Source organism: Artemia franciscana, chromosome 14 (genome assembly GCF_032884065.1).
Source record: "Artemia franciscana chromosome 14, ASM3288406v1, whole genome shotgun sequence".
NCBI classification, from domain to species: domain Eukaryota; kingdom Metazoa; phylum Arthropoda; class Branchiopoda; order Anostraca; family Artemiidae; genus Artemia; species Artemia franciscana.
Window position 1 is genome coordinate 13,122,801 of NC_088876.1, and position 126,721 is coordinate 13,249,521.

The 126,721-nt window shown below is 36.5% G+C and overlaps 1 protein-coding gene across 7 annotated transcripts; it reads left to right on the forward strand.

Moving 5' to 3' along the window:
- Positions 1-3,303: 3,303 nt before the first annotated feature.
- On the forward strand, positions 3,304-102,554 carry LOC136035336 (E3 SUMO-protein ligase EGR2-like). Of its 7 annotated transcripts, none has more exons than XM_065717071.1 (9): positions 3,304-3,867; positions 10,236-10,316; positions 20,148-20,369; positions 59,372-59,626; positions 64,295-64,675; positions 76,299-76,431; positions 85,027-85,149; positions 93,262-93,422; positions 101,160-101,323. In XM_065717071.1, exons 1-9 carry the CDS (start codon positions 3,378-3,380, stop codon positions 101,213-101,215), a joined length of 1,902 nt encoding a protein of 633 aa, XP_065573143.1. In that variant the 5' UTR covers positions 3,304-3,377; the 3' UTR covers positions 101,216-101,323. The 7 variants fall into 7 exon arrangements, with proteins under 7 accessions (XP_065573143.1, XP_065573145.1, XP_065573146.1 ...); XM_065717070.1 differs by having other exon boundaries at positions 3,305-3,867; positions 100,472-102,554; XM_065717073.1 differs by lacking the exon at positions 10,236-10,316.
- The last annotated feature ends 24,167 nt before the right edge of the window (positions 102,555-126,721 follow it).

The window sequence follows — 126,721 nt, forward strand, 5'->3', positions numbered from 1 at the left end:
TAGTGAACCAGATTACATTAAGTAGGTTTGCAAGTCTTTTATGAAATTGGAGAAAAGGAATTTGAAGCCTGGTGATCCTTTGAGAATAGGAAAGGCCTTTCGTATATGCAATCAACCCTTTAGCCCTTTTCTGAACCCTTAAAACCGTATCTTCATTTGTTAAAATTTATTGGGAACCTATTGGTATTAACCAAATGACATATAGCAATCGCCAATTCTGTCGGTCTGTCTGTCTGTCGGTCCCGGTTTTGCTACTTTAGGCACTTCCAGGTAAGCTAGGATGATGAAATTTGGCAGGCGTATCAGGGATGGGACCAACTTAAATTAGAAATAGTCGTTTCCTCAATTTGACCATCTGGGGGGAGTGGGGGTTCGGTTAATTCGGAAAAAATAGAAAAATTGAAGTATTTTTAAATTACGAACTGTTGATCAGATCTTAATGAAATTTGACGTTTGGAAGGATATCGTGTCTCAGAGCTGTTACTTTAAATCCCGACTGGATCTGGTGACATTGGGTGGATATGGGAGGGGGAAACCTAAAATCTTGGAAAAAACTTAAAGTGGAGGGATCGGGATGAAACTTGGTGGGAAAAATAAGCACAAGTCCTAGATACATGATTGACATAACCGGAACGGATCCGCTCTTTTTGTGATGGTTGGGGGGGGGGGGTAATTCTGAAAAATTAAAAAAATGAGGTATTTTTAACTTACAAACGGGTGATCGGATCTCAATGAAATTTGATATTTCAGAAGGATATGGTGTCTTATAGCTCTTATTTTAAATCCCGACCAGATCTGGTGACATTGGGGGGGGGGGGGGAGATGGGAGGGGGAAACCTAAAACTTGGAAAAAACTGGAGGGATCGGGATGAAACTCGGTGGGAATATTAAGCATAAGTCCTAGATTCATGACTGACATAACCGGAACGGATCCGCTCTCTTTGGGGTAGTTGGGGGGGGGGGTAATTCTGAAAAATTAGAAAAAATGAGGTATTTTTAACTTACGAACGGGTGATCGGATCTCAATGAAATTTGATATTTAGAAGGATATCGTGTCTCAGAGCTCTTATTTTCAATCCCGACCGGATCTAGTGACATTTGGGGGGAGTTGGGAGGGGGAAACCTAAAACTAGGAAAACACTTAGAGTGGAGGGATCGGGATGAAACTTGGTGGGAAAAATAAGCACAAGTCTCTAGATACATAATTTACATAACCGTAATGGATCTGCTCTGTTTTGGGGAGCTGGGGGGGGGGGCTAGGGTTAATTCTGAAGAAATAGAAAAATGAGGTATTTGTAACTTACAAAGGAGTGGTCGGATCTCAATGAAATTTGGAAGGATATCGTGTCTCAGAGCTCTTATTTTAAATCCCGACTGGATCTGGTGACATTGGGGGGAATTGAGGGGGGACCTAAAATCTTGGAAAACGCTTAGAGTGGAGGGATCGGGATGAAACTTGGTGGGAAAAATAAGCACAAGTCCGCAACGGATCCGTTCTCTTTGGGGGAGTTGGGGGGGTTAATTCTGCACAAATTAGAAAAATGAGGTATTTTTAACTTACGAAGGAGAGATCGGATCTTAATGAAATTTGAAGTTTGGAAGTATATCGTGTCTCAGAGCTCTTATTTTTAATCCTGACTGGATCCGATGACATTGGGGGAGAATTGAGGAGGGGACCTAAAATTTTGGAAAACGCTTAGAGTGGAGGGATCGGGATGAAACTTGGTGGGAAAAATAAGCACAAGTCCTAGATACGTGATTGACATAACCGGGACGGATCCGCTCACTTTGGGGGAGTGGGGGCGAGGATTAATTCTGAAACATTATAAAAATGAGGTATTTTTAACTTACGAGTTAAGAAGGAAACATGTTTGAGAAGGAAGCATGATAAGAAAACAATTTACAATATGTATAACAATTGTAGCCAACATATTTTGCATGGAACCCCCTATATTTTACCCCCTCCCCCCTTAATGTGTAAATATAGAGTCGAAATTATATATTTCCCCTCTATTCTCCCAATGTGTCTCTCTTGTTTCATACCTTGTACTTACTAATTGAATTAACTGTTTAAAAGAAGAACAGGAAAACAAGTGATGGGTGACAGAATGCATTGGTTTTATATAATTTGGACTATATATTTGCTTTTTAGGGGGATGGGGATGGGCGGTAAAGTATAGGGGGGATCCATGCAAAAGGTGTTAGCTACAGCTATTGTGTGTATTATGAAATGTTTTCTTAGCATGTTTCCTTCTCTAGGCTTATACCCCTAAGCTGTAACTATTGCTGACGAAATTGGAATCCCCTAAGAAGCAAAGTCCTGCAGATGTAACTGTTCCAGTCATCTATGCAGTGAGCACAGTAAAGGGAAAATATTTTTATACTGTGACAGTCATCAATGATGATTTTACATTCATGAACTTAGCTATTGACTTTTAATTATTTCCCATGTCCTTTGGGCACAGACAACGTGGACCCCAGTTATTTCTCACCTGTTTCAAAGCCTGTCCTCCAATCACTTTTGACTATTAAAAAGGGCACTAGCCGTTTCAAGTTGCAATCGAATCAGCCCTTTTTTAAGTTACTACGACAATTCCTTCGATACGAAGTGCTCTGGTCTAAGACCGAAAAAAACTACATTGCACCAACATTGTTCTTAACTTATATATAAATCGTTCGTAACTTATATATGCAATAAAAGTTAAAAGTTACTTGTATATTTGTTAGTATAACTAAAGTATTTGGATCCGTTGATCAGAATTTCCCAGTTCAGAAACTTTTTTTTTTTTTTTTTTTTTTTTTTTCACGAAGTATGCTGGTCTAAGACCAAAAAAAATACATGTGCCAACATTGTTCTTTACTTAGGTAATGCTTATGATACTCTAATATGGAATGAAAGTTACTTGTATTTTTTTGATGTAACTAAAGTATTTGAATATGTTGATCAGGATTTTCTAGTTCAGAAACTTTTTAATTGTTGCATTCGTTTTTTTTTATCAGGACCTCCTGTAAATTTTACAACCTACGAACACACTTTTTGAGGTTATCTCCTCATAATTCTTAGGAAAGATTTTCAGGCCCCCCGTCAACGAAGTGCCCCTTTCATTTTTACAAGAATTGATATGGCTATTTGACCAGGGAGGGGAGGGGGAGGTAATACAAAAGCTAGAAGGTTCTAAAGTTCAAATATAGATAGTTTATTACACCTATTCATAGCTGTTTTTTATATTCTACCTTTCTCGCCTGGAATCTGACTGCCCGGAATATTAATATTCCCTATCGGCTAATGAGTCAGCTACCTTACATTTTTCTCTGATCTTTTAGGCTCTTTTCGTAGCGGTCGTTCTCGGAAGAAACGTAGTGGACTTGTTAAGGATATGTCATGTACTGGAGAAACTATTTGGTTGGCCAGTGTATCCAACCAATCAAAACCACGTGAAAAAATTTCTTTAAAAACGACTGTTGAAATAGAAAAGCTAACAAAACTCACTATTGAAGAAAACTGTTGTGGTAAATGGCGGTGTAGTGCTTGTGGAAAGATTGAAAATACTTTTTATTTCTTACAACTGCATAAGTCTACAAACTGTGAAACAGGGTTGTCATTTATCTGTGAAATTTGCCGTGAAAAAATAAATAACTACTCAGATTTTGCCATTCATTATATAGAACATGAAGCTGATAAAGAAAAGAAGTGCCCTATTTGTTTATGTCCGAATGTTAACAATATAAAGGAACATCTAATTGTGAAGAAGCATATTTCAGAGGATATTAATGGATTTAAATTTGCTGATGATGAATGCAAGAGAAGTAATAAAAAGGCAAAACAAGAAGTTTTTTTCAATTCCAACATTGGTGGATACTGTCAAGGTATTTATTTGTTGCTGTTGTAATGTTCACTGTGATTCCAAGACAACCTAAACTTTGGAATAGCTTATACTTGCTTTAATATGCTAATATATACACTGATAATTGGCACTACACATTTTGAAATTATAATTGAGCCTCGCCATGTTAGTGAAAATTTTATTACTTCAGTATATCATTTTGACCTAAGTTACAATATAAGCATGTTTGCAATGTAGAATTTGCCGGTAGGCCGTCACAGTTTAATAATTAAGTTCATAGAATAGGGGAGATGTGGGTACCCTGGGACATTTTCAAGTGTATGTCCAATATCTGGAGAACGCTTTGGCCAAATCGCCTGATTCTGCTACTCACTTAAGTGGAATTGCTTGGGCTTTCTCCCAGATTTTTTGTAGATTATTTTCTTAATCTATCTTTTTGGTACCAATGATTTTCCGAACCCTCCTCTTCTGTCCCAGAGTAACCTGACCCCAAGGTACTCTGGGACACGGTTAAGGGTACTCTGGGACACAGTGCACTTTTTGATCAAATTTCATTTATTACAAACCTATAGTCAACTTCAATGAAAATAAAAACATAATAAAAAAACTTGTAACATTATTCATTCAACGGGGAACTGCGAAAGGTCGATATCAAAAGTCAGGGCTTTCACAGCCCGTTCTGTGCCTCCACTAAGATTCGGTCTTGGTAGGCGTAGCTCGATCTCATCTGTCGTGACAAAGGCTTTGTCCTTTGGCTGTGGAAATACGAATTTCCACGTAGGGACTTTCCGTTTTAGGAAGTTCACACTGTACCCTTCCAGTTCAATCTCCAAGACTTCACCAGCATAATACTTTGAACTTTTCTTACTGACGTACCTAACCAGTACAAAATCGCCAGGCTTTATCTCCGTTGGTTCTTTCACAGTCTCTTCCATGTCACTCAGGTGCAAGGAATCATCAGTGTCAGCACAGAGCTCAACAGAAGCAGCATCACTACTGTCGCTAAAATCTAAAGCCACCTTTGCTTGATCTCTTTTTTTATCTTGCTTTCTTTTCGTTATCTTCTGTTTTTTATTTTCCTTTGCTTCTTCCTTCTTTTTTTCTCTTCAGGTCTCTCTGCCTCTCTGTTTCAAAAATGGCATCCTTAACGGGGGTTGCAGTCAAAATCTTGGACTGGCCAGGCTTCCTTCCTCCTTTTTTTTTCTGAATATCAATTTGACGTTTAGGAAGGGGAAGTATTTGATCGAGCAGAACACAGACTGAACCACCAGCGCCCACTGACTCCCTGTCTGACAGCCCACTGTCCGCTTGCGTTGATGAGCTGCTCCCTGCGCCGACATTGATCTGCACTTCATCTGTTGGATCGCAGGGATTGCTGACGGGAGTCAGGGATGGAAGAAAGTCTGATTCTTCCCAGACATTGGGATTAAACGGATGGATTCCTGGTTTAGAAAAACCACTCATTATGTTGGTTGGGTTGAATGCTTTAGGGAAAGCAACCCCAAGAAGTTCAGAGATTTCGTATTCCGTGACTGGTCTTCCAGGATGGTTTCTTAGCCAGTTTTCAATAGCTTGGTAGAAATATGTTTTAAGTGGTGAATAGACGGTCACATCAAGGAGCTGCAGCCTGTTTAACGTGTGTGGAGGAAATGTCAGTATTTGCAACCCCATCTCTTTCGCAGCAGAAATGAAGCTGTAGCTCATGTGACTATCATGGTTGTCCATGAGAAGAAGGACTGGTTGCTCAGGAGAGCACCTTACAGCTTTTGTCCCTGGTGGTGCCCCATCTAAGAGTCTTTCAACAAAGCGGGTCCTTCCAAAGATAAGGTAAGGGGGAATGAAGCTTCACATTGCATTGATAGTTCCAACCATTGTAACTAGTTTTCCTCTTTCCTGTGATGTAGTTGCTCCTAGCTGCTTTACACCTTTAGGGCTAAGAACCTTCCGGCATTTCTGTTTAACATTCGATAAGCCCGTCTCATCCATGTTGTAGATGCGGTCAGCTGGAAAATGAAACTTCGACTGTAGCTCTTCAAGATGTTTATAGAATGTGTCAACTGCAGCACGGTTGAAACCAAGGTTGCAATGAAGGCTGGTGCTTTCCGGTCTCCTCAAGGAAATTCTTGTATGTCTCTCCATGAAACCTTTATACCAGTCTTCTCCTGCTGCTTCATTGTCATCCCATGATTTAGGGTATTTCAGGGTGTTTGCCTTGGCAAATTCCCAAGCTAATTTCTTTGTCTGTTTTTTCGTAAGTCCATAGTTCATTCATGATGAAAGTAGAATATAAGATTCGAGTGAATCTTCCATTTCAGAAGAGAATACTTTTTTCACATCATAGCATGGTGTGAAGTGAAATGCAACTTGTTCTTTGTCTGCCGACGCGGAATATGCCTTACAGTACCGAGAAAGTGTCGATTTCTGAACAGCATGCAGTGTTGCTGCAGTTCTGATTGGCATTCCATCTTTTAAGTGAGCCATTACAGCAGCCTTCATGTTTTCTTCGTCCCAGGCATAAAGAGAGGGATCAGACTTCCTCTTCCTCGGCATTCTGCAAAAAATGATACTTTTAGGAACGAAAAGCAAAGAACCGTTTTTATTGTTGCCATGGCTAACACGGTTTGAAAGATTATCTGATGTATATCAGGCAGTTCCGTCTCACACCTTGACCTTTACATTACATTATCAGTTGTTGAAATGAGGGTACCCTGGGACACAATGGACAAAAAGTGTCCCAGGGTACCCAGGAACTCGTGTCCCAGAGTACCCAAACAGGTAGCTCTCCACACAAACTTCATCTTCTGCCCCTAGATGGTAGTTCAGGTCAACCACTGAACAACATTTTGTAGCCTAAAGAAAACTACTTGAGACAAAAAACATTCAATACCCTCTGACGAACTGTTCAAAAGATTTTTTGTAAAAACCAGGTCCTTTTTTTTACTCAAACACCCATAAAAAAACTTTTACCTAAAATCTCTGATGAAAATGTTTCTCGATTTCTTCAGGAAAACACATGCATACTTACTGATAGATGGCACGTCGTTCGTCATTCAGGCGCGATTTTTGAACAATTTTTTTTTCACAAAGGTACCATGTCCCATCTGACCCTTGTCCCATCTTCCCCACATCTCCCTTACTATTGGCTTGACTCCTATTAGGTTTTCTTTTTCTTATAAAATATCAATTATTCTTCATAAGTTCTGCCGGCCCCTGTTGTTTATCGTTTTTGTTCTCGGTTTGGCTTAATGGACTTGCATTTCCGAGTTTCATTGCAAATTTTTTATCATTTAAGTTTTAACCATGTAATTTGTGATTTTTTAATCATGTAACAAAGTATCAGAATTCGCAATAGGAATTATATTTCAAAAGATCTTGTATAAACTTTTATCGATTCTTGAAGACTCCTTTGCGTTAAAACTCCCAAGACTCCTTTCATTAAAATAGATAGTTGCATTTGAGTTTTATCTGACTATTGGATTGTGCAAACAAAACAAAAAAAATCTGAATGCGCTTATTTTCATTTCCTTAGTTAAGAAAGATCTCTCTCCTCTGTCCATCAATAGGGTGATAAACGTTGTTTTGTAATCTTGTTTTTACTGAATTATTTTTCTGATGCATCTTGATTACACTTTGACTGTGTATATATGCAGGGTTTCATCTCAGAAGTGGGCAGTGGTGCAGAAAAGGGCCACAACATCAGAAAATTATTTGTTTTGAACATATAAGACACATTAATGCTCGAATTCTCAATGCTCTATGGACTACGGTCCTTGAAGCTTAGTCTTACTCAAGCTTAGTTTTACCCATCAAAATCTACGAGCCAAAGAAAATTTGCCTTATTTTAGAAAATAGGGGGAAACAGCTACTAAAAGTCATAGAATCTTAATAAAAATCATACCTTCAGATTCAGCGTATCAGAGAACCCCACTATAGAAGTTTCAAGCTCCTATCTATAAAAATGTGGCAAGACACATCACGGATGCGTGTCTGTTTGTTTATTTGTTTCTTTGTTTTTTCTCAGGGGAGATCGTATCGACCCAGTGGTCCTAGAATGTTGCAAGAGGGCTCATTCTAACGGAAATTAAAAGTTCTAGTGCCCCTTTTAAGTGACCAAAAAATTTGGAGGGCACCTAGGCCCCCTCCCACGCACATTTTCAAAATTGTGATTGACGGTTACCAAAGTAACCGGATCAAAATTGTGAAATAGCCATTCTGTTCAGCTTAGTCGAAAACTTAATAACTATGTCTTTGGGGACGACTTATTCCCCCACATTCCCCGTGGGAGGGGCTTGAAGTTACAAACTTTGACCATTGTTTACATATAGTAATGGTTATTATGAAGTGTATTGACGTTTTCAGGGGGACTTTTTACGTGGGAGGATCTTTACGTGGGGGAATTTATCATAAGGAAAGATAATTTCCATGAAGGGGACCCAGGATTTTCTAGCATTATTTAAAAAGAAACAATGAGAAAATAAAAAAAAAATTTCACCAGGAAGTAATTAGTAGCATTAAAATTTAAAACGAAAATAAAATATTACATATATAAGAAGGTTTTCTCCTCCACAATACCTTGGTCTGTACGCTAAAGTATTTTTGGTAATTTCAACTATTTATTCTACGGCCTTTGTGATTAAGGGGTCATTCTTAAAGATTTGGGACAACATTCAAGCTTTGGTGTAAAGAGCGAGGTATTGAAGAGGGGGCAAACCCCCTCATATACATAATAAAAATACACAAATATAGAAGTTCGTTACGTAAGTTAATTCGTAACGTACGAGTGTTTATTACTTACAAAAACGTTCGTACAAAAATAAGAAAATCTACTTGCTGGCGTTGAGGAGGGGTTGTACCCTCCTCAACGCCTCGGTCTTAACGCGAAATTTTTTCATGTTTTAAAGAGTAGAGTTGTGACAAAGAGTCAAACTTTAGCGTAAAGAGCGGGGTGTTGAGGAGGGGACAACCCCTTTCATATACGGAATATTTTCTGTTCGTTTTAAGTTTTAATGTCGCTCTTTACTTGCAGTTAAAATAACTTTTTTATTTTTTATTTAATCCTATCAATAAACCAGCTATGCAAGACAACAAGGAATTATTACTGGTGTTTACTTGCTTAACTTAAAATAAAGTTATAAGCTAATATTGCCAAGTAGAACTTAGGAATCCTCTATTTTATCTGTTTGGATGTTTGGTATTTTACTTGCGCGTAAATGTTTATTAGAAGGTTTGATTATATGAAAAAAAAATACAACCCTTAAGAGCCAACTCCTTTTTTTTGTCGGAAATTATTTGTGTATTAAATTCACTTCATATTCTTTTTGCGTAATTCTTAGGCTATTTTAAGGAGTTTTTCGGCAAATAGACATTGGGTTTCTTGAGTAAATGTTCGCTTTTCATTTCTATTCATTTGGGCTGGGATCTTTGGAAACTTCTCACAGAATCATTAATTAGCTTCAAGTAGAAACTACGTTGTTACGATGAGTCATCCCAAACCAAAAAGAATTGTTAAACAATCAGAGGTGGGTAAAACTTCACCAGGGTAAAAAGGAGAGTATGTCCATACATTGTGGAAAACACCCGGCCACACGTCACACCCCCCGCTTTTAGGATTGGTTGGCCACCTTGAACTTTGCCTCTTTGTATTTTGCTCTGAAATTTGTCTGAATGAAATTGGCTCGAATGATTTGATGCTCTGAAGTTTATTTGACCCGAAATGAAGTAAACTTTTTCTTTCTTTTTGACTTGGAGTCTGATATTGGTGAATTGATAGAGTAGAGGGCTGTATAGACCAGGAGGTTCAAAGCTATGCAACAGCTTTCCTGAACGGAACTAAGGTTCTTGATAGAAGAATACTGGTTCTAGTTGTAGAAAGTCCATTGCGTGACAATCAGTGAGGACAGTGCTTGTAGAACCAGTGGTCGGTCTTGACTGTGATATCTTACACTAATACCATAAGTAGTTTCACTAGTGGCTCTATGCCTCGTCCAGTTGCGGCACAAGGAAACAAATTATTGGAATGATTTATCAAAATACCGTACAAAAAATCTAGCGTAACTAAATCCAAAAATTTTATTTTTTTTTTTAAATAGAGAGTAATCAGTATGAATTTTTGAAATTGCGAAAAATAAAAGATTTCGCTCAAATATTTTGTTTCTTCAATAATTTATCATTTTCCATAAGTTTTAACATCTTAATAGTAAACTCGTATTTTAACAGTAGAGTTTTCAAAGAAATTATATTTTGTGTGGATGGTATACATAAAAAAGTCTTATATACTTTCTGTAATTCTTTTAAACTTCAAAGACAGGGATTCCTTGTCAAATGAAGACTATGTTGGTTATGAAGTTGGAAATTTGATCTTAGAACATGGATCTCACTCTTTTGTTACAGATCGTAAGCCGAGCTTCAAGGTTGAAAGTAATGTTCCAGTCCAACAGCCTGAGACTTCTAGCGAACAGCCAATTGTTTATGGTAAGGATATACCTTTAAATGGCACTTGTTATTTACCTAGTGACAAAATAGCGATCGCAAATTCTGTTGGTGTGTGTCTTGGTTTTGCTAATTTAGGCACTTCCAGATTAGATTATCTGGGAACAGATTATTAGATTATCTAGTACTTCCAGACCAGATTATCAGGGATCAGATTAGATTAAATTCGAAATAGTCTTTTTCCCGATTTGACTATCTGGGGGGGGGGGGGGATTCGGAAAAATTAGAAAAAATGAGGTATTTTAAATTACGAACGGGTGATCGGATCTTAATGAAATTTGATATTTTGAAGGATATCGTGACTCAGAGCTTTTATTTCAAATCCCGACCGGATCTGCTGACATTGGGATGGGGAGTTGGAGGGGGAAACCTAAAATCTAGGAAAACACTTAGAGTGGAGGGATCGGGATAAAACTTGGTGGGAAAAATAAAGACAAGTCCTAGATACGTGATTAAAATAACCGGAATGGATCCACTCTCTTTGGGGGAGTTGGAGGATGGGCGTAATTTGGAAAAATTAGAAAAAGGAGGTATTTGTAACTTACGAACGGGTGATCAGATCTTAATGAAATTTTATATTTAGATGGATCTTATGCTTCAGAGCTCTTATTTTAAATCTCAATCAGATCTGGTGACATTGGGACAGTAGGAGGGGGAAACCTTGGAAAACGTGAAAATTGAGGTATCTTTATCTTACGAATGGGTGATCAGATTTTAATGAAACTTGACATGTAGAAAGATCTCGAGTGTCAGATGCTGCGTTTTCAATTCCAATTGGATCCGGGGACATAAGGGTTAGAGGGACGAAACAGAAATCCTGGAAACTGGAAATCTTGGAAAACGCTTAGAGGGGAGAGATCGGGATGAAACTTGGCTGGAAGAATAAGCACAAGTTCTAGATATGTGATTGACATAATTAGAACGGATCTGCTCTCTTTGGAGAAGTTTGGGGGGGGGGGGGGGGGTAATTTGAAAAATATTAGAAAAATTGAGGCTTTTAACTTAAGAACGGGTGACCGGATCGTAATGGAATTTAATGTTTAGAAGGAACTCGTGTCTTAGATCTGGTGACAACGCTCAGGGTGGAGAGATCGGGATGAAACTTGGTGGGTAGAATAAGCAAATGTCATAGATAGGTGATTGACTTAACCGGACTGGATCTGCTCTCTTTGGGGGAGTTAGGGGGTCCAGTGCTTAGGCGAGTTTAGTGCTTTTGGACGTGTTAGGACGATGAAAATTGGTAGGTGTGTCAGGGACTGGCACAAATTGACTTGATTAAGTCGTTTTCTCCAATTCGACCATCTGGGGGGCTGAAGATAGAGGAAAAATTAGAAAAAATAAGACATTTTTAACTTACGAGTAGGTGACCGGATCTAAATGGATTTTGATATTTAGAAGGACCTCGTGTCTCAGAGCTCTTATTTCAAATCACGACCAATATTAAGCCTATTTTCCTTTTAAATCAATCTATTGATCTGAAAATTTTGTTTGAGCTCATTCCATGTGAGCTCTTGGCTCTTCCGACCTCGTCACAAGTGCCATATGATCTCTTAGCTCTTGTTATGTTCGTTTTGCCCCATTTTTGTTTTCTAACAGTGCCAGATAGTCTATGAAATTCAGTATCCTTAACAGCTAGTCTCGCGGGGTATTTTTACAAATTTCATTTTTTTTGTCAATAATGATACGTAGCTTATTTTTATTTGAGAGTCAGAGGTCATAAGAATTTTAACCCTATTCATAAAAGCAAGATATGATCAAATATTATCCTTTTATGTATTATAATGCATAACGTATTACTGTAGAAGAGAAAAATAAAGATGGTGTAGGATAGATTTAGGAAAAAAATGCTGGAGTTTCTTCATTATACCTAGATTTCTTGCCAGGATTTTACTAGTTAAAAGATATGCTACTTCAAAGATAAATTCTCATCAATTACAATCCCAAGGTATTTAAAAGAAACAGTCTGTTTTATAACTCTATTATACGTATTTAATTCCTTCATTAAATCTACTTTACAACGGACTTCTGAAACCTCACCTGTAGTATTGTGCCATAATTTGGCAGTCAACCTTCAAATCACACCTGAAGAGTCTTGACTTTAATCCACAAGCGTGCATTGAAAATTATTTGAAATGTAGACGACTATCTGTCCCTTGGTTCCCTTTACCGTCTGTCGTGCTCAGTTTTCGTTTTTAAATTTGTATCCGGTTTAATTCCATCTCCCTCCCACAATCTGTTTCGGTTGATGTCTGAACAACATGATCGAAACACGCACTCTGCCTTTGACCTTCAAGTGAGATGAACTCCAACAGTATGTTCAGATTTTTCCCCGGATGTAGCATGTGCTAAAGTGTGGAATATGCTTCCAAAAGAGCTGAGATGTAGAAGCTCCCTCGAGTCTTTCAAAAATAATTTAAATAAATATTTAGTTAAAGGTCAGTAAGTGAATGATAAAAAAAGAAAGATAATTTAAATTAGATGAAGTTTAGATTTTAGGTGAGGTGGTTGTACGGCCGGGGAGGGAGGTAGGAACCCTATGGTTAAGATTATATAATGAGGAGGCACGTGGTTGTGTCGAAGAGTGAAGTGGGAGCCGTACTGCGTGTTAGTGAAGAATTTTTTGTGTTTATGGGTCTCAACGTGAGTTTTGTCATAGAGCAGTGTGCTTTATGTTTAGTTATTTCCTTTTTTAATTAAACCCGATTGAACCTTGAACCTTCATCTATGGGTAAAAATCCGGCGATCGTAAGAAAATGACAAAAAAAAGACTTGCCTATGTTCATCCTTAGTTTATTTACCCTCATCCAGGTTACAATTTTTTCAATTGATTCTGTCGATGACTTCTCAAGCAGGTTTCACTAAAACTGTTTCACTAATGGAGTTAACCGTTAGTTCATTTATTCTGTAGCAAAAATTATTTAGACAATTTGGTCAATCATTTATGAATATCAAGAATAATATAGAGCCAAGAACTGATCCTTGCGGAAATCAGTTTTTCTCCTGAAGAAGATTTCATTTAGTTGAACATACTGAAAATGATTACTTATAAAACTTCTTAAGAAATTCGTGTCCACATTTCCCCTCCGACCATACACCTCACACTTTTTAAGAAGTTCATGGTCCACCATGTCGAAATCTTTTATCAGATCTAAAAATACAGCACCTACTTTAAACCTTTATCTAAGGGCTCATTGATACCAGTTGTTAAATAAATCATTACCTGTTCCGGTGTTCTTTTTATGCGGAACCCAAAGTGTGTCTCTACCAGTAACTTATGATCCTCCAAACCTCATCATTCTAGTACTAAAACACTTCTCTAAAATGTGGAAAAGTGTGGGTAGAATACTTATCGGTCCATAATTTCCTGGGTCAGTTTTAATACCATTGGGTCAGTTTTTAAAACAATTTGGAAATTTCCCTTGACGAAAACACTTGTTAATTAGACCTACGTTGCCTGGGCAACGTGAAGTGTTGCGGCAACCTTTGTCCGGCTTTGCCGATTAAAGTGTTGCGAGAGCAACACTTTGGTTTTGTTTCTTCGCTATCGGTTAAATGCTGAAGTTGTCAAAACTATCAAAGCTTTCAAAACGGCATATTCAAAGACGAACACAATCAGTAATCACATGATCAAATTCTTCAGCGTTGAAAAAACAACAGCAAAAGAATATCGGAAAAAGGGACTAATTGTGTTGCGAGAGCAACACTTTGGTTTTGTCCCGGTTTTTTTTTTTTTTTTTTTTTTTTTTTCCTATGCCGCCGATCTCAGCTTATTCCTGGAAACTGGTAAGGGTCTAACCTGTACGGTTTTTACGGAAAGTGTGGACCTCAGGCCGGATTGATGAATATGACATTACATTTTGGAAAGCTCCGTAGAACTCTTGCCTGGGGCCAAAAAGGATGGTTTTTGCTTGTCCTCGAGCCAGAGCCTATGGTGTGCGAAGTGAAGTGGAGTTATATAGCCTATGTCAGAGAGGAGTATCTGAAGTTGTGCAGCCAAGCTTTCGTTTCATCAAACCATGTTTCTGCTTTCGAGTGGAAAGCTCCGTTCTAGCAGGCAAGCAGGCAGGCACCAGTTTCAAATTGAAGATGGACTAAAATCTATAAGTGTTAAATATATGCGGTAGTTCCCCGGCCCCACAGCCAATATATCTTCTTTGAGTGATAAATAGAAAAATTTACAGAAACAAAAAAGTGCGATTTTCCCACGGGTCCGAAAGTGCTGCCATCTATTGTTTCTAGCCATTTCTGTTCGTGATTTCAGCTGACTTTACCATTCTTTTTTTTCTACTTGGGATTGCAATAGAGAAATGGTATCAGATATACCTCTTAAACTTTAAAAGTTCTCTCATTGCTAAAGAAATTAGAGCTTATCCTTTGCTCCTTTCTAAGTGGTGGTGTTAGAAAGTTGGCCTCCGGCAAAAAAGTCAACTTTTGAACTAAGACAGATAGAATTTTTTTTTCAATGACAATCGATAGACCTTGATGAGCTGATCAAAGTATATGTCATCCATTTTTTGTTACAAAAATTCCTTCATGACATACACCAGTTTGAAAGTTTCAAGGGGTTGACAACTTCAGTGGTAAGGTACACACTTGAACCAAAAATAGGCCGATACCAATTGTGAGATATGTAGGGGACTTCCAAGCAACAGTCGATTATTAGCTTATAATCATCTTTGGCAATGAGGGGTTTGCAACTTTTGCTGATTGGTGTACCTATTATCTGTTTCTGGTGTAATTGATGGTAAGAACAACTTGGTTCCCGATTGTAAGACATGTAGGGGAGTTGTAAGTAATAATCGGCTGTTAGGCTACAATGACTTCAGCGACAAGGGGTTTGGAACTTTTGCTAGTTGGTGTACCCATTATTTGTTTCCGGTGAACTTGGATGTATATCCCGGGAGAGGGACTTGTAAGTAAGAATCGGTTGCTAGAGGAGGCTCACGAGGGGCTACAAATTTGTGTAAATTGGTACACACCTATGGAATCAGGGACCCATAAATTTCCTGTAATGACTCGCCATCCAATAATAAGCGATCCTGGATGGCGAGTCATTACAGGAAATTTATGGGTCCCTGATGGTATTTTGATCCTGAAAAGTTACAGATAGCTTTATAATACCAACTAGATTACATAAGATAATGTTCCAAGTTTCCATCCGTCACGATGTCTACGATTGAAAAGGATAAAGTTCAACCGGCTGCAAAGTGACATTTAGGGGCCTAGTAAGTAATAATCGGCTGTTAGTGTGGACCTCGGGCCGGATTGATGAATATGACATTATATTTTGGAAAGCTCCGTACGACTCTTGCCTGGGGCCAAAAAGGATGGTTTTTGCTTGTCCTCGAGCCAGAGCCTATGGTGTGCAAAGGATAAAGTTCAACTGGCTGCAAAGTCAATTTAGTCCCTTCTTCCAATATTTTTTTTTTTTCAACCCTGAGGAATAGCCTTTGATCATCTGATTACTGATTGTGTTATTCTTTGTCTCTCACGGAAGAGGGACTTGTAAGCAAGAATGGGTTGCTAGAGGAGGTTCATGAGGGGCTACAAATTTGTGCAAATTGGTGCACATCTATGGTATTTGATCCTGAAAAGTTACGGATAGCTTTATAATACCAACTAGATTATATAAGATAATGTTCCAAGTTTCCATCCGTCACGATGTCTACGATTGAAAAGGATAAAGTTCAACTGGCTGCAAACTCAACAAGAGTTCTACGGAGCTTTCCAAAATGTAATGTCATATTCATCAATCCGGCCTGAGGTCCACACTTTCCGTAAAAACCGCACAGGTTAGACCCTTACCAGTTTCCAGGAATAAGCTGAGATCGGCGGCATAGGAAAAAAAAAAAAAAAAAAAAAAAAAAAAACGGGACAAAACCAAAGTGTTGCTCTCGCAACACAATTAATTCACATAAAACTAGAGATTTAAAATGGAATATAAACTAAAGAGTTTTTAAAGTGATTTGATCACTACCAGGTGAGTTACTACGTAACCCATAAATAATTTGTTTAATTTCATCACCTGTTACAAGGTTAAGATGAAGAGAGATATCGATCGGGTCCCTCACTAAAAATTCACACGTCGGATCACAAATATCAGGCACAATTGACATCGATAGATTTGGACCAATATTTGAAAAATAATTATGAAAATCTTTACATATTTCACCTTCCAACTTTATAGTCTCACCCTTTGCACTAATTAATTTAGCGGGAACATTATTTGTTTTTAATTCAACACCTTCTTTTATTAATCCCCAAGTCTTTCTAGGGCATCCTTCCACCTCCTTAAACTTCTTCTCAAAGTATTTTTTTTTATTTCTTAAAACGATGAACCTGAATAGAACATGATCGACCTTCTCTTTATCCAGCATCAACTCTTCACCTCTACTTATTCCTAGTTATAGTGACTCTGTCTTCTCAATATTAATGTTTAACCTATTTTTGCAGCTAAAACTTTCAAATCCTCCAAAATTACAATCGTTTCGCCAATATTTTCATCTAAGATGCTTAAATCACCACCACGGTTTTGCATAGAAGACTTTTATCTCCCTAATTGTTTGTGTGTTATTCCACTGTCTTTGCTGTGCTCTGGAGGACGAAGTCCATAAAAATGACCCGTAGAAATGGGGATAGAAACACAACCCTGCTTAACTCGCTATTCAATATGAAAACAGCTACTGACGGCATTTCCTACCTTACCCGCAGCAATTTTATTTCCATAACTAGTACTAATCACTTACATGTGCTTATCTTGCATTGTGGTATACCATACAAAGAAAGGACCTTTGCTGAAGCTCTTGAGGATTCAAACGCTTGCTAATCATCTATAAAACCGAAGACTAACGTGGTTTAATGCCTCTCTTATCAGTTATTAATCTAAGAGTGAAAATTTGGTTTACACAATCCCTTCCCTTCCTGAAACCATAATATTTTTCTCTTAAAACCTTATATAAAGCATCTCTAAGTCTAAAAATTAGCATCGTAATAAGTAATTCGCTTAATGATATTTTGAACTATTTTAAAAACCCTCACATAAAAACCTTATATGCCCCTAGGGCATAACTTAAAATACTTGCCCCTGTGCTCTTGGGGTGCTTTTTCGACTATAGAGTTTTGTTATGGTATCTTTGAACTATTTTCTGCAAACTAAAATTCAATTTTTTTGATTTTATAAAACTCAAGTCACATACAGTATTACCCCTCTGATTAAATTGTGGGTAAACAGGTCCGTAGTTTGTGGCTGCAGACAACAGCATTAAGTATTATTTTATGAATTATTCATTAAATTAGCAGTAAATAGGATGTTATAAGAAGTACTAGCTGTTAGGGTGGCGCTTCGCGCCACCCCAACACCCTCCCAAGCCCCCCCGCGCGCGTAAGTCGTTACACACCATATTAGTTACGCGCCATTGTAGTTGTGTCCCTTTGTCCTACCTGTGAATATATATATATATATATATATATATATATATATATATATATATATATATATATATATATATATATATATATATATATATATATATATATATATATATATATATATATATATATATATATATATATATATATATATATATGTTTTTAACTACGTAAAACTTGCGAATATACAACATTCTTCGCTGTCCCATCGGCTGTGCATATAAATAGATTGTCAGGTTTACCGACTCTTGAACATGCAACATATAATTGTCCATGGGAAAAACAATCCGTATTCAGATCTATACCTCATTATTCTAATGATTGCCCTTGAGCTTTGTTGATGGTGATTGCTAATCATTCCCTGTGTCGCCGTCGTCATTTATATATCCCACTGTGCCCCCCGGCGTCCCCGTTGTAGTTGTGTCCCTGTGTCCCGGTCGTCATTTGTGTCCCGGTCGTCATTTGTGTCCCGGTGTCCCAGTCTGTAATTTCTCTTTGAGTGTCCCGATCGTCATTTATATTCCCTGTGTCCCGGTGTCCCGGTCTGTATATACATTCGTTTTTGAATTGGTCTTTTTTTTAGTTTTTAGTTTTTTTACCTTTTTTTTTATTTTTTTTAGTTATACCTCATGATTCTAATGATTGCCCTTGAGCTTTGTTGATGGTGATTGCTAATCGAACATTCCCTGTGTCCCCGTCGTCATTTATATAGCCCCCTGTGCCCCCTTGCGTCCCCGTTGTAGTTGTGTCCCTGTGTCCTGGTCGTCATTTATATTCCCTGTGTCTCGGACGTCATTTGTGTCCCGGTGTCCCGGTCTGTATATACATTCGTTTTTGAATTGGTATATGATGAAATAAATTTTAGTTTTTTTTCCTTTTTTTCTTTTTAGTTTTTTTTTCTTTTTTTTTTTAGTTTTTTTTTGTAGTTTTTACCTTTTTAGTTTTTTATTTTATTTTCATTTTTTTAGTTTTGTTTTTCTCCTTTATTTTTCAGTTTTTTCCTTTTTTTTTTTTTTGTTTTTTAGCTTTTTTTGTTTTTTTTTTATTAGTTTTTAGTTTTTTTTTTAGTTTTTAGTTTTTTTTAGTTGTTTTTTTTTTAGTTTTTACCTAGCCAAGGTTCGAACCTGGAACCTCTCGGACCTAGAACCTGGAACATAACGCGTTACCAACTCAGCTACTTTGGGCTTGAATACATTCGTTTTTGAATTGGTATATGATGAAATAATTCACACGTCATATGCGGACAGACAGACAGACAGACATAACACACATACAAAGTTAGTTGTCGTCATTTAGTTAGTTGTCTAAGTTTTTTGGCATAGACTCTTTGAGCAGCTTCCTCGCCTATTGCCATTGTAGGTTCTTCAGTCATTTTACAATTAAACATTCTTCCGTCCACGATCTTCTTACAATTAAAAATTTGTCTTTGAACGAATGTCTTAAATACCTTTAATGACGCCATCGTCATAACAAACATGACGACAACTAACTTAATGACGACATGACATGATGACATGACGTCACTCGACACACACACAGACAATTTATTTTTATATATATAATAGATTAAAACAAAACAACAATATTCTCCGACAAATACATGGCTCTGATCCCCACAAAAGCGTGACTAGAATAGGAGATCAATTAAAAATAAGCATCAATTCTGAATATTTGCATGCTTCATATTCATTGGTTTCATTTGGATTTACTTCATCATTTACATCTTCATTATATTTCCCTGACGCATTGAAAATGACAGAAACTTTTTCAATGCTTGCTTTTGTCTTCCGCCAAATAAGGGTTGATTTATACCCACGCTAAATCCCGGTAATGGCCTGTCAAAACTACCCATACTTCAAGATTAATTTCAATGATACATGAATTCAAACATACCTGAATCCAAGTGAATTGACGCTCAGTGAAAACAAATCCACGTATCTTGCTTTTAAAGAAGGTGTCTCATTGAATCATAGATGTAAACCATCACAAAAGTGTTGTCTAAAGGAACTTTCTAATGTGCTTTTGGTCAAGAGAGTGCTTACAAATAAGAATGCTTTCACTGGTCAGTCTAAATTTCTTAATAGATAACACAATCTGATCGGAATATTTACATGTGGTGGAAATGCTAGTCCTGTGTATCTTTCTTAAGTTCTTGCATTAATCTTAATGAGATATCATCAATTTAGTTAAGAGCTACATGCTGAAGATGAGTCACCCTTGTTGTGCTACTTTTCCCTTTTAATATGTAATGAATTTTACTTGATAACAGATAGACGTTGCCTCAACTTTGCTCTCTATTAGCTGTTTATTTTGCATTTGTTCAAAAAAAAGCTTAGTGTCAGGGTTGGTGTTTTTAACTAAGCACCATGTGTTTTATGATTACAGATATCACAGCTGAAATACTGCCATCTGTCGAAACGCAAAATATGGAGGTTTCTTTTACAGCTGCAGATGCGGATACTGCAAAACTTTCTCCGGTTTTCAATCACCTTATACTGGATAATCAGGAGCAAGATGATCAAGGAAAACCAGAGTTCAGACGAAAGAAGAACAATACCCTCTGCTATGAATTTTCTGATTCTGATATAAACGATTTCAGTGACAAAGGTATGACATTCATTTTAACATTTCGGAATAGAGAGTTGAGGCAGAGATCGCTTTTCCCCGTTTGATTCTATTTTAACCCTTCCCTCTTCGTCATTCTATTCAGTTTTTATGCCACTTGGTATTAACCAAGTGACATATAGCTATCGTAAATTCTGTCGGTCTGTCTGTCAGGTCTGTCGGTCCCGGTTTTGCTACTTTAGGCACTTCCAGGTAAGCTAGGACGATGAAATTTTGCAAGCGTATCAGGGACCGGACCAGATTAAATTGGAAATAGTCATTTTCCCGATTTGACAATCTGGGGGGGGGGGAGTCGGGGGCCGGTTAAGTCGAAAAAAATAGAAAAAATTAAGTATTTTTAACTTATGAGCGGGTGATGGGATCTTAATGAAATTTGATGTTTGGAATGATATCGTGTCTCAGAGCTCTTATTTTAAATCCCGACCAGATCGGACGACATTGGGGGAGTTGGAGGGGGGAAACCTAAAATCTTGGAAAACGCTTTGAGTGGAGGGATCGGGATGAAACTTGCTGGGAAAAATAAGCAGAAGACCTAGATACGTTATTGACATAACCGGGATGGATCCGCTCTCTTCGGGGGAGTGGGGGGGAGGGTTAATTCTGAAAAATTAGGAAAATGAGGTATTCTTAACTTACGAAGGAGTGACCAGATCTTGATGAAATTTGATGTTTGGAAGGATATCATGTCTCAGAGCTCTTGTAATAAATATTGACCTTATCCGGTTAAGGGGAAGTTGGGGAGGGAACCTAAAATCTCGGAAAACACTTAGAGTTGAGGGATCGGGATGAAACTTGGTGGTAAAAATAATCATAAGTCCTAGATATATGATTGAAATAACCGGAACGGATTCGCTCTCTTTGGAGGAGTTGGGGGAGGAGGGTTAATCTGAAAAATTAAATAAAATGAGGTATTTTTAACTTATGAAGGAGTGATCGGATCTTAATGAAATTTGATGTTTTGAAGGATATTGTGTCTCAGAGCTCTTATTTTAAATCCCGACCGGATCTGGTGAAGGGGAAGCTGGGGGGGGGGGTGGAACCTAAAATCTTGGGGTTTCGACTTCCCTCGCAAATCTTTCAAGCATTGATCCAGAGCCTCGAGCGATTTTTTGTGTGCCATTGTGCACTCATCCCAAATAATAAGTTTGCATTGCTGCAATACTTTACCCATCCCAGATGATTTGGAAATATTGCACGTGGGAGTTTCTGTAGAATGCAAGTTCAGAGGCAATTTCAAAGCGGAATGAGCAGTTCTTCCACCAGGCAGCAATGTTGCGGCTATTCCGGACGACGCAATTGCCAACGCTATATCATTTTTAGATCGAATTGATGCCAGAATCAGTTTTATCACAAACGTTTTACCAGTACCTCCTGGCGCATCCAAAAAGAAAATTTCTCCAACGTTGTTATCGACACAATGCATTATCGTATCATAAATGTCTTTTTGTTCCGACGTTAACTTGGAAATGTTATTTTGTACATACGACAATAGATCACTCGTACTGTAACTTTGTTCACGATCCAATTCTACACATGTCGAAACAGCAGCGATACGGTTAGGTGAAGGCATTCCCAAACCCTGAAGAGGTTTGTTTGCCATACTTATGCAAAAATCTTCTATAACAACTAAAGTGTAGTTATAAATTTCTGGTGTAAAATCAAAAGTCATGTCTGACGTCTCTAACTGTTTTCGATGAAGTATATCTTCGGACATTTTTGACTTATATTTTTCCCATAAATCTGTAGGAGCTGATGGAGAGCAAGTTGTTAAAATGATGCCAAACAATGCACGAATTTGACTTGGGGTTGACGTTTCGCACGCGTCATTGATGCAGTTATCCCAGTGTTGGTCATTCTCCAATAAATTCAGAGCTTGGCATGCACTACGGTAAGTGTCATGTATAGTACCATTTACAGTCCTCAAATACTCAAAGGATGTCGGACCGGGTACATTCACCAAAAGCAGGCGTAGAAAGAAGCATTCATGTTGATTGGGGTGAACGGTGTAGAGTCTTCCTATCGTGGTATCTTTGAAGATGGTAGGTTGGCCGTCGACTGACTTACCCTGTTTTCGACGTTCAAATACTTTATTTTTAGTATTCCACGTGTAATACGAAGGCACTTCAGTATACAGCAGTTTTTTTGCAAAAGAATCATTTTTGCAAAGCGAAAAAAAAGCTGTTAATGTTGTATCCGGTGGATTCAGGACTCTTTGTTGCACGTTGGTTTCCGTGAAATAAACACGTTGACCATTCTGTAAATGTACCGCTAAGTGAACAACAGCTGGACTACGTTCATGTATCGGAAATGAAAGAATTCGCCAAACAGCTTCATTACTGCTTATGTATCTTCCAGCCTGATATTCTACGATTTCATCGAAATCTTTGATTTCGGACTGCAAGCCAAAAACTGCCATGTCACTGCCTTTGTTGACGTATTTACATATGTATTTGATTGCCTTTACGGAATTACAGTATTCAACGTTTATGTGTGCATTAAATGTTTTTGATAATAAAGGGGAATATGGAACAACCCACTGGTTATCTACCTCGATGGTGGTACCGTTACGCTTCTTTATTATTGCTGTTTTACCGCCATCTTCAGTAGATCTTCTTCTATATTGTGGGTAACCATCATTGCCAGTAATTGTTTTGGGTACTAAAAGTCGAGGATATTGCTTTGTGCACCTTCCTTTGGCCATGCATGGTGAATTTTCGTTCAGTGCACCGCAAGGTCCATGTATCATATTTTTTACAATAATATCATGTAACCCCTTATCGACATTTTTATCAGGTATTTCAGCGGAAATCACATCATCAATTTCGTTTGAAGTAATTTTTTTATGTAGCCAGATTAGTATATGTGCGTGTGGCAAACCTCGTTTTTGCCATTCCACTGAGTACATCCAGCATCGCACTGACCCAAACACTTCATGTTTTACAAGGTAGTTTATCAGTGATTTCAACTTTTGCCGGAAGACACGTGCCGTAATGTCATGCCTATGAACCGCCGATTGTCCTTGAAGTAAAAGCTGCAGTATCTCGTCCCAAGATTGATTACATGTAAATGTAATAAATAAATCTGGACGACCATAGAGACGAACATACGCAATAGCATCTTGAGCATATTCATGCATATGACGGGGACTGCCAGCATATGACGAAGGTAAAATTGTTAATCTTCCAACGTTTGTGGTATTACCGTCATTTATAACTGCATCTCGCAAATGAATGTATTGTTCAGAGCGGAGCTTGGTCTGATTCAGGCGAATATATAGCAAACGTTCTGATTCAATTTTAGCATACATATCAACGATAAATTGGTGAAACAATTCACGGCATTTTAAAATATAATTTTCTTCATCCTGCCGAATCATTAGTCTATAGGAATAATAATGCATTGCACTGCATTTCTTATTCATTTCTTTGTTAGTGGCTGGATTCATCAATTTAATATTAAAGTGATAGCCGTCGGCTACATCCCAAAAAATGATAGGATATTGTAGGGCATCGTAGCATCGATGAGTTTCAGCAATTCTTAACAACTGAGCGTTTCGCTTATGTAGAATAATATCTCGAGGTAAAAACTGATCACCGACCATAACGATTGCCACTTCGTCGATAGTCGGAGCATTGTATCTACGCACATGTTGGCCAGGAGGCGTTTTGTCAGCGGAAATAACAATTTTATGAGTATCAGTAGGCATCAAATCGATGGCTGTTTTGAACAGACGCACTAACTTATTATTTTCGTGGAAAAGATGTTGCAATTGGGAAACGATTGTCCTTTCAACGTTGGGAGAAATTTCGCAACGTGCATTCAATTCAGAATTTCTATCACTGATGAAGTACAATTGTAAAAATTTATGATTCTCGCCTGAGAATGGTAGAAGGGACCCTGCTTTATGATAAATTTGCCCTTTTACTTTGAAAGTAGACATAAATTGATCTGGATTTTCGATTTGGGCTCCAAACGACGTCATTTGGAAACATGAGTTGTATTGTCTGATTTTTGACAAAAAACGCTTAGATTCTGACGTAGTTCCAGTAAGGAAAGTCTTCAATGGCTCTGGTGGTGCAGCCAATAGAGGAAGTTTAACTTTTCCTGAGGCGCAACACATTCCCATTGTTTCACCATTGAATTTCAAGGCCTTGCAATAGTGACAAATTTTAGACATTGTCCCGATTTGAACACATCTACTCAAGCTATAATCATCGACTGGGTTGTACCTGAATGCCAGGCGATAACTTTCAGATTGCTCTGATTCCTCGGCACGCTTTCTTTTCTTACTTTCTCTATCAGCAGCAAGCCTGTTTCCCTGCTGGTCTTTTGATTCCTCGGCACGCCTTCTTTTTTCACTTTCTCCTTTAGCAGCAAGTCTGCTTCTGCGTTGCTCTAGTAGTTCCTCGGCACGCCTTCTTTTTTCACTTTCTCTTTTAGCAGCAAGTCTGCTTCTGCGTTGCTCTGGTAGTTCCTCGGCATGCTTTCTGTTCTTTCTTTCTCTATCAGCCTCAAGCCTGTTTCCCTGCTGGTCTTTTGATTCCTCGGCACGCCTTCTTTTTTCACTTTCTCTTTTAGCAGCAAGTCTGCTTTCGCGTTGCTCTGGTAGTTCCTCGGCACGCTTTCTTTTCTGACTTTCTCTATCAGCAGCAAGTTTTTTGGCATATACTCTTTGAGCATCTTCATCAGTCATTATAAACTTAAACATTAATAGAATTCTACGCGAACATACGTCTTATATAACTTGAATGACGTCACGCCTTCAAAGCAAAAATGATGGCAACTAATTTCATGACGTCAGCCGAAACATGACGGCGAACATATGTCTTATATAACTTGAATGACGTCACCTTCAAAGCAAAAATGATGGCAACTAATTTCATGACGTCAGCCGAAACATGACGTCACCTGATCCACAGATCCACACACAGACAACTTATTTTTATATATATAGATATAGTGTCTGTCCGTTAATATAGTGTATGACGTTAATATATAAAAAAATAACTAAAAAAAAACTTAAATGAATTAAATACTATCTTCTATAAAAAAAAAAGAAAAAAAGAATAAAACTAAAAGGAAATAAAAAAAGAAAAAAAAACGAAAAAAAGAAAACAACTAAAAGAGAAAAAAAGAAAAGAAGAAATTTAAAAAAGAAAAACTAAAAAAGATTAACAATTTTAAACGTTGAAAGATTAACAATTTTACCTTCGTCATATGATGGCAGTCCCCGTCATATGCATGAATATGCTCAAGATACTATTGCGTATGTTCGTCTCTATGGTCGTCCAGATTTATTTATTACATTTACATGTAATCAATCTTGGGACGAGATACTGCAGCTTTTATTTCAAAGACAATCGGCGGTTCATAGACATGACATTACGGCCCGTGTCTTCCGGCAAAAGTTTGAAACACATATATAAATCTATCTATATTCACAGGTGGGACACAGGGACACAACTACAATGGTGCGTAACTAATATGGCGCGTAACGACTTACGTGCGCGGGGGGGCTTAGGGGGCGCGAAACGCCCCACCAACTAGGTGTTGGGGTGGCGCGAAGCGCCACCCCAACAGCTAGTCTATCTATATAATAACGAGTTGTGTGTATACATGTTTGTTTGTTTGCAAAAAGAGCGTTTGCCTATGACGTCATTATAAGTACATAAGGCTTTGTATATGCACAGACAATGGGAAAGCCAAGAATGTTGTATATTCGCAAGTTTTACGTCGTTCAAAACACATATATAAATCTAACTATATTCATAGGTGGTACGCAGAGATCAACCCCGTGCAGACGAAATAAATGCTTGCCTGAAAAATTCTAATTTATGGGCACACGTAAAAACATTAAAATTAACTACAAATATGCGTGTCCGATTGCAAAACGATGACTCTGGTCAAACATTTTCAGATCAATTGCTGGCAATTGGAAACGGAAAGCTCCCAGTAGACTCAATTCCAGGACATGTACAACTACCTGCCGAATTCTGTAATTTAGTGACGTCCAAAAATGAATTGATTGAAAAAGTATTTCCGAATATTCTAAACAATATTAAAAATAATAAATGGCTAAGTGAAAGAGCGATTCTTGCACCCAAAAATATAGATGTCCACGAAATTACCAATATTGTTTTGACCAAGATTCGAGACGAGGCAGTCCTTTACAAGTCAGTCGACACAGTTTTGGAACCAAATGAGGCGGTTAATTATCCATCTGAATTTTTAAATTCCGTGGATCTTTCAGGGTTTCCACCACACGTGCTACAACTAAAAATAGGCGTACCAATAATACTGTTAAGAAATATCAACCCACCAAAGCTTTGTAATGGCACGCGACTTGCCGTAAAAAAACAATGGAAACGTAATAGAGGCCACAATCTTGACAGGGCCTTTTTAGGGTGAGGCTGTTCTTATTTCTCGCATTCCCATGATTCCAACGGATCTGCCTTTTCAATTTAAAAGATTGCAATTTCCAATTCGATTAGCATTTGCAATCACCATCAACAAAGCTCAAGGTCAATCATTAGAAAAATGTGGTATAGATCTTCATACTGATTGTTTTTCCCATGGACATTGTACGTTGCATGTTCGAGGGTCGGTAAACCTGACAATCTATTTATATACAGCGACAACTGGACAGCGAAGAATGTTGTATATTCGCAAGTTTTAAGCAGTTAATGTGTATTTTATCTATCAATCTATCTTTCTATATAAAAACGAGTTGTGTGTATGCATGTTTGTTTGTTTGTAAAAAGAGCGTTTGCATATGACGTCATTATAAGTACATAAGGCTTTGTATATGCCCAGACAATGGGAAAGCCAAGAATGTTGTATATTCGCAAGTTTTATGTAGTTCAAAACACATATACAAATTTAACTATATTCATAGGTGGTACACAAGGACACAACTACAATGGCGCGTAACTAATATGGCGCGTGACGACTTACCACGCGGGGGTCTTGGGGGGGGGGTGCGAAGCGCCCCCCCCCCCAACAGATAGTCTATCTATCTATCTTCTATATATATAAAAATAAGTTGTATGTATGTGTGTGTGTGTGTGTGTCTGTCGAGTGACGTCATGTTCGTGTCTCGACTGACGTCATGTTTTCGACGGACGAAATTACAGACCGGGACATCGGGACACAAATGACGACTGGGAAAAAAACTAAAAAAACTTTAAAAAAAGGTAAAAACTACAAAAAATAAAAAGAAAAAAAACGAAAAACTAATAAAAAAGCTAAAAAACTAGAAAAAAACTAAAAAAAAGAAGAAAAAAACAAAAAAAAACTGAAAAATAAAGGAGAAAACCAAAGCTTAGAAAATGAAAATAAAAAAAATAAAAAGGTAAAACTACAAAAAAAAATCTAAAAAGAAAAAGAAAAAAAAGTAAAAACTTTAGTGCAAAGAGCGAGGCGTTGAGAAGGGAACAGCCCCTTTCATGCACGGGGTAATTTTTGTTCGTTTTACAGAACAAAACAACAAAACGAACAACAGTTCGTTTTCTGTTCGTTTATTTAGTTTTTTTCCTTTTTTTAGTTTTCTTTTCATTTTTTTTCGTTTTTTTCAGTTTTTTTTTATAGCAGATAGTTGATAATTCATTTAAGTTTTTTTATTGTTTTTTTTATTGACGTCATACTTAGTGACAGACAGACGAACGGACAGACTCTACATTTTTATATAGATAGATAGATAGGAAGGGTTCATCTTTTCCTAAATACCTCGCTCTTTACGCTAAAGTATTCTTAGTAATTTTAACTATTTATTCTATAGCCTTTACGATTGAGGCTTCATTCTCAAAGAATTGGGACAAAGTCTTGGCTTTAGCGTAAAGAGCGACGCATTAACGAGGGGACAAACCTTCTCAAATACCTCATTAAAATATACGAACATAGAAGTTCATTACGTAAGTTGATTCGTGAGTTACGCATATTTTTCACTAATAAAAACTTCCAGACAAAATTAAAAGTTCTAGGTGCTTTATTAAGCGGCCGAAAGATCGGAGGGCAAACAGGCCTCCTACCCCACCCCTTTTTTCTCAAAATCGTCCGATCAAAACTAAGAGAAAGCCATTGAGCCAAAAAAATATATGCAGATTTCGTTTTAATTATTCAAAAGCGGAGAGCCAAATTCAAAATGTATTAATTCAAAAAAGTTCATAAATTAAATAAAACAAAGTTTTTTAACTAAAAGTAAAGAACGACATTAAAACTTAAAACGAACGGAATTCAATCCGCATATAAGAGGGGCTGTTCCCTCCTCAACGCCCCGCTCTTTACGCTAAAGTGTTGTACTGTTTTAGAAAGTAGAGTTGAGAGAGAGAGTCAAACCTTAGTGTAAAGTGTGTGGCGTTGAGGAGGGAACAGCCCTCTTCATATACGGAGTAATCTGTGTTCTTCTTAAGTCTTAATGTCGCTCCTTACTTTCAGTAAAAAAAAACTTGTTTTTTTATTCAATAAGTTACTTGTTGAAGATGATTTTTATGTTCAAATAAGTTAATCATTTTTTTCCCGCCACAATTGTAGATTTTTTCTTTACATTTGACCGAAAAAACGTTGGCTCAGTTGAAAAAACTTTTTCATATTTATAGGAAAATTGGATGGTAACTAAGCCTCCTCTCCCACCCTTTTTCTCAAAATCGTCGGATCGAAACTAAGAGAAAGCCATTTAGCCAAAAATAGAATTAATAATCAAATTTAATTTTAATAATTTATGTGCGGAGAGCCAAAATCAAACATGTATTAATTCAAAAATGTTAAGAAATTAAATAAAAAAACTAGTTTTTTCAACTGAAAGTAAGGAGCGACATTAAAACTTAAAACGAACAGAAATTACTCCGTGTATAAAATGGGATGTTCCCTTGTCAACCCCCCGCTCTTTCCGCTAAAGCTTTTTACTGTTTAAAAAAAGTAGAATTGAGAAAAAGTTTCAAACTTTGGCGTAAAGAGCAAGGTGTTGAGGAGGGAACGGAATCTTTCATATACGGAGTAATTTCTGTTCGTTTTAAGTTTTAATGTCGCTCCTTACTTTCAGTTAAATTTTTTTTTTTTATTTAATTGCTAAGAAAAAGTCGAACACTTTTTCCTGTGTAATCTGTGTTCATTTTTTTTCTCAGAGATGAGCTGCTTGTCATGTATTTCTTTCATGAGCTATTTTGTATCTCTTTCATGGATTATCTAAATATTTGATGTTTTCACCTTGCGACAGCGGAGTGGTTAGCGTCACGCCCGGAAAGGTGTATGATCTACGTTCGATCCTCCATGTCGTAAGGAAATTTTCGATTTTCACTCTTGTGTTTAAATTTTTTTCAAAATGTTGAAAACTACAGTACCCGAAAAAAAAATTAGGTAACTTTTTGGGGGCGTATAGACTGCACTAAGCTCACTTTTTCTCAGAGATAAACTACTTAAATACTGTATCCATGGACCAAAGTTCAATTGCAAGTGTTGCAAGGACTTTACAAATTGAAAATGAATAATCAAAGATATGCATTTGATTCAGCGAACAGAAGAGCTTTATTTACAGCCACTATCTTTTTATGGTATTAATTAAAAAACACAGGTATTTTCAACTGAAAGCAAGGAGCGACATTAAAACTTAAAAAGAATATAAATTATTCCTTATATGAAAGGGACTGTCTCTTCCTCAAAGCCTCGCTCTTTACGCTAAAGTTTTTTATTGTTTTGAGAATTAGAGTGGTAAGAAAGAGCCAAACTTCAGCGTAAAGAGCGATTTGTTGAGGGGGGATTCTAGCATTCGGTTTTATGCTACTGCAATTGCATTTTCTACTATTTTCACAAAACGAGTAAAGTAACGAAAGGCTTTCATGTATATCTGGGCATCACCTATTATGGAAGAGGGCCGGTGAATATTTGTGTAGGTGGGGAAAGTTTACTTGAACTTCAAAATGCAATTGTGTGCCCAAATTTCCTAAGTCTAGAATTTTATAATATATAAATGTTGACCGAATTTTTTTTCGGAAGAGAAGTGGAGGGGGTAAAATTATTCTCAAATCCACTTGATTCCTGGGAATGTTTTTTCCGTTTTTTTTCCGAAAATCAGTGAAGATGGCGCTCATTTTACCCAAGAAAATCTGTTTTAGTATATGTAAGATAATATTACATTTGCATTTTAATAGGACTAAAATTATAGTGTGTAAAAAGATATCAATTGTTTAATCCACTCCAGAAGAGTCGAATCCAATGCTAGAGATAGAACCAATTCGAAAGCTTTCAATATAGCTCTTTACTTTTTCCAAAAATCCTTAAAAATATTAATCTCCAAGACATACGAATATGAATAAAAGGGTTAAAAAAACGAACATTAACTTGCCTATCTGATCCACAGTGAGTTATATCAAGGCCAAAAATATTGTGCATGTGGGGGAAGTGTACTTGAAGGTCAAAATGCAATCCTATAATAGATAAAATGTTAAAGACGTTCTGCCTTTTTTGGGAGGGGGAATTACTCTCAAATCTCTTTGATTCCCAGGAATATTTTAATCAGTACTTGTAATAGGGGTTCTAAGAGGGGGGGGGGATAGCATATTTTCAAATTAAACTACACTTTCACTTTTGTATCTTCAATTAAAATAATAATAATAAAATAAATTACTTTAAAAAAAAGTTCAGCTTTATGTTTTGTTGTATAGCTTTATTCCGTTTATAATAAAAGCTTTTTAAACTGGAAGCAAGGAATAAGATTAAAACTTGAAACTAACAGAAATTATTACTTCTCTGAGGGAAGTTGGGCCCTCATCAATAACTCGGTTTTTAAGCTAAAATTAAAATTTGTTCCCAATTCATTAAGAATTACTCCTGAAAACAAAGAAAGGGAATAAAGAATGAAAAGAGAAAAAACAAATAGGGGAAAAAACGAGGATTTTATCAGCCAGTAGCTAAATATGAAAAACAAGCAAATATTTCGACAAGGACCTCCTTGTCGAAGAGCACTGAAGTCGTCCTCAGTGCTCAAAAAAAAAAAAAAGAAAAAAAAAAAAAAAACAGCAAAAAGAAGTTCAGCTTTGTGTTTTGTTGTATAGCTTTCTATAATAAAAGCTTTTTCAACTGAAAGCAAGGAACAACATTAAAACTTGAAACTAACAGAAATTATTACTTCTCTGAGGGAAGTTGTGCCCTCATCAATAACTCGGTTTTTAAGCTAAAATTCAAATTTTGTCCCAATTCTTTATGAATTGCTCCTAAACCATAAAAGCTGTTTAATTAGAATAAATAACTCAATTAAAAAAGCTAAGAAAACATTAGTATAAAGAGGGAGGTATTGATGAGGAAGTGACCCTCTTCATATACGGCAACATTTCTGCTCGTTTAAGTTTTAACAATGCTCTTTGCCTTTAGTTGAAAAAACTCGATTTTTTCTTTAATTTCTTATCGTTTTTAAAATAATACAGAGAAATTGTGCTCCTCCTCTTTGGAAAATTCACTTTTTTCAAGTAAGATGTATACAAATATTGAAAAAAAGAAAACGCTTAAAATGCTTAAAAAGTAAAGTAGGCCTACCTCCACCAAAAAAAACAATATCTGTAAGTACTTGCAGATGACGAACGTCATATGTATAAACGGGTTTTGATCATATTAAAGAATTTAGCAAACACACACAGCTAAACATACCTCTAAACAAACGGGTTCAATAAAGACGTTTAAAAAGAAATCAATGCCTGAATCCGTTACAACATGAGCAAATCTAATGCCAGAAATACAACCAATTCGACTTTCGACCAACTTTTAATAAGACTATTAATTTTTATTTTTCAAAAAATGCTCAAAACATTAATGTCCAAAACATACGACGCTAAATAAAAGCATTTATAAACTAACAATAACTTACATATCTGTTCCACAGAAAGTTATGCTAAGGCCAAAAATATAACTAATTCAACTGTTGGTTTCTCGTTCAAGACTAGACACTTGGAGGGCCAAAGCACGACCATAGCTGCTCTTAACTCAAGAACTCCTGATTCCACATGCATGTAAAGTAATTAAATAAAAAAATGTTTGTCATTTTCTCTATTAAAAGACATTGGGTATTTGGGTATTATTGCAATAACACGCTATTAGGTAGGTGTCGAACAATATCAAAACAATATGTGGATGTTGGTTGTCAAAAGACCGTATCCGCAATATCTCAGGAACAGCTGAGGGTATTAATTTAAGACTTTGAGTACGTTTTAAAGTTCAAAATAGTGAAGAATTTAGAAACAATGCCTCAAGGGATGCCAAGGCACCCATAGCCCCGGGGACAAGCCTAGTAAATGGCACAATGTACCCATTGTTTGCTCTTGTCCAATTGTTAGCATTTGTCCAAATCCCTACTAAGCAGATACAAATTTGGGCATCCAATTGTATTTTGAAGTTCAAGTAAACTCCCCCCACCGATACAAAATCCACCGGCCCACTTCCATAATAGTTGATGCCCAGATATACATGTAAGTAAATTATGATTAAACATGAAAGCCTTTCGTTACTTTACTCGTTTTATAAAAATAGCAGAAAATACAGCAGCATAAAACTGAATTCCAGAATCCCCCCCTCAACGCCTCGCTCTTTACGCTGAAGTTTGACTCTTTCTTGCCACTCTACTTTTCAAAACAACAAAAAATTTAGCGTAAAGAGCGGGGCGTTGAGGAGGAGACAGCCCCTTTCGTATACATAATAATTTACATTCTTTTTAAGTTTCAATGTCGCTTCTTACTTTCAGTTGATAATACCTGTGTTTTTTAACTAATACCATACTAGGAAAGTGGCTGTAAATAAAGGTCTTCTGTTCGCTGAATCAAATGCATATCTGTGATTATTCATTTTCAGTTCGTAAAGTCCTTGCAACACATGGAATTGATTCTTGGTCCATGGATACAGTATTTAAGTAGTTTATCTCTGAGAAAAAGTGAGCTTAGTGCAGTCTATACGCTCCCAAAAAATTGCGTATATTTTTTTTTTTCGGAAAGTGTAGTTTTCAACATTTGGAAAAAAATTAACACAAATATTAAACAGAAGAATTCCTTACGACATGGAGGATCGAACGTAGATCCCAGACCTTCCCGGGCGTGACGCTAACCACTCCGCTGTCGCAAGGTGAATCAACAAATATTTAGATAATACATGAAAGAGATACAAAATAGCAGCTCATGAAAAAATTACAGGACAAGCAGCTCATCTCTGAGAAAAAAAAGAACGCAGATTATACAGGAAAAAACGTTCGATTTTTTCTTAGCAATTAAATAAAAAAAAGTTTTTTGAACTGAAAGTAAGGAGCGACATTAAAACTTAAAACGAACAGAAATTACTCCGTATATGAAAGATTCTGTTCCCTCGTCAACCGTTCGCTCTTTAGGCTAAAGTTTGACTCTTTCTCTCAATTCTACTTTATTAAACAGGAAAAAGCTTTAGCGGAAATAGCGAGGGTTGATAAGGGAACAGCCCCTTTTATACACGGAGTAATTTGTGTTCGTTTTAAGTTTTAATGTCGCTCGTTACTGTCAGTTAAAAAAACTAGTTTTTTCATTTAATTTCTTAACATTTTTGAATTAATACATGTTTGATTTTGGCTCTCCGCAGAGAAATTGTTAAAATGAAATTTGTATATTAATTCTATTTTTGGCTAAATGGCTTTTTCTTAGTTTCGATCACACGATTTTGAGAAAAATGGTGGGAGAGGAGGCTTAGTTGCCATCCAGTTTTGCCATAAATATGAAAAAGTTTTTTCAACTGAGCCAACGTTTCTTCGGTCAAATGTAAAGAAAAAATCTACAATGGTGGCGGAAAAAAAATTATTAACCTATTTGAACCTTAAAAATCATCATCAAGTAACATATTAAATAAAAAACAAGTTTTTTCCTTATTTTTAGTTTTTTTTTCTTTTTTTCTTTTTTAGTTTTTCTTTTTTAAATTTCTTCTTTTCTTTTTTTTCTTTTTTAGTTGTTTTCTTTTTTTCGTTTTTCTTTTTTTTTCTTTTTTTATTTCCTTTTAGTTTTATTCTTTTTTTCAGTTTTTCTTATAGAAGATAGTTTTTAATTGGGGGTTAACTTGGTGTTAACCCCCAATTGGGAACCCTTTAATTGGGAAACCATTGGGAAACCTAGTTCTTATATATATATATATAGATATAGTGTCTGTCCGTTAATGTAGTGTATGACGTTAATATATAAAAAAATAACTAAAAAAAAACTTAAAAGAATTAAAAACTATCTTCTATAAAAAAAAAATGAAAAAAAGAATAAAACTAAAAGGAAATAAAAAAAGAAAAAAAACGAAAAAACGAACATGTCTCTGTGAAACCTTTAATCTGTTTTGGAATAAATGTGCCAATCTATGGATTTATATGAAGGTTTTATGCCTGTTTATTTAAAATAGTCGAAAACAGCCTTTTTTGATGCATTAAAAAAAAAAAAAAAACAGCAAAAAAAAAAACAAAAAAAAACAGGGTGTTAGAACTCAAAATTTTTTTTTAATTGTTGCTGTCTCAAAATATCTTCACCTCTGGATGAAAAAAGTTTCCTCTGAAAAAAGTACCATGGTAAGATAAAAATGCAGACGTAGAATATGTTAAACTAAAATAACGCGTTTATTTTTTGTATTTAGTGTAAACATTTTCAAAGTATAAAATTCAGCTAATCTATTTTCAATTTTGTCAGATAGACCCAAGCCTTTCAATAGCTGTAGATTTTTTAAGATGTTACAAGTCCAATAACTCCCTAACTTTGACTTCATAAACGCACGCAGAAGACAGAGATTTTGGGGTTGGGCACATAAACTTCAAATTTTCCCGAACATCCCACCATGTTGATTCAAATTTTCAGATACAATGTTTTTCATTATTAACTGCCACCCCCCACCCCCTAAAAAATAGTATTTTCGTGCCTGTATTACCGACAGAAATAGAAGGGCTCGAAAAAGTTAACTCAATTAGTAACTATAATCGTTAAAATGGTTTGAAACTTTTAACTCCCAAGTTGATATTAGACATGTCGGGCTCTAAACAGTTGCATCCAAGCCGCACTATGGTTGCTAACCTAGTGATTTGTGTCTAGTGATTTTGTATTTTGCCTAAATAAAAAAGTCACTAAGTCACCACATAAATCACTAGATTTTTGAAGAAAATCACTAAATCAACCAAAAATCTAGTGATTTTTCTTCTCATCAGAAGGCGACCAGGGTTACACCTGTTGATAAAATGAAGAAAATTTATGAATGAAATACATCCTTCCATGATTCTAACGTCATAATTGTACTGTATTAAAATGGCAAAAAATAAAAGATGGAGATGAAAATGGCAAAAAACTTGGCTTGAAAATCTTATATCAAAACCAACTCGTCCCTATGTATTGTTAGCTAATTCTTTGTCTTCTTGTCTTTTATCAAATTAATCACAGATACACAAAATGCTAATTCAAGATCCAATTAATTTTCTAGTCATTAATCTTCTGTCTCCAAATTAAGAAAAATTATATCCCAGATATTTAACCTGATCGGCCAGTCTTAAAAGTTACACTGTGGAATTGGACTTCGCCCAAATTAGCAAATTATAGTGCACAATACGTTATTTACACTTTATTTGTGTTGTCTCTTTTTCATTCACAAGCCTGACTATAGAGTGGCTCGGTCATTGCTTGTAAGTAATTAAATAAAAAAAACACGTTTTTTCAACTGAAAGTAAGGAGTGACATCAAAACTTAAAACGCACAGAAATTACTTCGTATATGAAAGAGGCTGCTTCCTCATCAACGCCCCGCTCTTTACGCTAAAGTTTGACTCTTTCTCTCAATTCTTCTTTCTAAAACAGTAAAAAACTTTAGCGTAAAGAGCGGGGCGTTGATGAGGAAGCAGCCTCTTTCATATACGAAGTAATTTCTGTGCGTTTTAAGTTTTGATGTCACTCCTTACTTTCAGTTGAAAAAACTTGTTTTTTTTTTAATTTCTGAACGTTTTTGAATCAATGCAAGTTTTGATTTTGGCTCTCCGCAGAGGAATAATCAAAACGAAATTTTCATATTTTTTTTTTGCTCAATGGCTTTTTCATAATTTTGATCGAATGATTTTGAGAAAAAAAGAGCGGGGGACGAAGCCTAGTTGCCCCCCGATTTTTTGGTTAATTAAAAAGGCAACTAGAACTTTTAATTTTTTACGAATCTTTTTATTGGTAAAAGATTTACGTAACTTATAAATTAGCTTACGTAAAGAACTTTTGTATTCTCATGTTTTTATTACATATATGAGGGGATTCGCCCCATCGTCAGTACCTCGCTCTTTACACTAAAGCTTAAATTTTATCCCAATTCATTAAGAATGACCCCCTGAATCACAAAAGCCGTAGAATAAGTAGTTGAAATTACCGAAAATACTTTAGCGTAAAGAGCGAGGTATTAGAAGGAGGTGAGCCCCTCATATTGGTAATAATTTCTGTTTGTTTTAAGTTTTATTGCTGTTCCTTACTTCCAGCTGAAAAAGCTTTTTCACTTTTATTTTTTAATAGTTTTTTTTTTAAATATTGCTAGTAAATCCTGCTCTCCCTTCATGGAAATTTTCTTCTCCCATTACAAATTCTCGAAGGAAAGTTCCCCCAGCATATCCCCCTCTTCTCAACCCCTCCCCCAAACTAAAAAAATCTTCCTGAAAACGCCTGTATACTTCCCAATAACCATTACTATATGTAAGCACAGGTCAAAGTTTGTAACTTGTTGCCCCTCCCACGGGGACTGTGGGGGAGTAAGTTGTCCCCAAAGACATAGTTATAAGGTTTTTCGACTACGCTGAATAAAATGGCTATCTCAGAATTTTGATCCGTTGACTTTGGGAAAATAATTAGCGCGGGAGGGGGCCTAGGTGCCCTCCAATTTTTTTGGTCACTTAAAAAGGGCACTAGAACTTTTCATTTCCGTTAGAATGAGCCCTCTTGCAACATTCTAGGACAACTGGGTCGATACGATCACCCCTGGGAAAAAAAACAAAAAAAAAACAAAACAAATAAACACGCATCCGTGATCTGCCTTCTGGCAAAAAATGCAAAATTCCACATTTTTGTAGATAGGAGCTCGAAACTTCTACAGTAGGGTTCTCTGATACGCTGAATCTGATGGTGTGATTTTTGTTATGATTCTATGACTTTTAGGGGGCGTTTCCCCCTATTTTCTAAAATAACGCAAATTTTCTCAGGCTCGTAACTTTTGATGGGTAAGACTAAACTTGATGAAACTTATATATTTAAAATCAGCATTAAAATGCGATTCTTTTGATGTAGCTATTGGTATCAAAATTCCATTTTTTAGAGTTTTGGTTACTATTGAGCCGCGTCGCTCCTTACTACAGTTCGTTACCACGAACTGTTTGACTGAAGAGTTGAAATGTCCAGATCACCCACGGATAACGTGTTTTAGCACTAAGCAATATTTTTATGAAAACATAACGAAAAAAGGATGTTATATGTGTAAATAGTTAATGAGTATTAGAGCCCGAAGCTAGGAAAAACCATTTGCATCGGGCATTACTCGGAGTAATTCAAGAAACAAGTGGGGAAAACACCCTCAGTAACCACCTTTTATCACTAAGAAAATTGTCCTCAGAACCACAATCAAAGAGGGCTTAGTCTTGTGTCATCAGTGTAACTAGAAACTTTGTTAGGTTTCGGTCATTCTCTTGGGAGGTTTGAGGGCACAACTTCCGCCAACTCACTTGCAAGGGCTTAATATATAGCTGTAACTGGTGCTGTGTGTGATAACGGGGCAAACGTTATCAACGGTCTTTCCGTAGACAGTTATTGATCTATTAGAACCCGAGGCAAAAAAAATTATAACTTTTTCCAAGAGTACAACACTGGGGCCTGGGCATTGCTCGCAATAGCACAAGTGACAAGTGTGAAAATCAGTTGTTTCCTGGTTTGTGTGATAACAGCGCAAACGTTTTCAGAGTTCTTCACGTAGATAGCTATTAGAACCCAAGGCTAAGGAAATAGATGGTTTTTCCCACAAGTACGATCACAATAAGCTCGGGTAATGCTCAGAATAGCACAAGCGACAAGTGTAGAAATCACCTTCGGTAATTATCTTTTATCACTAAGTGAAATCCTCGTCGAAAAAAAAAAAAAAAAAGGTTCAGTATTTTGTCATCAGTGTAAATAGTTAACGAGCTATGAAAGCCTGAGGCTAAGGAAAGTAATAAACCAAAGCGTAACATGTAGCTAGATCGTTAAATTTTCAAACATATCATGTTTTGTAGCTGTGACAAAGGTCTGCCGCGAAGTTGTAATTGCAGAGATAGTGTCAGCTAGTCGGCCCACCTACCCTCGACTGGGATCAGATAGGACTGATGAAAGTCTAAATGACACATTGTTTGTCCTTGCCCAAAGGGGATATTAAAGCCAATTAGAGTTTGTCTTTTTTCTGACACAGCTATCCATCCTTATATAGACGACGATGTATAATTAGTAGTAAAAAACGAGCTTTTCATAATATTAAAGAAGAAAAAGTTTTCTCAAATGTAACTAAATAGACACAATAAATCTTCAAATGAATGATATTACCCTTTCGTATGTAGCTATTCACTACTGATTTATATGGCTTCAAAATATTTCTTATTCGACGGCCCTCGTGTTTAAGCAGTCGTTCTCAAGAATTGGGACTAAAAGTCAAACTTTGCTGCAAAGACCGAGGGGCCGAGGAGGGTGCATACTAGCTTAAATATGGAATAATTTCTGTTCGTTCTAAGTTTTAATATCATTCTTTACTTTTATTCGAGAAAACTTTCCTTTTATGTTTAATCTCTGTTCGTTTTTCAGAGAATATCTAGGACCATTCTTTTGGTCATATTGAATGAGGGAAGGGCACCGCCCCTCAAAAATGATTCTTTAAATTAACATTTTTACCCAAAATTGCCCAAAATTATCCAAAATAGAGAAAAGAATCCCAAAATTTGGCAATACAGCATAGGTGAAATAGGTAATAAGCTGATAGTAATAATCTCCTTCTACCGCCAAAACCGTTAGAAACCTCTTTCTTGAGTTTAAAAATTGCCTTTTGTCAGTAAGCCTGCGTCTGCTGAGAAATTACTCCTGTAAGAACTGGTCGCTGGGTAAAACTTAATCAGGAATACTTCTGTCAGAGACATATACGGGGGTGGGGGCATGGGATGCAAATTTTCCAGAAGTTCAAAGTCTTCCTAAATTTCTGAACACTTCTGAATAGAAATATCATATAAAATGTGTTTTGTTGATTATCTTCTCTCCTACTCCCCCCCCCTAAACAAAAATTACGTGCCTGCTTTCTGTCTACAAGTTTTAAATTATTCAACATTTACCGTAATTGCGATTCGATATTAATAAAAATTTGGAATTTATTTTTAATAAAAATGACTTATTCATTAAATAACAGTGTAAGCTTTGGCTGCTAAAGTTTATCATATCGTATCCGCTCATTCTACCCACTTTGTGTTCATGCTGAAGCATCACAAAGCCTCGATTGAAAAAAAAGGACTTAAAATTATTCGTCCATGAGATATATGTGCAAAAAAAAAAAAAATCGGATTTATAAAACTTGTTAGTTGATTGTCAGGAGAATCTTTCCTGATGAAGAACATGAGGTTACAGAAGGGACTCTTGTTACCTCAACTGTTACGAGGAATTAGTGCTTCAGAAGGATATAAAAGCATATTCTTGTAAAAGACCGGTATGTTCCCCGCATCAAGACATTTTTGAAGTAAGTTTTGGAGGACCCTGGGGATTGTTATCCCCAGGGACAACAATCTGCCGTAGGACCCTTTTCCGCGAGAGGTGGCAGACCACAAGATAAATATAGTGAAGAAACTAACATTACCTTGTACTGCTGTGTCAACCTATGATAATCAAGGTTGCAGTGGTAGCTGCAACCTAGTAAAGAGCGAACAACAGCCCATAGTAGCCAAAAGTTAAAATAACAGCCTTGTATGGCGTCAGATCAAAATGAAAATTTACAATTGGAATCAGCATAGTCGAAAACCTTATACAAGGACATTACAGTCCCTAACATTGAACAACAAGGAAAGTCCTTGTTTTTCACTGGGTAGCAAAAACAACAAGTTTTTTTGCATGGGTAGCACTGATCTGTCTTCCGATTTTTTCTTTTTTTCCCCCCAGAGGTAGCGGTTTACTAGAACACCATAGAGATGCTTAATGGCTCATTCAAGAGCTATTTCTCACATCTATGTGCTTTTTATACATTCAACCATCTGGAAGTGCGGTATGGCACACAAATGGTACTTTCTGTGCCATTTCACAAGGGGTGGGGCTAATGGGCTACCGAAACATCGTAGAAAAATGCTTGATATCTCACATAAAATCCATTTCTCATATATACGTTTGCTCTATGAATTCCATTCGCTCCAAATGCCAAATGGCTCTGAAAATGGTACTATTGGTGCCATGCCTCGAATGGGAAATCTGGGGCTAATGGGCTACCAGAACTTCTCAGAGAGATTTTTAATGGCTCATTTGGAAGTTTTTGCTCATATCTACGTGCTTCTTGTCAGTTCTACCATCTGTAAGTGCCATATAGCACTAAAACTGGCACTAAAATCACATTAGTCCGTTGGGAGATTTCCCTATGAACTCTTTAACACGGTCAGCCGGCGTTGCGACTAGGAAAATAATTTCTAAAATAAAGAACGTTCTTAAAAGGAAGAAATTCATAGAATAACAAATAATTAAATCTCGGAATTTCAAATGCCTGTCCCTTGACATACCCCCCCCCTTCCTCTATGTAAAAGTTCAGCTTCACAAAATATAGTTTAATGCCCTCACTCTTTAAAATAGAGACTTTTATTAACTCGGTTTTTTTTTAATAGCCAATTACAAATGTATTTGTTGAATAAGGTCCAATAACCATGTTTTTGGTGATTACATAACTCACAATAGTCTTTGGGAAAATGGCTGTAAGTTGCACAATTATGGTCCTAGAAGAACAAATAGATTGAATTCGATCATTAGTCACCGTAGTTCAGTTACTAGCGCGTTAGACTTTGAATCGGAATGGCATGGTTTCAGTTTCTTAATCCGGCATTTTTCTTTTCAATCATGGTTTTGTTCCTTATATATGATTTTTTTCGGCTGATTCACTATTTTTGTTAATTTTTTTGTGAGTTGTAAAATGTTCCATAACTAATTTTGGAACAAAATACGCCTCGAACCCGACCCCTTGCCACTTAGGGGTTGGAGAAGTATAGGCATATGGTTCTGGAACCGCTCAAAGTTGTATATTCAAAGAACGATCACTTATTTTGATATTTATTTGTTTATATTATTTTCTTTTTTTACTATTAAATAGACGGAATAAAACTATTTGTAGTGTATATAGAGAAATCATAGTACTAAGGATCTTTTTTAATTTTTTACTGTGATATTTTTCTAGTTGTCAGGTTACTTTCCAACTTCGTCATCTTTATTGCTATTTCACACCTGCATGTCTGAAGTTTTTTGGTGTCTATCTGAGGGGAGGGGGGGATGTTTAGTGAAATAAATTAGGTATATCAACATTTTGTTTAGGTTTGAAAATCTTAAAAATGTTCTACAGTTATTGTTTCCTAACTGTCGAGGTTGCCCACCAGTGCACACCCTTTTGTGTAGTATAGATTTCTAAGCACTATTAGAAAAAGAATCTTTACTTAAAAAAATGTTTGAAATGTTTTCTCTTTTCTTACTTTCATAAATAAGAAAATTATCAAAATTTTAAGAAATAAATATCAGTATATGTCATTAAACTGACAATCCACGGTCATTTGTTTTGTTGTTGTTTTTTCGGTAAAGCACAAATTGTGTTCTGGTCTTTACTTTTCTCTGAAAAACTCGTTTTATATAAAAAGCTTTTAAAATTAATCATAGAAAGAAAAGCACACTTGGTCATGAATCTCATTCCAGACATTTTGACTCAAAATCAGTTTATTCCATGAACAAAAATTTTGAAGATCTTCAACCAATCAGCATAATTTTTTCCATTCTTTCCAACGGTCTGTGTGGGGCCTCAGTTTGGCCTTCCGTTGTCTAGCTGAATAAAATTCAATTTTATCCTAACCGACATTGGAGCACTCGTTCTGAGACCAAGATTATCTTAGTATGTCAATTAAATAAAATAAACAAGTTTTTTTTTTAACTGAAAGTAAGGAGCGACATTAAAACTTAAAACGAACAGACATTACTCCGTATATGAAAGGGGCTGTGCCCTCCTCAACGCCCCGCTCTTTAAGCTAAAGTTTGAATCTTTCTCTCAACTCTACTTTTTAAAACAGTAAAAAACTTTAGTGTAAAGAGCAGGGCATTAAGGAGGGAGCAGCCCCTTTCATATACGGAAATAATGACGAAGACCACACTGCCTTTCCATAATTCAACAACAAAAGAGAGAATAATGAGGACTTTTTTCCCAAGACAGTGAACCAACAAAACCTATTTGAATATTTCGGCCCTATATCTAAGGGCCGTCTTCACCAAAGAAAAAATAAAAAACAATAAAACACTTACAATAAAAGTTCTCAGTTAAAAATCCATTTGTTTTTATTTTAAAATAGCCTTGGCATCATTACTTCTTAACGAAAAGTTCAGCCAAGACTGTCTGATAAACGCTAACATTTTGCAAGATAAAAAGGTTCATTCATTTCACTAACTGTATTTATTAAAAATTGGAATGATTTCTTATTGCGATATTTGCCTTCTCTGCAGCTAATCTGATAGTTCTTTTGATATTGGGCTTGTTTTTGTTCGTTCTTATTTTTGTTTTATTTTGAATTAGATTATTTTCTATAAGTAATTTTGTGTACATAGGATTGAGTGTGTATTCACCCAAGTCTCTATTTAGGGATGTGTTATTATTAAAGTTTCGTTTGATTTCGATTGCCTCACGGACAGTTTGTTTGATTCCTAGGTCATTGCTAATTAGAATTGTTTCGTCAAATAGAACATAATGGTCTGGATTTTCAAAAATATGATTACTTAAAGCTGAATCGAAAGATATGGAGTTATTTTTAGATTTTAATGCTTTTTCAATACTTTCTTTGTGTTGCTGCAATCTTGTTCCTAAATTTTGGTGGGTTCGACCAATGTAATAATTTCCACAACTACATGGTATTTGATACACCCCTCGTAGAGGGGTTTTGGGGTTTTATCCTTACCAGAATTGACAAGATTCATTATACTTAAATTGCTTGTGAATACGACACGTAAATTGTTCTCATGCATTTGGTTAAATTATGTAACAAATATTCCATGCACTTCCAGTTTCGAGATTCATATTACAAACAGGTAAGGGGCCTTCCTATGGGAGCACCTCTATCAGGCCTACTCGCAAATATTTTCGTCGAGAATCTTGAAAATTGGGCCCTAGATTCGTATTTTCTTAATCATGTGTTTTGGGGACGTTTCATGGACGACGTAATTTCAGTTTGGAATTATGGCGAAAGTGAACTTAAAGGTTTTCTAGAACATTTAAATACTTATGATAGAAACCTGCAATTCACTCTAGAGACCGAAAGAGATGGAAAAATACCTTTTTTAGATGTATTGATAATACGCAGTGTGAATAAACTTGAATTTACGGTTTACAGAAAACCTACGCATAATAATAGATACATTCACTTCAAATCTAACCATCCTCCACAGGTTAAAAGAGGTGTGGTAATATCTCTTGTGGATAGAGTACTTAATATCTGTTCAGAGCCGTATGTTAAAAAAGAATTAAATTTTATTACAAACATACTTTTTGGCAACGGGTACCCAATTTCTCTCATAAATACTGTTATTGCTCAAAGGTTAAAGATGCATTCTTCTGAAGCCTTAAATCCCACACCAGTAAATGATTCGAATAAACCCACAAACACAATTTACCTACCTTATATTCCGAAAATTACTTCAAAACTGAAAAAAGTTTGTTTAAAGAAAAATTTACGTGTTGTATTCACAAGCAATTTAAGTATAATGAATCTTGTCAATTCTGGTAAGGATAAAACCCCAATTATTCGTCTACGAGGGGTGTATCAAATACCATGTAGTTGTAGAAATTATTACATTGGTCGAACCCACCAAAATTTAGGAACAAGATTGCAGCAACACAAAGAAAGTATTGAAAAAACATTAAAATCTAAAAATAACTCCATATCTTTCGATTCAGCTTTAAGTAATCATATTTTTGAAAATCCAGACCATTATGTTCTATTTGACGAAACAATTCTAATTAGCAATGACCTAGGAATCAAACAAACTGTCCGTGAGGCAATCGAAATCAAACGAAACTTTAATAATAACACATCCCTAAATAGAGACTTGGGTGAATACACACTCAGCCCTATGTACACATTAATTAATTATAGAAAATAATCTAATTCAAAATATAACAAAAATAAGAACGAACAAAAACAAGCCCAATATCAAAAGAACTATCAGATTAGCTGCAGAGAAGGCAAATATCGCAATAAGAAATCATTCCAATTTTTAATAAATACAGTTAGTGAAATGAATGAACCTTTTTATCTTGCAAAATGTTAGCTTTTATCAGACAGTCTTGGCTGAAATTTTCGTTAAGAAGTAATGATGCCAAGGCTATTTTAAAATAAAAACAAATAGATTTTTAACTGAGAACTTTTATTGTAAGTGTTTTATTGTTTTTTATTTTTTCTTTGGTGAAGACGGCCCTTAGATATAGGTCCGAAATATTCAAATAGGTTTTGTTTGTTCAGTGTCTTGGGAAAAAAGTCCTCATTATTCTCTCTTTTGTTGTTGTATCATATACGGAGTAATTTCTGTTCGTTTTAAGTCTTAATGTCGCTCCTTACTTTCATTAAAAGAATCTTGTTTTTTTATTTAATTTCTGAACGTTTTACAATTAATGCATGTTTTTATTTTGGGTCTCCGCACATGAATGATTAAACTGAAATTTGTATAGTATTTTTTTTTTTTGCTAAGTGGCTTTCTCTTAACTTTGATTGGACGATTTTGAGAAAAAGGGGCGGAGGAGGAGGCCTAGTTGTCCTGCAATCTTTTGGTTACTTAAAAGGGCAACTAGAGCTTTTAATTTTTTACGAATGTTTTTATTAGTAAAGAATATACGTAACTTACGAATTAGCTTACGTAACGGACTTCTATTTACCTTAGACCTTAGATCCTCCTGTGCCTCCAGAGGCGCCCAGGGCATCAACGAGAAGCTGCCATTCATCCCTCATGTACGCCGCAGCAAGGACATCTTCCCACGCCGGTTGAAGGGAAGCATTTATGTTTCTCAGGTCCGTCTGATAGGTGCGCCGCAGTGTATTGCGCGGCCTGCCTCTTCTTCTTCTTCCTTCTGGTTGCCTCTGGAACGTCGCTTTCGGGATACGGGAATCGTCCATACGAAGTACATGCCCCAAGTATTTCCACCTACGTGTCCTAATGACATCTGTCACTATTGGTTGTCCGGTCATCCGTCTCACCTTCTCATTAGAGATTTTTTGTGACCAATGGATGTTTAGTATTCTTCTATATAATATATCTTCTATTTATATAGAAGATATAAAGTATCTTCTATATTCTACATTTAGTAGACTTCTATATTCGTACATTTTTATTACGTACATGAGCAGGTTTTCCCCTCGTTAATACCTCGCTCTTTACACTAAAGCTTAAATTTTCTCCTAATTCTTTAAGAATGACCACTGAATCACAAAGGCCGTAGGATAAACAGTTGAAATTACCAAAAATACTTTAGCGCAAAGAGCGAAGTGTTTAGGAGGAGATGAACCCCTCATATGCGTAACAATTTCTGTTCGTTTTAAGTTTTAATGCTGCTCCTTACTTTCAGTTGAAAAAACTTTTTCATATTTATTTTTTCATTGTTTTTTTTTTGTTTTAAATAATGCTAGAAGATCCTGCGCCCCCTTCATGTAAATTCTCTTCCCCCAGGACAAATTCCTCCATAGAAAGATACTCCCAAGTCACTCCTTCCCCTCACCCCCCAACCAAAAAAATCCCCTGGTAACATCTGTATGCTCCCCAATAACCATTACCATATGTAAACACTGGTCAAAGTTTGTAACTTGCAGCCCCTACCCCGGGGACTGTGAGGGAATAAGTCGTCTTCAAAGACATAGTTATCATGTTTTTCGACTATGCTGAACAAAATAGCTATCTCAAAATTTTGATCAATCGACCCTGGAAAAAAATTAGCGTGGAAGGGGGCCTAGGCGCCCTCCAGGTTTCTGGATCACTTAAAAAGGGTACTAGCACTTTTAATTGCTGTTAGAATGAGGCCTCTCGCGACATTATAGGACCATTGGGTTGATACGATCACCCCTGGGAAAAAGATAAACAAGAAAAACAAATAAACACGCACCCGTGATCTGTCTTCTGGCAAAAAATACGAAATTCCACATTTTTGTTGATAGGAGCTTGAAACTTCTACAGCAGGGTTCTCTGATACGTTGAATGTGATGGTGTGATTTTTAATATGATTTTATGACTTTTAGGTGGTGTTTCCCCCTATTTTATAAAATAAGGCAAATTTTCTCAGGCTCGTAACTTTTGATGGGTAAGACTAAACTTGATGAAACTTATTTATCTAAACTCAGATTAAAAATTTGATTCTTTGATGTAACTATTGGTATCATTTTTTTTTTTTTTTAGAGTTTCGTTTAATATTGGGCCGGGTCGCTCCTTACGACAGTTCGTTACCACGAGCTCTTTGATTTCTTTTCAGCATCATTTACACCGAAAGAAAAAATTAAGCCTATATAATTTCATTCAATGGATCGTGTAACGCTATAAATGTTTGAGCGCGTTTGTTTTTCTCTCGGAGCAGTATAATAATTTCGCTCTTAGGTCATTATGCGGGTAATATTAGAACAGAGGCATTGGAAGGGTAATTTGGTACCACAAGGATGGTCAACCACTTCAGTTCCAATGCTCCCAGCAAATACTCTCATAGGCATGACATAATGAACAAAATCAGTGACAAAACTGCACATTATAATCATATATCTGTTTCGAACTGATGTTCTGTTGTTCTACCTAACTATGTGTCCTCGTCTAGTATTTATTTTCAAATACAAGCCTGATTTCAACGTTTCTTATTTAATCACATATGGTGCTTATGGCGTCAGCTAGACGACGTTACTATCACCTCATCTCAATCGTGTTTACCGGAGCCTTTATCAAGCTCCATGATTGCCAAGTATTAAAAAAAAATTGTAACCATCATTTCGGCTAAGGAATTATGGGATGTCATCATTATGTAAATTGTTGGACAGAAGAAACATTGAGTAGTTGATTGGTTTGATTGGACAAGAAGTTTTCAGTATCTTGTGGAAGAAACTAGCGCAAACTTAGAAATGATCGTCAAAATCAGTTTTAAGATATGAAATTCTTGAGCAGGATTCCTGTAAGGTTTTGCTTAAATGGCAAGGAAATTTTCGATTTTTTCAATCTGATCGTATAAGCTTGACAGGATTCCCAATATAGCAAAAGAAAAAAACTTAATGGCTTTTCCATAGCAATCAGATTGTAAAGGGATCAGTGTAGAAATATTAGATTATTAAGATTATGGAAATTACTGAGAAAATCCAGACAACTAGAACAGACCTAAAAATGGGAACGTAAATGTTTTTTTTTTTGTTTTGGTCCAAAACCAACATTGCTTAAGGATACGTTCAAATTGCTCATACTTGTTACTGAAGGGTTCACTATAATGTTCCAATAAAAATATTTGTTTACGCCTGAGCAGACTTTTCTTCAACCTCTAAGGATTTTTCCTCATCCTTTAATGGTTTTGTCAAAATTCTGTGAGTCTGTTCCAAGCGTTAAAAAATTCAAATAAACAAAGTGTAAAATCTTGCTTTTTTTTTCTTGCAGAGATGATCACACGTTATGCAACACGGTTTAAACAATATTTTTGGTAGACGTGGCTTACCAGAAGGAGACATTCTAGAACAAAAAAAAAATTAGATTGCTAATTTTTTGTGAATTTTTATGGTTATGTTAGTGCGTTTGGCAATTAATCCCTAGCCCCCCCTCTAGTGCTCTCATATAGCCCTAGGCAATTTAAAAACTAAACAAAATTATTTAACTCTCATTTTATAATGTGCTGCATAAAAGATTACTAAGTAGCGTTCATTAATATTATTTTATAATACATATTAGTGTAACATATTTCCTCTCTTTCCATTGTTTTTATGTTTTTTGTTTTTTTTTTCAGGGAGAGGGGATGGGGATAAAATTGTCAAAACGTGAACAAAAAAGTGTCTTCCTTTTTGCTCTAGCGTGTCTTCATCTAATGAGCTGCTATTCTGGACCTTTACCATATTTTCAATATACTCGATTTCAGAACCATCTAGGTCATCGTCGGCCATATATTTGTTTCAAAACATGTCGGCATTTCAATTATTCGCAACCGTAAGCCTAAAATTTTTCACAAAATGAGTAACGCTTCCGAAAAATGACACACTTTCCGCATTGCTAACTTTTTTTTTTCTATGGCAAATCCATGCGCTGAACCGTATTATTTTTATGATGGTGTATAGTTTTCCACGCTGTATAATTACACCATTTGCAATAAATTTGGACCTCGAGGTAAAATACTTTTCTTTCTAGATGTGTGCGGACCTTGAACTTTAGCTGATTATAGTTGGACTACAGTCAACCTCAATGGTTCCCCCTGCCCTATTCACAGCTAATCTTACTATTTGCCCTCGAACTCTAGATGACTTTTCCCGTACTATATTAATAATTATAAATATTATTACTATATTGTTAACTATAAAACATTGACAATATTAGCAATAATAATATAGTATTAATTATAATGTATTAATAAGCTTAAGATAATAGTGATTATATTACATTGTTACTATTAATTATTAACTTTGACTGACACGCCTACCAATTTTCATCGTCCTAACACATCCAGAAGCACCAAACTCGCCGAAGCACTGAGCCCCACCCCCTAACTCCTCTAAAGAGAGTGGATCCCGTACGGCTACGTCAATCACGTTTCTACAACATTTGCTTATTCTACGCTTTCTTTTCTGACTTTCTCTATCAGCAGCAAGTTTTTTGGCATAGACTCTTTGAGCATCTTCATCAGTCATTGTAAACTTAAACATTAATAGATTTCTACGTGAACATATGTCTTATATAACTTGAATGATGTCACCGTCAAAGCAAAAATGACGACAACTAATTTCATGACGTCAGTCGACACAGAAACATGACGTCACCTGACAACTAATTTCATGACGTCAGCTGACACAGTAACATGACGTCACCTGATCCACAGATCCACAGACAGACAACTTATTTTTATATATATATAGAAGATAGATTAATAAGCTTAAGATAATAGTGATTATATTACATTATTACTATTAATTATTAACTTTGATCGTTCTATCTTCTATAGTTCAGAACTTTAACCGAAGTTTTCTATTGTTGGCTTTACAGTAAGTCGAGTCAACTACCGTAGTCCAGGATCCGAACAAATTCTCAGGCTCAAGCTGTAGCTTATTTTGTATGACTTGGAACAAAAAAAAAACTAAGAAAAGTAACTTTTTATTTGTTTTTTGGCCAACCAAGAACAAACATTAAAGAGAATAACTGTTTAGCTGATGAATTTAGTACTTGGAGTCAGAGCCGTTCTAAAGAGAATGGGGCAACTGCGTCAGCTGTTGCCCCATGCTACAACAGCTGCAACAAACACTGCAGCAGCTACCTCAGGCACCCCAGCTGGGAGGCTGCCCACTTTGCTCAAACTGTTCACTTTCATTTGGCTTATTTTGCCTTATTTGAGTCGGGAGGGGTGCTTTAATTAAATTTACCCCGGACATCACCAACCCTAGGAACGGCTCTGCTTGGAGTATACAAGTCCTGCACTATTTGATTCAGCAGTTTGTTTCTGAGTTTGGTTTTTGAACCTGGAAAAATTTCGTTCGCCAAATACGCTTGAATGTGGTAAAGCACATAAATTAAGCCGACAGTTACACAGCTCTTTAAACAATATGTCTAGATTTTAAAGAATTTTTATTTATGGAACACCAAAAATAGGTCAATCCCTCTAAATATTCCTCCCCGACTATCACCATAATACCTTGTTTCGTTTTTGGGAGCTTGGACGACTTTTCGATTGAATTGCATATTTTTCATGAAACCTCTGAAGCTAGTATATTTGGAAACCGTTGAGACAGAAGCACAAGGGTCCCCAGATATCTTGATAAGGCAGCATTAGGGCCAAAGTGGATTTTTCAACGTCAAACCATGTGATATATCTTCTTACTAATTTTTGAGCACAGATTTACCAAAAAAATTAGGACAACTCAGGAGTGGGTTCAACGCCCTAGAGTGGATTCCACTCCTCTAGGACTCCCGACTGGTAATTCTAGGGTAAGCCATCGCGTAGGCTACTTGTGGTTTGTAGCAACTTATGGTTTTCCGCCTGAATGTCCTTATAGCTCACCCTACCTCTTTAGAATCTTTGCCACACATGCTGCAAAATCCCGCATAAAAAACTTCAATTCCTTCTATCGAGTATTCAATAGACCTACCTATTTGAAGCATTTTGTATGCTATATATAACAGTTTGGACTTTTAAAAGACAGCCCTGGCAAAAACAGTAGCTTTTAAATCACCTTCCAGTAAAAGACATCTAGAAGATACCTATAAACAAAAGAAAGGTTCAGCTTTAGTTAGGTACTAGGTATCTACGTAGAGTAGGGCCTTTGGGCCCTCCTTCTGTCCCTGCCCCGAAATAAATTGATTCGTCAGTGTTGGTCTAACACAAATCTTTTTTGATGCTAAGCTATCAGCCTATTACCTGTTAGAGGCCAAAAATATACTTTCTTAATTTATCTTTTTTCTGGCATTTTGACAGTATATGTACCATCCAAAATCAATTCTAGGGTATGCTTATAGGAGGTACAAAATGTTTTTACAAAATCTTTAAAAGTACTTTTAAACCAAAGACTGGCATGAGTGGTACAAGATACTGGGGTATAAAGGAATACTTTTATTGACGTTTAAAGTAAAGACCACCATTTAGTAGTGTCTAGTTCACCATCTAGTTCAGGAAGGGGAGAAGCTATGACGTTTGTAGATTCCAGGATGAGAATTTGAGAGAAAATTTTTTGGAACCGTAAAATACCAAACTGGATAGTCTAAAATTTACAATATAGACGATAATTGGGACAATTTTAGGGAAATAGTTTTTAAAGTCGCTGATGCTGCATTAGATAGGAAAGTTATCAACAAATGTTTAATGGTTAATGAAGAGGAGAGATTTGTACAAGAATTTTTTAAGTGATAAATTTATATGAAAATAAAAGGTATGTAAAGAAAGAAAGCAGAAAGCATCAAAATGTGAATGAAGGGGCTGTGAAATGAAGGCCATGAAAAAAATAAAATGTGAAAATATTAGAATGTGAATAAAGGGGGGTGTGAAATGAAGGCCATGGATAAAATTGCGGAATTTCTGGAAGATGTAACCAGACTGCATACTAGTAAAATACTGTACTGTAATATCAAAAAATTGGGAAGGAATAGGCAATCTGGACTTGTCACAGTTAAAGATAGGAACGGTGCCACAACTAATGACAAGAAAAGTACTAAAGAGGGCTTTTCAGAGCATTCTGATAATGTGCTAAATCGCGATAGTTAAAAGGAAAGATGTGGAAAAGAATAAACAAGTTTTGGACACTTTAGAGCTGATGCAAGATTTATCTTGTATTAGTGACAATTGGCTCTTAAAAGGAATAAAAAATAATTATTCTCCGGATGCTGATAGTGTGGTAAATGGGTATTTAAGATATGGTGGTTGTGAAGCTAGAGATAAATTACAGAAGATTATGAATATAGTTTTGAAAAAGGGGCAGTACCTAGCCATTTTAGAAAAACAGTAATTAAATCACTCTATAAGAACGGTGATAAGAGTGAGTGTGGTAGTTATTGAAATATTAGCTTGATATCTGAAAGAAGCAAATTACTTGATGACATTTTTTAGACTTAGAGATTTTGTAGGTCAAATCTTATGAGAAGAACAGTGTGGTTTTAGGAAAGGGAGAGGGTGGGTCGACCAATTCTCATTATGAGATGAATATAAATGATAAGTACCTGATTCATCTAACTCCTTTAGGGAAGGTCTTATTCTTGTATTTTATACCATATAAATAAATAAAAAGTAATTATTGTTATGCATGAAAAAAAGATTGCTGCAGTTAAAGCAGGGACTGGGGTTAGTAATTGGTTTTGCATCGTATCCGGAGTTAAGCAGTGTGGGGGTTCATATTGATGAGCTTTGTCGTAAGGAGCTCAGCAAAGACAAAAGAAGAACAGGAAATCAAATGGGGATGTAAAAATCTCTTGGAGTTAGATTATGCTGATGATTTGAGCATCCTGGATGAAAACGTTCGCAAAATGAATGTTTTTTTTTATGCATTCAGATATAGTGCGCAGGAATATGTTTGCAAATTAATGTCAAGAAGACCAAGTCACTAAGGCCAGGAATAAGTGAGAGTGAATAGATGACGATGGATAAAAAGAAGGTCGATCAAATAGACATCTTCACTCACCTAGGTTGTATTATTAGTAAAGACGGTTGGTGCAGTGGAAATGTTAAAAGTAGAATAGCCGAGGCCAAGGGCAAGGGTGTTCTTTTCACAGGTAGAAAAAGTTTGGAAAAATGTAAAGATAAGTCTACAAACCAAGAATATACTATTGGAAACTCCACTGATGACAGTGGTTAAGTATGGTTCTTTAGTATGGGTGCTCCGAAAGACTGTTTACGTCGAAAGACGATTTGCTTGATACTTTAAGAAGAAATTGCCAAAGGGTTGTTTTAAGTACCAGGCTGTCCGACGGTATCTCAAACAGTAAACTGTAGGAAAAATGTGTTTCAATCCTGCTTTCCACTGCTATGATAATAGAAAAGTTGATATTGTCCTACGGATGAGGCATGAGAGATGGTCAAATATCATCCTTGTGCCGCTCCAGTATATCAGGGTGGAGAAGGAGCGTGCCTAGAAGTGTTTGCATCAGGTGGTTTGGGGATGCAGTGAGCTGTTGATAGAGGTAGTAGCAAAATTATTTCACAAATGGCCAAGAGAAGAAGAATAATGTATTTATTCCATTGACTCATACGTACTGATACATAGCATCCATATTTGTGCTCTTACATTGGTACAGTCTGCTCTCAAACGCAAACTACGTTTAGTCACGACTCTCAAATGTGGCTGAGTAACTTCTAAAAGCGTTGCTGACTAAAATACCCTCTAGGTTTGTAAGCCTGATCAGGTCATACCCGTCACGATTACCACATACATTGATCTGCGTTTGAAGAAAATTCATATGTTACCTAACGACCCTCTCCAAGTTGAGAGTAAAACATCAAGAGATATATACTTGACCTTGATAGGTTCCTCAGTGGATGCAAGTGCCATGAAAGTCCCTGTGATTTAGTCACAATAGAATTAAACCAATTTTTGGGTGCACACGACGAAGTTTTAGCGGTCAATCCCAGGCTTTCCAATTCCATGCTTCGTCAGCAGTTGAATCGGTACTTTCTTGTTATATAGAACACAAGCGAGAAATTGTATTGCGAATATGAGACAAAAACTGCTTTTCATTGCCTTTATGCCAGACAATTAGCTTCGGCTCAGTGGGAAAATACATTGTAGCTATATTTCAATTAAATATTTAGTTTATATTTCGGGTTGGGTTATGTTAGAACAGGTTTGTTTAGGTTACGTGTGTTCTATATTCTACTTATCGGTACAAGGAAGTGCTGATTAATATATCACGGTTCTACAGATTTTGATAGAGACTCAAAAGTTCCCAAAAAACCTGATCCACTAAAATCTCGTTACATGAGGTGTAAGAAATATATTTACTGTTCGTTTGCACAAGAGACATCCCTTCTTAGAGTGTTTTCAAGAGCTGGTCAGTTGATCACTGAAATATGGAACTGACCTCTCGGATAAACATTGAAATGTTCCCTTTTTTTAATTGGCAAAACCAGTCAGTAAATTATTTTTCTCTCCTTTTGAGCCGGAATAACTTCATGTCTGGGGTTTCATGATATCCATTCAAGTAATCAAAGTTTAAAAATAAATTATGCAAAATACTCTTTAATTACAATTTCTGTTACTGAAATTAAACAAAGTAAAGAGTTAATCAGGTAGACTAAGCAGAAACCTGATCCAAAATATCGAGAGTAAAGCTATCGTCCAATCCTAGTATCGTGTATGGCCGTCGGCCAATATTGCGAATAGTGGTGCCAACACTTGAATAATAAATAATAATTTATTTTTAACCCGCTACAAAACAACAAACACAAGTGGAGTACTAGAAAAAACAAAAGCTAAGAGCTCATATGGCACTTGTGACGAGGTCAGAAGAGCCAAGAGCTCATATAACATGACCTCTAGCAAAATTATAAGAATCAATAAATTGATTTAAAAGGAAAAATTAGAGGCTTAATGCTGGTCGGGATTTAAAATAAGAGCTCTGAGACACGAGGTCCTTCTAAATATCATAATTCATTAAAATCCGATCACCCATTCGTAAGTTAGAAATACCTCATTTTTTCTAATTTTTACACTCCCTTCAGCACCCCAGATGGTCGAATCAGGGAAATGACTATATCAAGTCAATTTGTGCATGTCCCTGACACGGCTACCAATTTTTATCGTCCTAGCACGTCCAGAAGCACCGAACTCACCAAAGCACTGGACCCCCTAACTCCCCCAAAGAAAGCAGATCCAGTCTGGTTACATAAATCACATATCTACGACATTTGCTTATTCTACCCACCAAGTTTCATCATGATCTCTCCACTCTAAGCGTTTTCAAAGCTTTCTTGTTTCCCCCTACAGCTCCCCCAATGTCACCAGATCTGGTCGGGATTTCAGATAAGAGCCCTGGGACATAATTTCCTTCTAAATATCAAATTTTAATTAGATCCAGTTACCTGTTCGTAAGTTAAAAAAATTTTCGAATTTTTCCGACTTAACACCCCCTAACCCCCTCCCCCCTCTCCAAAGAGAGTGGATTCAGTACGGCTGTGTTAATCACGTATCTAGGATTTGTGATAATTCTTTCCACCAGGTTTCATCCCGACCTCTCCACTCTAAGCGTTTCCCAAGATTTCCCGCTCCACCCTCCAACTCCCCCCAGTATCACTGGATGTGGCGAGAATTTAAAATAAGAGCTCTGAGATATAAGGTACTTCTGCATATCAAATTTTATTAAAATTCAATCCCCCATTTGTAAGTTAAAATACCTCAGTTTTTTCAAGTTTTCCTCTCCCTCTAGCCCTCCAGATGGTCGAATCGGGGAAACGACTGTCATAAAGTCAATTTGTGCAGCTCCCTGACACGCCTACCAATTTTCATCGTCCTAACGTGTCCAGAAGCATCGAGCTCGCCAAAGCACTGGAAATCCCCCAACTTCCCCAAAGAGAGCAGATCCAGTCCAGTTATGTCAATCACATATCTAGAACTTGTTCTTATTATTCCCTTCCAGTTTATCCTGATCTCTCTACTCTAAGCTTTTTCCAAGATTTCCAGTTTTCAAGATTTCTGTTTCCCCCTCCAACCGCCTATGTCCCTGGATCCGATTTGAAAATGGATTATCTGAGATATAAGATCTTTCTATATATCAAGTTTCAGTAAGATCCGATCACCTAATCGTAAAATGGAGATACTCAATTTTCACGTTTTCCAAATCTCATTTTTCTAATCATCATTTTTTCTATATTTTTTCTAGTTTACCCCCCCTCCCTGACTCCCCCAAAGAGAGCCAATCAAGTCTGGTTATGTCAATAACGTAACTAGGACTTGTGCTTATTCTTCCCACCAAATATCATCACGATCTCTCCACTCTAAGCGTTTTCCAAGATTTCAGTTTTTTCCTCCAACTCCCCCCCCCAATGTAACACAATCCGGTCACGATTTAAAATAAGAGCTCTGAGACACGATGTCCTTCTATCAAATTTCATTAGGATCCAATCACCCGTTCGTAAGTTAAAAATACCTTATTTTTTAATTTTTGCAAATTACTGAATTAGTTCCAACCCCTCCACCCCCCCCCCCCCCCAAAGAGAGTGGATCTGGTCCAGTTATGTCAATCACGTATCTAAGACTTGTGTTTATTTGTTCCACTAAGTTTCATCCTGATCTCTCCACTCTAAGTGTTTTCCAAGATTTCCAGTTCCCCCCTCCAGCTCCCCCAATGACACTGGATCCGATCGGGATTTAAAATAAGGGATTGAGCTACGATATTCTTCTAAATATGAAATTTCATTAAGATGCGGTCACTCCTTCGTAAGTTAAAAATACCTCATTTTTTTTTTATTTTTCGAAATTAATCCCCCCCCCCAACTCCCCCAAAAAGAGCGGATCAGTTCTGGTTATGTCAATCACGTATCTACGACTTGTGATTATTTTTCCACCTAGTTTCATCCCGATTCCTCCACTCTAAGCGCTACAGATAAACATACCTCAATTTTCACGTTTTCCAAATCTGATCACTCGTTTGTAAGTTAAAAATACCTCATTTTTTCTAATTTTTCCAAGTTAACCGTTCCTCCATTCTCCCCCAGATGCCCGAATTGGGGAAACAACTATTTTTAATTTAATCTGCTCTGGTCCCTGATACACCTGCTTATCTAGAAGTACCCCAACTAGCAAAATCAGGACATATCGACAGAAATAGCGATCGCTATATGTCACTTGTTAAATACCAAGTGCCATAAAAAAAACATAAACAAACTTCAAAACACACAATATAATGCAAAATCACTAATAGTAAAACAACCTGATTAGCGGGGGGAAACAGCCTAAAGAAAAATAACATTATCAGCTAAAACAGTATTTAATCTTTCCTATGACTCAGTAATATCCGTAGCACTGTATTTACTAACAATGGCATGATTACGGTAAGAACGAGGCAAATAAAGTAGGTACTTTAGGTACCGAAAATACATCACTCGAACTGATTTTAGTTGCTTTTTCTGGAGCAGAGGATAAATACCAGACATAAACAAAACAGAGTGGTTACAAAATTTACTATATAGACAGGTGAGTGCTCGACGTGAGCAACGACCACGATTAGCAACGACTTTTCCGTAGCCCATCTGAAGTTTTTTTTTTAATGTCGACAATAGCTTTTACACGGAGCCAAGAGAGCGTACTACAAATATGGATAGCAAGCCTAATAACAATCACACATCGAATAGAATAATATCCACAAGGTAGTGCAAAAACTGTAGCTGGTGATTTTACGTTGAATCCCAGATACTCGCATTTATCAACATTCAGGGTTAATCCAATATTAGAAAAAAGACGAATGGTTGCTTTTGCGTCCATATGTAGGCTGCTAAGACAGCTAATCCAAATTCTTTCTGATATTTTTATCCAATTTGATTTGCCACTTGATAGTTGGATAGTTTGATAACAAACCGGATGGCAGAATCAAAGCAGAAGCTACAGAGAAAAATGCCAGTGAGCAGTTTGACTTATTTTTTGCTGCTTTGATGGATTTATGCCCCAGAAGTTCCTAGGTATGTTCCTGGTGTATAAAACCCGATTTTATTTACATCTCAGCTTTTACAAGTTAAGCCTATTTTTTGTTGTTTTGATGGACTTAGGCCCCAAAAGTTCCTAGGTATGTTCCTGGTGTATAAAACCCGATGTTATTTACATCTCAGCTTTTACAAATTAGGCCTATTTTTGTCGTTTTGATGGACTTAGGCCCCAAAAGTTCCTAGGTATGTTCCTGGTGTATAAAACCCGATGTTATTTACATCTCAGCTTTTACAAGTTAGGCCTATTTTTGTTGTTTTGATGGACTTAGGCCCCAAAAGTTCCTAGGTATGTTCCTGGTGTATAAAACCCGATGTTATTTACATCGGGTTATTTTACATCGGGTTGAACCCTTGAACTTGAGTAATCTAATTTGATGCTTTTCTATTAACATTTTGCAAAACTGATTTTTCCTTAAGATGGCTATTATTCAAGTAAAATAAGGTAAAAAATATGACCAAAAACACGAAAGTGTGAGAAACTGCCACCCTAATTTCGACACAGGGACTTTGACAGAACAATGGTTGAAATCACTGTAGTCAAGGCAACTATCGTAGTTCTGGGTCTGAACATACTACTAGTTCTTCCGATCATTGGCAGATTTTAAGAGCGTATTCAGACCTTTTTACTTTAGTAACTGGTAGTAAATAACTAGTAATTACGACCGTTTGCAACTTGTTATTTTCATAAGAGAGTAATTGCGAATTACAATGTCCCTACAACGATCCTACATAACTATATTAGCTTTTTTCAGAGGGTTGTTATTTCACTGTCACTTCTTTCCTAAAATTTAGCAAAACGTACAGCTCATTACTACAACCGCTCAGACCTCTTTGCATCTTCTCTAGTTGTGCAAAAGTAGTGACACATCAGTGTTGCTACTTTGGAGCAACAAAAGATTAGTTTTCATTGGCAGATTCAGGTGCCAGATTTTGGAAGCCAGACCAGTGAAGACCAGTGGGTTGTATTAACAAGTATATATTAACATTTGATTAACAAGTAAATAAAAGGTCAATCTTGAACAATCTGCTGGAGTAGAAAAGGCAATCCAATTTTGCTATTCTAAGGGAAAGGCAAAGAACTTCAGGAATAAATCTTCTAAGATTTTTAAATCTCTTTTGACCGGGCCCTAACTTTGGGCAATTTAACAATTTTGCTCTTACAATGAATGTCGTGGAACTATTGTGAATTGCTCAGAACTATGAAATCTTTGGTAAAGGTTAAGAATAGCAGCTTTTCAGCATAGAAGGAGGTATGATAGAACAAAAAGAGACATTTTAGGTTGCTAATTTTATGCTCATATTAATAGTTTTGTTCGCGTTTTGCCTAAACTTTTAGAATTGAATATGTACATTTGTTATAGATAGCAGTTTTTATTATTTTGTAAACATTAATGGATGTAAATTAACTTTGCTTTTCTGTTCCAGATATTGACTTATCTGAAAGACACAAAGAAGATGAATATCCTGCAGCAGTTCCACTGAGCTCTGTTTTAAGGTACTACTCCGAAAGTGATCAGAAAAGTGATGAATCCTGTGTTTTGAATGATGATTTTAGTGATATAGATGAATTTGTAACTGATGAAATGCTAAGTGAACTTTCTTCTTTACCTTCTGATGACCTTAGTCTATTAGACTCTCCATCTAAAACTCCTCCACAGTCATTACCGGTTTCTTCAACAGGTAGGTTTGTCACTAAATATGCTTACTCTTAAAATATGTGTTTCTTTTAACATGGAAACCTTTTTTTTTGTGTTGATGCAGCATGGTTCTTGTCAATCAATTACCTCAAATAAGGATTTCTATCTTTGTTAAGCTCTATGTTGACTTTTGCTGATTGTCTGCTTACTTGCCATCTTCTAGTTGAGGATTTGGATGCCTCCAAGTTGTATTTAAACTCTTGGTGTAGCCATAAACTGTCTATGTTGCACTTGAAAGTGTTTGTTGGCTCAGCAGATACAGTGAATTTCCTCCAGTCAAATGGTACAAGGGATGGGCAAGAAGAGCAGAAAGAATGTCCTTCTAATACAATTTTGTAGGCTAAAATTATATCCCCTGGTTTTTTTCTACAAGTATGTGTTTGTTTTTGTATGTGAATCATGCAATTTGTTTTTTTTTGCTAGCTGCATTAAAAGTTGGAAGCTCTATTTTAATCTCTTCTGAAATGTCTCGCAGCACTAGATACAATTTTAGGTGCCTTGACTTCTGTTAGTTTTTTTTTATTTATTTATTTTTTACTTATATAAGGGCCAGTTGCTTTTACAAGGAATGTTTAGTTTGGGCATTTTTTTTCACTTATATAAGGGCCAGTTGCTCTTACAAGGAAGGTTTGTTTAGGCAATTAAGATGTGGGACAACGCTTCACAATTTTTTTGAGGCTTGGGACTTGGTAAAAAACAAAAAAAAACAAGGGACTGAAGGCCAGGCATTTTAAACTTTGCTGGGTGCCTATGGAAACTTGGATATTTTTCAGACTGATTAAGCTATATTGTCTCAATCCTATAAGAAAAATAAATAGAGCTACTTGTTAAGTCTGCCTTTGTTCTTGTTGCTAGGAGGGCTCACTGCATCTCAAACTGTGGAAACTTTCGACTCAACTTGAGCAGCGCAGATGCTTAGTCTGTCAATGTCTCCCCCCCATCTCTGTTTCTGAGCTCTACATATCCTTTGCTGTTCATTTTGCCAAAAGGACTATCTGAAAGCATACCATGGACTAGCTGATGGCTCATAACCCATTTTGGTCATGGATACAGAGGCTGTGATTAGCCCAAGTTGAAACTGAATCCATGTAGTTATTATTTGAGTTTCAATCGAGCCCAAGCCATTAAAGTCATCTTACTGTCTGTGGAAACTTCAAAACTTACCGATGTCTAGTCTTCTGACAGTCACAGTCCTATTTTGCTTTAAAAAAGCCAAGCATAAGTGGTCAGCAGTTTTGGAATCTCATTGCTAGAATGTGCCTCCCTTCTCAGGCATTTGCTGGCCGAGGAGTTACAAGCCTTAATCTTCTTGCCATGTCAGACTTGTTGATGTAACAAGCCTTGCTGTGACATTTTTGTTTCTTCCTGTTTTTTCTGTCAGCATAAGATATATAAGCCTATATGTGATTCTTTAGTCTGATCCTTAGACCTTAGTTACTCTAGTGCCTCTGGAGGCACACAGGGCGTCGGTCAGTAGCCTCCAATCTTCCCTCATGTGAACCTCTGCGTATATGTATTCCTACTCTAGAATAAAACTCGTCTGGAGGGCTCTTCTGTCACGCTCATACGCCTTACCGAGCGTGTTCTTTGGCCTTCCTCGGCAACAGGTGCCTTCCGGTCTGAGTGGAGGAGTATTTTTGAAGTTTAATCTGGCATGGGGAGGATGTTTAAAAGGTATTGCCATCTACGCTGCTGTACAACGGTTGCGATATCTGGCTGGCCTTTGCCGGTAGGGATCTCGTTGTTGCTGACACGGTTTCTCCAACTGATTTTAAGGATTTAAGGATTTTTTAGAGTCTCCTGCAGTTGCATTGTCCAATCCATCTCTCAATCTAGGAACTTTATGCGTGCTTGTGTTTGGCCAGGCTGACCCTAGGTCCTATAGCAACAGGTTTCCAACCATCAAAACTGTTCTTGTTAGTAAGAAAATTCAAGAAGCAAGGAAAAAGGCAGGAGGAAACTGGTTGAACCTGGAATAAAAATTTGAGAATTGAAGATTGACAATTTTTTTTTTTTTTTTTTTTTTTTTTATCACACTTGGTATTAACCAAGTGACATATAGCAATCGTTAATTGTGTCGGTCTGTCTGTCTGTCTGTCCTGGTTTTGCTACTTTAGGCACTTCCAAGTAAGCTAGGACCATGAAATTCGGTAGGCGTATCAGGGACCGGACCAGATTAAATTAGAAATAGTCGTTTTCGCGATTTGAACGTTTGGGGGGGGGGGGAGTGGAGGATCGGTTAATTCGGAAAAATAGAAAAATAAAGTATTTTAACTTACGAACATGTGATGGGATCTTAATGACATCTGATGTTTGGAAGGATATCGTATCACAGAGCTCTTATTTTAAATCCCAACTAGATCCGGTGACATTGGGGGGAGTTGGGGGGGGGGACCAAAAATCTTGGAAAACGCTTAGAATGGAGGGATCGGGATGAAACTTGGTGGGAAAAATAAACAGAAGTCCTAGATACGTAATTGAAATAACCAAAACGGATCTGCTCTGTTTGGGGGAGTTGAGGGGGGGTTAATTCTGAAAATTACAAAAAGGAGGTATTTATAACTTACGAAGGAGTGATCGGATCTTAATGAATTTTGAAGTTTGGAAGAATATCGTGTCTCCGAGCTCTTATTTTAGATCCCAACTGGATCCGGTGACATTGGGGGGAATTGAGGAGAGGGAACCTAAAATCTCGGAAAACACTTAGAGTTGAGGGATCGGGATGAAACTTGGTGGTAAAAATAATCATAAGTCCTAGATACGTGATTGAAATAACCGGAACGGATTCGCTCTCTTTGGAGGAGTTGGGGGAGGAGGGTTAATCTGAAAAATTAAAAAAATGAGGTATTTTTAACTTATGAAGGAGTGATCGGATCTTAATGAAATTTGATGTTTAGAAGAATATTGTGTCTCAGAGCTCTTATTTTAAATCCCGACCGGATCTGGTGAAGGGGAAGTTGAGGGGGGGGGGGTGGAACCTAAAATCTTGGAAAACGCTTAGAGTGGAGGGATCGGGATGAAACTTGGTGGGAAAAATAAGTACAAGTCCTAGATACGTGATTGACATAACCGGAACGGATCCGCTCTCTTTGGGGGAATTTGGGGAGAAGGGTTAATTCTAAAACATTAAAAAAATTAGGTATTTTTAACTTACGAAGAAATTATCGGATCTTAATCAAATTTCATATTTAGAAGGACCTCGAAACTCGGATCTCTTATTTTAAATCCCTACCGGATCCAGTGTCATTAGAGGGGGGGGACCGGGAATCTTGGAAAACGCTTAAAGCGGAGAGATCAGGATGAAACTTGGTGGAAAGAGTAAACTCAAGTCCAAGATAGGTGACTGACATAACCGGACCGGATCCGCTCTCTTTGGTGGAGTTGGGGGGGGGGGTTAGTAATTCGGAAAAATTAGAAAAATGAGGTATTTGTAACTTACAAGCTGGGCTCTGAAACCTATACCAGGCGGAGGGGAGTGAAAGTCCCTAAAGGTTTCTTCAACCATTCTCTTGACTGCTTTACAGGTATTCGTTGTTTCTCTTCTATCCTGCCTCAGTGGATTTTTGGGCCATATACGCCTCAATGTTTATAGGTTCTTGCGTTAAATTTACGTTGCCTAAAATAATGCAAATTCCTCCAGTTTGCTATCTGAAAACTCTTAATAGGTTTTACCTTTTTTTAGAAGCTTGTATTAGATTGAGCCGATTGGTTATCACGCTCTACTTGAAGTACATTTTCGTGAAAACACATTAGTTCGAGTCTTGGTGTCTGGCTATTTGGTTTGAAACAGGAACAAGTGGTGCGACTCTATAAGCTCAATCAGAGTCAACCCTGCTCTAACTGGGTATACGGAGAAATCTTGGGAAGGTAAACAGGAAGGGCGTACCAAAGCACAGAATGGCTGGCCCACAACCTTCATTGCACTTTCTGGCCGAAGGGCCATGAAACGGAGATGAGCACCGCAGCTAAAGTCCAATGCCTTATTCTTTTCCTTTTTACCTTTTTTTTTTTTTGGTGGTGAATATAGCTAGTGAAGAAAATTCTCTTGCTTAAAATAAATATTTGGAGGGGACATTAAAATACAGAAATCAACTGCCAGTGGTCTTTAGATAGGCAATTAAAATCAGAAAATAAGGAATTAAACCACCACAGCCTGTTCACTAGTAGTCAGTTTTTTTTTAAGGATTAAGGGTCTTGGTGTCTGGTTATTTGGTTTGAAACGGGAATCCGTGGCGCGATTCTGTAAGCTCAACCAGAGTCGACCCAGCTCTAACTGGGTACACGGAGAAATCTTGGGAAGGTAAACAGGAAGGGCGTACCAAAGCACAGAAGGGATGGCCCACAAACTCCATTGCACCTGAAGGGGTGAACACCACAGCCTGTTCACTAGTAGTCAGTTTTTTTTAAGGGATTAAGAGAGCTTACTTTCCATGGAAGCAAACCCCCAAACCACTAATTCGCAAAATTTGTATTAAAAAGTTGTTAAATTTCAGTTCGTGTTTCCTGGGCGGGAAGATGTAAAACTGTAGTTTTTACTGTAAAAAACGCAGTTTCTGCTATAAAAAGGCAGTTTGCCGATTTTCAGATTTCAAGTGTCAGCAAATGTTTGCCCAACTTGGTTCTTCGAAAATAATCCTTCCTTGTTTTTCAGACGCTATGTTAAAGGATTCTAAAAAAGAGAAAAAAAATGGCAGCAATGGTGTTCCTACGCCGTCGTGTGGCACTCAGCCTCATATCAAATCCGAATGTCCAACCCCTGATCCGTTAGCGGCTAATGCTGGAACTACTGTGCCGTCCGTAACAGTGAAAGACGAACCCAGTACACCAAACGGTGGTGAATCAATGAATAACTGTGAAAATAGTGGTAGTAATAATTGTGCAACCCTTAGTGGTCAAAGTGGTAATACGTCTAGTGGCCCTGATATTAAGCCTAATGTATGTGGACCTGGTGGTGGAATGAATCCAATGATGGGACCAAATAATGTTGAAAGTAATCCTATGGATAATTTTCTGAATGATCCCCCAATGAACAGTAAGTTATTATTTGTAGTTTTTATTTTTAGTTATTGCTAATTTTTGTTTTAAGCTAATTAATTTTTGCCAATTAATTATTGCTATTATGATTAATTATATTATTGTTATTAATATTATTATTTATTATTAATTATGAATTATTATTTATTATTATTATTAACAATAATAATATATATTATTATTATTTACAATAATATATAATAAATATATATTATTTTTTAATTAATTAATATATATTAATTTTATATTAATTAATATTTTAATTAATTATATATATTATTTAATTTATAATTAATATATATATATATATATATATATATATATATATATATATATATATATATATATATATATATTATTATTAATATTATTATTATTATTGCTAATTAATTATTCCTAATTTTTGTTTGTTTTGGATTTGGCTTTCCTCTAGTTTGAGTTTGTTTTTCCTAATAAGTGATTTTACTGTTTTGAACACACAATCAAATGATAAGTCAAGCAATCAGTAAGGTAATAGTCAAGTAAGACCAAGAAAAGAATAATCGGTATCTTGGCAACTAGGGAAGAGAATTTTTTGGCTAATTGATAACATACTGGCAGATTTCAAACGCAGTTCAGGTGCTTTATCTGGACTTTCATATTTGTTTTATCAGAGACAACACTTGAAGGTACACTTAGTGAAGAGCCATGGGTAGACTTAACAGACTGAGTCGAAGCTCAGGTCACGAGGGCCCGTTGCTTTAGCCCCCCCATAAAAAACAATAAAAATAGTTTAGAGATCAAAAGGTAATGCCTCCATCCTTACGATACATCTTGCCAGGTGTCCGACACCACCCTCTGTAACTATATCCTCCTCTAGCCTAACATCCAATTTGTGGAATGGGCTCAGCCGGTGTCTAATACCGGTCGGACCTTTGCCTATTAATTGCCTTCTTGTTTCCATGTCGTCTGACATTTTTGGTAAAACGGGAAAGAACTCTTCCAATTCATGTGAGATTATTCTGAAAATTTCCAAATCCTGCAGTGGCTTCAATAACCCTTTGTCTTTCAGACCTTGTAAGTCGAAGAATATATTTGGTCAACGTGGGATTAAACATTGGAATCATAGTATTTCCTTTGTTTTTGTGCTTCCTACCTTTCTGTGCCACTTTTGTTCCACGATATCCTTATAGCCGCTTTCCAGCTATTCAAAGGGATGTGAATGAAAAGTCCGGACCCATTACAAGTCATTGAGACCCCTGTTTTAGCTGCTTCATCTGCCAATTCTTCACCTATGATCTCAGAATGTCTTGGGGTCCATATCAGTGTAATACGGCTATTTTTGACCTACCATTGGATGCTAGTCTGTTTAAAACTTCCTAGTACTATCCAGCTCGCTTTTTTGTCTAAACTGAATATTCTCAAGAGCCTTAAGGCATGTTTGATTACCAGATGATTTCCCTACCGGCACATTTTGATTCATCCAGTCTATTAGCTGCTTATTCCATTCCATACATTTTAGCCTGGTTCCAAAATCCTAATTCAGATCAGGGGCAGGTCACTACTCCAGTCCCTGCGTGGCCTTAACGATCAATCTGTAAAACAGATTTTTGCGATATTTGGTGAGCAGTGCAATTTCCTGCTCCATATAATTTTTGTGTGCTTATCACAATCTGAAATTACGTTGCTGATTTTATTAGTGTGTCTATATTGTCGTTGTACATCTGTAGCTTCCCGCACATAAGCAGTAGTGAGTTGCATTGGTCTACGCTGCTTTTTATCCACTGTATCTGCTTTCTCTGAGTCCATTGGTCAACAATCTTAAGCTTGATATTACTTTCTATTGCCTCATCCTTATAAAAAAATTTCTATAGGCGATCGCCATACACATATTTCCATGGATGTCGTGACAGTCAAGTTTGAAGCTGTTTTGATTGTTTGGTAGTTAAGTCTTTGTACCCTTATTGAAGGGATCCTGATTGCCCGAATTTGAGTTCAGTTTACCCAGACCACTACACCACCATATGACAGTAATGATCGAATTATTCTCCTTATTCTCCGAATTATAGATGTATAATCATTTTTGACGCTAATCCCCACCTTTTCCCTGTCATATGCCTTCAATGTGTTATTTCTTTATTTTTATTTTTACCGAAACCCCTTCGTGCAGAAGGGGTAATCGTAAAAACGTTTGAGGGGGCTCATTCCATTGAAACTTGTAAGTTATGGGGTTCTTTTGAGGGTCAAAAGTAACTGGAGGGCAATTAGCCCCCTCCCATGTCCTTTTTGCTACACAACCCCTCTTAATTCCCCTTCCAAGATAGGATCAAAATATTTGCATGTGGTTTTGTTCAGGATAGTCAAAAAGCCCAGCGAATATACCTCCAGAGATGAAATGACCCCACAGCCTCTGGGGCAAAGGCTATAAATTATGCAAATTTTTGATAGTTGGATTTGGTATCACATGTCCTATTGGCTCTTTTATTTATTGACCTATTTATCCATACTCTCAGGAAACATTATCTGGACCAACAGGGAAAACATATTCTGTTAGGAGGGGAGGGACTTGGAAATGGCAAAAAAAGAACTATACGTCCGTGATCAGTTTGAAACTTAGAGAGCAGCTGATTCTTTGCCAAGGTGAAAAGTGTACAAAAAATTGCTAGGGGCATGGTCCCCCCTAAATTAAGGCCCAGGAAAGGTCAAAACAATTTTTCTCCAATCAGGTCCAAACTTCTGTCTTTAAGTCCTTGGGCTAAGGGGACAGCAGTGTGCAAGAAAAAATAGAAAAGAATACAACCAAGCAAATAATTTTTGATGAGTTTTTTCTTATTGGCTTAACATTCTCTTAGTCTTTCGGCCATGAAGACCCCAAATACACAAGAAAAAAGTTGGAAATAAAATTTGATTCCCCTGAGAATTACAAACAGTCAACATTTTTATTTATTTATTTACTTTTATTTATTTTTTTATTAGGAGTCAGGCCAACCAAATATTTGACTGGAAAGGAACCCAAAAAATTTTCACATGACAATGACTCTTTCAAGATTTCTTGCCCTGGTTAAAGTTTGTTACCCTGATTAAACGTTTTGCTGTGAGGGAGAAAGGGGTCATGGGGCCAAGGAACTTATTGTTCCAGCTCAGTTAGAAGCTGACAGCACTAAGTCGAATTTGCGGCTACAAAGGGCCAACAAACTTTTTTTTCTGAATGCAGCTTTGGAATACCGCAAATGGGTATTTCCCATTCGGCTTTAAAATTGTATCCAGACAGGTCCTAGAAAACTTTAATGAAGATGTTTTGAAGATCAACCGATTTGTGACGTCAGAAAATGGAGCTTAAAGCGTCCTGACGAATGGCCTGAAGAGGATAGGCTGAGTATAAAAGCTTAAAGCTGTTCCAGTGTTGTGAGACGGTTTGGAATTACCGCTTTGCCATATGCTCAGTCCTCTGCCCCTATTCCCGAAAGGGAAATCATGCCTGCGTGGCCTCGTAGTGGTTTCGGGGTTGACCTTTTCATGAGTTTGCTTTACCAGAACCGGCACCTAAAGGTGACTTTTAGAAGTGGCGCCCCCGAGAAAATTATGGTGAAGTAAACGACACAGCACTGACTGGATTCTGATTAGTAGACATGAACATATAATGATTTGGAGGTATTAGGCTTGAGATTACGTGTGCCGGACGTCATCCCTTGCTGGTAGAGAATTGCCAAATATGGGAAACCATGTTCTGACGAGGGTGGGCCCAGGACCGCACAAGGCCACAATTCAACTGGAGGTCCCAGGGACTTGTTGGTGTCTGGATATAAGCCGACCTAAGAGCTTCATGTAAACTTGAGAAGATGTCTTAGTCTCTGACCTGGATTGGTGGGACTCATTGCTTTTTCTGAGGTCATAACACTTTTCAAATTTTATATGAAAGTTATAACTTGGAACGTTCAAATGTTAAAAAATAACTCGTATTGACATTTTGACTGACTAATTCAGACGTTTTGAATTGGGCTTATTCAGAGTTTCAGAAACTCATAACCCAGGGATAGGAAACATGGTTCTAGGCGTCTACCCCCCCCCCCCTCTCCCCCGGCGTTTCCCCGTCGGAAAGTACCCTTCACGGAATATACCACCCCCTCCCTGTAAAATAAGGCTGTCTGAATTTGAGAATTTTATGAGTTGTGTTTTTTTATTTTCCGTAGGAGGGGGGGGGGGAATCTCGGTACTCGTGTATTATACACCACTCACTCAAGTTTTCACTGTGTAAGACTTCGGAACAAACCGGTTTCTTCGCTAGTTTCTTTTAGCTTAGTGTGAGACAAGACAAAGACAGAAGTGACAGAATAGATGGAAAATATATCTTACTTATAAGTCTTACTTTTGATATAGGGTTATGATAATAGAATGTAACCCTTCTATTGTTATGTACTTTAAATGCTATTTTCTCCTAACTTTAATAAAATCGAACCTCATATCCTTTGTTAGTTTCCTTAGACATACACAAGTCTGATATCCAGACAGGGGGTACCAGGAAATTTTCCCTTTGAGAAGGGGGTGGGTTGAAAAATATATAAAAACTACCCCTCTAAGTCTCAACTTTTCAAAGATATCTTCAGACCAATCTTAGAGGAAACACTTCCCCCTTTCAAACAGTTCGTGGTAACGAACTGTAGTAAGGAGCGACCCGGCTCAATAGTAACCAAAACTCTAAAAAATGGAATTTTGATACCAATAGCTACATCAAAAGAATCGCATTTTAGTGCTGGTTTTAAATATATGTTTCATCAAGTTTAGTCTTACCCATCAAAAGTTACGAGCCTAAGAAAATTTGCGTTATTTTAGAAAATAGGGGGAAACACCCCCTAAAAGTCATAGAATCTTAACAAAAATCACACCATCAGATTCAGCGTATCAGAGAACCCTACTGTAGAAGTTTCGAGCTCCTATCTACAAAAATGTGGAATTTTGCATTTTTTGCCAGAAGCCAGATCACGGATGTGTGTTTATTTGTTTTTTTTTGTTGTTTTTTTTTGTTTTGTTTTTTCAGGGGTGATCGTATCGACCCAGTTGTCCTAGAATGTTGCAAGAGGGCTCATTCTAACGGAAATGAAAAGTTCTAGTGCCCTTTTTAAGTGACCAAAAGAATTGGAGGGCACCTAGGCCCCCTCCCACGCTAATTATTTTCCCAAAGTCAACGGATCAAAATTCTGAGATAGCCATTTTATTCAGCGTTGTTGAAAAACTTTATAACTATGTCTTTGGGGACGACTTACTCCCCCACAGTCCCCGTGGGAGGGGCAACAAGTTGCAAACTTTGACCTGTGCTTACATATAGTAATGGTAATTGGGAAGTATACAGGCGTTTTCAGGAGGATTTTTTTGGTTGGGGGGAGGGGTTGAGAAGAGGGGGATACGCTGGGGGAACTTTCCATCGAGAATTTGTCATGGGAGAAGAAAATTTCCATGAAGGGAGAGCAGGATTTACATGCATTATTTAAAAAAACAATTAAAAAATAAACGTGAAAAAGCTTTTTCAGCTGGAAGTAAGGAACAGCAATAAAACTTAAAACAAACAGAAATTATTATCCATATGAGGGGCTCACCTCCTTCTAATACCTCGCAGTTTACGCTAAAGTATTTTTAGTAATTTCAACTATTTATTCTACGGCTTTTGTGATTCAGGGGTCATTCTTAATGAATTGGGATAAAATTTAAACTTTAGTGTAAAGAGCGAGGTACTGACGATGGGGCGAATCCTCTCATATATGTAATAAAAACATGAGAATACAAAAGTTCTTTACGTAAGCTAATTTATAAGTTACGTAAATCTTTTACCAATAAAAAGATTCGTAAAAAATTAAAAGTTCTAGTTGCCTTTTTAATTAACCAAAAAATCGGAGGGCAACTAGGCTTCGTCCCCCGCTCTTTTTTTCTCAATCATTCGACCAAAATTATAAGAAAGCAATTTAGCCAAAAAAAAAAAAAAAAAAAAAAAAATGCAAATTTCGTTTTGATTATTCCTCTGCAGAGAGCCAAAATCAAAACATGCATTAATTCAAAAACGTTCAGAAATTAAATAAAAAAAACAAGTTTTTTTAACTGAAAGTAAGGAGCGACATTAAAACTTACAACGCACAGAAATTACTTCGTATATGAAAGAGGCTACTTCAACATCAACGCCCCGCTCTTTACGCTAAAGTTTTTTACTGTTTTAAAAAGAAGAATTGAGAGAAAGAGTCAAACTTTAGCGTAAAGAGCGGGGCGTTGATGAGGAAGCAGCCTCTTTTATATACGAAGTAATTTCTGTGCGTTTTAAGTTTTATATGTGCAGGAACGCCCTTTTGCCGATGCAGCTTTTCAATATGACAGGAGAAGTTCTACTCTAATTCTACTGCCTAATTTGAGATGTAGTAATTATCTATCATTCTGTTCGTTTAAATAGTGACTCAAGTATATAGAATATAGGGATTTTATATCTCTTCTCCATCTGAATATAGTTCATGGAGTCTGGAACGATCTTAAACTCACATGAATCTTATAAGGAAACGCAAAGCCATCAATCTGGTTGTACTGTTGCATAAGCTCAAGCTACTTCTCCAGCGTCTTGTTCTTAATTCCCCCCCCCCCCCCATCAAGAATTGAACAATTACCATGTTTTGATATGTTGAGTGAGTCTATGGTATTAGTTGTTAAAATTTGCCAGAAAGAGGAAAAAAACAAATTGAAGACGGCAAAGTTCGTGGGTATGATATCTTTTGAGGTTGAAAATTAAGGGCTTGTTCTCTCACCGTCTAACAAATTTTCTTCTTGTGGTACCCCTTCTTCAACTATGTTGGGTAAGATATTAATTTTTCATCAGCTTTTTCGTCTTAAAAGATTGATTTTTATATGGGTTTTATGCGCTGGACATTGTTTACGAATTTTAATGTATAATTTGCGTTGCGTGTGTGTGTGTGTGTGGGGGGGGGGGGTGAACTCAATTGGATCGAGGCTCAGACTTCAAAGGCTAATCCCCTCTACACCCCAGGGGACTGAACTTGTAAAATCGCACCACTGAACCTCATCCCAAGTCGGGACTTGAGTCTTGGTAAAGCCAGGATTTGAACGTGAATCTGGAAGTACATTGGATTGTAGGTCTGGTGTGCTATCCACTCCGCTAGGGTGGCTTAACTGTTTACGAATGGAGGGGACATTAAGGTAAAATCTGTTAAGCTATGTAAACTATAAGGCATAATGAAAAATCTGAGGTTCCCTTTATGAGACTGGTCTGAAGGTCCAGTTCTGTTGTTAGTATGAACAAACTCACCGAACTAAGTTGAGGCTTAGACACAAAGGCCCATTGCCTTCACGCCCAAAGGAAAGCTTAGTAGTGGGGATGGGCTAATCTACAGTTTTTGATCTTAACCATATGTTTTGCCAGCTGTGTATCCTTACCATCTCTTAGTATGTCCTCTACCTAACATCTTCTATTAGATCCGTCTTCCATGTGCTCCAATATCCTCCTTTTATTCTACTATTAGGTGTCTTTTTGTTTTCACGACTATTCTGCATCCCGCCTATCTATGTCAATTTTGCTCCATCTTCTCGCAGTTCAATTTCTTATTGCTGCTTTCTAGCAGCGTTGGGAGATTGGAATGAAGGGCTCCGATCAATTGGATTTCCGTGATTCCCCAGCATTAGCTGCTTTATTTGTCGATTCAAAATCGGCTCCTTATAAAGTTATCTGGGGGGGGGGGGTACATGTTCATAAAAAAAACACATGAATTACATGAGTAAATGTAGAACATAATGAAGGAATTCATGAAAAATAAAACTTGTGAATTTTGGGTTATGCGTGGGTCCGAAAGCCCCTTTCCGGCACACATGCCAGGTGCCATAGATATCTATGTTTTAAAGATAATGATTTACTGATCATTTAATCATTGTAGTATATTAATATGTAGCATTAATAATTATTATTATTGTCAATTATTTACTTATTATTAGCAAAAAACAACTGCTTCGTTGGCCTCTTGATTAGCAAAAATCCTGTTTTTGGCTTTTGAGCGCCTCATTCCGCTCGCTACGGCTGACAGCTTGGACCTCTGGCCCCTGCACATGAGCATTCGTTTCGATCTGGCTGCACTCACGCCTTTGGCCCTACTCAAAACACCCCCACGAAAGGCTCCATGGCCTATGAACGTAGGGGAAAACATTACAATCATATCTATCAAAACTCTAATACAAGATAAGGTAAATAAACACAGAGAGGAAAAAAAGAAAACAAAAATGCAAACATTTCATCAAACATTTTTTTTTTTATTATTTGCACTCAATTGAACTGGCCAACTAACATATAATACTAATATTAAGAATTTATAGGGAATGAGACTTTTATATTAATTAATTAGGTTTGTACATCTTTTAAAGCGGAATACTTTGAAGTTCAGTTGCCCCGATAAACCTTTCAGGTAACTTGACCCTAAATCTTACTGTCAATGCACTAATTAGTGTGTCTAAAATTTGTTGCATTTCAGAGTTGTCAGACGCCCATATTTATTTTACAACTGGAAATCACCCAAATGTTGGTCGATTCTCCTGATTTAATCATGTGTCATTAATTTTTTTTTTTTATAATTAGTAGTTGCTCTGTGCTTTTAACTTCTCAAAATAAGTTATATTTCTGGCACGTGTTTATTATAATTAGGATACGTCCTGAATATGAGGAAACGGCGTACAGGGTCATACCCGGATTTCGATTCAGCTGGGTATATCACCCAGGGTATATCACCCAAGTTTGTTTTCGTTATCTTAGCCGTTTAGTAACGAAAAGTATATAAGAGGGGAGGGGGTCGGATAGGGGTCTAACCTTGGAACTCTTCGGTATAACCTTGATACCCTGTAGCAAAGTTTGTTTTAATAACACCTCCTTATACTCAAAATGTTTAGACTTAAAAATACTACTGAAAATACTACTTGAAAATACTTTCGAAAGCTTCGCTTTAGTGCTGCCCTTTTCCTCCAGATTGGTTTCACAAATCCGCGTGGAAGTTGGAATTTGTGGCTGTAAAAGACAATTTCTTGTGGTTTTAGCCCCCTGGCATCCTCATTTGATAGAAAGCGAAAAAATATAAAAACAATTAATAAGAACCTAGAAAACGAGTTATATATCAGCCAGTGGACAGAAAAGAAGTGAAGAGACAAAAGCACATTACGGCAAGGACCTCTGCAAGTTGTCCTCACTGCTTAACACAGAAAAAAGAGCACTAACCCTTTGAAGTGAACTCTAACAAAACAAATGAAACAGATCTTAATGAAATTCGATATCTAGAAGGATCTTTTGCTTTAGAACTCTTATTTTAAATCTCGACCAGATCTGGTGACATTGAAGGGAGTTGGAGGGGGACCGGAATTCTTCGAAAACATGAAAATCAAGGTATCTTACGAATTGGTGATCGGATCTTAATGAAACTTGATATATAGAAGAATCTTATGTCTCAGATGCTCCATTTTCAATTCGAATCGGATCCAGGGACATAGAGGGTTGGAGGGGGAAAACAGATATCTTGGAAATCGGAAATCTTGGAAAACCCTTAGAGTGGAGAGATCGGGATGGAACTTGATGGGAAGAATGAGCACAAGTTATAGATACGAGATTGACATAATTGGTAGGGATCCGTTCTCTTTGGGGGAGCTGGGGGTTGTTAATTTGGAAAAATCAGAAAAATTGAGGTATTTTTAGCGTAAGTACGGGTGACGGGATCTTAATGAAATTTGATATTTAGAAGGAACTCATGTCTCAGAGCTCTTATTTCAAATCCCGACCAGATCTTTTGACATTGGGGGGAGTTGGAGGAGGAAATTGGAAATCTTGGAAAACACTTATAAATGTCGTAGATATGTGATTGACGTAACCGGACTGGATCTGCTCTCTTTGGTGGAGTTAGGTGGTGGGGTTCAGTGCTTTGGCGAGTTTGGTGCTTCTTGACGTGCTAGGACGATGAAAATTGGTAGGCATGTCAGGTAGCTGCACAAATTGACTTGATAAAGTCGTTTTCCCCGATTCAACCATCTGGGGGGCTGAAGGGAGAGGATAAATTAGAAAAATTGAGGTATTTTCAACTTACGAGTAGGTGATCGGATATTAATGAATTTTGATATTTAGAAGGACTTGTGACTTAGAGCTCTTATTTTAAATCCCGACCGGCATTAAGCCTCTGATTTTGCTATTAAAGTAATCTATTGATTCTTAGAATTTTGCTAGAGCTCATACCATATGAGCTCTTGGCTCTTCCGACCTCGTCACGTGTCCTGTATGAGCTCTTAGCTGATCGAATGTCACTTATTTCTTAATTAAGTGGTACAACTTGCGTCTCGTTTTTATTTGCTCTATTTTTTACGTGCGGTGGAGAAATTATTGTTAAATTCTGAATTTTGAACTTTGATATTTATGCAATCTTATCTGTCACATTTCTTTCGTATATTACTGTTTCAAGCTAGTTTGACCTTGATTAATTTCATGTCTTGTTTTTAGCTTTTCCTAATCCTCTATTTATGGAAAATTTTTTGGAAATTTTATATTTTTAATCATGGTTTGTCTTGTTTTGCTAAGTACAAAAATAAATTGTATCTGTCTCTTGAAATCAACTTCGCCTGATTAAAACATCCCCTGGAAATATATTGGTACTTGTGTATTATCCCGAATACACTCAAGAAGTTTGCTTTGTGTGATCTGAGTAAAACCGGTTTTATATCGGATTCGGTTATAATTAGCTTATTCTTTCGTGAAAGAAACTACGACGCATGTATATTTTAATTAAATATTTAATATATAGAGGTTGTTAGGTATTTAATATGATTTGTTCTCTGCGGCCTGCTTTCCACAATTCTTTGTTCTAAAGTGTTATATTTTCATCATGTTCTGGTATATTTCATTATGATTATGACCTAACTACACTTCTTTATTGTGTTCGGGATAATACACAAGTACCAATATATTTTATGGTTTTGATAGTTAGTAACTGAATTACCTAAGGGCTCCCTCATCTCTGTGTATGTGCCTCAAATTATACACCAGTAATGATTGAACTGCGCTATTCCATATAATTTTTATTTAATTATTGGCTATTTTTCTGTCGTCTTTCTTTTCTTCTTGTTTTTTTTTGGGGGGGGGATCGGACAAAAAATTTTAGGTACAATTTTATTGGAATAATGTATTTAGTAGTACATTTGATAATCAATTCCTAAGTTAACGTTTTATAGTCGCAATAAAACAAACTGTAAAAAAAATGCTTAAGTTACCATGAAAATATTTTGGATACTTTATATTTAAAAAGAAACATATACCAAGGATAAATTAAAAAGGGACAACCCGAAAAATGTTAAGAATAAATACTAGGACATACAAAAAATAAACTACGCAACACGAAGGATAAGTATGGGGCGAAAGCATTTAGTGTCGCTTAAATTAAAAGTGAGAACAGTTTGGTCTTGGGAAGCTGAATTATTTCTGGGCTACAGGGAAGAAGGAGTAGCACTTGGTAATAGGGAGGGAGGAGTCTGTCATTACTGAAGGTGAGTACATTTGTTTGGAGAAGAAAAATTCAAGGACGGCAGAAAGTGCAAGACTTCATTATTTTGGTAGTCAATTCTTAGTGTTGCATTTATCCTTCTAGAGGCTTGTAAAGCAGAAGACGAAGGCAGCGATTCAGACTCAAATGAGGATGAGAGTCAATGGACAAACAACTCAAACCCTTCAGATGCCCAAGAAGAATATAGCCCAGAGTTCATAATGAAATATGGAAGCAAGTATGTTTTTAACCTCTTTTTTAAAGGCACAATTGAGTCCATTGTCAATAACTTTCCTAACTGGCACGTACGGAGGGGAGGGGGGCTTTCGGCCCCCTCCCCCCGAAATTTTGTGAAATGTTTAATTTCCCCATGGTTTCTTGGGATTTCTGGAAAAAGTTGGATATTTATTAAGAATCTGGATACATGTGTGAAGCGTTTTTGGGGGGATTTTACAGCATGCTATTATCCGGTCAAGTTAGTGCCCAATTATTAACCCATTTTCTGTCTAACTTTTTATCCTCTTTGAAGTAAATAGCAATTGTACTGTTATTTTTTTTTTTATGAAGAGAGTTTGCTTTCCACAGTAAAATAGAATTATCCTTGGTATTAGGGCGTTTATCCCTCCTTTTCAGGATAAAGTACAGCTTTTAATGGATCAATTTTGGCAACAATCATTCTTCATTAAAATCTAAGTTTTTGCAATAGAAGAACTACCCCTCACACCACCCATATTGCACTGTTAACCCTAAAGTTTCCCTTTCAGTGGGATATAATAGATTAATCACTGGTTCTAAATCGCTATAACATAACCTGAGCCTAAAACGTACTTTTGAGGCTTCAGGCTTCTTCTCCCCATCCGCTACAATACTACAGATAAAAGTTAATCTGTATTTTCTGAAATACGTGCTTTTTGCATTACAAAAAAAACTGCTACTTTATATCTGCTATTTCGAAGGTTTTGGTCCCCCCCCAAAAAAAAAATCTACGTACGTGCCTGCTTCCTAATATCAGTTCAATCGAATGGGCATTCTAATTGCCCCCAAAACAGTATTTAGACTTCGTTTCCTTAAGGAAGTGACTCCATTTTATTTTAAAATTATTTCCTATTGCGGCTTGGACTTGAAGGATTTACCCCAAGCATTATTTTGGGTTTCGACTTAATTCTTTTTTTTATGTTTTATTTTTCCTTTTTTTTTACATTTTTGTGTTCAGGATTCTGTAACATTTTGCCTCAAAACTTTTTGCCATCGCTGTTTGTGTTATCAATTTTCTGGTTAATACAAAAAGCGTCGCTTTTTTCTGTCATCAGGCAAAATGCCATTGTTTCCTGTCATCATACAAAGTATTGTTGTTTTTCAGGTCATTGGGCAAAGTACCATGTAATAAGGTGCTAAATACTCACCTTTCTGCTAAAAAGTTGTCGGCGAAATGAGGGTCTTGGAGGGGTCATGGCCCCATTTTATTCCTTCAATCACACAGATTGAAAGCATACTTACTTTTAACTCGCGAATGGGTGATCGAATCTCAAAGAAATTTGATATTTAGAAGGATATAGTGTCTCAAAGCTCTTATTTTAAGTCTCGACCAGATCTGGTGACATCGGGGGGAGTTTGGGGGGACCTAAAATCTTGGAAAACGCTTAAACTGGAGGGATCTGGATGAAACTTGGTGGGAAAAATAAGCAGAAGTCCTAGATTCATGATTGACATAATCGGAACGGATTTTTTCTATTTGGGGGAGTTGGGGGGGGGGGCTAGTTCTAAAAAATTAGAAAAAATGACGTATTTTTAACTTACGAAGGAGTGATCGGATGTTCATGACACTTCATATTTAAAAGGACCTCGTAACTCAGATCTCATATTTTAAATCCCAACAGGATCCAGTGTCATTGCGGGGGAGGGCAGTTGGGGGGAGGGGGACCGAAAATCTTAGAAAATACCTTAAAGCGGAGAGATCAGGATGAAACTGGGTGGGAAGAATAAAAACATGTCCGAGATACGGAACTAATATAACAGGACTGGATCCGCTCCCTTTGGTGGAGTTGGAGGGGGGGGGGATAATTCGGAAAAATTAGAAAATTAAGGTATTTGTAACTTACGAACGGGTGATCTGATCTTAATGAAATTTGATATTTAGAAGGATCTTGTGCTTTAGAGCTCTTATTTTAAATTCTGGCCAGATCCCCTGACATTGGGGTGGGGGGGGGGAGTTGGAGGGGGAAACTGGAATTCTTGGAAAACGTGAAAATTTGGGTATTTTTATCTTACGAATAGGTGATCGAATCTTAATGAAACTTGATATGTTGAAGGATCTTATGTCTCAGATGCTCCATTTTTGCCTCGAATTGGATCCGGGGAAATAGGGGGTTGGAGGGGGACACAAATCTTGGGAAACGCTTAGAGTAGAGAGATTGGGATGACACTTGATGGGAAGAATAAGCACAAGGTATAGATGCGTGACTGACATAATTAGAACGGATTTGTTCACTTAGGAGGAGCTGGGGGATGTTGACTTGGAAAAATTAGAAAAATTGAGGTATTTTTAACTTAAAAACGGGCGACCGGATCTTTATGAAATTTAATATTTAGAAGGAACTCAGTTGGAGGGGTAAATTGGAAATCTTGGAAAACGCTTAGAGTGGACGAATGGGGATGAAGCTTGGTGGGTAGAATAAGCAAATGTCGTAGATATGTGATTGACGTAACCGTACTAGGTTCGCTCTCTTCGGGGGAGTTAGGGGTGGGTTCAGTTCATTCGGGTTTATTAAAAAAAAATTATAACAATCATAAGATACATAATCTCTCATCTCTATGCAAAAACTGCATGCTGAGTCCCATATCACCTCAAAAATAAATACGCACTATGGCTCTCCCTCCACTTCTCGATACAATCATGGCCCATATCAAAAAAACATCCATACAAGTTCCCACCTCTTCATCCAGGAGCAAACCACTCCAACCCCCACAAAAAACTGAATAATAACTAAAATCACTTTTCTAATTAGATTCCTTATTCAAATTAAACTAATTCAAAACAAGATAATTTTTATTCTCTTTTTGAAAGAACCAAGGGAGCTCCTACCTCTCAGTTCAAGCGGTAGGGTATTGTAAGCCTTAGCACAGACGATATCAGGCGAAAAATCCGACCTCACTGTTGGCGTATGTCGAATATGGATCTGTGCTGATAGTCTTGTAATTGGAAGACGCTGTTCGGATACCAAACGGAATAGATTCCTAAAAGGCGGTGGAAGCAAGCCGGAGAGGAATCTGAAAGCAAAAACCAAGCAGGAAAGCTCAAACAACGATTTCAGCGAGAGATAATCTTCTCTGTGTTTGATGATCTTCAAGGCATTCTTGTGGATGGAATCCAGTTTTTTCAGATGGGATTTGAATGTCGATTGCCTTACCATTGCGCAATACTGTAAGTGGAGTCTAATGAGTACATTGTAGAGAAGGGTAAGGGTTTTACGTGGGAATGACTGCTTCAGTTTCTTCATGATACCCAGATTCCTTGAAAGCTTTAATTCTACAGCATGTATGTGAGGAAGGAAAGAAAGGTTTTCATCTACTATTACTCCTAAATATTTTGCACGTCCATTTACTGGTCGTTGAACCTTTCCACGAGACGTCACAATTCCTGTTAGTTCTGGGTGAAGGGTTCCTACCCTAGAAAATAATAGGATGCAAGATTTTTCTACATTGATGACAAGTTTGTTGGCATCCATCCACAGATAGGTCTCTTCTATGATGTTTTCAAGCTTCCGCTGGAGTGAAGGCATATCGGGTCCGCAGCAGGTCATCTTAGTGTCGTCACCGAATGCTATAAGTTCATCTTGCTCGTTAGCAATGTCCTCAGATGTTTGATCAAAGCATAGGTTACAGCATTTTTGGTCGTCATGATTCGGATTAAGGATACGAGTTAGGTCATTTACATGGACTCGAGTAAAAACAAAAGAGGACCGAGAATTGATCCTTGGGGCACACCAAATTTCACAGTAGTGTCGTTCCTTGGGTCGTCACCAATGTAGATGCACCTATTTTGAAGGTAAGCCATTGAAGGGCTATCCCTCTCTCTCCAATATGTTGCAGCTTTCCCAGTAAGATTGTATGATCCATACTGTCAAATGCTTTCTTGATGTCAATCAATATAGCAGCTGGCAGAAGACTCGAGTCAAGTGCTCTGTTGATGAATAAACTTAAGGATGCCAGAGCATCTTCTGTTGAATGACCAGGTCTGAAGCCGAACTGACGACTATTAAAAAATCCTTTTTTTTTTAGAAACTGGTAAAGTAGTCTTTGTAAGGGTTTTTCAAAAACTTTTGAAAAAACAGATAATATGGATATGGGTCGGTAGTTCGATGGATCGTCATGAGGGCCACCTTTATGCAGAGGGATTATTCTTGCTTTTTTTAGTATCGAAGGAAAAACACCACTTCTTAGAGACAGGTTTATCAAATAAGTTAATGGCTCTAGGATAGAAGGGAGGACTGCTTTCAGGGCTTTCGTGTGTATCCGGTCAAATCCAGATGCTGATGTGCCTGATGTGCTGATGTGCCTTTCAAGGTCTTCACAATTAGCTCTACTTCAGTTGATGTCACAGGAATTATTACCATTGATTTGGTGCATGCTGAGCCAAGGTAATGCTTGTAGGGTTTGTGGGGACTTTTCGCAGAATTAGATGTAATTCCTCCTATCCTTGCGAAAAATGTACCGAGTTCTTGTGCAACCTGAGTGGGTTCCGTAACAGCCTCCCCGTTGACAAAAAGTCTGGAAGGCAATTCTGCTCTCTTATCATTTGGTCGCAAAATCGAATTAATGACCTTCCAGACTTTTCGTCCATCCTTCCCACTTTCCGAAATTTTATTATTCACATAAATTCTTTTTGCTTTCCTCAGAACTGAATGTAGGCATTTCTTATACGTCTCATATCTCTCTAGGTTTTCTCGGTTTGGGTGGTTTCTGTAATTTCCCCATAACTTATTGTCTTATTTATGCATATGAGTAAGCTTTCGGTAACCCATGGACATATTAGTGTATTTTTTCTTCCGCGGTTTCTTGGTTTCTCTTTAAAACAGCATGTTTTATATGCAGCTACAAACGCATTGTGGAAAATTTCAAAACCTTCGTTCACATCTTCATTTGCTAGGACACTGTCCCAAGAAACTTTTTTTTAACTCATCATTTACCAGTTTAAGATTCTCCTCTTTAAGATTAATTACTTGTAGATCCTGGTTAGTTCTTACGAGTGGAGTTGGCATCCTCGCTGTGTTGAAGACAGTGTGTATAGGAAAATGATCAGATGTGTCGCTGGTGATGACTGATACCTTCGCCGGACATAATGTAGAAAAAATGTTGTCAATCAGTGAGTGTGTACTTTCTGTTACTCTGGTTGGAATTGTAATTGAAGGGTAAAGATTAGACCCTGACATAATAGTGAGAAGATCCACTGAGCTATTTGTTAGAGGAAAGGCGATTAATGTTAAAATCACCCATGATGATCACATCTTGGTTCTGGTTTCCTATCAGCTGTAAAATCTGAGTATATCCATAAAAGCAGAAACAGAACCAGAGGGTGAGCGATATATTTCTCCAATCAATATCTTTTTCTTAGAAGGCCCATATAGCTCAAGGAAAAGTGATTCAAAAATGCCTTCAACATTCCAGCTCAGTTGGTTGTTAATATGTACCGCATATTCATTCCTCGCATAAATAGCCAAGCCTCCTCTGCGAGCTTCTTTTCTATGTAGAAAATTTGATGTATAGCCTGGGATATCTAGGAGGTTATCCGTTTGTCCTGTAAGGAATGTCTCACATAATCCAATTATGTTGGGTTGCAGTTGGTGGCACATTGTAGTTAGTTCCATAAACGACGAACATAATCCTTGACAGTTAAGTTGAAGCACAGAGAACTGAGATTCAGAGCGTCCCTTCGTCAAATCTATTAAATCAACATATTTACTTCTAGGAAAATTACTTTCACTAAATAAAGGCAAATCATCTTCATTACTTATTTTTTCATCAAAAATTTTCTCTAAATCCAAAAAAGAATTCTCTAATTGTTTTAACCGGTTATAATTTTTTGGTAATGAAGGAGTGATTAGCCCCCGGGATGAAAAATAGGAACTCATTACTTACTTAATAGTTTCCAGGGGACAAGGCCATATCTTGAAGTGAAGCAAAAACCATGAGAAATACACACACCCGTAGGAACTTTTTTTGAACTCTGAAAGAGAAAAACAAAACAAAGAAAATGGAATAACATGGATAAAAAAAAGCACTGAAATACACATTTTAGACAGAAGAATGTAAGCAAGCGGCAATCAACTTGTAATGATAACTACATATGAAGGAGAAAAAATATAAAATATATCGAAAAATTAAGGAATGTTCAAGAACTTAATCAACATCCGACCGCTGGCAAGGATGGGGGAAAATCAACACAGAAATCTAATCAATTGACAATCAACTTATACTGACAAAACTTATGAATGAAAGGAACACACACAATTATGACTCTGAGTCTAATTCCTCAGGTTGGATAGTTGGCACTTTAACTGGGTCAAAGCATTCATCTAGATTTTTCGCCCATTGTGAATTTTTAGATTTTTTAACATCCAACCACATTCTGACGCCTCGTTGGACAAGACTAGTTTTTGCAACTTTCTCAGCTGTCACTTTAGATGTTTTTAGCTTATACCCTAATGACAAAAGTTCCTTTCTTCTTTTACCAAGCTCCGCCGGTCCACACTGAACCCCGTCTTCTTAAGTTTCCCACACTCCTTCGTGATCATCGACCGGTCAAAGCCATCTAGGCTAACAAAAATAGGCTCTACAACCTTTTTTCGCTGTGTCCCACTTCGGAGGCTCAGAACACTCTCTGGTTCTGGTCGACTAGATTTCTTTGAAATACGATAAATGGTACTCATATGTATTTGGTTAGCGTTGGATATTCCAAGCTTAGCCTCAAAAAATGAGGCTACAGTCTGCCGAAGATTTTCCGAGCCTTGCGACGCTTCAATTCCGTGTATAATGATATTATTTTTTCTTGTATATAGTTCTGTTCGTAAATTAGAAGTCTTCACTTGGACGAGCTCAGTCTTGAGCAATTTATTTTCTGCTCTGAGTAGTTTATTTTCAGTCTATAACTGCGAAATTAACTGTAGTATTTCGTCCATCCTCCGGTCAAAATGCTCTTTTGTCACTGCCATTACTAATTTCTGACGATAATGCCGCTTTGCCTATCTAATATACTAAAATATCATCGAGTGAAACTTACTGGCAAGGACCCCGTTTTGTAATAAAACCAGTTATTACTAGGGCCCGCTTTCATCAAATGCAAATCTGAAATCCTATTCAATCGAGCTTGTTCTCAGTGAAAAAACACTGTATCCTAGGGGCGTGGCTATAGCAAATTCACTCTGCACAGCGGAGAACCACACTGCATGAATGCTCAACGATAACTGGGGTTAAGTGCTTTGGCTATTTTGGTGCTTCTGGACGTGCTAGGACGACTGAAATTGGTAGGAGTGTCAGGGAGCTGCACAAATGACCTTGATAAAGTCGTTTTCCCTGATTCGACCATCTGGGGGGCTGAAGAGAGAGGAAAACTTATATAAAATGAAGTATTTATAACTTACGAGTGGGTGATCGGATCTTAATGAATTTTGGTATTTAGAAGGACCTCGTGACTCAGAGCTCTTATTTTAAATCCCGACCGGCATAAAGCCTCCGGTTTTCTTTTTAAATCAATCTATTGGTTCTCAGAATTTTGCTAGAGCTCATGCCATATGAGCTCTTGGCTCTTCCGGCCTCGTCACAAGTGCCATATGAGTTCTTAGCTCTTGTTATTTTTTTTATTCTTATGTCGGCAGGTTTATACGATAGAAATGTCCTTGGGCCTAAAAATTTTGGCACTCACGCATAGTATTATGCTCAGAAATTCGTTTGGAAGTGCATCAGATACTGTGGGAGGAGTAACCTGAACACCGATAATTGTTTATCTTTCCTACTGCACCTAAATAAATTGGTATGGCAAAACGTGGCAATGTTATTTTTTTATACTTTTCAGTCAAAATTACAGAGATTGTGAGAGCGACGCTTGTTCAATTTAAGCAGCTGTGCAAAATTATTGACCAGAGGAAAATGTTAAAAGACATATTTTTTGCCTGAAAAATGCAATAATGCTCATTTCACGAATTGTGCAGTTCTTGTACATTCTGTTTTTTTCTTTGTTTGTTTTCTTCTTCTTTTTTTTTTGGGGGGGGGGGGGTCAAAATTCGGTGTCTCGGTCATGTCCAACAGCAACAAATACTTATTTTTTCGTTCCGTAGCAGAAAATTTCTTATTCGGTGTGAATAGCCAAAGTAAAGGAAAACTCAGCAAAAGAATGGTAAAAGAAAATGCTTTTTTTGTTATAAAAAGTTTTATTATTAAGAGTTAATATTCCTTTTTTGCTGTTCGGGTCCGATCTGACCTTGGGTGGGGGGGATGGGTGAAAGGGATGGGTTTTTGTCTTCAGTGCATCTACCCAAAATTTCGTGACAGCCTATAGAGGGTTTTTTATTGCTTGTGTTCAAACCAAAATTCTATGTGCGAATGCCAATACATGTTTTTTATCTTCATCCCTGGATACAACCGTAAAACCTCCATATAACACAAGACTTGTTATAAAGATGAATGCGCTTTTGAGAACCTTCGAGGAGGTAGAATCGCACTCCTTTTGCCTTTGAAGTTGAAGCCCGTATCCGACTGCTTAGCTCTATTTTAAGTCGTCTCGCAACTGACAAGATTAATTAAACGGCTTGGCAATGCTTATTTGTTGTTGTTTTTCTAGATCCTCTGGTGGAATTGGAGAAGAAAAACCTTATGCATGCCCAGTGCCTGGGTGCTGCAAACGGTATAAGAATGTCGATGGTATGAAATATCACGCCATAAACGGACATCGAAGAGATGAAAAGTAAGCCGGTTTGTTTTTTTTTTTTTTTTTTTTTTTTTGTAGTGACACCATTAGTTCAAAATAATAATAGGAATATCAGCCCAATTACCACTGAGTAAGAGCGGCAATAGTAATTACTAAAAACAGCGATGCTGGTTTGTGTCCGTTTGCTTTTTTTGTTATTAGCGGTCTTAAATGGTGCTTCGTAAATAGTAAGAGATGCAAACTTGAAAACAATCAAAAAGAAGTAAAAATATACGATCTAAGCTCCGAAAGTAAACTTCTCAGGGATCTTGCTACCTAACCTATGAGGAAATAGTGTTATCTTTACGAGAAACTGATTTTGAACTTCTTCTAACTACTCTAAATTTTCAAGAAATAATTCCAGAAAAGTTTGTCTTCAAATCTGTTTTGCTTTTTGGATTTTGATCGGATTTTCGGTAGTGTCCTATGCATATTAAAGTTTTAGCTCAGAACTATGTTGAAGTTCCTGTTTACGATCTGGCGTACAGGCAGAAGGAGGGGGGCTAGAATTATTTTGTCGGTATATTATGGTTGTGACGTTCGACGCAACCTAGAGAAGAATAGACTCCGTCCCATAAAATTCATAAATTTAATCTCAGGTCTTTGCTAAGCCTGATGTGAATTTTCACCTTGTCTTCCTTGTTTCCTTACCAGGGGGTCTTTAAAATATTTTGTTACGATGTCCATCCGAAGTGATTGTTGGCTCTCAACCAAACTTGATAAGAGGCAACAGCTAGTGTCGTTGAGTTAGGGGGGACTAGTCTGACCTCTGGGGGACAGGGTGAATTATAATCATTTGAATATATAACTCAAGAGCGTCATGACATTTTGGAATTTGGGACCGTTTCATTTACTGATTTGTTGAAGAGGAGAGAGACCGACTAAATTTCTGTCATTAGGATAACCTTTGGAAGAGTTCGTCGGATCTCTACCAAACTTGGCGAAAATTAAGAGCTATTACCCTAATCATATTTTCCTTATGAGTCCCCGGACCTGATATGACACCTTTGGTGGGTAGGTGATGAGGATCTATATTCTTGACTTCTGCACATCTACAAAAGGGGATGTCAGATCCTATTGAAACTTATGGAAAGTAAAACTGAGACTCAATAGACTGGCTTTTTGTAGTCTGTTCATCGTTTGACCAGAGCTGGTATTTGGGAGGGGAAAGAGGTTTTTCCCCGGGCCCAAAAACATTAGGGGTGCAAAATTTCAAATAAATAATCTAACGGCATAATAATTTTGTATTTTTTTAATTTCAGTTGTATTAAAATAAAGCAGAGAGGTAGTTGGCAGTAAGCTAAGTATAAGCAAGTTGAATCTAAAATTTTCACTTTTCCCGTGTCTTCATTGCCATTCCTTGAAAATAAAGTTAGTAGCAATGCAAGTAAAATATTGCGATGATTCAGATCCCGTTCAGTTGTTCCACGAACTCCAAGATATTGGATAAAAAAACCATTCAACACTGACGCATTTCCTTTAAGAAACCTAAAGATGTATCAGAATTAATTTTGCATTGTGGAAATAAAGGGGTCTTCGCAAACGTAAAGTAGCGATTGCAGTGTCGGTGGCCAGTACTGAAAGGCCGCTTAGTAAACTTAGATCAATATTAATCCACCTCAGATCGACTATGGGTCAGCAGTGACTTATGATCTAGTGTTAGTATGCATAGAATGTGAAGAATTAGAATCAATCTATTGCGACAAGATGACTAATAATTTTTCAGAGGATAAAATAAGAATCAGATTGAAACAAATGGAAATTTCGTTAATAAATGAAAATTTTACTAATAGATGAAAATTTTGTTAAAATTTAGCCAGTGAGTTTTTGGGAGACATGGAGTGGGCGCTAATCAAAGTTTGTGCCAGGAGTAAGAGATGCCAGAACCGTCACTGCATTTGACATCTATGGGGGGAGGAAGGTAGGGCTTTCAATATTTGTCCAGTTACTGGGCGGGCTGGTCTGCTTCAACCGATCATGATCAAGAGATTCATGATTTCGGATGTCCGTGCTCAATCCTAGCTCGTGCTCAATCCTAGCTCTGTGAACAACTACTATATTCTTTTCTTTTGCATTCATCAGAATTATTTATCGGATTTCAGCTAAACGTGGCAGAAGAGGGAGGGTCATCAGCAAGAGTTCGGTTAGCCCTTTAGGGACTTGATTCGTAAGCTCGGAAAATTCCCTGCTAGAAATAAGTGCCATATGCGCTGTGAGATATTCATTTTTTTTTTTCGTAAACCGACCGTTATATATAACAGGTCGTATAACTATCTGTGACTGCAGTAAATTGACCAGGGATGTCCAACAGACAATTAAATCAGATGCTTTGTCGATTCATTATTAATGAATTAATAATGATCGACAAGCTTGATTAATGTCAAGCTTTGTCGGTTTTTCGACAATAATAATGACAATAAATGACAATTAATAATGATAATAAAGCTTGATTAATGTCAAGCTTTGTCGGTTTTTCGTAAACCGACAGTTATATATAACAGGTCGTATAACTATCTGTGATTGCAGTAAATTGACCAGGGATGTCCAACAGACAATTAAATCAGAAGTCTTGTCGATACAGGGATTCTCCATGGAATGTAGCTGTGAGATATTCATTTTTTTTTCCGTAAACCGACCGTTATATATAACAGGTCGTATAACTATCTGTGACTGCAGTAAATTGACCAGGGATGTCCAACAGACAATTAAATCAGAAGCTTTGTCGATTCATTATCAATGAATTAATAATGATCGATAAGCTTGATTAATGTCAAGCTTTGTCGGTTTTTCGACAATAATAATGACAATAAATGGCAATTAATAATGATAATAAAGCTTGATTAATGTCAAGCTTTGTCGGTTTTTCGTAAACCGACCGTTATATATAAATGGTCGTATATCTATCTGTGACTGCAGTAAATTGACCAGGGATGTCCAACAGACAATTAAATCAGAAGCTTTGTCGATACAGGGATTCTCCATGGAATGTAGTCCAATGTGTGGATCCATAATTGTGACACATGGATCACGGTTTTTGCAACACGTTACGAGGTCTTAATGCCAGTTTTTACGGTGTTTGTCGTTTCAGGGGAAAATGTCATAATAACCCTAACGGTAGGTGCGTTTGCAGGATTTTTTTTTTTGGAAGTGGGGTAGAGAAAACGCGAATAAGGTTGTTTTACATAAAAAATCCTAGAATCCATTGACAAAAATCCGATATTTCTTAAGCCTGCATTGGACCCCCCCCCCCCCTCGCGTGTTTATGTTCTGTCATTCTACAAGAGGTGGAAAATAGCTGGATGGTCTATAAATATTTAATTGTTAAATTCCAAGATTTAAATCCATCTAATGTAGTTTTCTAGGTGATAAGAGGACTCAAATATCCGTCTCTAGAAGTTGAAGGGCTTCCTACTCTTACCCCCACAAACCAAAACCTTGGTTGCATATTAGTCAAAACTGGGGTATAAAACAGAAATTTCCAACGAAGGTTTTTCTTTTCTATTGAAGTCAATATTTGTGCAAGGTCCGGTTGCAATTCATTATGTGTCACTTTTTACAACCTCGGTGAAAAGTTAGAATTTAGAATCTTAGACTGTTTTAACTGCAGAATCAGGTGTTCCGCAAGCTCTTCTTGGGTATTTAATTTGACTCCAGACATTACTTTATTGTTTCTGGTTTGTAACTCCTATATCAAATCCAGTTTTTATTTATCTTCATTCAGATAGTTGAGTCTTCTAATAAAGATGCTAAAAAAAATCAACGGTATAGTAAAAAAAAAAGTATTCTAATTCTAAACATTTCATTGGGTATTTAGTCTGGATATTTCATATTGACCCAAAAACGATATTGACAATAATTTGGTTATATCTTACCAGTTGAGTTCCTAATCTTGAAGTTAAGTATGGTATCCAAAAGATGGGACTGGCTGGGTCGTTGGGAAAGTTTTTTTACAACGCAGTACTCATTGATTACTGTTGTACATGGTAGGAGGCATGGAGGCACAAATGCGGCGGCATGATTCGAGGCAAAATCTGTTATTTAGTGTATTCTTCGTAAAATTATGAGACTGAGACAGGTGCATTGGGCAGGCCTGATTTTAAAACTTCTGCATCTGGTTTATGATTACTTAATTACAAAAAGACAAAATGCAAAATGTTTAGGACAAAATTAGCCTAAAGTATTTATATAACAAAAAAATCAGAAAAGCGCCCAAAACAAAATCTGAAGACAAATATAAGTAATTTTTACCTAAAACAAAACGATAAAATTTCAAAACTCGCTATAACTCAAGGTGGTAATTATTATTATAAAAAAAGCTCGTATCATTCTAAAACGTCGTTCAAACTAAATATTGCAGCATTAAAATCTAATCCTACAGTCGAGGTTGTAGCCAGATTTGAACCCCCGCCCCTCAAAACTTTGATCTGAATCGTAAAAAAGCAACAACAATGCACATAAACAAATATGGCGGGCCCTTGCCTACAACTGATGACTTGCAGCTAAAATTCGCTAAAACAACGAAAAAACGAGCGTGGTTTTTTGTAAGTGAGTAAAACGAAAAGATAAAGCATATATTTCGGCTAAGATCTCCGCCAAGCCGTCTTCAGTGAAAAAAAAGGGCAAAAAATCATCTTGTACATTACGCAAACAGAAGAACAAATCAACTCAACCAAGAGTGAAGAAAAATAAATCAGAAATAAAAGAGGATGTTTATAGGTATAAAGAAAAAGCTTAAAAGAAATTACAAACAGCAAATATACTGTCTCATCAGTAATAAATCGTCCAAGAGTAGATCTGACGAAAGCAATGAAGCCAGAGAGAATTGGTATAGCTTTTCTTAAGTATAGCATATTTTCTAGACAGGGATTTTGCCTTTCTATCTTACAAAAGGGAAAATGTGTTATAAAGTACAAGGTGGCTTTTTCTTGTGAAAATCCGGGTGTCAAATGAGGAAACATATAATCATTCTTTCGATTGACCTGGGGAAGCCTACTCTGGTCAAAAGTCGAAAAAAAAAAAAAAAAATGATGTTCCTCAATAACGAAGGAACAATGAGTTTTCTAGAAAATTTTCTTACTGTATCAGAACTGATTTGTATGAACTCAACGGAATAGTCAAGGATGTGGCTTGAGAATTCGTTCACGCTTTAATGTTTAGTTGTTTTTTGTGTTTTTTTTTTTTTTTTTTTGTGTTTTTTTATGGCACTTGGTATTAACCAAGTGACATATAGGAATCGCCAATTCTGTCGGTCAGTCTGTCGGTTCCCGGTTTTGCTACTATAGGCACTTCCAGGTAACCTAAGACGATGAAATTTGGCAGGCGTATCAGGGACCGGACCAGATTAAATTAGAAATAATCATTTTCCCGATTTGACCATCTGGGGGGAGGGGGAGTGGGGTCCGATTAATTCGGAAAAAATAGAAAAAATGAAGTATTTTTAACTTATGAGCGGGTCATTGGATCTTAATGAAATTTGATTTTTGGAATGATATTGTGTCTCAGAGCTCTTACTTTAAATCCCGACCGGATCTGATGACATTGGGGGGAGTTGGAGGGGGAGAAACCTAAAGTCCCGGTTTTGCTACTTTAGGCACTTTCAGGTAAGCTAGGACGATGAAATTTGGCAAGCGTATCAGGGACTGGACCAGATTAAATTAGAAATAGTCGTTATCCTGATTTGACCATCTGGGGGAGGGAGGGGGGGCTCGTTAATTCGGAAAAAATAGAAAAAATGTAGTATTTTTAACTTATAAGCGGGTGATTGGATCTCAATGACATTTGATGTTTAGAAGGATTAGGGGTCTTAGAGCTCTTATTTTAAATCCCGATTGCCACAATCCAGGTCTGGATTGCCACAATCCAGGTTATATATATATATATATATATATATATATATATATATATATATATATATATATATATATATATATATATATATATATATATATATATATATATATATATATATATATATATCTTAAATTGCCTCGAGAAACGATTGATTTTGTTTTTAAGTCCGATGGGCTTAAAAAATAGAAATTGAACTGTGATTAAGCATGAGGAAAAACAAAACAAAAAAATTGGGCGTGAATACTTATGCTGATAAAGAAACCGATTTTTTGTTGTTGTTGTTGTTTTTTCTTTCTTTTTTCGCTAGAAACCGCAAAAAGAAACACAAATTAATTAAAAAGAGTGTTAGAATTAAGTATGAGGGAAAAAAAGAAATCGAAAAAAAGAAACACAAATTAATTAGAAAGGGTACTTAGAAAGGGAATTAGAAAGGGAATTAAGTATGAGGAGAAAACAAAACCAAAAAATTGGATGTGAATATTTATGCCGATAAAGTAACCTTTTTTTTGCGTAGAAATTGAAAAAAGAAACAGATTAATTAGAAAGAGTATTAGTATAAGCATGGTATGGAATGGAGGAAAACAGCCGCTAGAATTGACCAAGTATAGGAAACAAATTTTACTGCGTGCATTATTATAAGTGCTAAAGTTACCCGTTTTTTTCTATTTTCTTTCGTTTTTATTTTAGTAGTTAGTTTTTCGTACTACTTCCGTTCGACAAGAAGTGCAGTCAATCCAGAAGTGCTTATGTAGCTTACTGTCCCTCCTTTCATTTCCTGTCATCAATTGGCAAGCTCAGGATTGCTCTTCAACAAAAGTGTGTAATCAATATAGTTGCTGTGCCAGAACTACCAATGCCCTTATATTTCATCGGTCTCCCCGTCAAAGGTCGTGTCAATACGAGCGTGATTTGTTTCATAATTTTAAAATGTCCTGCCAAAACTATTTATATATTGTCGCATTTTTGGCACATGTCACTGTTCCTTGAATTGTCTATTTGAACAGGTTGCTGATGAGAAGCCAGGACCGGGACTTTTTTTTTCTTATTACTCTTATGCATTTCATTTAATAGATAACAGTTACCAGAGCGTTTACTGAAAGAAAAGTTATGATGGCTAGGCCATGTTATACAAACGAAGAATGATAGATTCCCAAAAAGGTTGCTTGTTTTCTATTCATCTTGGGCCAGATAAAGTGGGATTGGAAGGGGTCATAAAGGATGAACTATTAATATTGTTAATATCGGGATGGGCTGACCAAGATGAATCAAAGCTCATGCCACAAAAATCTATTTTTCCCATGCCACAAAAATCTATTTTTCCCATGCCCAAAATGAAATTTGATTACTGATGAGAATAACTAATACTTAGTTTATGTGGGAGCAAAGAGTGAAAATTTAAACTGAATGGGGTGGAGGAGGAGAGGGTGTCGCTGTTGTTCTTAGCTGGCTTGTTAACGCAGTAATAGTAGTAGTTGCATAAAAGTCCTACATTCCTGATTACGGTTGTTTACCCACTGTCATTTCGGTGTCAAACATTTTCTTTAAGAGGCCTCCCAGTGTCCTTTCTTAAAATATAATAAAAAGAAGAAGGAATAGTCAAAACTAGAAGTACCCGATGCATAAAAATTTAAATGCTCTTCTGTGTATGCCAGTAAGACATTAAAAGCTAAAGCTACACATAACCTTTGCAAATACAACTAACAAAAGAAACTTTCACAATAAGTAAGAATTCATCCAAGGATTTAGTTAGTCTATCCCCACTCACCCTCAAAATATATTCTGAATTTACGCGTTTTGCCAGTGAAAATTCGAGTTTAGTTTGTTATTAATGTATGATCGATCCTATATGTTTCTCTTTCGCGCTCTCTTTTTCTCTGTCTCTTACTCTCTCTCTCTCTCTCTCTCTCTCTCTCTCTCTCTCTCTCTCTCTCTCTCTCTCTCTCTCTCTCTCTCTCTCTCTCTCTCTCTCTCTCTCTCTCTCTCTCTCTCTCTCTCTCTCTCTCTCTCTCTCTCTCTCTCTCTCTCTTTCTCTCTCTCTCTCTCTCCCACACTCTCTCTCTTTCTCTCTCTATATTCTTCTCTCATATCGACTGATCTAATTTTTCTTGTCTCTTTTTGTGTTAAGGACAAGCCGTAGATCATGCTTAATTTTAATTGAGCCTTTGACATTTACCTTGGTTTTTGGCATCCTTGGCATCAGCTTCTCTCTCCTTGGAACTCACCTGTTCTCAACTTTTCAAATTTATTTGTTTTTTCTAGGGCATATAAAGCTTATAAATGTTATTGTGGGAAGGCGTACAAGACAGCCCAAGGCTTAAAGAAACATTATCTAGCTCATCAACTGAGGGTAACTAGAAAAGTTACTCTTATCACCCTCAACAATGGCTGGCCTTCAGCTTTTTGGACTCAAAGCATTACAGGTTTCTTATTTTTGTTTATTTGTGTCAAAAGCTACTATGAGGCTGTCGAAGCGTCAAGTCCCCTTAGGCCGACCCATTGGTGAAAATAACCTCATCATGGTCTTCTCTGTTTTGGCTATCTTAAATGAACATCCAAAGGTTTCTAAGTTTTTGTTTAATAATCCACCCAAACCGCTCCTCGACATTAATATACCGAGTAGAACCGCATCACATAAATATATAAAAAAATTAAATAAAATGTATTCAATGTAATTACCAATTAATTTCCTATGAAAGAATTGGGGGAAAATAGTACTAAGAGAGAAAACAAAATATTACCCTTAAAGAGGAAGTATTTGCTTTCTTACAAGCTGACCCGGAATCTCATTAGATTTTCTTGACTAAACATTTGACAACCTAAAAAGTCAGAAAGCTAGAAAATATGTTTTAAGTTGAAGTATGGCAAAAGCTGTATTTATAATGTTGATTATGCATCATGCATTTTTTTACGATATACAAAGCATTTGATACTCTAAATCACTCTAAATTGTTTGAAAAATTGAATAACTCTGGAATTCATGGAAGAGCATTGGATTTAATAAAGTCATATCTACGAAATCGTGGATTCCAAGTAGAAGTCCAAGACCATCTGTCTCAGCCTCACTCCTTGGATGATATTGAAGTATCCCAGGGGTATATACTCGGACCGTTACTGTTTTATGTATTGCAAAATAAACTACTACTAACAATTCACCTGAGCACCAAGCCGCCTGAGGCCGACAAAGCCACTCACGCTCCTCCTCTATCCCAATCTATTCAAAGCCTCGCTCTTTATACCCTCCCAGGAAGTTCCCATTTCCTTTAAATCTTTCTTTGTGACATCCCCCCACCCTAGACGAGGACAACTGGCTTTCTGTTTAGCCCTAGACGGATGGCCGAAAAGGACAATCTGTCATCCTTCATCCGCAGAACATGGCCTAGCCATCTCAGCCTTTCTTATATTATAGCCCTAGAAAGCGGGTTTGAACCGCATTTTTCGTACAGACTACAGTTTGAAATACGGTCAGTCAGCCGGGTGTCCAAAACAATGTGTAGGCAATTTCTCTGGAAAACATCTAGTAAATCTCCATCCGTTTTTCGGAGCGCCCATGCTTCAGAGCCGTATTTGACCACTGTCATCACTGTACCTTCCAATGTTCTAATCTTGGTTTGCAGATTTATCTTCCTATTCTTCCAAACTTTTTTTTTTTACTGTGAAAAAACACACTGTGTTGGCTATTCTACTTTTGACCTATTCACTGCTCCCACCTGATCAATTTTTGCGTTACCCAATTTCACCTTTTCATCTTCACTTATTCCTAGCCTTTGTGACTTAGTCTTCTTAACATCAGCATAATCTAAGTCCAGGAGAGTTTTTCTTCCCCATTTGATTCCGTGGTCTCCCATTGCCTTTACTATGCTCCTTAGCACAAAGTCTATCAAAATGATCCATATAAAGGGGGATAGAACGCAGCCCTGTTTAACTCCTGGTTTAGTACAAAATCAGCTACTAATCGTATTTCCTACCTTAACCGCAGTAGTGTTATTCTTGTACATAGTACTAAACACTTTTATATATTTGTCTGGTATACCATACAAGGATAAGACCTTTGCTAAAGCTCTTCTATCAACAGAATCGAACGTTTGCTCATCGTCTATAAAACTGAGGACCTAAGGTGTTTGACAACTAAGGCATTTCTCAATTATTAACCTAAGAGTGAAAATTTGGTTGACACATCCTCTTCCTTTTGTAAAAATCGCACTGTTCATTGTTAATTGCATTGTTAATTACGGCACTCACTCTTATCACCTTTCTTATACAATAGTTTAATTAAGGTTTTGTTAAAATCGTTAGGTACTTCCCTTTTTTCAAAAATCATATTCATAATCTTCAGTTACTTATTTCTAACCTCATATTTAAGAAACTCATTTACCACTCTGTCACCACCTGAAGCCTTATTATTTTTTAATACTTTTAGTTCTGTCGCTAATTCTTCCTCACAAAACAAATCTTTTTTCACGTCCAAGATATCACAAACTTTTTCATTTTCCTCTGTATCTTTTCCTGCAACTGTATCTCGGTTTAGCAAATTCTCAAAATGTCCCGCCCGTCTCGCTTTAACACTTTCCTTATCACTAGTTATGGCCCCGTTCCTTTCTTCTACTGGGCAAGTCCGGATTGACTGCTCCCTCTCAATTTATTAACAGGCTAGTACAAAATTCTACAGAAGACAAAAGTCTTCTAAACTACTATTACTACTAATGACTCGCTGCAGCACCAAGCCGCATGAGGCCAACACAGCTAAGCAAACTCTTCCTCCAGCCTAATCTATTCAAGGCCCCCCTCTTTACACCCTCCCAGGAAGTTCCCATTTCTTTTAAATCTTTATTTATGACATCCTCCCAACCCAGACGAGGACGACCTGCTTTCCGTGTAGCCCCAGACGGTTGGTCAAAGAGAACAATCTTCAAGAATCTGTCATCCTTCTTCCGCAGAACGTGGCCTAGCCATCTCAACCTTCTTTTCATTATAGCCTTATAAAGCGGGATTGAACCACTTTTTTCGTACAACCTACTGTTTGAAATACGGTCAGTCAGCCGGGTACCCAGAACAATCCGTAGGCAATTTCTCTGGAAAACATCTAGTAAATTTTCGTCTGTTTTTCGTAGCGCCCATGCTTCAGAGCCATATTTGACCACTGTCATTACTGTAGCTTCCAATATTCTAATCTTGGTTTGCAGACTTATCCTCCTATTCCTCCAAACTTTTTCTAACTGTGAAAAAAACACCCTAAGCCTTAGTTATTCTACTTTTAACATCTTCGCTGCTCCAAGGTAAGTGAAGCTGCGAACCTGATCAATCTTTTCGTTACCCAACGTCACCTTTTCATCTTCACTTATTCCTTGCCTTAGTGACTTAGTCTTTAACATTAATTTTCAAGCCTATTCTAGCACCTTGAACCCGCAAAACCTCTAAAAATTCATTCATTTTGCTCACACTTTAATCTAATATGCTTAAATTATCAGCAAAATCTAAGTCCAGGGACGTTTTTCTTCCCCATTTGGTTCCGTGGTCTCCCATTGCCTTTCCTGTGCTCCTTAGGACGAAGTCCATCAAAATGGTCCATATAAAGGGGGATAGAACACAACCCTGCTTAACTCCTAATTTAATACAAAACCAGTTGCTAACTTTATTTCCTACCTTAACCGCAGCAGTGTTATTCTCGTACATAGCATAAATCACTTTAATGTATTTTTCTGGTATACCATATAAGGATAAGACCTTTGCTAACTCTCTTCTATCAGCAGAATCGAAAGCTTGATCATAATTGATAAAGCTGAGGGCCAAAGGTGTTTGACATCGAAGGGACTTCTCAATTATCAACCTAAGAGTGAAAACTTGATCGACACATCCTCTACCTTTTCTAAAACCGCACTGTTCTTCCCTTAAAACTTTATCTACAGCGTATCTCAGTCTAAAAAGTATCATACTACTAAGTAGTTGGCTGCCTACAGAGACCAGACTATTGCCTCGATAATTACGACTCTCACTCGTGTCACCTTTCTTATACAGTGGTTTAATTAATGTTTTCCTAAAATCATTAGGTACTTCCCCTTTTTCCAAAATCATATTCATAATCTCCAGTAGCTTATTTCTATTGTCAGAGCCACCATATTTAAGAAACTCATTTATTACACTCTCAGCACCTGGAGCTTTATTATTTTTTAATCCTTTTAGTACTGTTGCTATTTCTTCCTCACAAAACAAATCTTCCTTCACATCCAAGGTTTCGCGAACTTTTTCATTTTCATCTATATCTTTTTCTGCTACTGTATCTCGGTTTAGCACATTCTCAAAATGTTCTGCCCTTCTTTCTTTAACTTTTTCCTTATCACCAATTTTACATTCCTTTTTTTTATATTATCTATTACTCAGATAATTCTTGTACAAACCCCTTCCCCTCTCTATAAAACATAAAGCTTTTTCACTAATTTTCCTAGCCCCAGTCTTAACTTTCTTCGTTAAGACACTATTAGCTACTTCACAACTTATTTTTCTAAAATTATTCCAACCATCTTCCAAATTTTCAAATTTCAAACTCTCAAGTTTAGTATTCAACTCTTCGTGGAAAGCTTCTCTCAAGTTCTCATCCTTGAGCCTAGCAACATCATAACTTCCTGGGAGGTAGTTACCCTTCTGAAATTTCAGTTTCAAATTAACACTAGACAATACTAGACGTTTATCTTTACTTTTAACGTCAAAAACAGCACTCTTATATACCCTAGTATCTTGTATTGATCCTGCCAGCCTTTGGTTTACTGTAACATAATCAATAAGGTTTGCAGTCTTGCCATCACGTAAATACCAGGTCAACTTATAGGCGATTGTATGACCAAACATCGTATTTGTTATAACTATATTGCTATGCCTACAAAATTGCAGAAGTTTGTAGCCATTCCTATTTTCTTTTCCTACACCAAATTTACCTTGGCTAAAATACCATCTATCCCTAGTTCTATCGACACAAGCGTTAAAATCTCCTTGTAAAAACACCATATTTCTACCTGGGACCCTGTCTATTTGCTCCTGTAACTGTAAGTAAAATTCATGAGTCACTAGTATCTCCATCAGTCGGTTCAACAGGGGCATATACTGCTATAACCGATACCCTAAACTTTTCAGTCATAAAATGACCAATTAGTATTATATTAAATCCTTTCCCAGCCTAACGAAGACTTAGCAGCTTCCTTATTCATCATGAGCTCTTCTCCTTGATTATGTACCCCATCTTTCCTGTCTGAGAAAACAAATTCTATTTAACCCAATTTCATGCTTTCTACTCCTGGGGTATGAGTTTTTGAAATTCCTACTAAGATCTATAATATATAAAACTAATATGCTAATATTACTTATAATATTTAATATGGTAAAATATAACTCTGAGTTCTGAATTCTTTATTTAACAATAAAGTCGATAAACAAAAAAATTGCTTCAAGACAATCTCCCCCATAAGGCTCCATGGCCGGGAAAGAACAGGGAAAAAAATTACCAAAAAAAAAAATATATATATATATAAACGAAATCCAAAAAACAAAATTGAGTCGCCCGCCTTAATAATCTCCAAAAAATGACAAGCTAGGCAGGGGGTAGCACACAATTTCACCAACTCAATCCAGAGACATCAACTCCCAAGGGAAACCGGAATATAAAATAAAGAGACAAAAAAAAACAACAAACAAACAAAATTATTTACTAGCTAGAAAACCTCTAACATAATTTTTGAACATACCAAACGAGTGGCAGCTTCGTACGAACTCTGGAAGCGTGTTCCAGATCCTGTTGCAAGCTGTCAGAGGGTTGAAGTCAGACCTCACTGACGGTGTATGAAGAACCAGTAAATTGTTGGAGGTGCGGAGATGATAAGTCGATTGATCAGAAACAAAAGATATATTATTACATAGGACAGCAGGAAAACTAAAATAATATTTATAACTCCTAATAATATTTTCTTCTTATTTGTTGGGGGGAACACGTTAAAGAAAAGAAATCCCATGCTCATAAACTACACAATATTAAAGTTTTTCTAATAACATTTGGAAACTACCATGACTCGTTATTTAAATAACTAGAAGAGGCTTCAATTAGTCTGGGACAAGATTTACTACGGTTTCTGAGATCAATTACTTTGGATGAATGACAAGTACTGTTTGGAGGGCTACCTGAAATTTTTATATGTTATCAGATCACAATGCAAACGGAGTTAGGGATGTCTTTTTTTTAGAATTTTTGGTATTCCTATTCCACTTTATTAGGACTGGAAGGAAAAATATACTGTTCGAAGGGTTTCTTTGTACAATAATATAACGTACAATATAACAACAATATAATATAACGTACAATAATAATGTAATAATTTGTACAATAATATAATACTATAATAATAAAACGGAAAAGTAAAATAATGTAACATGTTGTCCTTCCGAATAACCCTGAATTAAGAAGGATGCATCTAGGGATTTCTCAGACGTTATTAATCAGTGCGGTAGAGTTAACCACGCGCATACGCAGATTATGCGCATGTTTTGGGTGAAATTCAGTTAGGTTGGTTCTATTTCCAAACTCTTAAGCTGTATTGAACTGTGCAATCCCAAAAAATACTCGAAATTCAGTTATATAGATCCCAAAAAGAATGTCGCCAAAAGCCAAGTCCACAAAATACGTGTTCATGCTGCATGACGTTCCTTTCAAATTGTGCAAGTTTTTCTAATAGCTTTTGATGGTGATACATTTATTGAAAAAAAAATGATTTTTCTATTCCATTATTTATATTAATTGCTCTATGATTAACCTAAGAATAATTGTCACAACATGTCCTAAGATTGGTTTTCTCTTCTGAAGGCGAGAACTGTAATATTAACTGAAGAGCTTAATTCAATATCTGTTCTTTTTTGGGAACTTGTTTTAATTTAAAATAGCCGTGCTTCAACCATGAGCGTTCTTTCGTACTTTATCACTATTCATTTTCTACCCTTCGCCCGTATATTATTTTGCTTTTTATGTAAGTAGGTAAAGTTTTGGAGCCTGTCGTTTCCTAAATTATTTAGGGATCATATACAGATAGCTAAAAAGGAGGAAAGACTTTGTAATATAGACTACATGTCTCCAGACGGAATAATTCAATCAAATTTGTTAACACAAGCCTTTTAACAGCATAATTAGGATTTTTAAGAAGTATTACAGCACCGACTTCCATTAAAAAATTTTCGATTTTATTTTATTTTTTATTATTATTTTAGTAGTTTCATCTTATTTTTCTATATAAAGTTCTCAAAATTGTGATAAAAAAAATAATTTTGTGTGTTCTACCAGGATAGCTATGCATAGTTCGAAAAGACATTCGTATCATATTTTGTATTCTCTCTTTCTTTCTTTCTCTGTCACCATTCATCTTCTTTGGTCTTGCAGCTTTTAACCTTCATTATCTTATCCACAGAGGAAAAATACTGTTTATATCAATTCTTCTTTCAGGCACTAACTCCAGCTCAGTTGGCTCGCTTAGGAAGTGGAACGGCTCAACTTGTAGATCGTCCACGACCCAAAGTACTCAAAGTACCTGCTAAAATGTTTCAAGATAGACTATTACGGAAGGCAGAGCAAACGCCAATGCTCTGCGACTTTGGTGATTCGGAATTACCAATACACTCCCAACCGACATCTATAGATCCGACGAAAAAACTTCGTCTGGCTGTCCCTTTGTCAAGTCTCTCCAACTTGCACAACAAAAAGCCGGTGAAGAGCTGTATGGAAACAAGTAATGACTTATTCCCTGATGCGCTTGAAGATTCATCATTGAATCTGCCGCCAACGCCCACGTCGCCTATTTGCGATGCTGAATACGAATCGCTTTTTAGCTGATGTGTGGACTCGTTTCCAAGGCTTGGAAAATTTGGTCTCTGACCCCATTTGTTTGCACTTTGCTTACATTAAGCACAAGTTTTGAAGTTTTATTGCCTTACGAGGTATTTTTTACTGTGACCTGAGACCGACAAAAAGAAATATTTTGAGACTTTTTCCAAGCCGTCGTACTTTGAAATGTAGCTCAGTTTTAAGTTTTGAAAAAGATCTCAGTAGTATCGTCTGATTTTTTTCTTCTTCTTCTTTTTTTTTACTATGGAACTCTAAGACCGTTCTGGTTTTCCAAAAAAATTTTTTTTAGATGTGTCTTCAGAAGTCCGATGTGTCTTCAGAAGTTATGTTCCTTATACATATTGAAGTGGTTTGGGGAAATTGGACTGTACAAATCATATCTGGAATTGAGTCAAGCATGGGAATTGTTTAATTTGTTATCTGTTGATGTTTATAAATTTTCTGGTGTTTTTATTTGTATGATTAAGGACGTTTAGACACACTTCCATATTCTCTACATACTTTCTCCTTTTGAAAAAACTTTATAAATTATTATAAAATTGTTGACCATATGTACAGCATACTTATACCAGTTTTTCCAGTCAATGTTTTCAATCCTCATGAAAATCCTTACATCCTTAAAATTTTCATGTTAATCCTAACAGTGTGAAGACCTCTACCAAGAAATATTGACGTACATCACTATATGCTACTTTTAAGTCATTGAACCAGATTTAGACTGCATTAATTAATTACTCTTATATCAAAAGGCGATGAATATAAAAACTTCTCAGTGCGTCCAATATGGACAAAAAGGCTTAAGGATTTTGGTTTGACAAGTCAAATTATTGCCACTTTTTTCATTCCTTTTTCAAGATCAGACCTTTTTCTTTTCTTTTTTTTTGCATATAATGATGAAGCTTTCCCCCCACTCTCCTTCCAAATTTGTTTAGTTGCCCCCCCCCCCGTAATTTTTTCTTCTTTGGCAATTTCTGGAAAACAAAAAGTTGAACGACCACCTTAATTTTGTTTGTTCAATGAAGCCATGAGACAATGAAACTGTGTTAAGGAGAATAATTTGCTAATGTACTACAATTTAAATCATTTTCGATTCCCTTCTCCTCTGAAAAGTTCATTGAATAGCATTACTTGAGTGTTTTCAATTTTGAAACTAGAGTTTTAACAGCTCAAGTAAGAAATAAGGGTTTTTTCAGGTCCATACAATTAGAAATTTGCGTCATTAGCATCAATAGATTAACTGATCATTCCTTTTTCAAATGTCCTCATATGTATTATGCCCCCCCCCCCCGCCATTAACCGAAGCAAATAGTTAATGTTCTTTCTGATGTTTTAACTAGATGGACCTTTGGTTTGTTGGGTTAACAGGGTTGTGAGAACACTAAGCTGAAAATGGGCTCATTGGGAATGTTTTCAGTCGCTTTGGAGGCTTCCAATAATTTTGTAAACCGTTGATAGTTTAGGTACAAATTACATTCTGATTGCTTTAGATAAGAAAACGCAGAAAACTGGTTCAAGTTTGTTTATTTTGTTATTTTCTCTCAAGTGCAAATATGTCAAGTAATGTTAAACCCAATTTTCGAGGGAGGAGATTTTCTAATCTTACGCCACTTTTAATCTAGTATTTCAGTTGTAACTCTGGGTAACTTTTCTGGATTATCATCAAGTAAAAGCAAATGTATACCTATTCTTTCTCGAGTTGGTTGAATCATTCAAGGTCTAATCTGAGAGCAGACATAAATGTCGCTGTTTGATTAGAAATATATGAGCACTCTATATGTTCTTATCTTACATGTTCAAATTGTATATGTTCAACTTGCCTCTTAAGCCACGTTCTCATTCAGCGCATGGGGTGGTGACCAAAATATGCCAAATTGAAACCAATTAAAGGGTTAAAAAAAACTTTTTTTGGCTGGTGTTTGAAAAAAAATAATTAAGACGTGGCTTTGGCATTGTATTCAAATGAGGGCTACTAAAATATGCAAGCTATTTCGACTTGAAACTGGAATATTGGGTCAGAATATTGTGTCAGTTATGCCCCAATTAATTGAGTCATTGTTACGGTACCTTAGTTTGGCTATTGGTGTTTTGGATGCTAAAATAATTGAAAATTTCAATCGGTTACATGTCTAGTCTGCAGAATAAAAATCCTTGTTAAACGTTATTAGTACAACAAAATGATCCAAGAATTAAACTTGAAGGATGGAATTTAAGTTTTAAGTGAAGAATAGGATAGATTACTCTCTTGACTCTCTTAACTTAAATATTGTGTCCAAAATCAAAGGATGTACATCACACCTTATGAGAATGGGATATTTTGCTCTCAAAGCATATTGATTCAATTCCATTTTCGAAACTGTACTTGCATTCTAAGAGATAGGGTATATTACTCATGATGAAAGTAAAATGTTGTGTAGAAAAAGGGGTGAGTTGTTTCCTAGTAAAGAGAAAAGCAAGGTCACTGGTATTTGAAATCTAGAAAGGGGTTTTAATGACATTGTCTAGCGATGAATATTTCCCCTGTAAATATCCAGATACTTAGCAGTAAAATTGAAGCCAAATTGAAATATAAAGTACTTGAAGAATAAGGAAACATAATTTTTGGTAATACTGATGTGTCTTTTTTCTAGTACAACAATAAATCAATATGCATCTAAAGATTTGTCATTAAAAAGATTGGATATGTTATATACAGATGTTTATTGTTATAAAGAACAGGGAGCAGCAAAGCCATCAGTTCAAAATATAATGACATTTTCTTCTTCTTTTTAATAGTTCTTCATATAATAGTTGAATATATATATTTGTTTGTTCAAACAAAGAGCTTGATCATAAGAGTTGACACTGGCACTAGTGTAAAAAAAAAAAAAAAAAAAAAAAAAACCAACATGATACATATTCGTATTCGTGACTTCGAAACAAAGTGCTTACATTAGGTCCTTTTTTTCGAAAATTGTATTTTTTCAAAATACAATTTTATCTTTTTTTTCAAGCATATTTCAATAGTATTAAGTGGAAATTGACTTCTGTTTTTTTTTTTTTTTTTTTTTCTCTCTCTTTTTTTTCAAAAATTCAATATAAAATTAACTTGGTTCTGAGGGAGAAATCTCAAAGGTTGTTTGGAGACTAGGCATAATCAGAACTCCTCAAACATTGTTCGAGAGGGTCCGAAATCTTAAATTCAAAATGCAAGGGTTTCCTGGAGCAAGAGGGAATCTGATTTCGCCAAACAATCTACATGAAAAACAGCTGTAAGATTATTTAGGTGTTTGCAAATACCTACCATTGCGACATCGCATTGTTGCGTCACTTGCATCTGGAAGACAGTTGATTGGAGGATTGGGGTTATGTAGGGGGCTGGGCTTGAAAAGCCTATCCTGGTCGTAGAAACTATTACGGTTATGTTACGGCCCCTACATAACCCCAACCCTCCAATCAACTGTCTTCCAGATGCAAGTGATGCAACATTGCGATGTCGCAATTGTAGGTATTTGCAAACACCTGGTGGTTTTTACACAATATAATCTAGGCTAGTAAATTTATGAATTTTAATTCTTTCAAAAATATTTCTAAGAGTAGGTCTAGGTTTTTCCAAGGTTGCAATATGGCATAAGTAGTTAGGAGCTATAATTAAGCCTATGCTAAATGATCCTCCATTCTCTACCCCTTTTCCCCATATTGCTCTTAATTTTTAATTCTTATTCGCCTATTATTAATTAAAGACAGACAAACAGACTAGACAGGCTGAAAAGACAGACCAGCCAAAACAAAAAGACAGACAGACGAACGGAGAGACAGACAGACAGACCAGAGAGACCACACCACACAGACCAGACAGAGGGACCGCAAAGACGGACAGACCGAACAGAGAGACAGACAGACCACACCACACAGACAAGACAGATTGACGGACGGACCAGACAGACAGACCAGACATATAGACGAGATTGACAGACAGACTAGACATACAGGACAGACAGAAAGACAAACAGACCAGACAAACAGATCTTGGAAAACACTTAGAGTGGAGAGACCGGAATGAAACCTGGTGGGTAGAATAAACAAATGTCGTAGATGCGTGATTGACGTAACCGGACTGGATCCACTCTTTTTGGGGGAGTTAGGGGGTGGGGTTTAGTGCTTTGGCGAGTTTGGTGCTTCTGCCAGGACGATGAAAATTGGCAGGTGTGTCTGGAAACTTCACAAATTGACTTGATAAGTCGTTTTCCCCTATTCGACCATCTGAGGGGCTGAAGGGAGACGAAAAATTAGATAAATTGAGGTATTTTTTACTCACAAGTGGGTGATCAGATCTTAATGAATTTTGATATTTAGAAGGACCTCGTGACTCGGATATGAGCTCTTGGCTCTTCCAACCTCGTCTCAAGTGCCATATGAGTTCATAGCTCTTGTTTCAAATTTCACGTTAATTTTGCCGCACTTGAGCGATTTAGAATTTGGCTCATTGTCTCTTTATTTAAGGCTTGTCTTCTAAATGTAAAAGCTAGATTGATGAAGAGTGTTCAAGAAGGTGCTTTATAAAAATAGATTAAGTATAGAAAGTATGTTCTGTTTTGAGAACAGCTGGTAGACTGGGCACTGTCCAAGTACTCGGGATTATCATTAAAAAAAATTATCTTGGAGAGAATAACTGGAGTTTAGAATTATATATGGGACTAATGTTTCATAGTCTTTTATGTGGGGAAAAATTCTATAGGTTTGCAAATCTCATTTCGAGCCCTTAAAGTGACACCTTCGTCATTTTTGCTGTAGAACTAAGGTAAAATATACCAATCGATTCAAACCTGTTTGGTTTTACTGAGGTGGGCAAATGCCCGCCCTCAATTGGTGCCAGTTCAACCAGTTCCAATAGAGAATAATTCGGCTCATATGTCACGTAAAGAACAAAAACTAACCAAAATCCTTAAAAATCTGGAAGATTAATTGAAAATACAATATGTCATACATCAAAGGGTTTATTATGATATGGATAGCACAAAGCAAATGTTTGGAGTGCTGGAATAAGTTTATATTCCTCATGCGTAGGCTTGATAAGATCAAATCCAATAAATTTAACAATTATCAATCTTTTAATTCCGTTATCTTATTTTTCAACTTTGGTAATAATGCTCTAATGGGTTTTTGCAGCGCTAAACTACATACACAAAATATTTAATTCATTTGTCTGACTAAGCAATTTTTTAGAAACCGATGATTTATGTGCTTTGGTCGTCTATCTATAGTTGTTTCATAAAAACGTTTTCATAAATCTTCTGTTAAAAGAAAACTTACCTTTTGTTGTTTACAAAAAAAATTCAAGACTTAAATAAACTTTATTAAATTGTAATAAATTTCCTTGTGATTGCTTGTCATCTTTAAGCTTATACACATTTGACGAATATTGTTTAATAAACATGAAATGATCATAAAAAATACATTTGTAACAATATGTACATTAAAACACAGCTTTTTTATGATTCCAAATATGTAAAAAAAATTTCAACTGATTAAGTTTAAAGTTTGTCATTGAATGTCATGAGCCAGAGAAAATTAGCCTGATTTTTGAAAAAAAGGAAAACCCCCAAAAGGTAAGTGATTTTAATTAAAGTTACACTACCAAATCCAGTACATCAGGTAACCCTACTGCAGAGGTTTCAAGCTCCTATCTATGAAAATGTAGAATTTCGTGTTTCTCGAGAAGAATGATTACATATGCGTTTTTTTTTGTTTTTTTTTTCTCCTAGGGGTGATTTTATCGAGAAAAATCGTTCTAGAAAAAAAGGAGAAGCATCTGGTGTCATCTCTTTGACAAGTTGTGCATGAACAAAACATATATAGATATCGGCCGATAACCAATATTTTTTCCGATATCCGATAATAATTCTGACCCTCAGATCGGTCGGGTCCCAATTGTAACAATAGCCATATAATTCATGATTTTTCTACAGTGAAAGGATAATCCTATATTTTTCGCTTTTTCAATTCTCGTCCAGATTCCATATCAACATCTTGATTTTGAAGTAATTCCTATATCGAAGAACATTTATTGCTTTTATGGTATCAATAACTATTATAAGATTCTAGGTAGTCGCATTACCTGATAAATTTTGCATTAGAAATAAATCTGATGCATCAGTCGACTGTCATAGTTTACTTTTTCTGAATTTAAGGTTTAAGGAATAATAAAAGAAAAAATTAGCAAAAAATAATCTGGTATGTCCTTTTTCATCGGTAGCACAGTAAGAAAGACGACAACAAATGCTGGGACTCTTTAAAGGGCTTTATTTTTATTTTTTTAATTAGTTACTTCCTTTAACTGATACGGCGTCTCCGGCTATGTCAATGGTTTGAATTGTGTTTTGAAGAAATGATTTTGATTCTAAAGATAAGTAAAACTAGATCTACGTTGCTTGGGCAACGTGAGGTGTTGCGGCAACCTTTGTTCGGTTTCGCCGAGTAAAGTTTTGCGAGAGCAATACTTTGGTTTTGTTTCCTTGCTTCAATTAAATGCTGAAGTTGTAAATCTGTAAGAATCTTAAAATAAATACTAGGTACACCAACTCGCAAAAGTTAGAAACACCTCATTGCAACTAGCAAAAGTTGCAAACCTCTCATCGCTAAAGAGGATTGTAGCCTAATAGTTGATTATTACTTACAAGTCCCCTACCTATGTTACCACTGGAACCAAATTGATCTTACCATCAAATACACCGGAAACAAATAATAGGTACACCAACTAGCAAAAGTTGCGTATCCCTCATTGCCAAAGATGGTTAACAGCTGACTGTTGCTTAAAACCCTATATGTTTCACAATTGATATCGGCCTATTTTTGGTTTCAGTGTGTACCTTACTACTGAAGTTGTCAATCCCTCTGAATTTTCCAACTGGTGTATTTCGTGAAGGAATTTTTCTACCAAAAGAGGGATGACATATACTTTGATCAGCTCATCATATAAGGTCTACTCCGCTCTTGATTGATATATTTTGCATTATTGTGTTTGTGTGATGTTGATTATTTACTTTCGTGTGTTACTTAGGCTAACTTGGTTCAAGATTCTCTTCATTATTTTTGCCCCAGTTATTTCTGTTCACTTATACCTACTCAATATAAGTTTGCTCGAAGGATGGCAGGTTTTTCATGATTCATCAATGGCACGGGGTCCTTGTCGCGCGGACCTGCTGGCACGAGGTAGGATCTTTCCGACTCTTTTTAAATGAATTCTAAGTTTGCGGTTGTGGGAGGACGCGATAGGCTGGCAGCTTTGAAGGGGAAACCTCTAAATCTTTCGTTACTTTCTGAAACTTTTAATGTTTTTGGCCAAAGAGAAAATAATACTTTTTCAGAAATAAAACCGTCATCGTATGTTTCTCCTGATGAAATAAATAGACTTGAAGATAATTCGAAGAGAATTGGATTTATAAACACACAGGGACTAATTAGTTCTATTGATGAACTAACCAGATTATTACCAAGAAATCAAATTGATATTTTGGGAGTTTGTGAAACATTCATCAGTGATGCGACAAAACATAATGTTAAGATTCCGGGATATAATTTCATTGAAAAAAATAGACAAAACCATGGAAAAGGTGGCATCGGGTTATTTTTGAAAGAAGGAGTGCATTTAAACGTCTGCTAAAGCTCGAAAAATATGGCGTTGAAAAATTGTGTGAAATTTTGGCTGTTGAATGTCGGGCCGGAACCAAGAAATCACAAATTTGTGTCGTTTATAAGCCTCCGTTGGCACCAATCCCGCTTTTTCTGCAATCTTTGGAATCCTTATTAGCATCTTTAGACGATAAAGATGTTGTGGTCATGGGGGATTTTAATATAATTTCACTGAATTATGATGAAAATACTCAAACAACTGAATTTATTTCTCTAATGACATCAAAATCATTGATTCCCTCATGTACAATACCAACGCGGGTTTCACTCACTAGTGTAACTCTCATCGACAACATATTTTTAACAACACCAGCCACGTCTTCACAAGTTGTTTTAACGGATTTTTCTGATCATTTTTTGTTGATTTCCGATGTGAAATATCAGCTTCAAACAAAAAAAAAAGCACCAGAAATATCACACCGGATTATCAACAAAAAAAAATCTGGACTGTTTAAAGGATAAATTGAATATTATCGATTAGTCTCGTGTATTTGATGCTGAAGACGTAAACTCTGCAATGGCTCATTTCTTCGAAAAATTTAATGCTGCTTTTGACGAGTCATGCCCCAGAGTAAAAACACGAAAAGGAAAATATAATCAACCCATTCAACCGTGGATATCACCCTCCCTTTTGACCTCAATAAAACAAAAAAACTGTCTTTGTAAAAAATTGTTATCATTCCCAAGCGAAGAAAATAAAACAACATACAAAAATCTACTTTCAAAAATAATACGTAATGCTAAAACCAAATTTTATTTTGATTCTTTTAGAGAAGTAAGTAAGTCACCAAAGAAAACTTGGGAGCTAATCAATTCATGCTTAAATCGATCACCAAAAACTTCTAAACCATCAGAAATAAAGGACGCTCATGGTCATATAATTGAAAGGGAGCTAGAAATAGCTAATTACATGAATTTGCATTTCGCTTCAATTGGACACTCGGTAGCCAACAAGCTCCAACATAACCTGCCCTATGGTCAATGTGATTATCGTACATGCTTTGTAAAGCCTTCTGTAAAATCTATGTTTTTAACACCGGTAACAGAGAAAGAGCTTGCCAATATTGGTAAGCTTTTGAAAAATGGGAATTCCCCGGGGATTGATGAATCGTCTACGAACATTGTGAAAGTTGTTTTACCGAGTATTAATAAAGTAATGTGTCATTTGATAAATCTGTCATTTAGATCAGGAACTTTTCCAGATTCATTGAAGAAAGCAAAGGTGATACCACTGTATAAAAGCTCTGACTGGAGTGATTGCACGAATTACAGACCGATATCTATTCTTTCAGGCTTTTCTAAATTAATGGAGCGATGTTTTTATAATCGAGTGTATAATTTCCTTACTTCGAATGATTATTTTTCAAAAAATCAGTATGAGTTTAGAAAGGGACATAGTACGGAGGACGCTATCCTGACAATGGTCCAATTTATTCACGAATGTCTTGATAAAAAAATGATTCCGGCAAGTATTTTTTTGGATCTTGAGAAGGCATTTGTCACGAAATATTGTTGTTTAAATTAAGCCATGGCGGGATACGAGGACCAGCGCACGATTTTATCGCATCTTACCTAACAGGTCGATCCCAAGTAACAACTATCAATAAAACAGCTTCGGATCCATGCTTATTGCCCAATATTGGTGTTCCTCAGGGTTCAATTCTGGGACCACTGCTCTTCCTAATATACATAAATGACCTACCATCAGCAACAGAAACCAACAGCCTGAATGTCCTTTTCGCCGATGATACTGGATCAACACTTGCAGGGAAGTCAGAAGATGATGTCAAAGAGAAGCTGCAAATCGTGTTTTCCCAGCTGATTGTATGGCTAAAAGCTAATCTTTTGTCATTGAATGCCGCCAAAACGAAATTCATCATTTATAGAAGACTTGGACAAAAAGCAAAAGGAATTTCAACAATAATTGATCAGGCTACAGATATTCGAATTCAAAGGGTAACTTCACTCCGGTATCTTGGTATAACTATTGATGAAAATCTATCTTATAAAGAACATTGTAATAGATCACGCGTTAAAATCGCCCAAGGAGTTGGTGTAATGAGGAGGCTTCAGCATTTTTTTCCCTATGAAGCTCTACGACTCATTTATTTTGCTTTGGTGCATTCCCATCTTACGTATTGCCCCCTAATTTATTTGGCAACTTTCAAATATCATATAAAACCAATACAGACTCTTCAAATCAACGCAAAAACGGAAAAAATTACATATGGTTGAGCTCAAACAAAAATGGTTCGCGAAAACACTTTTTACTTGTCGGTTTGGGCAAAAAATTTCAAACATAAAACATCCGTACAGTGTTAAGAGTGTATTTACACTGAGTTACCTGTCAGATAGGAAAATTGTTGTGACCGTAGGACAAGAAAGATCAGAAGAAATAGGGGTGGAAAGAGGTGTTCCACAAGGTAGTGTTCTTGGGCCAGACTATTATAATGTTGGAGAATTTGATATCCCCCTAGAAGACAATAACTGCAAAGGAGGAATCTTTGCAGATGATAATAATATTTGGACAGTCCAAAACACAGTAGAAGAAGCAGAAAAAGCAGTCCAAGAAACATTGGCTCAAATAGAGTTATGGTCCCTAGGAATAGATCTTGATTTTGAACCATCCAAAGCTAAAGTTATGTTGTTCACACCCAAGAGGAATATTAGGCCTCCCCAACTTACTCTATTTGGAGAGGAACTGCTAGTAACCAATTGTCATAAAGTCCTTGGAATATACATTGATGATAAACTTCAATTCAGCCAACATATCAAATATCTAAAAGATTCCTGTGCAAAGCAACTGAACTTGATGAAGATGCTTTCGTGTGGGAAGCATGGTGTCAACATAGTTACAGCAAGACAATTTTATATCAAATACATTAGACCTAAAATTGACTATGGGAGTTTGATATACAGCATTGCCCCAGAATCCACTCTCAGAAAACTTGATTCAATACAGAATACTGCTCTAAGATTAGCATTTGGAGCTCACCAGAGTACCCCAATTCCTTTTCTCCTGAGTGAGTCTGGTGTGGAGACACTCAACACAAGAAGGGAAAAAATGCTTATAATGTACATGAACCATCTATGGAAAACAGATCTCAATCACCCAGTTAAGAAACTGATAATTAAACCTGGACTGACCCACACTAGAAATCACCATAGGAAAAGGAAGCGTCTGAATCCTTTTGAAAAATTTGAAGAACTACTTACTCAGGAAGGTATAGAAGTACCTATTACCCAAATGCTACATTATAAAAAACCACCAAAAATTCCCCCTTGGGATTGGGTTGAGATTGAGTGCGAGATTGACTACATGGAAAAAACAGGAAACAACCCCCTATTAATGAAACAAAAATTCCTCTCAGTATTGAATTGCAAGTATGAAGAATATGTGAAAATATATACAGATGGTTCAAAAACAAATGGATTAGGAGTGGGCTGCTCAATAGTGGTTCCCGAATTCAATACAGAGATAACAAAGCCACTTAGCAAAGAATCAACTGTTTTTGAGGCAGAAATAAAAGCAATTGAAAGTGCACTAGAATGGGTAATTGAAAAAATTAGTGAAAGTGATCAAAACCAAAATAAGTTCCTCATATGCAGCGACTCAAAATCAGCCCTCCAGTCCCTTAAGAATTTTCCAAATAAACCAAAGGATGAGGTCCATAAGTGTTATAGCTCTATTCTGAAGATTTGCAAGAAAGGAGTAACAATACAATTTTTGTGGTGTCCAGCCCATGTGGGGGTGGTGGGTAATGAAAGAGCAGATAAATATGCCAAAAAGGCAGCACAAAAGTTGCTTCATACACCTCCTACAGAACCATATAAACAGGTTAGAGAGATGGTTAAAAGTATTTACCAAAAACATTTTGAGGAAATGAGGGATGATAGTAGTAATATAGCTCTTACCCAGAAAAAGAAACCTGGTTTTGATTTGAAAAATTACAGTAGATTGAAAAGAAAATATGGTTGCTTAATGTTCCGTTTTCGGTCAACCCATGTAGGCATTAAGCATAGGCTGTTTATCAAAGGCAAAGCTAATAGTCCTCAGTGTGATAATTGTAGCGAGATAGAGAGTATTTTCCATTATGTTGTTGATTGTAAAGAATATGAAAATTTAAGAAAAGAAATGAGAATGTTGTGTAAAGAGGAAAATCTAGGAGAGCTTTCAGTGGGGCTTGCATTAGGAATTGTGATTGATGACGAATCTTTGAAGTATAGGATGATAGACTTGTTTATTAAGTTTATTTGTGAAAGTGGTAGAGAAAAGGATTTTATCTGATTCTGATACTATTGTAAATGCTATATTGACAGTGATGTAATAGGGATTGATTTGTATGTGGACTCCATTTGACTGAGTGTTTTAATATTGATCTAGGCACTTGATGAGTGATTAAAAAAAAAAAAAAAAAAAAAAAAAAAAAAAAAAAAAAAAAAAAAAAGCCTGCTATAGAGGAAGATTATTTGTTCTTTTTAGTTTGAAGCTGAGATGAAATAATAATTGCTGTATTGAAAGTAGCTGTAGCTAATGGTGAAGTGCCAAAAGAAAGGAAATTGGTCATATTGAAAGAAGTCTCAACTGGCATTGCTGTCAAGAGGAGACTCAAATCTCTCAGACAGTTAAGAGTGTCATTCTATTATAATTAAATGATTTAGCACTGGCTTAATTTCCTCCGGATTTGACATATTTCACATTAGTTTGAGGTCAGAGAGAATTGAAAAATGATCTAGCATACTCTCTGGTATATTTGAAGAGATAGGAAGGGTCTGAATTAGTGGAATCTTGGGTTAAATTGTTCAGGTAATATATTGGAAAATGTTGTATTCATACTGTAAAAGCAAAATTATCTATAAAAAAAGTCCTAAATGATAAGACTTTAGCTTTGTTGAGCTACCCTAAACAGAGGATAAAATTCTAGTTTGACTTCTTTTTGTTTTGATTTGGAATTCTACTAGCCTACCAGGCTATAGACTAAATTTCCAGTCAAATTCCAGTTTAGCTACTTTTTGCTATCTTTGATTGGGGTTATGTTAGGTGAGTGAAACTTTCAGTGATTAATCCATAGCTAAAAACATACTCTGAGAAGCTATTGCTAAGCTTATGTGATAACCCTCTTCTGTTTTTAAATCTTGGAATTTTGCATACTGGACTGGTCTGTAACTATTAAAATTTTGGTAAAACAACATCTTACCTTAATTTTCAGCAAGCAGTTTCTGTTTCTCTGGTTTTAGCTCTGAAAATGCAATTCTTGTTATTTGAGTAGAATTTTAAGCCATATCAGTGTTTCGTATTTAAATATAGGGAAATGTATATCCTGAAAGTTTCCAAATCTTGGAAACTTCATAAATTGAAATTGAGCAAAGTTATGACACTAAAAACGCTTTTTTCTTGTCATTTAAGTAGAAGATTTATTTTGCAAGGGTTTCACTTTTATAACACAAGCATTTTTAAGGGTGTGGACCAAATATTGAGATTTCCAACTGTCATCATCACTAACCAGCAATTCTACAGGATTTAATCCTTATTTCATTAGACAATGTGATTTAAGGTAATTTAAGGCAAACGTTTTTAAGAGAGAGAAAGAGTAGAGTTAGATGCTCCAAAATACTTTCCCATGATATAGTTTAGTCTCTAGACCCATCCCTAAAAGTTTCATTTTCCTAACCTAAACCTTTTTCAAGATAATACAAATTTATCTAAAATAGAATTTTACCAAACAGAAGTTTAACCTAATAATTTGTAATAACATATTGTTCAGGCTAGCCTTTGCAATCCCTACAAATTTTGGCTCTTCACAACAAAGCACTATTACAGGCTTAGCCTAACAAAAGAAAGTAGCAAACTGCTTAATCTTAATAAAAAAAAATCCAAAGGACTTTATATTTCTTCAATACAAATTAATTTTTGTTTTCAGTAGAATACTAGTTAAGTATAAACCAGCAAATGTTTAAGAATTTTTTGAGGGGGGACAGCTGCCTAAAATTAACAAAATATTTCTGATAAGCACAAAAATATAACAAATTAAGCTAAACTAGGAAAATAGTTTTTTTTCTCACTGAACAGTTACCATAACACATAATGTGTTGTAAGATTTTTGCAGTACTTGTGCATTATAGCCACCACATTCAAGTTCTATTGAGAAGTTTAGTTTGGCTAATGTTAATGACATAAAATAAAATATGATGAATATATAAAACTTTATCAACAAAATTATGAAAACTACAACAAAGAATCCTGGAATTTGTAAATCAGCATCATATCTAAATATACTGTATCTTACATTGTGATAGATTGTTTTAACGCCCTACTGTACAGGGGTAAATATTTAAATTATGTATCATAGGCAATTATCTGAAGAGTAATCTATTAAAAGTCTCCTGAGCTAACTAGGGAAGTTTTTTCTTTCTTTTTTACTTGCTTTAGCCTGTATCCAGTTCCTGATTGCCATATAAATTCCATATTCATAGTTAAATAACATAAGCCTTTGTATATAGACTATACCTTGTTGCTAATTTTTCTGGGCATAGAATGTTTGATTTGGTAAAGCCTTAGAGAAGGACCTGAAGAGAAAGAAACATAATAAAAAAAAAAAAATTCATGCTTCATAATTTTTAGAATAATAGCTGGTAACACATTTTATATTCAACTTTGCTCTACTTTACCCCTCAATCCTCCCAATATAAAAATGTATTGCTGAAATTTCCTATTTTCCATTTGTTTTGTCAATCTGTCTCTCTAACTTCATCCCATGTAGCTGTAAATTAAACAAATGTGACAAACAATAACTAGAAAAACAGGTGACAGGAGGTTTAATGCATTGAAAATATGAAATTTGAGCCATATTTCTGCACATTGGGAGGGGGATTGAGATAAAGCATAGCCTAACTTAATGATTTTCTCTTGCTATGTAGGGTAATTGGAAAGTCACTTGTATATCATGCTGTCCTTTTCAGTTTTAGTTGGATCAAAAAAATCCAAAGAAAGTCCCCTTTGAAAAGATAGTAGCCACAAAGTGAGATTGTATTTGTCAAAGCTTGGAGGTTTGTCCCTTCTGTTTGTTTAAACAAAACAGAATCTTAATTGAAGCTTTGTTCATTTCTATCTTAAGGGTGCACAACAATTATGATATAAGGTACTTTTCTTTATTCAATTGTCTTCTTTGTTGTCTAAAAGACTTTTTTTTAATCTAGATGTTTCATAAATTGCTCATTTTTACCAGAAGTTCATTTGACCTACTTTGAAATCCCTGGTCTTAAAATTACATTTGACTTTGTTAAAGCTAGGAGACATAGACCTTGTGTTTGTTTAAAGAAAGTGAATAAACATTAGTAATTTGTATTGCACTAAAGCCCTAGGGCCATCACAATTCCAAACAAAAAAGAAACTTCACTTTAGAATATTCAACATTGTCTAACATAACAGAAACAAAGAAAAAAAATTACCAAATTTTACTTCTGCACTCTACTGTCAACATGAGAAATTGTCCAAAATTTTAAAATCTTGCAAAACATTCATCCCTCATCACATTCACCAGCCATCTCTCATCAAGCCTACACTTCATTTCTCATCTCACTCAATCCTACAAATGCATCAAATAACCCACTTTCTCATTAGTGCTTCCATAGATATGGTCAAAGTAAGAGCCATCTTGCTTACATTTTATTATATCTAGAAGTTTTCTGTAGCTAAGTCAGTACTTAAATATTTCATACACCTTTGTAAACAACCTTAAGATGGTAAAATAGGTTGGATTATCCAAATTTTTAGTTGCCACAATATATTTCAATCATTATTGTAATATAAAGGGCAGCCAATAGTAAAGGACCTGAATAAATATTTTAAGGTAATTAAAAAGGTTTATTACTCAAAAACTTGATAAAACTAAAAGGGACTTCTTAATGATTGATTACTTTAAAATATCTACATTATACACAACAATAAACCTTTGCTATAAAGGGAAAGTCAGTAAGGCCCAAAAACTATTCAATACTAATTGTGGTTTGAGACAGTTTGCTGAATGTCTAAATGATTTTAGATAGTAATGAAGATAAAATGTGGGCAAACTCAACACCAATATGCAAGTAAGTAAGTATGGCAGCACTGACACATCAAGGTCTAAACTGGCAGTGCTAATTTCCACTTTGTGACCCTTTGGCCAAGAATTGCAATTAAGGGCTGGGGGCCAGAAATCTTGTGCTTTTGTACACCCTCCCTGCTTACCTTTTGCATATTTCTCCATTTGCCTATTTAGAGCTGGTTTAGATCTGTCTAACATCACTGACCCCCATTTAAAACAAATAAACAGGCAATACTAGGAATCAAACCTGTACCCCATGGACAAAGGATTTCTTACTAAGAGTGCTTTCCACTTAGCCAAGAACATTATTACAACCAGAGTAGAACAACTATTAAAAAAAAAATATTGAAAAAAAAACAAGATGGATTTACAGCCATTTTCACTAATCTTCAATACACATTGTATTTTACTTAGACAAGTTATTGTAAGGCAGGTGTCAACAAAGCTCCAGCAGGGATTGCTTTACTTAAGATGTAAACTAGCACGGTGAATACTTAGCTGGTAAAAACCAAATACACTAGCAATGCCAGGAATTAAACCTGTACCCCTTGGACAAAGGATTCCCAAACCAGAGTGCCAACAACTTAGCAAGGAACACAAATGTGACCAGAGAACTATTATTTGAAAAAAGAAATATTGAAAAAAACTCAATTCATGGTTGTTGCTTTTCTCTACTGTCCCATAAACAATATATTTTATTTAGACAAATTAATTTTAAGACAGGTATCAACAAAACTCCATCAGGGATTGTATTTACTTAAGATACAACAAGCAATGTGATTGCATAGCTTTGTGATATTCTAGTCTTAAATAATGATAAAAAGGCAAATTTACATTTGCTATTTGTTTTCCAAACCATTTTAAGCAAAACCATTTGCAACAGCAATATGTCCATGGTTAGATTAGTGTCTATCCAAAATGCTTTACAACAGAAGGGACACATTTCTTGCAAAGCAAATACTCAGCTTTAATGCTATTCTGTGTCATCTCTAAAAAATTAAACTGTATCAGGTGTATTTTGATATAAGATACTTCTAAGACTTTTAGCAAGGGGGCAGGCATTTCTTCACAATTTATACAATGTGTAAAAGAGCACCAGGGGGTGAGATTGAAAAAAAAAACTTTCAGGGATGGGTCTAAAGGCTAAAGTATGTTCTGGGAAGGTCTGCTTACATGGAGTACAAAGAAACTGTTTCACAGCTTTCCTCAATCCACTTTATAAGGTTTTAAAGATATGCAAAGACATTTCCTAAATTTTGAAAAAAAAATATTGATATGGCTTAAAATGCTACTCAAATAAAAGGAATTGCATTTTAAGAGCTAAAGCCAGAGTAAAAGAAACTGATAATTAAAAATTAAGGTAAATCTTGTTTTGTCAAAATTTCAATAGTATAGGTATAGACCTTTTGAGTAAGCAATTATCTAAGACTTAGAAATCAGAAAAGGGTTGACATAGAAGCCTGGCATTACCTTCCCAGAGTGTTTTTGACCCTGGATTAATTACTGAGTTTCATTCTTGTAACCTATTCCCTTTCCAAGATAATGAAAATTAGCTAAACTAGAATTTTACGTATTTTTTGCTTTGGATTCATTACAGGAAGTTCTATTTTCCTGACTTAACCCATTTCTAAGATAGCAAACAGTAGCCAAACTAGAGTTTGACCTGAAAATTTATCCATGGTCCTATAGGGTAAGGCTGAAATGTAAAGAGTTCTGACAAAGATGCAACACATCTTGAAGCATCTAGTAAGAATAGTAATTGGATTAACAATGCTTTATAACCACTAGGGTCTTGCTTCATCAAGGTTTTATCTCTGAAGCCAAATTACCAAGCTAAGGTCAAGTCTAGGGCGTCAAAAGGATGAAACAAATATTTCCAAGTATCTACATAAGTTTTCAAAAGCATATTCAAACTCTTGACTTCCTGTCTTAAGGCCTATGTGAATCAAATTGCAGGATATAACCCAACATTTATCCAAATAGCCCTAATACGAAAAAAAAAACAAAATTAAACCTTACTTTTGCGTGGCTAGAATTCTATTTGTCAGCTCATAATTCTTATTTTATATAGACTTATTTATAGCCTACAAATTCTTCTTTTCGAAATCTACGCCTGAAAAGGTCAACCAACAATTATGAATGGTAGAACCCTACGGTTAAAAACAATGACAGTTCTGGTTAAATTAGAGTTCAACCAATCAATTGTTTCACGCAAAATCACTTTTCATGACAACCTGGTTTGTCACTGTTTCACGCAAAAACAGCAGTTGAGCTCAACCACACCGAGTGGTTGAGCTCAAACAGTCTCTTTGGTTGACGCGAAAAAAGGCCTTAACCACTGAGAGATCACGGTTCTCGCAATATTTTTCGATCATGGGTTCATGGCATTTTTATCTACCATATATTGACTGCAGTAAATCTCTCCCACATATTAAAAAGCAACTTCATTCTATCCTGATAAATAAATTCAAGAATCAGTAATAAAAAAAAAAATTAAAGTGAATAGTTGTTTGTTTGATATTGATAAGGTGGGCTCATTTTATTTTTTTTATTATTATTTTTTTTTCAAATAAGTTGCCAGTCATCGGTCACCCTCGCTTGCACACTGTTTTGTTTTGTTTTTCGGATTGATATTTGCCAAGTGTCAGTTGTTTTGTGGGTGGGTTCCCGTCTAGTGGTGAGTCGTGGATTTATTGATATTTATTTTATGCATTTGTTTTTGTTTCTTTTTTTCTGTCAAATAGGTGTGCTATATTGTTATAGCGGGTCTTTGTCAATCGACCTTGTGTCTCCGGCTTGACCCTTTTTTTTATATATATATATTGTGTGTGTTGTACTGAAGTTTAAATAAAATCTTGAATCTAGGTACTTCAAAGTACCTCCCCAGGATATACTTTAGCCTGTAGATGCATCCCTGAAAGTTTCATTTTGCTAACATAACCCCTTTCTGAGATAGCAAGAAGTCATTCAAATAGATTTTTACCAAATGATTTTCTTTCAAATAAAATTGATCTACCCTGAATAGGGTGATAATCCTAACTTCAAGCAATCATCACATTAAAGCTGCAAAACCATTGTTAACATCACAATGCAAATAAGCTGAAATAGCAGTATAATTGACTAAGTATCAGTGCAGTATTAGCATTTTAACCATGGTCTAGCTCCTTTAGAATTATGTTTGAGTAACCTGATGTGAGCTACCTCTTCTAATCAGGATAGGGCTTTAAACTAATTTCCCAGGGATAAAAAATGTTATAGCTTTTCCTTTAACTACATATATTTAACTGTATTGTGTATCAGACACAAATTTATTTTTAAGTTTTTGATCTAAATGATTTTTTTTAAACTTGGTCAACTATCAAAAAAAGCACCCTACCCATTCTTAAAATTATACTAAACAAATCTGATAAATTCTAGGAGGATCCAATTTGGTGATATTTTGCTATGGACATTTATTCCATCTTTCAATTAAATTTGATACTGCTTTCACTAACTTCAGTAAATCAACAAAAAATTCTTCTTTTTGTGTATAGAACCCCCTCCTCTTTCCCTATTTGACCTAAGGTCAATGAAAAAAACTTTAAAAGCCTTAGCCTTTTTGACCTAGGGTCATAGTCTCAGAATCTCAATCAAATAGATGGATGGACAAATAGATATTGCAATGTTTGTGTTATCTATAGTTAACACATTTGATCCCAGAAAAGATTTAACAAATTTTATCATTGTCACATCAAATTTAGCATGCTGATGAACCTGATATTTGCCTTGTAGTGTCCTTTTTCAAATAGTAATTATCAAAATAAAAAAAAGTCTTTTATTTTGTCTGTTTAAGATGTTTATGATTTGACAGAATGTTATATTTGAGTGTGGGTGTGTGCTAGGATTAACAATGCTTATGACAGCAAAGGTCCTTCCATTTTTGGCACCACAGAGTATTGAATCCCTTACCCTGAACTCCTGAGTCAACTGTCATATTTGACATATGTGAAAAAATGTATTTAATTTTTTTGGCTCCTAATGGTGTGGTTGAAGATAAACAGAGCTTTGGGGTGTGAATCCCCTTATTTGTCCTGTTGGGAGGAGGCTAGTACTGTACTTGTAATTTTCAACTTGTTAATCTTATAATCTCAATTTTTGCAATTTTCTTGCTTTTTTACCACTTCAATGGTATTCTATGAACCTGTTCTTGTTCTTTGTAATATGCCTTTACTGTATTTGGGATATACCTGTAGGCTTCTCTTTGATAATCTACAATAGCATCCTTATTTAGATCAGGTTGCATGTAGCTTTTTCTAAAATGTTGTCAAGTCTCTTAAGTCACTTATACCTGATGCTTTCCCTACTGTTTTTAGTTGGAAAAAAAAAATCCAAAGAAAGTTCCCATTGAAAAGAGCCCAAAAGTGAGATTAAATTTGTCAAAGCTTGGAGGTTTGCCCCTTCGGTCTGTTGAAAGAAAACAGATTCATAATTGAAGCTTTGTTCATTTCAATCTTAAGAGTGACCCACATTTGTGACAATTCGTTAAATGATTGTAAAGGGATACTTTTATTTATTTATTTGTCTTGTTTTAATTCTAAATGATTGTTTTTTAATCTTTAAATTGATATACATTCCTTACAAATTAATTAGTTGCACCCAGTTCCATTTGCAAGTTTTGACCTACTTTGTAACCCTTAGTCTCAAAACTGCATAAATTTATTGAAGCTAGGGAACATAGAACTCCTGTCTGTTTGAAGAAAATGGATGGATGTAAGTAAATTAAAGGCTGTAAGTGTCACATGGTTTGTACTATTCTATTTCTTCCAAAAAATAAGACAATCAATCTTTGAAAAGATATAAGCTAATTTATGATTTTTTACATTAAACACTTATCATATTACAATTTTAATAGTCAAGTCATTTTAAATTATCAAGTTTTAAAATTATTAACTAAATATTTTAAAATTTTCTTAGCTCCTCCCTCTGATAGAAAAAATTAGAAATCAGCTGGCTCGGAGAATCAATCAGAGAACCAAAGGTATTTTATCCCAAGTAATCTTATTTATTGTGTACCTGGGACTGACTGGTATGTGTTAAACTTTACTTGGTTTTACTTTAGTAGAAGGATAAGGATTAGCTGTACCAAGAGTATGTATATCCAGTAATCCTCCTGTTTATGCAGTCTATTATTCTTCTCTTCTTTGTTTAAATTTTCTTTACAATATTATTTCACAATAATAAGTAATCTTATTTATTGTGTACCTGGGACTGACTGGTATGTGTTAAACTTTACTCGGTTTTACTTTAGCAGAAGATCGTATATATTAGTTATAAAGTTTGTCTGTTTTCTCTTTTGGTATTTAAAGTTTCATATTCTTGGTTTTCACATTTTCTTGTTACCAAGGCCTGTGGATTATGTTAGAAACTAAGTAAATCCTACTAAATGATAGACTATCACTGGGATACATATTCTATCTTAAATTACCTTAAATCACATCTTGGAGTGAAATAAGGACTTTTGATCCTGTTGAATCACTCCTTGTGATGACAGTTGCATACGTGGTTGATTTAATTCTGGTGCATCCCAGTCAAATCTCCATGGTTTGTCAATCCACTCAGCATACAGACAGCGTTTAAAAACATCTGTTGATTCAGCAGAAACAGCGTTCTCCTTGAGGTTGTTCCAGAGGTTCACAATCCGGTTCGAGAAGAAGCTGCATCTTGGTCCAGTCTTTGCATGAATTTTGCGGATTTGTTTTGGCTGTCCTCGAGTTATGTGGGAGGGGTTAATCTCCAGGAGCTCATTTTCTTGATTGGTAGGGAGGAGTTTATGTGCCTGGATCATATCCCCACGTTTCCGCCTGTAGACTAAAGAAGGGAGGTTGAGTTCCTTCAGCCGTTCATTGTAGGGCTTGTTTTCCATACCGGCAATCAGGTTAGTGGCCCTACGTTGGATTTTCTCAAGCACTACCTCATCCTTTTTGAATCGAAGGGTGGCCAGGATGGTCCCAACCTCCAAACACGGTCTTTCCAGTCCTTTTTAGAGCTTGGTGATTACATGTCTACTTCTGCTGGTAATGCCGTGTTTAATGATACCTAGGGCTCTGCTAGCATTGGCTGAGATCTTCTCTGAGTAGGAGCTGAATTTCAACTGGGAGTCTACAGTAACTCCAAGGTCTCTCTCCTCCTGAATATGCTCTAGCATGTGGTGACATCCAGGGTTTTGGGTCATTAGGTATTGTTGCTGGGAGTTGCTGTGTCCAAAGTGTATGACTTTGCATTTTTCAGCGTTGAATTCCAGCAACCATCTTATGATCCAGGAGCACATGTGGTTGAGATCATTTTGGAGGGATTGGCGGGTAGAAAGGGTATTGGCAGGACTTATAAGTTTTGAATCATCCGCATAGAGAGTGGTTTCGTTACTGGTGATAAGGGCTAGCTCTTTACGTATATATTGAACAGGGTAGGGCCCAGGACACGGCCCTGGGGACTCCGCTGGGGACATTGACTTCATCAGAGAGTGCGTGACTATTTGGTCTATTGGTCACTTTCGCTTGCTGCGTTCTGTCCCTCAGAAAATCCTCGATCCAACTGATCACTTTCGGACTAGGAGACAGGGTGCATAGCCTGTGAATGAGGTAGCGGTGACAAACCTTGTCGAAAGCTTTGGCTAGATCCAGCAGGATTATATCCACTGGTACTCCTTTTTCTATTATGTCAGTTACAAGACTGTAAGACTCAAGAAGGTTTGTATCCACTGATCTCTTAGAACGAAAACCATGCTGGCTACTGCGATGAGTGAGTTAGCCTCAAGATGGTTAATGATGCGTTTGTTCACAATTCTCTCCATGACCTTACATGCCACACAGGTAAGGCTGATAGGTCCATAGTTTGCTGCTGAAGTTTTGCTACCCTTCTTATGAATTGGGATGACCATTGCCTTCATCCAATCCCTTGGAAGCTTCCCTTGTGTTAGATACAGGTTAAATAATTTTGCCAGGGGCGTTGAAAAAGCAGGGCTTAGTTCCTTCAGCAGTCGTGGGCTCAGATCATCATGTCCAGGTGATTTGTTGGCATCAAGCTCCTTAAGCTGTTTGGTTACTTCTTCGACTGTGATCGGCGAGTGGAACATTGGGAAGGCAGTGTGAGCCTGTTCTGCCGGTGGGAGGGCTGACTGGAGGTCATCCTTAGAAAACGCTGAGGCAAACTGCTTATTCAGAAGGCTAGCTTTTTCGGAGGCGCAGGAAGAGACTGAGCTGTTATTCTCCAGGTCTGGTACTGAGTGTCTGCTTGGTTTACGTAGGGAGATATGTTTCCAGAATAACTTAGGGTTTTCCTTGACACTTCTGACCAGATGTTCTTTGTAGTTTACAGTGAGTTTCCACGTTTCTTTTCTGAGGATATTCTTCGCGATTTTGTACTTCTCGTATACTGTTGTTGTTTTTTATTTCACAAACTTCTCCCAAAATTTCCTATTGCATAGTTTCTTGATTTTTGGGGTGAAGAAAGGTAGAGTTTTTGATTTCTTTTTCCATGTCACGCTGGTATGTTTGGCTAGGATCTCTAGTAGAGTATTTTTTAGGCTTAGCCATGAAGCTTCCACGTCGTCTGAGATCAGAATTTCCAGATTGGCATCTATCAACTCTTTCACCATCATCTTGTAATTATCAAAGGATTGCTTAGTATATTTTGATGGTTTGGAGTTGAGTTGTATAGATGAGAGGACTGGCATGTGGTCACTTGACCCAATTGGACTGAGATTCTGTGTCCCGATCACCTTTTCTGGATCATTCGTTATGACTAGGTCAAGTGTTAAAGAATTTTGTCCCGGACGCAGGCTTGTGGGCACAGTTACTGTTTGGTACAGAAAATTACCAGCAAGTACTTGAATTAGTGGGTTTTGCTCAAGGCTTGACCTGGTCACACCCTGGCCATCCATCCAGAACACGCTTGAGAGGTTGAAGTCCCCTGTCATGAGCAAAGTTGCCTTTGGAAAGTTGCATAGTATGAATTGCGTCATTTAAACAATTACTCTTCGAGAGGACAGCTGGCATGGACTACTGGGGCTCCTGTAAATTGAGCTTAGGACAAACATTTCTTTAGGTAGGGACAGGGACACCCAAGTGACTTCAACCCAAGGTAAGTAAGAATTCGGGACAGAAATTTCCCTTACCTGGAATTCCTTGGAAGCCAGAACAGCAACTCCTCTTCTGCAGTTGGCATCGGACAGATTGCTGAAGATGTTGTATCCAGTGGGGCAGATGGAGTCTTCTGTCAGTTGAAATCTGGAATTTTTAGGGCTAATTTCTGTCAGAGTTGCAAAATCTATCTGACTTAATTTGAGCAGTGTTGCCAGTTCTGGCATCTTATTGGTGATAACATCAACGTTAGCTGTCATAATGTTTACAAGTTTTCGGGTGTGTCTAGGTAACTTTTGGCAATGCACACTATTGTTCTCACTAATGGTTGAAGTGGATGAGTTACAGCTGAGGTACACGGAGCTGCTATTGAGGGACAATGCAGAGGGGCATGGGGAAATAAATGTTAATTCACTATTTTTATTTTCACACACGTTTACTGTTACATAATTATTATCACTCACACATAGACTTTTTACAGGGGGGCTGAGACGGTAAGATGTACTAGTTATTTTTCCATGCTTGAGAAGTCCGCCATCGAAATTGCCAATTTTTTGTGATTTTCCTTTTCTGATCACTAGGTTTGTTTCTCCGTTCACCTGTCTCTTCTTCATCTCCTCCAACAGGGTTTTTCTGGCGTTACGATCTTCTTTGGAGCTGTCGCCATAGAATCGAATTATATCTTTGCACTGGTAGGAGACATCCAGGATAAATTTCTTTTCAGTAAAGCTGGCTACCGTGAATAGGACTGGTGGGCATCGCAGTGGTTGTCCAGCCGTGGGGGACAAGGCTGGTAGTCTTTTCACAAGGAAAACTTTGGTCGCTATTTTGTAGGTATCCTGGAAATATTTGGCAAGGAAGTCTTCATCATTTTTTTTGGATCGGAATCCCGTATGCGACGATGTTGAGTTTGCATCGCTGCCTATCTTGCTCGCTTCTGACTGTGCGGCGTATTTGTTCATCTAGTGCATCTGGTGCAGGCCTTGTCACTTATGCAGTGATTGCAGAGTCAACAATTGCTTTTACCTCGCTAACATTGCATTTCGTGGCAAGTTCCTCGTGAATCTCTTTGAGGCCCTTGTTTACATTAGATGATATGCTAGCAATGTCCTCACGTACTTTTGTTTTGAAAGATTCAATAGCTTTGGTTAGGGTGTCAGCGTCGCGCACAGGTTTATTTAAGATGCACCGGGGCCAGGTCCATTCGCATTTCATAGTGCGATTCATTTTCCCTAGCAGGACATACTGCTCATCGCTTAATCCTAGGCACTCGATACAGAGCCAATTGGGGCAATTGTCACAGTTGAAGACTTTTGAATTCTCATCCAGGTTTTTTGTGCATCCTGGGAACTTATCCTGTCCCTTTACGGGGCTCTCGTGTTGTCTCTTTTTGGTGCCGTTTTGACTGGTTTGTTTCTTATACACGTGGCAACACTGGCAATTTAGGAAATTTCACTTTTCCGAGAGAAGAAGAAGAACGGATATTTACTAATGGGTGCCAAATAATTCAATGAACGCTATCATACTTACGGAGTAAAGATTATTCTGCAAAAATTACACAGTTGTAGAATTGAAATTGAGAGATCCTGAACCTGTGTTTGGATAAATCTTTTTGCCTTGTCGTTGCGAATTTATTATCTTTCATTTTTTACTGATAGGCTATATATTTGAAGGAAGATTCCTCAAGGAGGAAAAAAAAATGGGGGATCCCCATGATGACCATAATTTTACAAATAATCTTGAAAAACTTGATAAGAATTGTACTGTACTAGCATGGATACAGTACAAAAACCAAATTAAAGGAAGAATGACTCCAGGAGCCAAATTACTAGTTGCCAGAATCCTTAAAAAAGAACTGGGCAACTATGGAACAATCATTGAGGCACCTGGCCCTGGCGGCTCAATGGTTATCCAAACAAGAGCACCAACCACTCCAGATATGATCACACTACAGAAAAATAAAATTCAACAACAATGAAATT

What these genes read in the sequence shown, in the direction of transcription:
- LOC136035336 (XM_065717070.1), top strand. Translation starts at nt 3,378, where the DNA reads ATGTCATGTACTGGAGAAACTATTTGGTTGGCCAGTGTATCCAACCAA. An exon ending in AAACGATTTCAGTGACAAAG is followed by an intron (nt 20,370 to 59,371) that starts GTATGACATTCA and finishes TTTCTGTTCCAG; the next exon opens with ATATTGACTTATCTGAAAGA. An exon ending in TTGGACTCAAAGCATTACAG is followed by an intron (nt 93,423 to 100,471) that starts GTTTCTTATTTT and finishes TTCTTCTTTCAG; the next exon opens with GCACTAACTCCAGCTCAGTT.